This window comes from Oncorhynchus masou, chromosome 31 (genome assembly GCF_036934945.1).
Source record: "Oncorhynchus masou masou isolate Uvic2021 chromosome 31, UVic_Omas_1.1, whole genome shotgun sequence".
Lineage (NCBI taxonomy): Eukaryota > Metazoa > Chordata > Actinopteri > Salmoniformes > Salmonidae > Oncorhynchus > Oncorhynchus masou.
In genome coordinates, this window is record NC_088242.1 from 86,369,705 (window position 1) to 86,491,600 (window position 121,896).

The following is a 121,896-nucleotide window of genomic DNA, read 5'->3' on the forward strand; positions in this document are numbered from 1 at the left end:
TCAAACGAGTTAAATCGACATCCATTGAGGGAAAAAGATCTAGCAAGTTTAATAAAAGCGAATTATAATTTTTGTTAGAACATATTGAAATTCCTTTATTAGGAAAGGGGGGTACCAAGTCAGTTGTACAATTGAATGGCTTCAACTGAAATGTGTATTCTGCATTTAACCCAACCCCTCTGAATCAGAGGTGCGGGGGGCAGCCTTAATCGACATCCCCGTCGTCGGCGCCCCGGGAACAGTGCCTTATTTTGGGTCAGAACGACAGATTTTTACCTTGTCAGCTCGGGGATTCGATCCAGCAACCTTTCGGTTACCGGTCCAACCACAAGGCTATTACATCACATTAGCTCCCCAATAATAATACTTATTTTGATGGGAAACTTAATTTGGCTTCTTGCCGTTACAAATTACTTCGTTATTCCGTCTCAATTAGATCAATAACGTTATAGAAAATTGATTTATTGGATAAACATGGCAACTCCTCCGTTGCTGCGAAAAAATGGATAGTTTTCAGACTTTCTGGGCAGGTTTTCAGGTCTTTTCAATTTGACATTTTAACTGGACCGGTCAACCCTGGTGTTTAACCCCAAGCCACCCTAAACACCTGCGAGATTCTGTAAACTGGCTATTTTGAGTTTGTTGAAACGTGCAGATGTCAAATTCATTAGATTTGACATTGTTTCTCCAAAGTAAACAGTCTGTGCTCATTTTGACTGTCTGATAAGAGCAATAGACTGCTACATGATCAGATGCTATGTGAAGAGCTTAACTTTCACTTTCACCACGCCCTTTCCTTCACAGTGGTCAGAATAAAGAAACGAAACTAAACTGAATTTGGCACACGCAAAAAAGACAGTTGTACATCTGAAGTTGTTTTTGTTACAGAGAAATTAAAACATTTCAAATAGATGAATAACAAAATCACAACAAAATGGTGTTTGCATTGGCATGCTGCGAATTTTCAAAATAATTGTCAACCTAAAGACAGCAGGATTGGCACAAATAAGGATTATCCACATGAACGGGTCAAAATATAAAGTTCTTAATATCAGAACTAGCTCAAAACGTCTTAAAATGAATGCAACACTCACCTGAATATGCTCGTTCACGTTTCTTGAGCACGCAAAAACGTACGGCAGCAGAGAGGAAGAGACTAATGGAGAAGTTTTACTCCACCCAAAATCTGTCCACGAAAACGAAAATAAACCCACGTAGTGAGGAATTTTTGTATGGAGGTCAATGAATGAGTGTCGAATTTGTTCAACCAAAAAAAAAATTACTAAGTGAGACTTATTTGATCTAATATACGTTTCGTGGTTAGATTGTTACGAATGCATTGATATAAGTGGAAGCACGTGGCATTTCGGCAAATTTGAAAAAAACGACTCCATCAGGGTTGTGCTTGTTGTCATAGAGATGGATAGAGGAATCATCATGGATATAACACTTTTAAGGACGTTGCTATTGAGGGCTTCCACCAATTAGAAGTATTCAACTGGGTGTGGGTTCCTATGAGTTGGGAGCAATCAGCCAATGAAGAATAAGAAAATTAACTACTTTAAAATGGAGAATCTCAATGGCGCTGCCCTTGCTGGCACAGACACTATAATTGCACAAATATAAAGATGACTCCTCTATCAATATCTATGGCCTATTGTTCACACATAACTGCCCTCTCATTGACTAGAATAGGCCTAACATGATCTTGCCTCTTCCTGCCTTCCTTTAATCTTTGAGAACATGTTTTTCGATCGTTGGAGCAGTCACTTGACTATCTTGTCAATATAATAGACACTCTTTGGCTTTACTGAACAACAAGTTGAAAAACAGGGAGGGTTGGGTCAAATCAAATAACATTTTATTGGAAGGACAGATTTCCAAAGTCTAATGCCCATTGCTCGTGTTTCTTGGCCCAAGCATGTCTTTTGTTCTTATGGGTGTACTTTAGTAGTGGTTTCTTTGCAGCAATGAAGGCCTGACTCACATAGCCTCCTTTGAACAGTTGACATTGATGTGTCTATTACTTAAACTCTTGTGAATCATTCATTTGGGCTGCAATTTCTGAGGCTGGTAACTCTCTATTGAACTTAGCCTCTGCAGCAGCGGTATATCAGTCTTCCATTCCTGTGACTGTCCTCATGAGCCAGTTTCATCATCAATCTATTGGTTTTTGTGACTGCCCTTGACAAAACTTTCAAAGTTCTTGAAATGTTCCGCATTGACTGCCCTTCATGTCTTAAAGTAATGATGGACTGTCGTTTCTCTTTGCTTATTTGAGTGGTTCTTGCCATAATATGGACTTGGTATTTTACCAAATAGGGCTATCTTCTGTATACCACCCCTACTACATGATTCCATATGTGTTAGTTCATAGTTTTGATGTCTTCACTATTATTCTACAATGTAGAAAATACTAACAATAAAGAAAAACCCTGGAATGAGTAGATGTGTCCAAACTTTTGACTGGTACTGTATGAAACAGTAAGAGTAAATTAAATTAAATGTCATGAACATGTGCTTTTTGACCACAGTGTTTCCCTGTTCCCCTCTAACCTGTTCCTCTACTAGGCTACTCCGCTTACTTTCAAATATAAACTGTCAACTACCTGAAGTTCAACTTTCTGCTGCCATTTCTTGCCTGTGTTTAGTGACCTATAGCAAGAATGGTAACATTTTGCATTACAACTGATGAGCTTTCACTTCTCTTGTAGACTGTGACTATATCCCTTCTAGGACAGGTGACACATAACAGAGGTCTTACTGTGTAGTGCGGTATGGTTCCCTGTTCTTGCCCTAGAGAACTAACACAACAAGCACTCTTCAAACGAAGTCTCTGCAAGACCAGAGATCCATTGGTGAAATGCAAACACCCTCTCCCAACGTGTAACTCATATCTCCTATATGAAAACAGGAATTAAATATAATAAAAATCAAACATGTATGAAAATGCCATAACGTGTCAGAAGTCCAGTTTCGATTGTGACACATAGACACATAGAGAAGAAAATAATACATATACAGTAGCTGCTGCTAGAGGGATCCAAAAGACTCGTTTTGGTCCAAGGTGACTTCATTTAATTTGATCTTTGTCGATAGACTTACAAAATATCCCTGTGACATAAAAAAAAATTCAAAGTGGCAATAGGAGCATAGAATAAGCTTCTGTATTGCTCTTCTTGAAAATTTGTCTTGTATATTTTAATAATCTAAATAATGCTCACATGTTTGCTCAGCTCGTATTTATGTGTCTACATGTTTCCTTGTACAACACAAAAACATATTAATTATCAAATTGGTTATTGTCTTAACTACAATGAGAATGTTATTTATTAAGTATAATTCCCGCCCTATGTTCCTACTTCCCCCTTCTCTCCCGCTAGCTACTTTCTACATCTACTGTAATTTCTACTTTGCGGGCTAGAGGGGCATACAGTACACTTCCATAAAGACGTCACTACCCTACCTCAAGAAGACAGTGCAGCGTTGGTGCCTTTACAGTGCCTTGCGAAAGTATTCGGCCCCCTTGAACTTTGCGACCTTTTGCCACATTTCAGGCTTCAAACATAAATATATAAAACTGTATGTTTTTGTGAAGAATCAACAACAAGTGGGACACAATCATGAAGTGGAACGACATTTATTGGATATTTCAAACTTTTTTAACAAATCAAAAACTGAAAAATTGGGCGTGCAAAATTATTCAGCCCCCTTAAGTTAATACTTTGTAGCGCCACCTTTTGCTGCGATTACAGCTGTAAGTCGCTTGGGGTATGTCTCTATCAGTTTTGCACATCGAGAGACTGACATTTTTTCCCATTCCTCCTTGCAAAACAGCTCGAGCTCAGCGAGGTTGAATGGAGAGCATTTGTGAACAGCAGTTTTCAGTTCTTTCCACAGATTCTCGATTGGATTCAGGTCTGGACTTTGACTTGGCCATTCTAACACCTGGATATGTTTATTTTTGAACCATTCCATTGTAGATTTTGCTTTATGTTTTGGATCATTGTCTTGTTGGAAGACAAATCTCCGTCCCAGTCTCAGGTCTTTTGCAGACTCCATCAGGTTTTCTTCCAGAATAGTCCTGTATTTGGCTCCATCCATCTTCCCATCAATTTTAACCATCTTCCCTGTCCCTGCTGAAGAAAAGCAGGCCCAAACCATGATGCTGCCACCACCATGTTTGACAGTGGGGATGGTGTGGTCAGGGTGATGAGCTGTGTTGCTTTTACGCCAAACATAACGTTTTGCATTGTTGCCAAAAAGTTCAATTTTGGTTTCATCTGACCAGAGCACCTTCTTCCACATGTTTGGTGTGTCTCCCAGGTGGCTTGTGACAAACTTTAAACAACACTTTTTATGGATATCTTTAAGAAATGGCTTTCTTCTTGCCACTCTTCCATAAAGGCCAGATTTGTGCAATATACGACTGATTGTTGTCATCATTAGTCATTTAGGTCAACATTGGATCATTCAGACATCCTCACTGAACTTCTGGAGAGAGTTTGCTGCACTGAAAGTAAAGGGGCTGAATAATTTTGCACGCCCAATTTTCAGTTTTTGATTTGTTAAAAAAGTTTGAAATATCCAATAAATGTCGTTCCACTTCATGATTGTGTCCCATTTGTTGTTGATTCTTCACAAAAAAATACAGTTTTATATCTTTATGTTTAAACCCTGAAATGTGGCAAAAGGTCGCAAAGTTCAAGGGGGCCGAATACTTTCGCAAGGCACTGTATATCAAACCAATGCCTTGAAAGCAGATTACCTGCGTCTGTTTGATGTAACTAACGGGTGTTGTCGTCTGAAGAGGAGGAATCAGACCAAAGCTCAGCGTGGTAAGTGTTCATGACTTTTTATTTAAACTGAACACTCTAACAAAAGAACAAAGAGAATAAACGAAACCAAAACAGTCCTGTCAGGTGCAGAAAACACTAAACAGAAAATAACTACCCACAAAAACCATGTGGGAAAAAGCTACCTAAGTATGGTTCCCAATCAGAGACATTGATAGTCAGCTGTCCCTGATTGAGAACCATACCCGGCCAAAACAAAGAAATACAAAACATAGAAAAAGGAACATAGAATTCCCACCCAAATCACACCCTGACCAAACCAAAATAGAGACATAAAAAGCTCTCTACGGTCAGGGCATGACAGTACCCCCCCCCCCCCCACCTATAGGGGAGGGTCTGGGTGGGCATTTCTCCATGGTGGCGGCTCTGGTGCGGGACGTAGACCCCGCTCCACCTCTGGCTTGGCCCACTTAGGTGGCGCCTCTAGAGTGGGAACCCTTGCCGCCGACCCGGACTGGGCGCCTTCGTAGCGGGCCCCGGACTGGGCACCCTCGTAGCGGGCCCCGGACTGGGCACCCTCGTAGCAGGCCCCGGACTGGGCACCCTCGTAGCGGGCCCCAGACTGGGCACCCTCGTAGCGGGCCCCGGACTGGGCACCCTCGTAGCAGGCCCCGGACTGGGCACCCTTGTTGTGGGCCCCGGACTGGGCACCCTTATTGGAGGCTCCGGACTGGAGGGCGTCGCTGGAGGCTCCGGACTGGAGGGCGTCGCTGGATGCTCCGGACTGGAGGGCGTCGCTGGGGGCTCCGGACTGGAGGGAGGAGACGCAGAGACAGCCTGGTGCGTGGGGTTGCCACAGGGCCCAGCAGGCTGGGGAGACCTACAGGAGGCCTGGTGCGTAGAGGAGGCACCGGATGAACCGGGCTGTGGGGGAGCACTGGAGCTCCTGTGCTCAGCCTTGGCACCACTCCTCCAGGCTGAATGCAAACTTTAACCCGGCCCCTCCAGAGTGCAGGCACAGGTTGAACCGGGCTGTGGGGGAGCACTGGATATCTGGTGCTTACCACTCACACGTCTCCACTTGGCTCAATGCCCACTTTAGCCAGGCACGGGCGGAGCGCAGGCATAGGACGAACTGAACAGTCCCAGCGTACCGGAGACTCAGTGCGCAGAGCCGGAGCAGGATACCCTGGACCAAAACGGCGCACCGGAGACCAAGTGCGCTGAGCTGCCACAATCCGCCCTGGCTGGATGCCCACTCTCGCATGGCACTTGCGGGGGGCTGGCATATAGCGCTCCGGGCTATGAGCATGTACTGGAGACACTGTGCGCTTTACCGCATAACACGGTGCCTGACCAGTACCGCGCTGATTCTGGTAAACACAGGGAATTGGCTCAGGTCTATCGCCTGACTCCGCCAATCTCCCCATGTGCACTCCTCAAAAAATAATTTGGGTCTGCCTCTCATGCCTGCTGCGCTGCCTTGCCTCATATTGCCGCCTCTCAGCTTTAGCTGCCTCCAGCTCCTTTTTCGGGTGGCGATATTCCCCAGCCTGTCTCCAGGGTCCCTTTCCGTCCAATATCTCCTCCCATGTCCAGGAGTCCTGAACCCTCTGCTCCTCCATACCACGCTGCCTGGTCCGTTGGTGGTGGGTAGCTCTGTAACGGGGGTCGTCATCTGTAGAGGAAGAATCGGACCAAAGCGCAGCGTCGTAAGTGTTCATGCCTTTCATTTAAACTGAACACTCTAACAAAAGAACAAAGAGAATAAACGAAACCGAAACAGTCCTGTCAGGTGCAGAAAACACTAAACAGAAAATAACTACTACTACTACAGAAAATAACTACTACTACTAAACTCTTTCCCAACAATGCAGTAATCAATATTCATAGTACTTTAAAATAAAGTAAAGTAGAACAAAAACATGGAAGAAATAGAAATAAGAAGAAGACGACAAAGTAAGTATGCCATTTACAGGGCCAGTTCCAGGATCAGTGCCAAAACCATGTTTACAATGTGCAGGGATACTGGAGTGTTAGGGGTAGATATGTATAGAGGTAACGTGACTAAGCATCAGGATATATGATAACGTTGACAGCATTGGCTTGGCAGCTCCTCTCTTTGTGTTTGGGTCAGCCTCTGTTCTCCTCATTATCTCCTGTCTTTCGCCTGGCCAAAAATAGAGACTGACACACTCCATCGTTATTTTGTTTAGTCAAACCGTTTCAGGGACATGCCAAGTACTTGCTCACTAAAAGGGGCATTCAAGCGGTGTTTATTTTATTGTGGCTTAACAACATGATTTGGGAATTAATTGTAGCACTGTATGAACCAGATATCCATGGCCTGTTTGTCCTCCATTCTTTGTAATATATCTTGTTGTGACCCACTGAATGCACACTGGTCGAATCAACGTTGTTTCCACATCATTTTGTGTGCATCTAGAGGTGAAAAAACTCTAGATCACCTTTACGCCACACACAGAAACGCCTACAAAGCTCTCCCTCACCCTCTATTTGGCAAATCTGACCATAACGCTATCCTCCTGATACCTGCTCACAAGCAAAAACTCAAACAGAAAGTACCAGTGACGTGCTTAATACGGAAATGGTCAGATAAAGCGAATGCTAAGCTAGAGGATTTTTTTGCTAGTGCAGACTGGAATATGTTATGGGATTCATCCAATGGCATTGAGGAGTTTACCACATCAGTCACCGGCTTAATTAATAAGTGCATCAATGATGTCGTCCCCACAGCAACCGTACATACATATCCCAACCAGAAGCCATGGATTACAGACAACGTCAGCACTGAGATAAAGGCAAGAACTGCTGCTTTCAAGGAGTGGGACACTAATTTGAATGTTTATAAGAAATCCCGCTATGCCCTTCGCCGACCAATCAAACAGGCAAAGTGTCAATACAGGATTACGATCTAATACTACTACGCTGTCTCTGATGCTCGTCTGATGTGGTAGGGCTTGCATGCATTCACGGAAACCCAGTCACGAGCTGCCCAGTGATGCGAGCATACCAGACGAGCCAAATGCCTTCTATGCTCGCTTCAAGGCAAGCAACATTGAACCATGCATGAGAGCACCCGATGTTCCGGACCACTGTGTGATCCCACTCTCCGAAGCCGATGTGAGTAAGAGATCTAAAACGGTTTAAGGTGAACATTCACAAGGCCGCAGGGTAAGACGGATTACCAGGACGCATACTCTGAGCATGCGCTAACCAGTTGGCAAGTGTCTTCACTGACATTTTCAACCTCTCCCTGACCCAGTCTGTAATACCTACATGTTTCAAGCAGACAAGCATAGTCCCTGTGCCCAAGAACGCTAACGTTACCTGTCTAAATGACTATCGCTCCATAGCACTCACATCTGTAGCCATGAAAGGCTTTGAAAGGCTGATCTTGGCTCATATCAACACCAAAATCCCAGACAATCTCGACCGACTCTAACAAACCGCCCCAACCGATGCACAGATTACGCAATATCTATTGCACAATATCTATTGCACTACACACTGCCCTTTCCCACCTGGACAAGAGGAACCCCTACTGTATGTGAGAATGCTGTTAATTTCAACAACACAGTGCCCTCCAAGCTCATCACTAAGCTAAGGACTCTGGGACTGAACAACCCTCCCTGCAACTGGATCCTGAACTTCTTGATTAGTCACCCCCAGGTGGTGAGTGTAGGCAACAACACATCCGTCACACTGAGGGGTGCTTGCTTAGTCCCCTCATGTACTCCCTTTTTGCTTGGAGTTGTGTGGCAGCACACATTTCCAACACCGTCATTAAGTTTGCAGATGACACAACATGGTAGGCCTGATCATCAATAACGATGAGTCATCATATAGGTAGGAGGTCAGAGACCTGGCAGTGTGATACCAGAACAACAAACTAACCCTCAACGTCAGCAGGACAAAGGAGCTTATTGTGGACCATAGGAAATGGAGAGCTGAGCACGATCCAATTCACATCGACGGGGCCATAGGGGAGTGGATCGAGAGCTTCAAGTTCTTCGGTATCCACATCGCTAAGGATCTATCATGGTCCACAGACACCAACACAGTCGTGAAAAGTGCATGACAACATCTCTTACTCCTCAGGAGTAGACCCGGCGCCAGCATAAATTGACTAAGGAGGCAGTTGAAATCGGAAAGGCGGCAAATTTTGTTATGGTACTTGCATTGGACTTATATTGAATTTGGCTAATATAATCATGCAATAAACAAAGTTCAAACGCTGAGACTCTGAGATCATTAAGTGCTTTTGAAATCTGAAGCCTAAATTTGCTGCGCTGTATTAGCACAATGGACAGCGCCCTACAGCAAGGCCGTTTTGGTAATGAATATAGGCTACAAGATACTGTATTGCAAACGGCCTACAGTACGTGAATGCAGCCATACACACAGCTATCTTGCCAAAATAATGCCAACTAAATGCTGAAAGTGGTAGGCCAGTTATTCATGCACGCATACAAAAATACTAAATAGCAGTTTGGCTTAGAATACCGACACAACTGCGAATGTGAACGAGTGAATGTGAACCGAACAAAACAGTGGTACCGAGTACTAATCAAATTTCAAATAAAATAAAATACAATGTATTTATATAGCCCTTCGTACATCAGCTGATATCTCAAAGTGCAATACAGAAACCCAGCCTAAAACCCCAAACAGCAAGCAATGCAGGTGTAGAAGCATGGTGGCTAGGAAAAACTCCCTAGAAAGGCCAAAACCTAGGAAGAAACCTAGAGAGGAACCAGGCTATGAGGGGTGGCCAGTCCTCTTCTGGCTGTGCCGGGTGGAGTTAATAACAGAACATGGCCAAGATGTTCAAATGTTCATAAATGACCAGCATGGTCAAATAATAATAATCACAGTAGTTGTCGAGAGTGCAGCAAGTCAGCACCTCAGGAGTAAATGTCAGTTGGCTTTTCATAGCCGATCATTAAGAGTATCTCTACCACTCCTGCTGTCTCTAGAGAGTTTAAAAAAGCATGTCTGGGACAGGTAGCACGTCTGGTGAACAGGTCAGGGTTCCATAGCCGCAGGCAGAACAGTTGAAACTGGAGCAGCAGCACGGCCAGATGGACTAGGGACAGCAAGGAGTCCTCATGCCAGGTCGTCCTGAGGCATGGTCCTAGGGCCCAGGTCCTCCGAGAGAGAGAAAGAAAGAGAGAAAGAGAGAATTAGAGAGAGCATACTTAAATTGACACAGGACACCGGATAAGACAGGAGAAGTACTCCAGATATAACAAACTGATCCTAGCCCACCGACACAAACTACTGCAGCATAAATACTGGAGGCTGAGACAGGAGGGGTCAGGAAACACTGTGGCCCCATCTGATGTTACCCCCGGACAGGGCCTAACAGGAAGGATATAACCCCACCCACTTTGCCAAAGCACCACTAGAGGGATATCTTCAACCACCAACTTACCATCCTGAGGCAAGGCCGAGTATAGCCCACAAAGATCTTCGCCACGGCACCGACCCAGACAGCAAGATCACATCAGTGACTCAACCCACTCAAGTGACGCACCCCTCCTAGGGACGGCATGAAAGAGCACCAGTAAGCAAGTGACTCAGCCCCTGTAATAGGGTTAGAGGCAGAGAATCCCAGTGGAGAGAGGGGAACCGGCCAGGCAGAGACAGCAAGGGCGGTTCGTTGCTCCAGAGCCTTTCCGTTCACCTTCACACTCCTGGGCCAGACTACACTCAATCATATGACCCACTGAAGAGATGAGTCTTTAGTAAAGACTTAAAGGTTGAGACCGAGTCTGCGTCTCTCACATGGGTAGGCAGAGCATTCCATAAAAATGGAGCTCTATAGGAGAAAGCCCTGCCTCCAGCTGTTTGCTTAGACATTCTAGGGAAAATTATGAGGCCTGCATCTTGTGACCATAGCGTACGTGTAGGTATGTATGGCATGACCAAATCAGAAAGATGGGTAGGAGCAAGCCCATGTAATGCTTTGTAGGTTAGCAGTAAAACCTTGAAATCAGCCCTTGCCTTTAACAGGAAGCCAGTGTAGGAGGCTAGCACTGGAGTAATATGATCACATTTTTGGTTCTAGTCAGGATTCTAGCAGCTGTATTTAGCACTAACTGAAGTTTATTTAGTGCTTTATCCAGGTAGTGTCACGCCTTGGTCTTAGTGTTTTGTGTTTTCGTTTATTAGTTGGTTAGGCCAGGGTGTGACATGGGTTTATGTTGTTGTATTTCGTAGTGGTTTTTTTTAGTTATTGGGATTGCGGCTGAGTAGGGGTGTTGCATAGGTTTGGCTGCCTGAGGCGGTTCTCAATCAGAGTCAGGTGATTCTCGTTGTCTCTGATTGGGAACCGTATTTAGGTAGCCTGGGTTTCACTTTGTATTTCGTGGGTGATTGTTCCTGTCTCTGTGTTAGTGTTCACCAGACAGGCTGTATAGGTTTTTCACGTTCCATTTGTTGTTTTTGTATTTATAAGTTATTTCATGTATCGTCATTTGTTTCATTAAAGACATGAGTAACCAACATGCTGCATTTCGGTCCGACTTTCTTGCGACAAACGAAGAACGCCGTTACAGGTAGCCGGAAAGTAAAGCATTGCAGTAGTCTAACCTAGACGTGACAAAAGCATGGATGAATTTTTCTAAAAAAAATTCTTGGGACCTAAAACAAGCATCTCTGTTTTGTCCGAGTTTAAAAGTAGAAAGTTTGCAGCCATCCACTTCCTTATGTCTGAAACACAAATCCTATTCTACTTCTCTGTAAACAAATCACCAAAATACTTTCAGCATGCTTATAGAGAAGGGCACTCAGCATTTACTGCACTGATGATTGGTTGAAATAAATAGATAATAATACAATTGTGGGAGCTGTACTGTTAGATTTCAGTGCAGCCTTTGACATTACTGACCATAACCTGTTGTTGAGAACTTATGTGTTGTGGCTTTTCAACATTTGCCATATTGTGGATTCAGAGCTTTCTATCTAATAGAAAGAGAGTTTTCTTTAATGGAAGATTTTCTAATGTCAAACATATAAAGGGTGGTGTACCGCAGGGCAGTTCTTTAGGCCCTCTACTCTTTTCCATTTTTACCAATGACCTGTCACTGGCATTGAACCATATAATTTGTGTCCATGTATGCTGATGATTCAACCATATACACATCGAACTACAGCTTATGAAGTCACTGAAACCCTTAACAAAGAGTTGCAGTCTGCTTTGGAATAGTTGGCCAGTAATTAACTGTTCCTGAACATCTCTAAAACTAAGAGCATTGTATTTGGTCCAAAATTCTAGCCCTCAACTGAATCTGGTAATGAATGATGTCTCTGTTGAACAAGTTGATGAGACCAAATTACTTGGTGTTACTGTCGGTTCCGTTTTTCTGTTCTCCGTTTTATTTACTTAACAAATAAGGAACACTCAAAATGTGGACTTATAAATCATAATTTTTAAAAATCAAAATACAGCTGTAGACAGAATTCAAAGATCAAACATCACATATACAACTGATGTCTCTCACGAGTTCTGCCCTATACGAAAAGTCCCAAGATATTTTAGTAAGCACGAAGTCCAGCCCTGGTGATGTCACTGCATACTTCATTACCTGCTACTCATCAGACCAAGCCCATGCATACACAGCTATACAAACTTGCAAGAGAGATACAATAGTCCCAGTGTTTTCTAAAGCCTCAGCAGTAACTGTCCACTCCCCCAAGTTGATTTATAGAAGTATGTCTGACTAGCCTCTTATCTCTTTTACTCCCCTGCAGGGCTCTATGTTTATCAGCGAAGTGCTTTATCACAGACCCCATGCAATAGTTCACACATTTCTCAGACGATTTCTTTGTAAGAGGCAGAGACGTAGAAAAGACTGTGGAACAATTTTAAAACCTTATAATAAACATATATATATATTGTTAATCTGTAGTCTATGACCCTACAAATGTAGTGGGGGTCTTATAACCCTTCCCCTTATATTAATACAACATAAGCATAATCAATTATTATAATACATCAAACATTTGGTGCAGCCCCCAATATGGTGCAGACCCCAATTTGACCCCATCATTACCTTAGATTGTAAACTGTCATGGTCAAAACATAGATTCAATGGTTGTAAAGATGGGGAGAGGTCTGTCCGTAATACATAGATGATCTGCTTTCAAGTCCTGCAGGCTCTAGTTTTGTCTTATCTTGATTGTCCAGTCATGTGGCCGAGTGCTGCAAGTAAAGACCTAGTTAAGCTGCCACTGGCCCAGAACAGAGCAGCCCATCTTGCTCTTCATTTTAATCAGAGGGCTAATATAAATACTTTGCATGCCAGTCTCTCTTGGCTAAGGGTTGAAGAGAGACTGACTGCATCAATTCTTCTTTTTATGAGAAACATTGTGTTGAAAATTCAAAATCTTTTGCATAGTCAATTTACACACACATTTACCCCACCAGACATGCTACCAGAGGTCTTTTCACAGTCCCTAAATCCAGAACAAAGTCCAAGTGTACAGTATTATATACAGCCATTATTGCATGGAACTCCCTTCCATCTTATATTGCTCAAATGAACAACAAACCTGGTTTAAAAAAACAGATAAAGCAACAAGTCAAGGCACAACGCCTCTCCTCTATTTGACCTAGATAGTTTGTGTGTATGTATTGATATGTAGGCTATGTGTGCCGTTTTTAAATTGATGTAGTTATGTCCTTGAGCTGTTGTTGTCTCTGTTCTGTATTTTGTCATGTTTCATGTTTGTGTGGACCCCAGGAAGAGTAGCTCCTGCTTTCGCAACAGCTAATGGGGATCCTAACAAAATACCAAAAATACCAAATATCAAACACTTTTCCACTCAGCTTCTTCTCCTCTGTCCTGCTGGCATACTGTACTATCCATCACATATTGCTGGATATTTTTACTTACATAGCGAGCTGGTGGTGCATCAATTCCTTTGGTACAATCAATAGCATTATTCCAGTTAGAATATCCAGCTTGGGTGAAGGCCTTGTCTTTGTTAGCATTGGACCCAACACAGAACTTTCGACATGGGAAACAAAATGCTGCATCTGCAGTAACCGAGTATTCAAGCCACTCTATGAACCAGTTGCTATTTAATGAATCTTTTTGGACAGAACACCTGTGGCTAGGGTAGGATTCTAGGCTAATCTGGGCTGGCTCATCTTTTCCAAGATCAGTCCTGGCTGCACTTGTGGAAGGGTGGGTAGGCTCTGCACCTGTAGCTAGCTGTAGCTCAGCAGCATCATTGCTGCTGGACTCGGTGGTGGCCTCAGTGGATTGATGCTGTTGCTCATCGCTCTCCTCCTTTGATTGGGTACTTTGGTAAAGCCAATTTCCATCATAGCAGATTAGCTGGTTAGAGCTGGCTAAATAGGTTAATAACACTGAATGGTTTTTACAGCTACACTCTTAGAAAAAAGGATTCCAAAAGGTTGTTCGGTTGTCCCCACAGGAGAACCCTTTTTGTTTCCAGGTAAAATTATGTTGGGTTCCATGTAGAACTTTCTGTGAAAAGGGTTCTACCTGGAACCAAAAAGGGCTCAAATGGTTCTCATATGGGGACAGCCGAATATCCCTTATTGGTTCTAGATAGCATCTTTTTTTCTCAGAGTATAGCTAAGAAGCTAGCTACACTAGTGGTGGGACGTGAGCCAGAGTTGAGTGAAGCAGCTTCAACTGTAAACTTGAACCAAAATCAAAAATTACAGGCAGAAGAGTATCATGTTATTCACTTGGCCTACCACAGAGAGGAGAATAGATTTTTACCCACTCTTTATAGAAACCCAAGGAGCCATAACCTGTGGTGTAAAGTACTTAAGCAAAAATACTTTATACTACTTAAGTCGTTTTTGGGGGTATCTGTACTTTATTTTACTATTCATATTTTTGACTACTTTTACTTCACTACATTCCTTATGAAATTGTACTTTTTACTCCATGCATTTACCTTGACACCCAAAAGTTAAATTTTGAATGCTTAGCAGGTGTTGGAATCTGCTAAACTTTGAACATTGAGATATGAAATAAATGATAGAGACAAAGCCTTAGAAAGCATAGCATAGAAAGAGTTTGTAAAAAGCCAGAAGGCTTTGGAATGTGTTTGATGGAGGAGAGGAGAGCGATGTGTTGATATAGGGAAGACAGATGGATATCTGTGGGTCAGGAGGTGAGGGGTGAGGTCAGTTGCCCTTAAGGGAGTAATCAGGGTTGGTATCTGGTTACCTTCTTTCCTTTCCTTCTAAACTGTAAGGAGGAGTGTCTTAAGTTGGATGCATATAAACTGTGATGTCTGAAATGTTTTGCTGTCTGATTTCAGCTGTTCAGAACCTTTGGGAAAGATTAAACTTTGTTGGGCATACCTAGCCCACCGCTGGGCATACCTAACCCACCGCTGGGCATACCTAACCCACCGCTGGGTATACCTAACCCACCGCTGGTCATACCTAGCCCACCGCTGGGCATACCTAACCCACCGCTGGGCATACCTAACCCACCGCTGGGTATACCTAACCCACCGCTGGTCATACCTAGCCCACCGCTGGGCATACCTAACCCACCGCTGGGCATACCTAACCCACCGCTGGGTATACCTAACCCACCGCTGGTCATACCTAGCCCACCGCTGGGTATACCTAACCCACCGCTGGGCATACCTAACCCACCGCTGGGCATACCTAACCCACCGCTGGTCATACCTAACCCACCGCTGGTCATACCTAACCCACCGCTGGTCATACCTAACCCACCGCTGGTCATACCTAACCCACCGCTGGTCATACCTAACCCACCGCTGGTCATACCTAACCCACCGCTGATCATACCTAACCCACCGCTGGTCATACCTAACCCACCGCTGGTCATACCTAACCCACCGCTGGTCATACCTAACCCACCGCTGGTCATACCTAACCCACCGCTGGGCATACCTAACCCACCGCTGGTCATACCTAACCCACCGCTGGTCATACCTAACCCACCGCTGGTCATACCTAACCCACCGCTGGGCATACCTAACCCACCGCTGGGCATACCTAACCCACCGCTGGGCATACCTAACTCACCGCTGGGCATACCTAACCCACCGCTGGGCATACCTAACCGCCCCAGTGGCTTTCCATAGCCCCCCTACACAGAGCGTTGCGCGCACTATCTATTGTGCTGACACAGCAGAGATTCATATTGGCACAAAAAAGATAACACAGCAAAACAATGAAATAACACATGGAATCATGTAGTAACCAAAAGTGTTTTATATTTTAAATTCTTGATTACAGCACTTGTTGGCTGATTTTCCTTCACACGGCAGTCCAACTCATCTCATACCATCCTAATTGGTTTGAAGTCGGGTGATTGTGGAGGCCAGGTCATCTGATGCATCACTCCATCAATCTCCTTCCTAGTCACATAGCCCTACACAGCCTGGAGGTGTGGTGGGTTCTGTTGAAAAACAAATTATAGTCCCACTAAGCACAAACAAGATGGGATGGCTTATATCTGCAGAATGCTGTGGTAGCCATGCTGGTTAAGTGTGCCTTGAATTCTACATAAATCACGGACATTGTCACCAGCAAAGCACCCCCACACCATCACTCCTCCTCCTCTATGCTTCATGGTGGGAACCACACATGCAGAGATCATCCGTTCATCTACTCTGCGTCTCACAAAGACACGGCAGTTGGAGCCAAAAATCTCCAATTTGGTCTCATCAGACCAAAAGATAGATGTCCATTACTTATATTTCTTGGCGCAAGTAAGTCTTATTATTTGTGTCCTTTAGGAGAGGTTTCTTTGCAGCAATTCGACCATGAAGGCCTGATTCACGTAGTCTCCTCGGAACAGTTGATGTTGAGATGTGTCTGTTACTTGAACTCTGTGAAGCATTTATTTGGGCTGCAATTTCTAAGGTGCAGTTAAACTTATCCTCTGCCACAGCGGTAACTTTAGGTCTTCCTTTCCTGTGGCGGTCCTCATAAGAGCCAGTTTCAGTTTTTGAGACTTCACTTGAAGGAGCTGGAGGCAGCTAAAGCGGAGCGGCGACACTACGAGGAATTGGCTTGAGGTATCGTGCGCGAGAGGCAGCCCCAGAATTTTTTGGGGGGAAGGCACACGGGGAGATGGGCAAAGTCAGGTAGGAGACCTGAGCCAACTCCCCGTGCTTACCGTGGCGAGAGAGTGACTGGGCAGGCACCGTGTTATGCAATGAGGCGCACGGTGTCCCCGGTGCGCTACATCGCAGCTCCGCGAATCGGCCAGCCTAAAGTGGGCATCGAGCCAGGAGGGATGAAGCCGGCTCAGCGCATCTGGTCTCCAGTGCGTCTCCTCGGCCCGGGTTACATGGCACCAGCCCTATGCACGGTATCCCCGGTTCACCAGCACAGCCCAGTGCGGTCTGTTCCAACCCGCCTCACTTGCCGGGCTACAGGGGGTATCCAGCCAGGACAGGTTGTGCAGGCTCATTGTTCGAGACCTCCAGTGCGCCTTCACGGCCCAGTGCATCCGGTGCCTCGGCCAAGGAGGAGGCCTCCTATAGTTCTCCCCAGCCTGGTGGGCCCTGTGGCAGCCCCACGCACCAGGCTGTCTCTGTGTCTTCTCCCTCCAAAGTCTCCCTCCAGTCCGGATCCTCCAGAGCCGCCCGTCAGTCAGGAGCTGCCAGAGCCGCCCGTCAGTCAGGAGCTGCCAGAGCCGCCCGTCAGTCAGGAGCTGCCAGAGCCGCCCTTCACTCCGGAGCTCCCAGAGCCGCCCTTCACTCCGGCGCTGCCAGAGTCTCCCGCCTGTCCGGGCGCTGCCAGAGTCTCCCGCCTGTCCGGGCGATGCCAGAGTCTCCCGCCTGTCCGGGCGCTGCCAGAGTCTCCCGCCTGTCCGGGCGCTGCCAGAGTCTCCCGCCTGTCCGGGCGCTGCCAGAGTCTCCCGCCTGTCCGGGCGCTGCCAGAGCCTCCCGCCTGTCCGGGCGCTGCCAGAGCCTCCCGCCTGTCCGGGCGCTGCCAGAGCCTCCCGCCTGTCCGGGCGCTGCCAGAGCCTCCCGCCTGTCCGGGCGCTGCCAGAGCCTCCCGCCTGTCCGGGCGCTGCCAGAGCCTCCCGCCTGTCCGGGCGCTGCCAGAGTCTCCCGCCTGTCCGGGCGCTGCCAGAGTCTCCCGCCTGTCCGGGCGCTGCCAGAGTCTCCCGCCTGTCCGGGCGCTGCCAGAGTCTCCCGCCTGTCCGGGCGCTGCCAGAGTCTCCCGCCTATTCGGGGCCCGCTGTAAGGGTCCCCAGTCCGGAGTCAGCGGTGAGGGTCTCCGCTCCAAAGGGGCCACCTAAGTGGGCCAAGACTAAGGTAGAGTGGGGTCCACGTCCCGCGCCAGAGCCGCCACCGCGGACAAGTGTCCACCCAGACCCTCCCCTATGGGTTTAGGTTTGGGGGGGGGTACTGTCACGTCCTGACCTTAGTTCCTTTTTTATGTCTCTATTTTAGTTTGGTCAGGGCGTAACTTGGGGTGGGCATTCTATGTTTTGTTCTGTGTGTTATATTTCTATGTGTTTGGCCTGGAATGGTTCCCAATCAGAGGCAGCTGTCAATCGTTGTCTCTGATTGAGAACCATACTTAGGCAGCCTGTTTTCCCATTATGGGTTGTGGGTAGTTGTTTTCTGTGTCTGTGTTTTCACCATACAGAACTCGATTTTCATTTCTTTCCTTCACTTTGTTATTTTGTATTTTTTTGTGTTCTGGTATAATAAATTATCATGGACACTTACAATGCTGCATTTTGGTCCGATCCTTCCTACTCCTCATCAGACGAAGAAGAAGTTTGTTACACCATTACCTAAAAACATATAAATCATATAAATTTCTATTATATCAGTAACACGCCATAGTGTGTTGGCCCGTTATACAAAGTTCTAATCAATAGCCTGGACTGTGTTTTGTGTATCTTTTATCATCATTTTAGCTTTCTAGTAAATAAATAATCAACTAGAATTGGTGTGGTACGAACTCATTGGTGGGACCCGGGTTTGTGCAGATTCCCAGATTGTGCAACATTCAGAATGAGACTAGAGGAAATTGATTAATTAGCGACTGTTGTAAAATCAATATTCTGATATTCTTTGAGTTAATTTGGGAAAGAGAAACTCAATAAAACTAATTTCCCCATGGTACCACAGGTTAAGGAGTTAATAATTGCTTGATTAATTTAATCACGCAGTTAGAAACCTTTAATAATTAGATGAGCAACAGTCGTCACATTAATTAATACAACGTCGCGCCTCAAGGCACACCAGTTAATTGAAATGCATTCTATGAAGCTGGTTGAGAGAATGCCAAGAGTGTGTAAAGCTGTCATCAAGACAAAGGGTGACTACTTTGAAGAATCTCAAATATAGAATATATTTTGATTTGTTTAACACTTTTTTGGTTACTCCATGATTCCGTTTGTGTTATTTAATCGTTTTGAAGTCTTCACTATTATTCTACAATGTAGAAAATAGTAAAAATGAAGAAAAACCCTTGAATTGAGTAGGTGTGTCCAAACCTTGGACTGGTACTGTACTTAATTACCCCGTACCCCGACACAAAGACTCAGTACTGGTACCCTGTGTATGTAGCCAAGTTATCATTACTCATTGTGTATTTTTTATTACTTTCATTATTACGTGTTTTTCTTTTCTATTATTTCTATATTTTCTTTCTCTCTACATTGTTGGTCCGTAAGCATTGTTGGTAAGTAAGCATTTCCCTGTTAGTCTACACCTGTTGTTTACAAAGCATGTGACAATTAAAAATGTGTTTGATTTGATTTAGACTTTTCATTTTGAACCAATGTGGAATAGACATTGAATTGACATCTATGCTCAGTGAGGACTGTTATGAATACAGTTATCCTGTGAGTGTGTGTATCCTGTGTGTGTGTTTCTTTTCTCTCCTTCTCCCCTCTCAGGTGAAAATCATCACTCCCCAATCAGTCAACAATCAATCATCAATCAGAAGACACACCTCCTCCTATTTCCTAACCTATCACAGTTCCTTCCCCATGGTTTAAAAACCCCATCATTTGTTTGTTCTAAAGCTCAGCTCAATCTCTCTGTAAATGTCATGTCTGTAGATCCCTGTGTTTCACTCTCGCTTTGTGTCTTAACCTCTCTTTTGTTTAAGCACCTCATAGCACTTTGTCATCACCTGTGAGTATTGTTTTTGGTTATGGTGTTTGTGTTGATTGCTGGTGGGAAAAGGGGGAAACCAAGACAAGTTGCCCATGGGCATACACTACCCGTAGGTGAACTTTGTTAAATACACTAGTTAGAACTGGGCGGACCACCCACTGTATTTTTGGTTAGTTAGTTAGCTGTTGTTAAAGTAGGCTAGTCTAGCTTAGGGGTGTTTTTGAATACTTATTGTTTCTTTCCTTGGGTCCAGCTCAGCCCCTTTTCCTGCTCCCCCCATTACCGTGTGTTTATAAATAAACCTAGAGTTTGACGGTAGATTTCTGTTGTCGTGCTTATTTCGTTCACACTTTTACTTTGTCACAATAATAATTTGCATGAGTTATGTTACGGATCTCATTACCATCCCCCCCCTAGACTGTCGGGCCAAAAGGGATTCGTAACAAGGACTCTACATTGCACCATTGAATATCTTTCCAGCTATAGTAAAGTGTCTGTATTTTACTCAACTTTCTACTGGAATCATGCCAGCTCATGGAGAGTTGTAATATACACTCAGTGGACCGTTCACGAAAATGGTTAGCTCCTACAGACAGTAAGTCAATTGGTCGTGTCTTGCTATATAAAGCAGGCAGACAGGCAGAGCCTTTCAGTTACTGTTCGACTGAACGTTAGACTGGGCAAAACGAGTGACCTAAGCGACTGAGCGCGGTATGATCATCTGTGCAAGGTATGCCGGTTCCAGTATCTTATAAACGACCGGCCTCCTGGGCTTTTCAAGCATTACAGTTGCTAGGGTTTCCCAAGAAGGGTATGATAAACAAGAAACATCCCATCAGCAGCAGCCCTGTGGGCGAAAACAGCTCGCTGATGATAGGTTGATGGAAAATGGCAAGAATTGTGTCAGCCACTGGCAAATAACGGCGCAGTACGACAGTGGTGTGCAGAACAGCATCTCGGAACACAGTCCTTATCACGGATGGGCTATTGCAGCAAACGATCAAACAGGGTTCCACTCCTATTAGCTAAAAACAAGACGCATTTCAAGTGGGCATGCGATCACCAACACTGAACAATTGAGGAAAAACATCCCCTGGTCCGACAAATCCTGGTTCCTGTTGCGTCATGCTGATGGCAGAGTCAGGTTTTGGCGTAAGCAGCATGAGTCCATGTCCCCATCCTGCCTGGTGTCAATGGTACAGGCTGTGGTGTAATGGTGTGGGGAATGTTTTCCTGGCACATGTTAGGTCCTGACCCTTGATACCAATTGAGTAACGTTTCAATGCTCTGAATAATACAGGCTGTTCTGGAGGCAAAACAGGTTCCGAGCAGGTACTAGATGGGTGTACCTAATAAACTGTCCACTGAGTGTATGGGTTCTGTTTTTGACTGGCGTTAATAAGGAGGTGCTAGTGTCAAACGCACGTTAGTTTGCAATTTGGTCATGTTAAAACAGCCCTTATGCCAGGTTTGGCAATTTACCTGTTTTACGCTCAGATGGGAGGGATGGAAATATTTGAGGCGTGTCCTTAAAAACATTAACCAAAGTGCTAATTTCAGGCAGTGCTGGTAGGGATATTTAAGACCAACCGAAGCTGGTTTTAGTGGTAATGCAGATGGTTATGGAATTAATTTTGACAGCGGAAACGCAGCTTATCCAGCCGTGACCCATACTGCCCATATGCACATGGAACAAGATGTGCTTTTGGTGCCTGTATACTTTGTATTTAGAAACATAAAACACTTTTTTTTCCCCAAAATCTTATATTTGATTAAAAACCAAGCATAGCCTTCCCGCCTCTCAATGAAGGCTGTTTTCTATTTGAGAAGTGTGAATGTGATCTGTAATATTCCAATATGTACAGTTCATTGGAAATGTATTCAGACCCCTTAACTTTTTACACATTTTGTTAGGGTACAGCCTTATTCTAAAATGGATTAAATAAAACAATTTCGTCAGCAATCTACAAACTGTTAGGTTCTTATTTTTCAGAGTAAATAACTCACAGACACTGGAGAAGTTTTAACCAAGTTAATTCTGCCCAAAGGTTCTGTACAGCTGTAATCACTGGTCACCCCCAGGGCCAACTCCTCCTTTGGCCACCTCTCCATCCAGTTCTCTACTGCCAATAACTAGAACGAACTACAAAAATCTCGGAAAGTGGAAACACTTATCTCCCTCACCAGCTTTAAGAACCAGCTGTCAGAACAGCTCATAGATCACTGCACCTGTACATAGCCCATCTATAATTTAGCCCAAACAATTACCTCATACCCTACTGTATTTATTAATTTATTTTGCTCCCTTGCACCCCAGTATTTCTAATTTGCACATTCTCCTACTGCAAATCTACAATTCCAGTGTTTTTCATTTCTATGTTGTATTTACTTCGTGGCCTTTTTATTGCCTTTACCTCCCTTATCTCACCTCATTTGCTCACATTGTATATGGACTTGTTTTTGTATTGTATTATTGACTGTATGTTTGTTTTACTGCATATGTAACTCTGTGTTGTTTTATGTGACGAACTGCTTTGCTTATCTTGGCCAGGTCGCAGTTGTAAATGAGAACTTGTTCTCAAGTTGCCTACCTGGTTAAATAAAGGTGAAATAAATAAAATAAAATACAAATGGTGACGGGTGGGAGGGAGGTGCGGGTGGCAGAGGGGGAGAGACTGGAGAGTGAAACAGGTTATCTCTTCCTCACTCCACCACACCCATTTCCTGCCAAGCCCGGCTGATGCAGAGTTTTAGGGGAAGTCCGTTACACACTCTGCAAGGAACCTCCTGCCTCTTACACAGACACCGCTTGCAGGACAAGACGCACTCCGGATCACCTAATCACCTGCCCTAAAAAAGGATTTTGTTCTTTTTATTTTACCATCACCACCTCCACCTTTGTGTCCACCATGACCAGGTCCAAAATCATCTGCAATATTATGATTGCCTGCCTGTTCCTGTGGTCGGTCAGCTCCCTCATCATCATCGTGGTGTGGGCCACCTATCCGGACATGAAGGGCGCCAGCCAGTGCAGGACTGATCTGCAGAACCTGACAGAGAAGCACGAGGAGGCCAGCGTGCTGTCCTCCAAGATCAAGCAGTCCCTGGAGGAGATGGTGGAGGAGGGCCGCACCAACCAGACCCGGCAGCTCATGAACATGGAGCGGTTCCTGAAGCGTCTGGGCAAGACCAACGTGTCCCTGGCTGACTGTCGTCAGGAAAGCGTGAGTGTTTGCTTGGCTCCTCTCCCTCACTCCCCTCCCTGGTTCCCGCAGCACTGAGGTTAACTGACTTACTCCCTCAGGCTGCAAAGAGCTATCCTCTGCCTCTCCCCTGCCTCTAACCTTTCCGTTGTACTTGATGCCCTTACTACATTTTGTCATTTTAGATTGATCTGATATCCAAACCTTTTCTAACAGTCATGGCTGTGATTTAGTGTTTATAATATTTATTTGATATCATATCAGTTGGAGTGTTTATAATAGTTTCAGTGAAAACAAGTTCCTGTATTATCAAGACAAATGATTGCTAGTGAAAAGCCACATTAGGCCTTTACATAACAACCAGAGGCACAATGGACACGCAGTTATGCAAATGCTCTGCAAATGCAGCAATCACATTCTGAAAAACTGCTGGTCCTCCCAGGGAGTGGGTGGGAGGTCAAGTTAAACCCTTCCTGGAAGAAGAGGGAAAGCAGTGATAGGGCACACCATGCCTGTGTCTGAAATGGCATGCTGTTCTCTATATAATGCTTGACCAGAAATATGTAGGTGATAGGGTGCCATTTTGACTGCAGTCCATGTCCTTTAAGCACAAAGGTCTCAATCTTCCACCATTGATTTGGACTTTTCTTAGCAGATATTAGCAGATATCTTAGCAGAGTATTCATCTGTGTTGTTTTACATAAAACGCTGGATGAAAGGAATATTTTCAGAGGCCGTTCTTATAGCCAAATCTGGTGCTGGCACAAGCATACTTCAAATATGTGATAGGAGGGACTCCTTGGGATGACTGTGCCAATGGTCACAGAAGTTGTATCAACCACTTCTGGTAATTTTAAAGTCCGAGGAGTTACTCAAGGACCACCATTGTCTTTTTCAGGTTATTTTGGGTGTAAACATTACTGTCCTGGAAAAAGAGATTGAGATGCATAAAGAAATCGAGGCAAACCTCACTTCAGAAATCACGCTACACCAAGGTAGGAAAATTGCTGTCACAGTGGGAGGTATGGGATTTTTGCCTCTGGTATTGGCTACCATGAAAGGAGCTCTTTCTCACCAACAATATTGCTAGCAGCATTTCCCCCTGTAACTATAGAAACCGCCCAAGTTAGGAGAAATGAATACACATGATTGGTTGGTTATTGCTCCTTAAAAAAGGCTGTGCTTACAGCTGTTCAAAATGATGACAAATTATGATTTAAGTGAAAGTTCTAGTAAGTGAATTTCTTTAATAGCCATCCCATCTGTTTACCATTCCTTAAAAGCTGTCACACAGGCTACTTTCAAATGAAATAGTGGACTCCCAAATGACCTTGTCTCTAATAATGATCACTACTCACATGTTTTTTTACTTAGCTTAACAAGTTACCAAGTTAATTCAGTTACTCACTTTACTGTAGGCCTCCCAAATGATCTGTTCTCTAATAATTAATCACCACACAACATAGTAGGCTGTAAGCAAATAGTTGTTAAGTCTGGTATTAAAATTCAGATATATGTAGGGTATAACTTCATAAGCGAGTCAGCGAGTCAGCGACCTGTCACATACTTCAGAGTAAATAGGTTAATCAGCCTGGTCTCAAAGACTAGACGTAACATAGTAAAAGCAAATCCGGGACACTACAATGAGTATTATATGTAACGTTTGGCATGGTTACATAAGACAGATGGTTACTTAAGGCAAACTTAGCAATTTTCTTACTACTTTTTAGCTACTTTTCACATACTTAAAATGTTAGTTAACCATTCTCCTAACCATAAACCTAACATTAAACCTTTTAGCTGGCCCTTCCCCTAACCTTAACCCTTTAACCTAACTCATAAACGTAACCCTAACCCCTAACCTATCTAACATTAGCCAGCTAGCTAACGTTAGCCACCTAGTTAGAATTCATAACATATCATATGTTTTTCAAATTCTGAACATACAGTAATTTTTGCAAATTCGGAACATATTGTACGTGTTGAAAATTCGTAACATATAATCAGTTGTGGAAAAAGTACCCAATTGTCATACTTGAGTAAAAGTAAACATACCTTAATAGAAAATTACTCAAGTAAATGGGAAAGACACAGTAAAATCCTACTTAGTAAAAGTCTAAAAGTATTTGGTTTTAAATATACTTAATTATCAAAAGTAAAAGTATAAATAATTTCAAATTCCTTAACCTCTTGAAACTAGGGGGCACTATTTTCATTTTTGGAAAAATAACGTTCCCAAAGTAAACGGGCTATTTTGTCAGGACAAGATGCTAGAATATGCATAGAATTGACAGCTTAGGATAGAAAACACTCTAAAGTTTCCAAAATTGTAAAAATATTGTCTGTGAGTATAACAGAACTGATATTGCAGGCGAAAGCCTGAGAAAAATCCAATCAGGAAGGGACTCTTATTTAGAAACCTCTGCGTTCCTATGCAACCCTATTGAGCAGTGAATGGGATATCAACCAGATTCCTTTTCTATGGCTTCCCTAATGTGTCTAGTGTCACAAGACATAGTTTCAGGCTTTTATTTTGAAAAGCTATTTCGGCTACAAAAATAATCTTTATGGAAAAAAGGAACATTTGCTATCTGACTGGGAGTCTCGTGAGAGAAAACATCCGAAGCTCATCAAAGGTAAACGATTTAATTTGATTGCTTTTCTGATTTTCGTGACCAAGTTGCCTGCTGCTAGCTAGACATAATGCTATGCTAGGCTATCGATAAACTTACACAAATGCTTGTCTTGCTTTGGCTGTAAAGCATAATATCAAAATCTGAGATGACAGGGTGATTAACAAAAGGCTAAGCTGTGTTTCAATATATTTCACTTGTGATTTCATGAGAATGAATATTTTCTAGTAAGATTTTTTGTCCTTTGCGTTATGCTAATTAGTGTCAGTTGATGACAATTCTCCCGGATCCGGGATGGGTAGTTCCAAGAGTTAAGCAAACCATACGGCACCATTTTATTTTTTTTATTTTTATTATGGATAGCTCCAACCCACAGACATAATTTACAAACGAAGCATGTGTTTAGTGAGTCCGCCGGATCAGAGGCAGTAGTGTCATGACGTGACTTTCATTAATGTGATGACTGTAATTTATCGGATCAACTAACTATGTTTAATTGTTACCAGATTAAATTAATCTGGTAACAATTAACTCATTAGGAATTTGGGGCACCACAGAAGAAGTTATTCATAGAGTTTTCATCTCCCGAACTCTAAAAGATATATACATATGTGTATATGTATATATGTGTGTTATATATTGATAAGTCACTTATTAATCATTACCTGAACGTTGCAGACTTGAATCCACAAAACCCCCCGCCGTTTCTGATTATTCAGTACTACACAAATGTATTTAATTATACATTTACTAACTAACTAAATAATAACACGGAATAGAAGATATGACGGCTTGTTACACATATGGAGAGGGAGTGGGGAAAGAGAGAGATGGAGAAAGGGGACATTTATTATGGATACGTTCCAAGACGACTGTTCTCACATTAATCTTATACTTTGCTCACGAACTGCCGCCCGTTTGGGTAAGAAGTACAATGTACTTACGTGTAGATGTCTTTGTTCGTCGCCTCTCTCTGTTGAAACCAACCAATCCTTCTAATGGAAGGGCTCAATGGGTGTAAGGCTCTGGTTGTCCACCAGAGGTCACAATATACTTCTTCTTAGTTGACTGTGGCTTCAATGATCCACCAGTGATTGTCTGAGTTGAGCTTCTCCTCTCTTCCTCGGGTAGATAGTCAAAGTTCCTAACTCACTTTACATGCACAGCTGCAGACTGACGAGTCCTGGTCTAGTAAGATAATATTTTAAAGCACTCTGGTCAAAAATGGCGGCTCCATCACACTGATATTCATCTTCTGACCTCATTCGGGGCATGGCTTAGTTAATGTGCAAAGGATATAAAGACTATGATCTCATTAGAAAACTAAAATCACATTAATATCTTAACAAAAATAGTTTTGTCATATTGTATTAACATCATATTGGATGGAAACTTAACAGCCGAAGGGGGTTTCCTTCCTAAGTTACTGTATTTGGTTCATACAGTTTTTAATAACATCACAAATGAAAAGCAATATGACATGATTATTCTTCAGATCCCCACTGACAATTCATAATATTCCTATCTTCAAAATATTGTTCCAAAGTTCAAACTTTGGACATTAGAGTTTTTGGGCGGCAAAATGTCTCTGTAACAAAGGCATTCCAATCTTTCCAATCCTGTGGGAGAGAGTGGGGTCTGATTATCTGTCAGCCATTTGCCAAGCTAATCTGAGGCCTTGGATCCCTGACCAGGAGAGTCATGACAGTTGGGATGACCAGGGATGTTCTCTTGATAAGTGTGTGAATTAGACCATTTTCCTGTCCTGCTAAGCATTCCGAATGTAACAAATAATTTGGGGTGTGAGGGAAAATGTATGGAGTAAAAATAACATAATTACGTTCAGGAATGTAGTGAAGTAAAAGTATAAAGTTGTCATAATTATAAATAGTAAAGCACAGATACCAAAACAAACTACTTAAATAAAAATACTTGAAAGTACTATTTAAGTACTTTACATCACTGCATATAATATGAATTGTAATTTGTTACATATCATACGAAATGGGTGATGGACATCCACAAATTAATACATACCATACGAAATGTAACAGATCATACTAAATGGAGTGTCTCAGATTTACTTACAAAATAATATGAAATGCTCTGAGACCAGGTTGGATTCATGTGAAGCAAAAGGGGGACAGATTACAATTAAAGCTTTTTTCACAGGAGATTTATCAGATGTGATTGATGAAAAGACAAATATGTAAGTGGAAAGAATATCAGAATTGGGCTGCCTGTGTAACGAGAACTAGGGATGTCCTATTTTGATCTATCAAAGAAGATGTCAAAAACATCCCTAACTACCAATAGTATGCCTTAGCATCAAATGGCACTGTCATTGCACGTCAAAACTGATTATGGTGAACATGGATTTAACATTTGATTTATGTCACTAAATGTTTTGTTTTCGGCGCCTTATGATTTCAGAGCACATCAAATTCCTTCAGGATAACTTGACACGGACATCTCATAAGTGGGAGTCCTGCGAGGCTTTGTACTCAGCTGCTGAGAGCCAGGCCAAGGACTGCGAGTCCAACAAGCAGTATTTACAGAAGCAGCTGTAAGTATCAATAGTGACACTGACCTGGTACAGAGTTATACTGAACTGATATACACCTTCAGCTTGACTACTGTTATGAATCAGCTAAACATGCCTGGCTGGTTTAACTTTCATGAGGGTTGATATCGTTTTTGCACCATGGTTATATTTGCAGGCAGATGTGTAAAGTGAACCATCACAGCGAGCCTGTGAATGGCGGAGTTGCCGCACCCCAGAGTAGCATTCTTGCCCTGTCTGTTGTCCTCTTCGTCAGTCTGCATTTGATAACATGTGAGTGTAATATCACAAAGCGCTAACTAAGCATCATTATTCAATGCCATGGACGCTTACTGTATATAAGCAGTGGATGTGATAGCAGTGTGGAAAATAAACCAAAGATCATAACAACAAACATATCATAAATCTTAGTTTGTTTGATTTGATATTCATAGACACTGTCTGTAACTGTCTATAATCTATATATCAATGTGATTAAATATTTGCCTTCCACATGGTTTCCAGGAACATGATGCTGAGCCTGTGAGGTCATTGAAGACAATTACGACAAGTTCTCCAGGACAATAAGATGGACCTGGACTTGGTATTATATGGTTGTTAGTGCTGAGTGATTAACCATTATAAAAAAAGTAAAAAGTAATTAATAACCTCTCTGGGATAGGCGGGACGCTTGCGTCCCACTTGGTCAATAGCCAGGGAAAATGCAGAGCGCCAAATTCAAATAAAATACTTTAAAAATCAAACTTTCATTAAATTACACATGTAAGACCCCAAATTAAAGCTACACTCGTTGTGAATCCAGCCAACATGTCAGATTTCAAAAAGGCTTTTCGGCGAAAGCATAAGATGCTATTATCTGATGATAGCACAATAGAAAACAAAGAGAGAGTAGCATATTTCAACCCTGCAGGCGCGACACAAAACACAGAAATAAAATATAAATCATGCTTTACCTTTGACGAGCTAATTTTGTTGGCACTCCAATATATCCCATAAACATCACAAATGGTCATTTTGTTCGATTAATTCCGTCGATATATATCCAAAATGTCAATTTATTTGGCACGTTTGATCCAGAAAAACACAGCTTCCAATTTGCGCAACGTCACTACAAAATATCTCAAAAGTTACCTGTACACTTTGCCAAAACATTTCAAACTACTTTTGTAATACAACTTTAGGTATTTCTAAACGTTAATAATCGATCAAATTGAAGATGGAACCACCTGTGTTCAATACAGGAAGACAACAAACTGACGCTACTTTTCGAGTCATGCTCCTCTCTAAAAAAGTACACTTCAAATGACACTCATTCAAGATGGCTGTACTTCTTCCTTACACAAAGGAATAACCTCAATCAATTTCGAAAGACTGGTGACATCCAGTGGAAGCGGTAGGAACTGCAAACAAGTCCCTTAGAAATCTGATTTCCCAATGAAAACTCATTGAATAGACAGTGACCTCAACAAAAAAAAACATCTGAATGGTTTGTCCTCTGGGTTTTGCCTGCTACATAAGTTCTGTTATACTCACAGACATGATTCAAACAGTTGTAGAAACTTCAGTGTTTTCTATCCAAATCTACTAATAATATGCATATCTTATATTCTGGGGATGAGTAGCAGGAAGTTGAATTTGGGCACGCTATTTATCCAAAAGTGAAAATGCTGCCCCCTATCCCGAAGAAGTTTTAAACAAATAATTGACCAACCTCGGTTCAATTACTTGAATTTTATTTCTGGGAGCCCATATCGCTGTTTCTCTAAAGAGAAATCAAATGATTCACAAGATAAATCAACTCAAGAAATTTGTGGGACGCTGGGCTGAAGGGAGTTTCCTATAAGCAAATATTCAACCTAGTTCATTGTAGAAGCATGGTAATTATCTACAGTGACCATAATCTATTGCGCCTGGAGTAAACACTTTTACTCCTGCTATGTTAGGTTAGATATATACAGACCGCATAGACCGCATGAGAGAGGAATGTACACAACACAAAGACCTCAGAGAGGGATAGAGGAAGTTTGTGAAACTACGCCTTATTTTCTTTGAAGAACTAGTAAAATGATAACGTCAGACAACCTTGCAACTAGCCTCGCTAAATATAATGACTAAAGACAGAACAGCATGGGGAGTACAGAGATGACGTTGTCTGGCTGTTTGGCTGCTAATTCCTGAGCAGAGATGAGATGATAACTTTAAGGAAAGAAAAATAATAAAGTCATCAAATAATATATACAACTGAAATATTGTATTATTTCATAGTAATTTTCAATTTTTTTATTGATGTCTACCCAATGTGGACCTGACAGAGACAATGGAACATTTTCAATGTTTTGGCAATTGAATGTTCACTATTTTGGGCTTTGGAATTTCTATTAAAAAGCACAAAAATAATTCTTATGTCATTATTTCATAATGCATTTAATGTAAAAAAAAAAAACATATTGAAACCGAACCGACTTAGAAAAGCACGGATCAGCACTAACGGATATCACTGCTGTAAAAATGTTGACTGAAACAAATTTAGGAAACAGTCAATGATAGTTTCGTTACTATTTTAGCAGTTTTTGCTTCCAGTTCTTTAACATCACATTATTATACATAGCCTAATTTTATTATTTAATAGTACCATTAACTATGCTATAATTTAATTGAATACCTAGGTTTTTAATGTCCATGTTTTGGGATATTTCAACAAGGCACAATTTCAGTATGTTTAAATTCTCTGTTTTTATTTTTCTGTAAGTAAGTGTTGCTCACTATCCTTTATGGCAAATCTATGCAAACCTTATACTTTTATAAGCCTCACAATGCAACATTAGTTGGAATTTATATAATAAAGTGTGTCCAATTATTTTTGGCACTGGCCATTCGTTTGTCGATTTTATTTCAGAAAACCTTTTTTTGAAAAATAAGAACATCCATATTTGTTGCTGAGAACATTCACGTTTGCAACAACGGCCTAGGGAATGCAATGGATGGGGGAGGGGTTTGTTGTGAACTGGGGATTATAGGGCCATGATCACATGAAGAGCCAAGCCCAGGTTGGGAAATTGGCCAGATCACCGGATGAACCTAGAATCTAGTGACTGACCACAGAGAAGACCTTGGATAAACACCTCCTTTGAACAATGGCAGCCTTTGCAGGACACTGTTCATATCATTGCCCTGGCCTGTGGCCAAAGACTCTGGCCTAGGGTTTTGGAATCTCCTTTATCAGAGCAATGAGTGCCCCCTACTGGCCTTCACACAAAGGGGTCTGGTAGCAGCCAGAAGCCTACTGTACTGTCTGGACTCTGGCATGGGTGGACTGGCCATCTGGCATTTTGGGTAAAAGCCAGATGGGCTGGTCCATTTTAGCCAATTTGGCTAATAATGGTGGCCTCAAGAAAAAACCATTGCTTGTGTGTTAGGAATGCCAGGGCTCATTTCTGGTCCCAGTCAGCCCCTGGACAGATGCATTTAAAAGTGTATGCTATTACAAGGTCGACTTACAGAGCACAATTTGTTGAAGTTTTAGCAAAACCCCTCTCGCTACAAGTTGAGTCTGGAAATATTATATTAGCCTCACAGACTGATTGTGGTGGCTTAGTACAACTTTGAATCAACATAGCCACCATTAGCCTGCTTCTTCCCCAATGCAAATCTGTGGTCATGTGCAGCCTATGATGAATGTTTCATTCCGAGCTATCCCAGAGGGGTATATGACAAAGCAGGATAAGTGAGTCAGACAGTTATTGTCTAATTGACTCAACAACAAAAAACACATACTGTATCTAAGTTGAGCTTTCTTAAGAAAATGTAAACTTAATTCTGTTTGTTTATCAAAGTTAACTGGCTAACTCATTGATCCAGTTTTGTAAAATACCAATCTGATAGGTAGCTAGTTAACTAGCTATCTAGTGTTGTAGCAACTAGCTACTTTAGCAACTCTTCTCATTTTAACCAAATTGTTGTCGAGCTGGTGTGGTAACTGGATCCACAAATTGATGTTACACCTTCAATCAACTGACTAAGTATACTGAGTTTTCGTGGAGTGTCGGGTGACATACATTGTTGGCATTGTTGGTGGGATGGGCTAACTAACTTAGGCTGCATTTAGACAGGCAACCCAGTTCTGATCTTTATTTTATGTGATGTGATTGGTCAAAAGACCAATTAGTGGAAAATGTATCAGAATTGGGCTACCAGTGTGAACAGAGTTTTCAAACAAAAGGCACATTCAGAAGGAAGTAACATTTTGGAACATTCAGATAGAAATGTGCTTGTTATGTAGAACAAACATCCCTCTCTGGCATGTAGAATAAGGAATCACGCCTGCTCTATTTATGGTATTTCTATCTGCAACGTTTAAGAACATATTTTGGCAAATGAACATGGCCAAAGTAGTCACTGCTAGCTAGAACCAATGACGACTTACGTTAGCTGTCCCTCTGTGCAAATGCGAAAGTGGTTATGTTTTGATACGAAGTAACAGTAAACCAATAAAGTAATGTTAACATGACATACTCTTTTTGGCAATCCAGAATCTGATATATTGGCTGCAGATACTGAGACAGAGGGGTGCTGTTTTGCTCGCTTGGATGCTTTTTCCTATGAGATAGATTTAGCTCCTTACGAATTGGAGCAAAATGTAAAATTATTTCTTTCTTTTTTTTCTTTTTTCTTGTTTACATTTTTGGGGAAGCATGGCTCCCCTTGGCACCCATGAATACACCCACTGCAGTAGGTCTAATGACAATGGCCAAATGTCCTTACACTGATGGTGTTTGTAACAGATGTTTCTTTCCATTAATCAGGTGGTTTGGATGGTGAAATTATTTTGGAATGGATGAAAGTGCTGCAGGTAGCCTACTTTTTGAAGTGATTTGTTCAACAATCAGATGAAAACATCATGACTGGTTGTGTTCATGCCACATTAAAATGTAATACATTGTTACCGTTAAATGACATGTCTTAACTATTAGGCACAATAGGGGCTCCCCAAATGTCAAGGTACAATTTGGACTCTGATAACATACTTTGAATAAGGGCACATATACACTAATGTACACATCCCTTTCGATATCGGACGGATTTGAAAACACATGTGGAATCTGTGCATGTTTTTAGAAAAGCTAACCATCTCTTCCTACTGTGTTTTGGAGGGAAGGGGTGCAGTAATTTCTATCCTTTTCACATACTTCACCTTGTTTCAATTGTGCAAGGTTTTGAGACAGGTGTGCAATTCCTAGTGCTAAGTGATTAACCAAAACGTTGGTTATTTTTTGTTGAATTGACCAACATCAGTTCAATTATTTGAATTCCATGTTGTTCAGTTTTTCTCTGTGAACACAATGCCACATTGAGCTGCAGTTTCTTGAGAGATAAATGAGATCATAACCAAACTGTGCAATGTAGTAGGGAGTTGTAGTTTCTAACAGTCCACTGTTCTACATAGTTTTGAGCGAGAAAAAAAATTGTTAATGAACTACAATAACCATAATCCATTATGCGGCTACTTGTCCAGTCTGTGTTACTTTTATGCCTGCTACATAAGAGACTGACGAATGCTGTGATCAAGAGGGGATACATAGAGAGCAGTTGCTTTGCAAGGTATTGGTACTCAGCAGTCATAAAAGTATACCTTGTATACGTTGAAGAACTACTAAAATTGTGATTTTGTCAGACAGCATAGGCAGCAGCTCTATAGAAATGAGATGATAACTTGGAGTAAAATAATAAAATCATCAAATAAACCAAATGTAACTTACACAACAACTGAAATATTTTATTAAAGTAATGTGAATAAACTGATGGTTAATTAGTGATTAAGGAGTCATGGGCTGTCACTACCATCATGGGACTTTTATTAATTGTTTTATTCTGTGTTGTTACAGCGTTCAACCCACATAATGCATTTAATGTTTAAAAAAATAATCAAAACAGAAAATCGTGAGAATTGTTTTATAATCGAACTGAAACCGGACTGACCTCAAAATCTACTATTTGCTCAACACTAGCAATTCCAAAGGAGGAAGGATATGGAAGTGGAAATGTTGGGAGAATATCACAGGCAGGCCCTCTTGTTATTGTCAAACTCAGTACTCTTTTCTTGCTCTGACCCGGGATACATTCATCAATAGCCATTGGAGGAGGACTCCCAGCTAGCACATTTGGTTCCTTGGAAGTTGTGGGAACATATGTTTTTGGTTTCCCATTGGTTTAACGTTCTGAGAACTGAAGTGAAAATGTTGCCTCTTCTGGGAATGTACACTTTTAGGTTGCAGGGGGGTTCTGAGAATGTTTTACTATGTATGGTTCCCTGAAGGTGTTCCTGGGAGGTTTTATTAACATTCTGAGAATGGAAATTATAGGTTATTTTAAGATAATTAAATACCGTTCTGCGAACATGTTTCAATTAGACTTTTAATAACATTTTGTCTTAACTCATTTGAACTCAAAGCACAGAAAACACAATTAATTTGCTTAAGCCGGAATTTCCCAACTCCTCATGTACCCACAACAGTGCACATTTTTGTTGTTGCCCCTGACAATCTCACCTCATTCAACTCATTGATGGCTTGATAATTAGTTGACAAGTTAAATCAGGTGTGCTTGTCCAAAAGCTACAAAAAAAATGTTTAGTGTTGTGGTACTCGAGGAAATACTGGCTTAGGCATTAATCATGCAAGCATTTAAAATGTTTTATTGTCAAACGGCATCAGTGAGATTTGAAACTGTGATCTTCTGTTCTCTTGCCATGTAATTAGTCCACAGTACCACCAAGATGGAGCCAGTGTATCTTGCTTCCGGCCTTCTTCAACCTGGGCTTGAACCAGGGACCCTCTAAACCAGGGGTGGGCAACTCCAGTCCTCAGGGGCTGGACTGGTGTCACACTTTTTCCCCATCCACAGGAAGCACAAGGGGATTAAACTAATTGTGTTCTAAAATGAAGATCATGATTAGTTGATTATTGGAGTCAGGTGTATTACCTGGGGCTAGTGCAAAAGTGTAACACCAATCAGGCCCCTGAGGACTGGAGTTGCCCATCCCTGCTCTAAATACATCAATAACAGTCACCCACGAAGCATCGCTACCTATCGCCCAACAAAAGCTGTGGCCCTTTGCAGAGCAAGGGATACAACTACTTCAAGCTTTAGAGCAAGGGATACAACTACTTCAAGCTTTAGAGCAAGGGATACAACTACTTCAAGCTTTAGAGCAAGGGATACAACTACTTCAAGCTTTAGAGCAAGGGATACAACTACTTCAAGCTTTAGAGCAAGGGATACAACTACTTCAAGGTCTAAGAGCAAGTGACATCACCAATTGAAACGCTACATGTATGCACCACTAACTAGCTAGCCATTTAACACCGGTTCAACTAGCATGCCATGTTTTTTTGTACTCATACATAGCGATTCATTTTAATCTATTCAAACAGACCCCATTTCAAAGGAATCAAACACACATTAAGATCACGTGTGGCCAATTAGTGGGCGCAGCCAACACATCTGTACACTCTTTACAAGATAGAGGATAGAGAGAGTTTTGTTGACACTGAGAACGGAATGTACAGTATATGCAGGGCCGGCTCTAGCGCCTGACAAGCACATGAAACCACCATTATGCCATGTTAATGACAGCTGAGTGAGAATGGCTAACAAAATCAACAGTGGCACCCTGCAGGTCAGGGGCCCTGGGCATGTGCCCTGGGCGCCGGGTCGATATTCAGTAATGATTACTACAAGTTTAGATAGCTGGCTAGATTAATTTATAAATTAAAAAAATGTTAGCTGACTGTCAGTCACTGACATAACAAGAGAAAAATTACTGATGCACAACCAAATTTGGAACTTGCACCTTGTGTATTCTACTATTCTAACAGTAAGTTGAGACCTCAACTGAGTTCCTAAAAAGAAAAAAATATACTTTTCTTGTTTCGTTTTTTGAGTCGGGCACCATAGTGGCCTTGGACCCTAAGCAACCACTTATGTCGCTTGTGCCTGGAGCCGGCCCTGTGTACATGTTTTTAAATAACAATCTTGATTATTATTAATGTTGACATGTTGTTTTTATAGAAAGTGTTCTTAATGTTCTGAGAACATGACTTTAAATAGAATGAGGAAACCTGCAGAAAATGTCATAATGAAGTACTGAAATTCCCACAGATGAACGTTGATTCTTAATGTTCTCTGAAACAATTTGACAACATTACTTTAAATAGAACCATGGGGAAAGCGGTAAGAAACGTTATGCTGAAGTACTGAAATTCCCACATAAGAAACGTATATCGGCTGGAAGACACTATATTAACATAGACTGTTGGTCAATATTCACGTAGCTGATGGTCATTCACATTCTCATAGTTTACAGCTGAAGATATGATTCTCAGAATGTTGTGGGAAGGTTGTATGCAAAATAACCATTGGACAACCACACTCTCATCAAGCACTAAGAAACATATGATTCTCAGAACGGTATGTGCTAGCTGGGCTGTGTATTTTGTTTTGCAGAGTGTTCGGTGTGGAAGAAGGAAACGAACACTGATCCAAGAATATATCTGAGTAAGTCCCACAGGCACACACTTCTGTCAACACATTTTATTAACTAATGCCAGTCAATTCTTCCTCCTAACTGTGCGTTATCTCATCTCACAAGAGTAGAGGCGTTTTTAGTGGCTCTGTTTGTGTACAATGAGGTTAATTTCTTTTTCAGATGTGCAGTTTGACACTTTGATACTTTCTGACCAACTTCACCTCCCATATCACCTACAAGCCATCTGCAGCAGGGATGATTGGGTGTTGGCTTTTCTCTAGTCAACATTCTGTTCAACTTAAATTTGTCCTGTTGAGATACAGTTGTTGTCATTGTAAACATGGCTTACATACTGCCGTTTACATTATTTTCAGATACCATTTTAGATTATAGAGTGACTTCCCAGAAGTAGATCCTGAGTTATTTGACACTTATGGGAGAAAGGGTTGTACAGTTGAATGGAATCCACAATTGCATACTCAGTATGTTAGTCAACTTACTGCCATACTTGTAATACTGGTGCAAAGGCAGCGCTCTTGATTTTGCAATAGAAAAAAGTTCAACAAGTTAAAATGAAATGACGCAGCCTAGTTCTTTGGCATGATTGATAGTCTAGTGTAAAGGGCAGATCGTTTGGACATCATGGGATGATATAAGAGTACAGATGCTAAGATGCTAACAGACAGTAAGCCCACATGTTCAAATGAGATGACACATGTTTAATACAATGTTGCCTTGTTTGCAACTATGTGATCGTTGCACAGGAGGTTGGTGCCACCTTAATTGGGAAGGATGGGTTTGTGGTAATGGCTGGAGCAGAATGGTATCAAACACATGGTTTGATGCCATTCCATGTGCGCCGTTCGAGACATTATTATGAGCTGTTCTCCCCTCAGCAGCCTCCACTGGTCGTTATCTATAACATGATCATGTGTGTTTGCATAGAATGTCCGTATTAAATCTCCCGATAATAACAATAGTTTCTTTCACCCTCTCGCAGGTGATCATGGGTGGGACCCAATGAGAAAATTGAAATACCAGAGTTCACAGCGCTTGGTAAGGGATTTGTTCCTCTCAGGAGAGACCAGCAGCACTCCGGTGTTAGGATACCCCAGGACATCCGAAAAGTTACCATTGGCCCCTGAAGAGCAAGAAACGAGCAAGGAAAATAGAAGAAGGCCCTGGGCACATATCCACAAAGCATCTCAGAAACATGTTTTAAGAGAAAAAAACTCCCAGTTCAGAGTAGGTTTTCATAAAACTTTATCTCAACTGGTAATCACAACAGTTTGAGGTACCGCAGGAAAGATGGTGATGACGCTCATTAGCATTGTTGCAAATTATGGGAATAACCAATCGCAATGAGGAACCACAACCTGTAAACTCTATAGCACATTTTAGACAACCACACTCTTAGAAAAAAATGGTTCCAAAATGGTTCTACCGTTTTGGAATAAATGGTTATTTGTAAGGCAAAGGGTTCTACCTAGACCTTTTAACATCCTAAGAACCATTTTGAAATAAATGGTTATTTGTAAGGCAAAGGGTTCTACCTAGACCCTTTAGCATCCTAAGAACCGTTTTTGGAAGAAATGGCTCTTTGATGATTCTTTGGAAGGCAAGAAAGATTCTTTGGAAGGCAAGAAGGGTTTTACATACTGTAGAACCTTATACAATATTTCCCAGCATGCTCTATTGCAAGGAGATTTTCATAATTGTTTGTTTTACTGTAATATGTGTTTTTCCATGTACATTGATTGGTTGATTACTTTTCTGCTACAGGAAGATAAATAACATACACTTTTCTAAACTAATTCAATTAGTTAGTAATTTGATTTATTGGACTTGTTACGGAGATAGTTGTTCCAGCTTAGATGATTGAGGTAGTCTCAGTATTCAAAATACCGTACCCTGGCAGTTATTATGAATGCAGGTGATTTAACAATTCCACTTGTTGGATATCCTAACGCTGTCTGGACCTGCAGACCTGTTGTGGCCTGTTGACCAGGCGTTTCCTAACACCACTCTGTTAAGGTATAACTAGGCCCTCAAAGAAAGGCATGATATATGTAATGTACTTTCATAAATAATTACATTTTAAAGGCTAATAAGGCTGCTGGAACCGTTCATAGAGAGTTCTTGGTAGAACTCTTCATAGATGGTTCTATGAAAAACTTTTAGGTTATAAAATGGTTATTGGTAGATCCCTTCATAGAGGGTTCTAGGCAGAACCCTTCAGAACCCATCATAGTGGGTTTTAGGTAGAACCATCTATAGGGGGTGTCAAGGCTCAGGAGAAGACCCAGATGCAGACAGTATCGAAGTAACACATGTTAACTACAAAAACAGGGAGGGAGGCAAACGACAGGTCAAGGGCAGGCAGAGGTCAGTGATCCAGAGTAAAGTCTGAAAGGTACAGAACGGCAGGCAGGCTCAGGGCAGGCAGAGGTCAGTAATCCAGGGTGGTGTGACAAGGTACAGAACGGCAGGCAGAATGGTCAAAACCGGGAAAACTAGAAAACAGGAACTTGAGAAAGACAGGCGCACGGGAAAACTGTTGGTAGGCTTGACGAAACGAAACGAACTGGCAACAGACAAACAGAACACAGGAAAAATACACTTGGGATAATGGGGAAGATGGGTGACACCTGGAGGGGGTGGAGACAAGCACAATAACAGGGAAAACAGATCAGGGTGTGACGGGGTTCTTTGAAGAACCCAACATAGAGGGTTTTAGATAGTTCCCTCTAGAAAAGGTTCTACTTAGAACCAAAAAGGGCTCCCCTATGATGGGAGATGGGACTCATAACTGAAGAGGCTTCATGTATAGCTTTTATTTTTACCCATAAGAGTAGGAGTAAAATGTCTATTTTCATCACTCACGACAAATGTTCTACTCTAAGACACTTTGTGGATACAGGCCCTGATCTCCGGTTCCCATGCCTTTCTTGTCACAACAGATATCCAAAAAGAAGGGCCTTATGGCTTCAGGACATTCAGCGAGAGGATGACCGAGGGAAACTGTGGGACCCGGCATCTCCACACACAAAATGAGCAAAATGAAGACACTTCCGCTTTATCAGAACCAAACGAAGACAATGCTTCCTTAAGTGACGGTGAGCTAGATAAAGGTGCACAACATGATACAGAAGATATCTTAGTGGGTTTCCTAAGGCCTGTTGCAGAAAGTGAAGGGGCTCAGATGACAGTTGAAATCATCACTGATGTTAAGCCTAGGGACAAAGTGTAATTCCACTTAATTTTATGTGCCAAATACAACAAGTGTAGACTTTACAGTGAAATGCTTACTTACAAGCCCTTAACCAACAGTGCAGTTCAAGAAGAAGAAAAATATTTATCAAGTAGGCAACAAAAAAAAGTAATAATAAAAGTAACACAATAAGAATAACAATAACGAGGCTATATACAGGGGGCACCGGTACTGAGTCAGTGTGCAGGGGTAGAGGCTAGTTGAGGTAATTTGAGGTGGGGGTAGGTGGGGGTGAAGTGACCTTGCATAGGTAACAAACAAACAGCGAGTAGCAGCAGTGTACAAGAGCGGTCAATGTAAATTGCTCAGTGGCGATTTTTATGAATTGTTCAGCAGTCTAATGACTTGGGGGTAGAAGCTGTTGAGGAGCCTTTTGGTCCTAGACTTGGGACTAAAAGTCCCACCTTTGACAGTGATTACAGCCTTGAGTCCTGAGTCTATGATTCTTTCATACTGACATGTAATGGTAACAGGATTCAAAGTTCACAGTGACCATACCTGAGTGTAGTAGGGGTGCTTGGTTTTCAAGGAAAATAAAGTGTTGATATGTCCACTCGTCTTCTGTCTAGTGATCAGTTAAAATAGTTGACTATCTATTTAGCTACCCAGAGTATCTGCATTGAACCTGGTTGTACTAACCTTTTTGACTCATCACATAGGCTGCTGCTACTGCTTATTATCTGTCACTTTATAACTAGTTATGTGTACAAGAAATGCATTTTCCACATTTTGCTAAGTTAGACTTATTCTAAAATTAATAAAATAAATGTTTTCCTCATCAGTCTACACAAAATACACCATAATGACAATTTCTTAACAAATCTATTAAAAATAAAAACTTATTTATATAAGTATTCAGACCATTTGATACGAGACTCGAAATTGAGCTCAGGTGCATCCTGTTTTCATTAATCATCCTTGAGATGTTTCTACAACGTGATTGGATTCCACCTATGGTAAATTCAATTGATTGGACATGATTTGGAAAGGCATACACCTGTCTATATAAGGTCACACAGTTGACAGCACGTCAGAGCAAAAACCAAGCCATGAGGTTGAAGGAATTGTCCGTAGAGCTCCTTGACAGGATTGTGTCGAGGCACAGATCTGGGGAAGGGTAGCAAAACATGTATTCAGCATTGAAGGTCCCCAAGAACACAGTGGTCTCCATCATTCCTAAATTGGAAGAAGTTTGGAACCACCAAGACTCTTCCAAGAGCTGGCCGCCCGGCCAAACTGAGCAATCAGGGGAGAAGGGCCTGGTCAGGGAGGTGACCAAGAACCCGATGGTCACTCTGACAAAGCTCCAGAGATCCTCTGTGGAGATGGGAGAACCTTCTGTAGAAAGAAAACCATATCTGCTGCACTCCACCAATCAGGCCTTTATGGTACAGTGGCCAGACAGAAGCCACTACTCAGTAAAAGGCACATGACAGCCCGCTTGGAGTTTGCCAAAAAGCACCTAAAGGAGTCTCAGACCATGAGAAACAGGATTCTCTGTTCTGATGAAACCAAGACTGAACTATTTTGCCTGAATGCCAAGTGTAACGTCTGGAGGAAACCTGGCACCATTCCTACGTGAAGCATGGTGGTGGCAGCAACATGCTGTGAGGATGTTTTTCAGCAGCAGGGATGGGGACACTAGTCAGGATCAAGGGAAAGATGAACAGAGATTCCTGATGAAAACCTGCCCCAGAGCGGTCAGGACCTCAGACTGGCGGCAAAGGGTCAACTTCCAACAGGACAGCAACCCTAAGCACACAGCCAAGTCAACGCAGGAGTGGCTTCGGGACAAGTCTCTGAATGTCCTTGAGTGGCCTAGCCAGAGCCCGGACTTGAACCTGATCAAACATCTCTGGAGAGATCTGAAAATAGCTGTGCAGCGATGCTCCCCATCCAACCTGACAGAGCATGAAAGGACTGCAGAGAAGAATGGGAGAAACTGCCCAAATACAGGTGTGCCAAGCTTGTAGCGTCATACCCAAGAACACTTCAAATCAAATCAAATCAAATGTATTTATATAGCCCTTTGTACATCAGCTGATATCTCAAAGTGCTGTACAGAAACCCAGCCTAAAACCCCAAACAGCAAGCAATGCAGGTGTAGAAGCACGGTGGCTAGGAAAAACTCCCTAGAAAGGCCAAAACCTAGGAAGAAACCTAGAGGAACCAGGCTATGTGGGGTGGCCAGTCCTCTTCTGGCTGTGCCGGGTGGAGATTATAACAGAACATGGCCAAGATGTTCAAATGTTCATAAATGACCAGCATGGTCCAATAATAATAAGGCAGAACAGTTGAAACTGGAGCAGCAGCACAGCCAGGTGGACTGGGGACAGCAAGGAGTCATCATGTCAGGTAGTCCTGAGGCATGGTCCTAGGGCTCAGGTCCTCCTCCGAGAGAGAAAGAGGGGGCGGTGGCACCAACACTTGAGGCTGTAATCACTGCTAAAGTTTCTCCTACAAAGTACTGAGTAAAGGGGGGCCACATTGCGGGCCACCAGTTGTCCATCCCAACCCTTGTCATCTGAAGCAGAGAATAGCTAAACTCACACATTGCTTACATACTGTTGAGCTAGGCCCGTGTGTTGAATTGGACCGGGTCCCTCCGGGGTCGAGTACCGGCACCAGGCGGAGCTGAGACTCTGTACCTTTGGTTATTTGAATGATCTAATAGTTGTCCACATTTAATTTTCCACAGCCAACAACATGAGTAAGCAACAACAAAATCAGACAACCACATAGTTGACCTATGTAATTGTTCAGTCTGTCGCATATATGCAAGAAAATGATATTCCTGTCGAGTCGCATTGAAATTGCAAGTGCCTCACAGGGAGAGAAATATGCATGCCCAGTCATTGTACAACGTTCTTAATGCAGTTGCAGGAAAACACCTTTGAGAGCAGTTTTGATGGCCACTGTTAAAAGAGGAGGATCCTGGAGCTTTCTAGTACCAGTCTACACTTAAATCCAACAAATTTGTCAAATGCACAATTTTAGAATCAGTTTTTAGCAGCGGAATGGTTAATGCGTGTTAGGGCTTTCTAAAGGCGTTGGATACATAGGGAAGACCGGGGCTACATTATATTCACAGTACATGGTCCTTGGTTGCCTAAGTACCAGTGCAATGTTTTTTCAGGGGACATTCAAGTCATCAATATGTTGCTAACTAGCAACGTTTAGACTTGAGTTTATGATCTAGCTAATGATTAGCCAAAGGGGCAACCCTCAGCCTACTTATTTATAGCCACTTGGCTGCATCACGTAAACTGGTGATACCTGATGATACCTAATGCTTATTGCTAAATAGCATACCGATCTGATAATATTTTCACATATTTTATAGGGCTCATTTCCGGAGGGAGAAATTATATTTTAGATGTGAAGTATAATTTTATTTTCATTCATTTTGGAGAAAAATGACATTTTTAAAAAGTCAACAGAACTGACATTCTCAGTCATTCTGCACCCCTAAAATTGTAGGTCCCTCCGCGACCTGTAGTATGCTGTGATTTGTGCTTTTGTCAGTATATATTGTTTAGGCTAGTATATTATATCTGGTCTGCTTAGTCTGTTTCTCACGCGTTCCCGGAAGTCTCAATATGTTGCTCCTCTGGGTTTATAAACTCTGTGTAATAACTTTACCAACGTTATGACCGACATAACCCAAAATCCATAGCTTTGATTAGTACATAATGAACGCATGCGCAGTATGTAATCTTCACTTTCAATCCAACCAGTGAAAACAACACGCGCTCTCTTCCAAGATGTCAGCGCCTCTGGAAATAGTTTTATGTGCCGATTCGGCTGGACAGCTATGGAACTGTGCCGTTCTCGAACTCCATTCTGGTACAAATATCTTGGCCTATCGAGATCCCTCACAGTTTTGAATGGAGAGTACATCCTCGGAGCCCAACTCGGGAAAAACTTCAACGTGTGGGAAATCCAGAGAAAGGTAGCTAGCTAACTTGCAAACGTTTAAAAGCTGGCTACCTTGCTAGCGGCGTATGCGCTGTTCGTAGCTGTCTGAAGATATAACTGAAATGTATTTGGACATGGCTACGTTTAGAACAAGAGATTCCCTAAAAACACACCACTTAGGGTGACACATGCTCTCCTAACCTACGAAACGTCACTTCCGGTTGTAAATGGGAGTCCTAAACTGTGTTCGATTATCCATACAAACATACTGTCACGACCCTGGGTTTATAAGCGCGGAAATCGACTCTGCCGCACGAGCATGCTTTTGCAGCACAGTCGATAGCGCGCGGGACCTCGGGGTCGAGACCTGCTCCCTGCTGTTTCATTACAATACTGTATACTACACATTTAACGAGTATATACGACATACTATTAATTTTAGTAACGTTATACTGTAAACGAATAGTATGCTTTCAGTTTTCAAATTCATTTGAGCGTACAAGCGCTTAGACTGTCTACCGGAAGTTGATGGTTGCTATGCAACCTCTTGCTAGCTAGTTAGCATAACACATTTACTAGATATATTTTACGACTTCGGGTGTGTTAAATTCAATCTGGAGTGCAAGAGTGCGCTAGTAAATTCAGAGCATTGTTGGTTTGTAAATGCAGAGCGTTTCACTTTCGGAGCGCACACTACGTTCGTGCGGAGTAGTAGGGTTGATTTGAGCGTCCTGACCAAGTTACAACGGGAGTCAAGCACCAACGCTAACGTTAGCTAGCTTGCTAGCTACTACTTTACCCGTCCTATCAGAGCTGGTTTGGCAGTTTGTTATCCAGAGCGTAGGTGATTAACTGTGCTGCTGGCAACAATTTAATTGCGCTATTTTTGCCGACACCAGCCATATTCAACGGGTGTTGAGCGCTCGTAAATGCATTATTCTGCGCTCTGGTACACTCAGACGAGTGCTCTGAAATCGGAGTAGATAGCCAGAGCGAATTTACGAAAGTCCCCAATGTCCATTGGGAACGCCCAACGACTATACCATTCAGCGAAGCTAAGATTGACGGGAATAATCAAGTAAATACACTTTGGGTAGTTAGTTAGTTAATATAACTATAGGCTAACGTTAGGTGCTAGCTAACAACATACCGGTACCTAAACGCTGCTGTACTGATACGCTATGAGGTTCGTAAGGACAGCGTAGCTAACATTGTCAACCAATATAACGTGTAAGGTAACCTATTTGAAAAATAATTACTTTATTACATTGCTCAACATTTTCTTAACATTTGTCATAATTGGTTAAAGCAATGAATTTGTATCCGCTCTCGTTGTACTTCGACTGCGGTGAAGCCACAGCAAATTCCTGAAGAATTGCATTATGGGCCCTAAAAGTACGAAAATAGTGTCCTCTGCGTGTATACCTCATGTTTTGGCGAATTTAGAACCGCATCCGGAAACGTTTGGTATACTAACTATATTCACACTATGATCCATAAGGATATATTCAATTCACGTCACAAATAGTACGGTTAGCAACTCCCAAGTGGCACAGCCAAAGATAGATGAGGGATATTTCACCGAATGTATAAATGTGAGACATCCGGTTTGCGTTTCCTCTCACTACCAAATATGGCAGTGATAGGAAGCCCGTTTGCCGGCCATGGGAGAAGATTGAGCAAGATGGATTTTGGCTGACATTCTGCTAATTTTCACAAACATTTGATCTCCATACAGTTTTCTGTTTCCAAAACTAGAATCTATAACAGAGTGCACAAAGTTCAGTAGACTTGACTTACCTAATTGTTTATAGAGATTACTTTGTGTAGGATAAGTGCACTAGATAGTGGGCGTTTTCCTAATGGACGTAGTGCATATTCAGTAAGGCACAAATGGTCTTCATCCTCTTCTTGGCGGTAGCTACAGTGCCTTGCGAAAGTATTCGGCCCCCTTGAATTTTGCGACCTTTTGCCACATTTCAGGCTTCAAACATAAAGATATAAAACTGTATTTTTTGTGAAGAATAAACAAGTGGGACACAATCATGAAGTGGAACGACATTTATTGGATATTTCAAACTTTTTTAACAAATCAAAAACTGAAAAATTGGGCGTGCAAAATTATTCAGCCCCTTCACTTTCAGTGCAGCAAACTCTCCAGAAGTTCAGTGAGGATCTCTGAATGATCCAATGTTGACCTAAATGACTAATGATGATAAATACAATCCACCTGTGTGTAATCAAGTCTCCGTATAAATGCACCTGCACTGTGATATTCTCAGAGGTCCGTTAAAAGCGCAGAGAGCATCATGAAGAACAAGGAACACCCCAGGCAGGTCCGGGATACTGTTGTGAAGAAGTTTAAAGCTGGATTTGGATACAAAAAGATTTCCCAAGCTTTAAACATCCCAAGGAGCACTGTGCAAGCGATAATATTGAAATGGAAGGAGTATCAGACCACTGCAAATCTACCAAGACCTGGCCGTCCCTCTAAACTTTCAGCTCATACAAGGAGAAGACTGATCAGAGATGCAGCGAAGAGGCCCATGATCACTCTGGATGAACTGAAGAGATCTACAGCTGAGGTGGGAGACTCTGTCCATAGGACAACAATCAGTCGTATATTGCACAAATCTGGCCTTTATGGAAGAGTGGCAAGAAGAAAGCCACTTCTTAACGATATCCATAAAAAGTGTTGTTTAAAGTTTGCCACAAGCCACCTGGGAGACACACCAAACATGTGGAAGAAGGTGCTCTGGTCAGATGAAACCAAAATTGAACTTTTTGGCAACAATGCAAAACGTTATGTTTGGCGTAAAAGCAACACAGCTCATCACCCTGACCACACCATCCCCACTGTCAAACATGGTGGTGGCAGCATCATGGTTTGGGCCTGCTTTTCTTCAGCAGGGACATGGAAGATGGTTAAAATTGATGGGAAGATGGATGGAGCCAAATACAGGACCATTCTGGAAGAAAACCTGATGGAGTCTGCAAAAGACCTGAGACTGGGACGGAGATTTGTCTTCCAACAAGACAATGATCCAAAACATAAAGCAAAATCTACAATGGAATGGTTCAAAAATAAACATATCCAGGTGTTCGAATGGCCAAGTCAAAGTCCAGACCTGAATCCAATCGAGAATCTGTGGAAAGAACTGAAGACTGCTGTTCACAAATGCTCTCCATCCAACCTCACTGAGCTCGAGCTGTTTTGCAAGGAGGAATTGGGAAAAATTTTAGTCTCTTGATGTGCAAAACTGATAGACCCCAAGCGACTTACAGCTGTAATTGCAGCAAAAGGTGGCGCTACAAAGTATTAACTTAAGGGGGCTGAATAATTTTGCACGCCCAATTTTTCAGTTTTTGATTTGTTAAAAAAGTTTGAAATATCCAATAAATGTTGTTCCACTTCATGATTGTGTCCCACTTGTTGTTGATTCTTCACAAAAAAATACATTTTTTTATCTTTATGTTTGAAGCCTGAAATGTGGCAAAAGGTCGCAAAGTTCAAGGGGGCCGAATATTTTCGCAAGGCACTGTATATAAATCCAATATAACTAGATATCCTATTATGAATCAGAACAGCAGGAATCAACCATATTCATATTTTTTTTCAGGATCAACTGCAGCAGAAAATCATGTGTCCTGGGATTGTGACATGTCTTACTGCTTCCCCCAATGCCTGTACTTGCTGGCAGGCATTGCTGAGGCCATCTACTTCTGGGAGGTGAGACCGATATTTAACGTCAGCAGAAGGGATGTCATAACTGTGCGTATGGGATGACTACAGTTCATCGTTCTCTAGCTGACATGCATAATAGGGATGTGTTTCTTTCCCTTTCAAGACAATTAGATGCGTATCTCGATACATGGGCTCCGATTTAGGTGTGTGAACATTTTTAAAGGAAAAAAACAACAAAAATTAAACATACCTTATGCAACAATGTAACATTAGTAGGAGGCGATATGCGTCTTTCAAATGATTTGCAACCGTTCTAGGCGCTCCGCACGTCATCTGCACTCAGTTGGAAAAGGCCAGAGTGAGACCGGGAAGCGACAGCAGCAAAGGCCTGTATGGCAATAGGCTACTTTGAGAAGTTAAAGTGAGGTGATGAAATGCAAACTTTGTGAGGTGGAATTGAGCTACAGTGAAAAATCAAAGCGATGATTACAGAAATGATTGTAGTGGTTATGCAGCCATTGTCTGGTGGAGTATGTCGGCCTCAGTACCTTAAGGGCATAACTAGAACCAGATGCCATGTTGAAAAACTGTGACAGCCCTGATGGAGAAATTGTGCGACGATTGCTCTGCATGTACACAGTGTGAGCTCTCAAACACCATTCGTGGAGTTAACAGATTGTCATACATCATTGCAACTAGCCATCACAATTGATGAGAAGTGGGACATGAAGTATGTTTTGAAAACCTAGAAGAGAGGCACACAACCCAGAACCTAAAACGGCATTAATACTATCGTTGCTGTGGGTGGGTGTGGGACAGCAGTAAGGTGTGCTGCCGTCGGGTAGGGTTTCCACTAGTTACTACAGCCACAAAGTCAGAATGGGCTATATCGTAAAAATGTATGTAAAGAAATATTATTAATTTAAGGTTACAGTTAAGCATAATGTTAGGTTTAAAATTTCATTTTAAAAAGAGAAGTTGTAGAAATAGGAGGGCTTTGACTTTGTGGCTGTGATAACTTGTGATGGGCTGCAGTAGATTGAACTGCATTGCCCCCCAGCGGTCATACAGAGAACCACATCTGAATTGTGAATTCACTTCATTTTATGATAAAGAAAATAGATGTTTAAATGATAAAATTGCAGTTTAAAATTTAAGAGAATTTTCATATGTCACTGATTTGGTTTATTTAGAGAAACGAATCGGTGCGTTTTGGTTCGATGCAATACGATTCGATGCATTTACACACTCAATTCTAAATTAAAATCTTCTGCTGATGGAACTCATGAGCTGGGCCTCTGAGGTGGATCTGTCGGGGCGCGTGTGTGTGTGTGTGTGTGTGTGTGTGTGTGTGTGTGTGTGTGTGTGTGTGTGTAAACTATGTATATGTCTATGGTGTATGTAGGCACCTGAACTGAGCCATAAGGGAAACAACCACCCCACTGTCAGTTAGCTTTTTTTGTCCCTCCCCCCGAACACACTTTTAATCTGGAATTGTAGATTGATGAGGAAAATTATTAATTTAATCCATTTTAGAATAAGCCTGTAATGTAACAATGTAGAAAAAGTCAAGGGGTCTGAATACTTTCTGAATGCACTGTATACTGATTGTTTCAAGCAAAACTACTAAAACTATTGCTGATGGTGAAACCCAAACCATCAAAATAAAGTCTAATGTAAGCCCTGATCTGCATTTTCTAACGTAAGCCCTGATCTGCATTGGCTGGTAGAATGTATTTTTTTCTTAGAATTTAGAATGTCTATTCTTACCAGCCACTTTTTGCGGGTGGTCACACAGAGCATTTGGGAACAGTTCCCCGCCCCATCCCCCCAATCCAAAGCCCACAGTTAAAGAATGATATATATATATATATATATATATATATATATATATATATTTCTGTGCGTCAGCTATGTAGGAGATAATCTCAATGCTACAGTGGTGAAAGCAGGGTGGGGTACAGCATAGGTTTTATATTTGGTTCAAACAATGGAGAGAAAGCTGGAACAGCTCTAGAACACACTATGGTATCCACTACTGTCTGTTTGTCTCATGTTCTGTGTTCTTTTGGCTGGTAAATATTGGGCATCCACCAGCCAAGTCAATTTCCCACCCTGGATTAGAGTTGTCTCCTGCTGTAGTTTAGGCTACTTTTATTCTGTTAAAACACCCTTTTCAACAGCGCATTTGATTAAAAAAAATATATATCTAGCAAATTACATTTGTTGTCACTCAACTAATATTGCACAAGCCATTTTACAAATATTAGAATGTTGACGGTGATGCGCAGACCAGGAATAGGCCTACCTTGTTGGTCTGTGCAGTGCTCGCAGCTTGACTAGGCTACTGATATTGACTGGGGTTGTTCGACATGAAAATTGACTTGTAGATCAATGACTGTCAACACAATTACATGCTTAGTTCGACACTGAAGTAGAGGACGCAGTGATCTCAAAAGATGAGGTATCTTTAGAATGTAGAAAGTCATTTGAGCAAAACATTTTAGTGAGCCAGTGATTCGTAACATTTGAATCTAATTTCTGACCGACGCATGCTACATTTGGATCGGTTTGGTGTCCCACAGATGATACCATCAAATGTTTCAAATATGAGTGTATCGGTAAATGTTACATCCCTAATGCATAATCTTCTTCTAAATGCCTCAGTACTACTTTGAGGATAGAATGAATGGTCCTTACTTGAGTTGTCAGGAAGGTACAGTCGGGCCTAATGTTTGATCAATTCCACAGTAACTGAAAGATGCAGAGACTTTGCACAGTTTGACATACATTTTAATCATTGGTTTTTGTTTGGCATACATTTTAAAGTGAAAAATCAATCTCGGCATCATTCTGTTATCGTGGAATTGCCTTTTAGTAGCTGCTGTTGATGCTGTTAGGCAGCATATCGGCAATCAGGCCATCTTTGCCTCACCAGTTCCAAGCGGCTGTTTATGCCCTCATTATGGCCTGTTTTTGTAAAAAAAATAATAATGATGAGACGTGAGATTACTACTCTCATGAAATGTAATTTTATTCACATATTTAATGACTGTGTAAATACTTAATTTTCTGTTTGATTTCCTCGCCATCTCTGTTTTACGCATCGATAAACAAACGCAAGTTATGTTTAGCTAAGTACCTTTTTTTTCTCAGTGAAAGTGGGGATTCTCTTTTTTTCAAAAATTCTATTGTAACAGCATGACTTTAAGGCGATATTCCTTTAGTCAGTGAAATATATGGTCATACAGTGATATAATGAGCTTGTCATCTACTCTAGATTAAGTGGCAGTATTTGATGTTTATGTAATTATTGTCATTCCAGGTTTCCACTGGGAATTTGCTAGCCATCTTGAGAGCCATCTCCATTACCAAGACCTGACCTGCCTTCGCTTCACTGACGACAACAGCCATTTTATCTCAGGAGGCAAAGACAACCCGGCACTGGTCTGGAGTCTGGCCAGGTACAATCAGCTTTTACACTGGATTCTGCTCACTGTAACACAGAGTATTTGCTAACATTGTACTTGGACCTGCGGTGATAGGATCTACATAACAGATGTCATGGCAGCTGATGTCAGCTTATGATAACTGAGTTGACAAGCCATCAAGCCACAAACTAGCTAGTTTATGTTGGCCTTAAGATGGAAAGTTCAACTAAAGTGCTACAGAATATTGTCCTTAGTTATCATAATTTCAGTTAGATGTTAATGCAAATATGTTACATTAAGTTTCATTTAGACTTCATCAGGATTATTTGAGTTTTCTTGTACTAGGGGAGAGACTTTTGCAGGAGGTTTAAAATCAGCTGCCAGAAATACTTTCAAACCTCTGCCAGAATTAGTGTCTTTAACACCTGTCATCAAGTTACTGTGGGCAAATGGAATTGTTCTCTCAATGTAGTAATTACATTACTACATTACACTGACTCATGGTTGGACGCACCTGGCTTTGAAGTGACAGGTAACGTTTGGTTAGACTGGGCTTGTAACAGTGACTCTGTTAGACTGATGCATTTTGTGCCATGTTATCCGCTGTGACATTATCCAATTTTGTGCTTGTCAACTTGAGAAATCGAGAAATGGGTTCCACTGCATTCTCTGAAACCTTTTCAAAAAGGGGACCGAAACCCAATTGTGATTTTGATCACAAGCCCTTAGGATCTGAATATTTCTAAGGCGTTTCAGATCTGTTAATCTCAGGGAAAAATGTGATTACTACTTTGATCATTGGCAGGGAGAGTAATGAACTGGTTTACTGAGTTTGAGTATTTAATCAAGACGACATGTAGAGCTATGAAACACTGACATCTACTCCTCTCTGAGTCAGATTTTTGTTGAGTGGATTGTCATCATCGGAGCAATACAAGGCTTCTTAACTATTCTGATAACAAATTGAACAGATTGGATGTGAGTTGAATTGTGCAAGAAATATGACTGATGGTCGGCCTCTTTCAATTGATTATTCAATTGATTACAACTCATTATGATTTGTTGATCAGTCCGTTTTGCCTACTCAGAGACTCATCATTGTGATTCGATTTCCTCTGGGCTGAATGATAGTGAAGAAACTATTCTCCAATAGGTGGCAATGTGTGACTTCCATTCCTAGTGGTTGTCAGCACTGAAGGGGAATGGAAATTTACAGATTGTGGTAAGCAAGATAGTTTAACAAATGTAAACCTGTTCTCATATTTTCTCATTTGCCTCAGAAATGAGTTTAGATAATTGAAATGGAATTGATTTTGACTGTTGATAGTCAGTCTTCCTCAGTCCTTCTACCTGCCAGTGAAAATGATATGTTGAGGCTTTGGATTGACTATGAATGTATACGACTGGCTACTTTCCAAAATAATAAATTATTCTCTTTTTCTTGTAGAGCATGTTATGTTGTCAATGAACCTGTCACGGTACTACCATCAGCCAGGCTTTCTGCTACATGCTCCATGTCTGCCAGGCATTGACTTAGATGATGAAATGAGGATAAGATTCAGCAACAGATGCTCAATATCCTGAAGGGAGGCAGCAAGGAAGTCAAATACTACTAAAGAAATGGTGTCAACCGTATGGCCCAGTATACAGTTTGAAATGGAACTTCCCTATGCCTTTATCAGCAGTCAACATCAGGGGGAGAGCGAGACATCTCTCAACTCCAATTTAGCTTTTGATATATCAAAGTTCTTGACAGGTCCTCCTGCCTACAACACACTGTCTTTGTAGCAACCATTTCACCCTCAAAGCAGAGGCTTACACCACCATACTTTAAAATGGAAAATGCTTGTCAAATTCTCGGCAATACCAATGTTATCTCAAAAACACAATGTCATCTTCTGTATCCAGGTGGTCAGAGATTTCATCTGGCCACCTGGGTTGTTTTTTTTGTCAGAGCTTCATCTGCATCAGTCAGGCAAAATGTATCTTATTCTTAGGCAAAATATTTATTTTCGGATATCTTATGCTTTGAAATATCTTTAAGCGCACCAAGGCACTGGTCTTTTGTCGACAAAGGAGTGCGCTTTGCTAAAGGCAGAGGAGAGACTGACAGCAATATTTTCAGGTGTGAAATTGAGCTGAATGTTAAACAAGTTTGTAGCCCCTCGTTTGTCTGATGTCCTGCGATGAGACAAACACGGTCCACATCTCATAAAGGACAGTGCTTGAGTAATAATACATGGGGGAAAAGCTGGAAAGTACATAATACTGCCCGGGGATGAATAATGCATCATCGCTCCAATTCAATGGCACTTTGAAGGTAGACCATCTTTTATTCTTCCTCCAGTCTTTCAGCCATGCAATTCCGCCATCCCAACTCCCTGACAATTTCATCACCCCCCCATTTGAGTAGGTGTTCTAAAACTTTTGACCGGTATGGTTTACTACATAATATATGTGAAATTTGTTTTGATTTAGACTGGACCATTATCATGCACCTTTATCGTAACAGGGGCAGGGGAAAAAATACATGTCATCTATGCACTGAAATACCAAATGGAGGACCCTTTTCCTGTGATTAATTTTCATGCAAGCCAGGTAGGCTATACTCCTGTTCTAAAGAGAAGCAATGTGCTAAATTATTAGGAATGTTGAGAAATAAAATTAATAGGCCTAACCTATAGAAAGCTGATGGGATCCTCCGATTTTTAATAGAGGTCATCACTCTGTTTTCTCCACCAGTTGCATAGCCTATAGAAATGTTGCGCAACATGAGCTCATGGGCTCTTCATTAAGTGTTTGATTAGATTTTCAAATACATTTGCATTGATGTTAGAGGGACAATAGAGGGCTGAGTACCAGGCAGTTAGCAAGTTTGGTAGACTACTAATGACCAGCAGCAGCATCTGAGCTTGGAGAAGCCTAATTAGTGTGACTAAACGGTCACGTGGAATTTGACTGCCTTCATGACTCGTGACCGCCGGTGTGGCGGTAATACGGTCACCACAACAGCCCTAGTGCAGACACAGATCATCTCTACGTCTCCTGGTAGGAGCGGTCTGCCAGGTAGGATCTAATCCAGGAGTGTGGAGAGCCTGATATGCCCAGCCCTGAGAGGGTGGAGAGGAGGATCTTATTGACATGACTGAAGCTATGACTATATATAGTGGGCTCCAAAATTACTGGCACCCCTTACTGGCAATGCACAAACAATGCTTAAACAAATAAAACAATATAATTATAGAGAAACTCAAAATACCAACATGTGAGAAATACTGTACTTTATAAATGTTATGGAGTTTCTCTATAATTATATTGTTGATATTTTTTAAAGTATTGTTTGTGCATTGCCAGTCAGGGGTGCCAGTAATTTTGGAGCCCACTGTATAAGGTGGCAGGTAGCCTAGCGGTTAGAGCGTTGGGCCAGTAACTGAAAGGTCGCTGGTTCGAGTACCCAAGACCACACGGTGAGAGAATCTGTCGAAGATACTTAACCCTAGTTTGCTCCTGGGGTGCTGTACTACTATGGCTGACCCTGTAAAACAACACATTGCGCTGCACCTATCCAATACAACATACATAGTTATACACTGAGTGTAGAAAACATTATCAACACTTGTTCTTTCCATGGTATAGACTGACCAGGTGAAATCTATGAACGCTTGTTGAATCCACTTCAATCAGTGTAAATGAAGGGGAGGAGACATGTTAAAGATTTTTAAGCCTTGAGACAAATGAGACATGTATTGTGTATGTGTGCCCAATTGAGGGTGAATGGGCAAGACAAAATATTTAAGTGCCTTTCAACGGAATATGGTAGTAGGTGCCAGGCGCACTGGTTTGAGTGTGTCAAGAACTGCAATGCTGCTGGGTTTTTCACACTCAAGAATGGTCCACCACCCAAAGGACATCCAGCCAACTTGACACAAATGTGGGAGACATTGGAGTCATCATGGGCCAGCATCCCTGTGGAACGCTTTCGACACCTTGTAGTCCATACCCTGACGTACGGACAAAAGGGGGTGCAATGTTTTGTACACTCAGGCTTTCTATCCCCGTATCTTTCCCGCATCACAAATACATCCACTCTCTTTGTCTTGACTTTAATTCCCAATTAAAGTTTGAAGCCCAGTGTTTGCTACTTTCTCTGACCTTTCCCTTTTTGAAGGGGCAATGTGAAACTCAATGTAGCATAAAGAGGGAGTGCTACGGGTCTGAGAGGAATTTTAAATGTCCACCGGGCTGCATCGGGAAATGCATCTTTCACCTGTGAAGAAATGCCTCGGTCGGGCCCATGCACCGACATTAAGTGGTTTGCATCGACCCCTTCTCAGTGGGACGTAATGATTGGACGTGTCCACAGTAATATCTCTGCAATACACCCTGAGCAACTTTGAGCCGAAATTGGCTCCAGAAGGGAGTATTGCACCTGGAAGTCTGTTAGGGGTCTGATTTTTCCTCAGAACGCCCCAGGCTTCTCCTTTTCCCCTAACCTTTTTATGAGCACACGCCAGAGCAGAAGCCCATGCTGCGGTGTGTTCCTGTTACGGGTGATGTTTGTCACAGATGTTGATGCAGACAGGTTGTCCCTGAGATCCTGCCAGAGAGTGCCTCTCGCTGCTGAGCTGACAGAATGGGGCCTGGGTCCTGCTCATTTAATCAGCAGGCTTTCTATCCCCATATCTTTCCCTCTGTCTCTGCTCATCCACCTATATGCCTCACTCTCCTTTTCTCCTGTCCTGCTCTGGCAAGATGTTGTCTCTACTGAGCCAGAACCAGTGAAGCTCAGAGCTCTATGTGCTCAGGAAGCTGTAATTGCATTTTTGGCCCAAATGCTCTGACTATAAGAATACAGGAAAATAATATATTTTTTCACTACTAATTATTGCTAAAATAATAGTGATATTCTAGTTATTTAATGGTCAAACCTTAGCAAGTACGAAGGAAATATGTTTTTGATTTACTTTTACATGTGAGGTAGAAAGATTCAAATGATTGTAATGAAATTTTATTGGTGTTCAGAGGTTAGTGTGTAATCAGTGCTAGTCACCTTTACTACTTAATGTGAAATCCCAGCATTTTTTATGCATATGTAAATAAATGACCACACGCTCCCTCTGTGTTGCAGTGTAGTTCAGCTGGACCCGTCACTCACCCCCGAGCCTCACCATGTCCTGTGCCGTCACTCTCTCCCCATCACTGACATCCACTGTGGCCTGATGGGACCCCAATCTCGAGTAGCTACTGAATCCTTGGATCAGACTGTCAAGGTGAGCTTTCTCCTATCTTAAGGGAATTTGGTGTGAACTGCCTCTTATGAAATTTGGACTTGTCTGTCATATGTAGAGCAAAGATTTTTGACTCGCTTAATGGGACATTCCCTTCCAACGAGAATGAAATGAATGAAAGTCTTTCCATGCCTCAAGCTGTTGTTTCTATTTGGAAGAGGACACTACAATCTGAATTTTACAGTTATTTTGAGCTTACAAATGCATATCTATGTTGTCTTCCAACTGTCGTTTTATTATTCACAACATTCTCATTGATAGACATCTAATGGAACAGAGTTCTGGCATGTGCTCTAGCTTCCTGATACATGTGTATTCTGAAACGATACCTAAAGGCCTACCAATGTCTTTTTTTATTAGGTTCTCCACGAGAACATATTTTATACCAGTGCAATGTTAATTAAAATCCTGAATTATACTGAACAAAAATATAAACACAAAAATGTAAGGTGGTGGGCCCATGTTTCATGAGCTGAAATAAAAGATCCCAGTGATTTTCCATATGCACAAAAAGCTTATTTCTCTCAAATTTTGTGCACAAATTTGTTTACATCCCTGTTAGTGAACATTTATTTTTTTCCCTTCTTTATTATTTTTTACACAGGTGCACCTTGTGCTGGGTACAATAAAGTGTCACTCTAAAATGTGCATTTTTGTTACACAACACAATGCTACAGATGTTTCAAGTTTTGAGGGAGCGTGCAATTGGCATGCAGACTGCAGGAATGTCCAACAGAGCTGTTGCCAGAGAATGTAATGATCATTTAAGCCACCTCCAAAGTATTTTTAGATAATTTGGCAGTATGTCTAACCACACCAGCCCAGGACCTTCACATCCGGTTTCTTCACCTGCGGGATTGTCTGAGGAGGGGGGCCAGGCTGCGTCCCTTCCCAGTCATTAAATTGACTAATTTCCTTCTATGAACTGTAACTCAGAAAATATTTAAATTGTTGCATGTTGCATTTTATGTCTTTAATACATTGTTTCCATTCAATTAATAATATTAGGCTGTTGCCTCAAAGCATAGTATTACTATCTTGTAATGTAATTTTATTTCCTAAATTAGCCAAAGCATTGTTGACATTTGTGTTTACTGGAACTGTGGGAGGAGGTAGCCCAGTTTTCAGGTAATTTGCATGCAGAAATATCAACCAGTCAGGATATTGATGCAAAGGTGTGTTAGTCCACACGTGCAATGTTCAAAAAACACATTAATATTAATGAAAGGAGACGTGAAGACTTTGGGTCTTAATTTTATTTGTTACTCATTATACATTCTAACAAGCCTTAATGTTTTGTGGCTCAAGTCCCAGAATAGGAAAACAGATTTCTCTCTAATCGCATGAAAATACACAAAACAAGATCTGCAGTTTTTGACATGCAGAAGCTTTGCCAACTGTAAATCACTCTATCCTGTTGGTATTAGTTAAAGATAATTACTGTTGCACTTTCACATGGATGGTTTTGTCTAATCATTTAAAACAAAGATTGATCTTGTATTTGGGCCTCAAATATCTGATTATTTTTCTCATTTATGTGAAGTATCTTCTCAGGCCCCTGTTGAAACCATTGAACAGACAATGATCATATTTAAAATATGAATCGAGGCATGGAGTCTCCAAATGGAATCCGTAGGTACATTACAATCTACTTTGGAGTGTAATCGAAGGTGACCCCGGCTCAGTCTATCCCTCCCACCTGAAATTGGAATTCAAATAATCAGTCCATGTGGTTATGCAAGTAGAGCAGCTGTTTCTCCTGGTGAGTATTCAGGACACTTTGAATTGATTGAGAGGAGTAGTTCTCGGATCAATACCCAGTCAGTGGGGTGAGTGTTCTCGGATCAATACCCAGTCAGTGGGGTGAGTGTTCTCGGATCAAAACCCAGTCAGTGGGGTGAGTGTTCTCGGATCAATACCCAGTCAGTGGGGTGAGTGTTCTCGGATCAATACCCAGTCAGTGGGGTGAGTGTTCTCGGATCAATACCCAGTCAGTGGGGTGAGTGATCTTGATCATCTGTGGGTGGTGTGGCTCCTGTTGTGGCCCTCCCCTGTGAGACTAGAGAAAATAAATGATGAATGGTGGTTGAAATATTATTTTGACTATGACATTTAGTTCAGTTTCTTGATGTACATATACACAATTTCAGACTTGTGGTAGGCCACCCATAATTCTGGCTATACAGGTAGGTCCACATCACAGCATCTACACCAGTGTTTCCCAAACTGTGAGGTGGGTGGGGGGTAGAATGCACAAGGTGCAATTTCTCAATTCGGTAGTGCATCATCAGTTTCGCTCTTGTCATGTCAGTCAATACAAACCTTCGAGAGCTATTCAGAACTTTTCAGAAATGTCCAGATCAACTAGCCTATGTCAGCTAACAACATTTTTAAAAGTTTTTTTTAGCCCATATATTTTGTTTTATTGTTTGGGTCACTCATATCACATGAATAAACATTATAAATGGCAAAATGTATAGAGATGTTAACCAATGCTGGAAAGGGGGCCTGAGTGGATTTTACATGACTGGGCAGGGGTGCAGCCATGTATAGGCCTGGAAAGACATAGGCCCACCCACAAAAGGGGCGTTATTACAGACAAATGCTCCTCAACTTCATCAGCTTTCCGGGTGGCTGGGCTCAGACGATCCTGCAGGTGAAGAAGCTGGATGTGGAGGTCCTGGCCTGGTGTGGTTACATGTGGTCTGCGGTTGTGGGGCCCGTTGGACGTACTGCCAAATTCTCTAAAACATCATTGGGGGCTTATGGTAGAGGAATTTACATTTACATAAATTCTTCTGGCAACAGCTCTGTTGAACATTCCTGCAGTCAGCATGCCAATTACACACTCCCTCAACTTGAGACATCTGTGGCCTGTGTGACGAAACTGCACATTTTAGAGTGGCCTTTTATTGTCCCCAGCACAAGGTGCACCTGTGTAACAATCATGCTGTTTAATCAGCTTTTTGATATGCCACACCTGTAAGGTCTATCTTGGCAAAGGATAAAATGCTCACTAACAGGGATGTAAACAAATGTATTAACAACATTTGAGAAGCTTTTTGTGTATATAGAACATTTCTGGGATCTTTTTATTTCGGCTCATAAAACATGGGACCAGTACTTTACATGTTGCGTTTATATTTGTTGTTCAGTACATAATAATAATTATAACATATTACCAGAAGGGAACCTGCCGTGAGGTTGTAGCATTAGCCTACATATCTTCCTTTTTTATTCCATTCAACTAAAGAACAAAATCAATTCCGTCCTGACAGGTTAAGTGTTTAGCTGTGTTTGGAGGCCACTGCACTGTTGCGCAAAGAGGAGCATAGTCAGAATGAGAAACGACAAGGGGGATTATCCAAAGATGAATAACACCTGACTGGATTCAACATCAATACACCCCCATATCAGTCATTGATGCTCCTGCCATTGCTTCATTTCCTCCAAACAATTCTGCCAGTCATGGTTACACACTGAACATGTCACTTTTTGAACAACACGATTCTAACATGTGTTTTTAGGGGCAAGCCAGTGGAAAGATAGGAGCAACACTTCAATGCCACATACCAAAGTGTGTTGGACTGCATGCTCTTTGTCATTGACTTTGCACTGGCAGGATTTGTTTAAAGTAATCACCCCGTGTCAAATGAGAACGGAGGCAGACAAACACCACAAGCCCTTGGATCTGTCATGCTGGCGAGCTCCTAGGGGATGGGATTGGATGAGCTGACGTGTGACAAGCCAATCAAACAAGGGAGCTGTAGGTGTGGCGGGCTGAAGGTCCATGACGTGACGGACCACGTGAGCTCAATGTCACTCCGCTTGGACTCCTCAACCTCTGTGGCCCCTGGAGGCCCAACCCCCCTGGGGCTCCTCAGCTGGCATATTAGATAGTGCTGGTTGGGGGAGGAAAGCCTGGCGGGGCTTTACTGCTGAGTTGCGTGCAGTCATTTCAAGGGCATGACATGACCAAAGGGGATGCCAACCTTGTTGTCCTTGTCCAACACACTGGAATCCTCAAGTTTTGCACGATTAGTTTGGGGATGTTTTTTGAAGGGTCAAAAGTTTAGTTTAGTGGTAATTTAGTTTGGAGCAGGGCTGTTCAATGTCGGTCCTGGAGTGACAAAACACTTCTGGTTTTCCTCCTCTCCTAATAAGGGACTAATTCAGACCTGGGATACCAGGTGAGTGCAATTAACTACCAGGTAGAAACAAAAACCAGGACCGGCATTGAACAGCCCTGGTTTAGAGTTGTTGCTTTATAAAAGGGGAGAGCAGACAAAGTATGCATCACATAATGTTCTCTTTATTACATCACACTCTGGTCCTGTTGAGGAATCCTGCCATTATATTGTCACAAATCCTAACTCCTCACAGTAATGCATGCCTTCATGCTAATCCATATTGTTATCAACTGTATTGAACCCCATGTAGGGTCTAATGTATCATCTGTTTTGTTTGGCTTTGGTTGATCGATGACCTGTGACCAGTAAAGTACAGGTCTTATTGTGACTGGATAGACTGTTGTCACATGTTTCTCCTTTGTAGTCTGTAATTTGGGGTGGCAGGGTAGCCTAGTGGTTAGAGCGTTGGACTAGTAACCGAAAGGTTGCAAGTTCAAATCCCCGAGCTGACCAGGTACAAATCTGTTGTTCTGCCCCTGAACAGGCAGTTAACCCACTGTTCCTAGGCCATCATTGAAAATAAGAATTTGTTCTTAACTGACTTGCCTAGTTAAATAAAGGTTAAAAAAATAATAATAATAATGGGTGCCCTACATAAAGTAAGTTTGATTATACACAAAAAATCTCTTCTGTGCAAACAATTATTCCTATTGTTTCTTTCCATAGAAATGTGTATTAATATATTTTGTCTAGTGAGTTGAGAGAACCTATGTGCGAAGGGAAAGGGGCAGTCCAGGCCCTGCCCTGGTGCTTCATGTGTTTGATGTCTGTCCCTCTCCCTTCAGACCTAGCGTTTTGATGAGATACTGGAGCGTGTGTGTGTACTCAACGCTTTTTGACTGCTGTGCTGAGTGACTGACTTAGAACAACTAGCGGCTAAGAGGTTCACTCCAAGGCTTTTATTTTGCCAGCCAGTGTTCCTAATTGATTTGTAACGGCATGTCATCTTGCTCCGAGATGACATTTCTCAGTAAAAATAGAAAAACATGTTTGTAGAGGTCAAATAGATTGAGTCTAGACAATATATTGCATTGAAGCTGTACTGTAAATAAAGTAAACTTCTTGAGGCTTCTGACGTTAAAATGGGTGTGCCATTGAGGACAATATAGCTGCAGCTGAAATCAAGCTGTTAAAAACTTTTTGAGATGGGGGGGCAGCATTTTCACTTTTGGATGAATAGCTTTCCCAGAGTGAACTGCCTCCTACTCTGTCCCAGATGCTAATATATCCATATTATTATTAGTATTGGATAGAAAACACTGAAGTTTTTAAAACTGTTTGAATGATGGCTATGAGTATAACAGAACTCATGGCAGGCGAAAACCAGAGAAAAATCCAACCAGGAAGTGGGACATCTGAGGTTTGTAGCTTTTCAAAGCTTTGGCTACCGAGTACACATTGAGATATGGATGAGATTGCACTTCCTAGCGCTTCCACTAGATGTCAACCGTCTTTTTAAAGTTCAATGAGGATTCTACTATAAAGGAGGGGCTCATGAGACCTGTTTGAGTCAGTGGTCTGGCATAGTGCCCTGGTCTCATGACGCTCGCTCCCGACAGAGTTACCTCTCGTTCCAGTGCCTTTCTGAAGACAAAGGAATTCTCCGGTTGGAACATTATTGATGTTTTATGTTAAAAACATCCTAACGATTGATTCCATACATCGTTTGACATGTTTGTAAAGGACTGTAACGGATCTTTTCGAGTTTTTGTCTGGATGAAATGCTCACGCCTCATGAAGATGGATTACTGGGCTGAACACGCTAACAACAAGTGGCTATTTGGACATAAATGATGGAACTTTATGGAACAAACCAGTCATTTATTGTCGAACTGGGATTCCTGGGAGTGCCTTCTGATGAAGATCATCAAAGGTAAGTGAATATTGATGGTGTTCGTCCCAGATACCTTAAAGAGGGGTAGGGGTGTGGATCAGAAAACCATTCAGTGTCTGGGGTGACCACCATTTGCCTCATGCAGTGCGACACATCTCCTTCACATAGAGTTGATCAGGCTGTCGATTTGTGGAATGTTGTTCCACTCCTTAAATGGCTGTGCGAAGTTCTTGGAAGAAACTGGAGCACGTATATGTTGATCTAGAGCATCCCACACATGCTCAACAGGTGACATGTCTGAGTATGACGGCCATGGACGAATTGGGAAATGTTTCATCATCCAGTAATTGTGTACAGATCCTAGTGACATGGGGACGTGCATTGTCATGCTGAAGCATGAGGTTATGACGGCGGATGAATGGTGCGACAATGAGCCTCAGGATCTCATCACGGTCTCTCTGTGCATTCAAATTGACATCGATAAAATGCAATTCTGTTTGTTGTCCGTAGCTTATGCCTGCCCATACCATAACCCCACCACCACCATGGGGCACTCTGTTCACTGTGTTGACATCAGCAAACCGCTCACCAACACGGTGCCATACATGCAGTCTGCCATCTGCCCGGTACAGTTGAAACTGGGATTCATCCGTGAAGAGCACACTTCTCCAGCGTGACAGTGGCCTTCGAAGTTGAGCATTTGCCCACTGAAGTCTGTTACAGCGGCCATCACAAGATGCACCTGTGTAATGATCATGCTGTTTCATCAGCTTCTTGATATGCCGTACCTGTCAGGTCGATGGATTATCTTGGCAAAGGATAAATGCTCACAAACAGGGATGTAAACAAATTTGTTTAAAACATTTTGAGAGAAATAAGCTTTTTGTGCATATGGAAAGTTTCTGGGATCTTTATTTTAGCTCATGAAACATGGGACCAACATTTTACATGTTGAGCAATATATTTTTGTTCAGTGTATCTCCAAGATATTACAAATGATCTGTGAACAACATTGGGCACCTGCTCTGAGCTGGAAAAGATTTTTGAACAATGCCCCTGTCCATCAATTGTGTATGGAGTAGTTTTACAGGATGTATTTTATTCAGCAGTTCGGTCACATATAATAGAAGTAAATGCTTGTGGCTCATGTCTAATAGCCACACCAGGAAAAAAAGAAAAAGGAAACACTATCTCCTTCAGACATTTTTTACATGGACAAATTGCAACTGTCTAAATTTTTTACAAAATATGTGCGTATAGCGGACTGCTGACTAGGCAAATAATGTATTATCATTGAAATTAATTACCTTCTCCAATTCTTCTTTTTCTTCTTTTTTACATTATGATCAATCCATTATATTCCATAGTTGGAAAGGAATTGGTGAGAAGTGATTCAGCCATTGTATAGATATTACCATAGTTGGATATTATTGCAGAGTGGAACTCTGATAATTCTGACTCACCCTTTTCCCCCAGTGGTTTGTATTTAATTGACCGGTGTGGGTTGTCTTTTCACTCTTTCTCTCTCTGCCTCTCATCTTGAAAATCTCATCTCCACTGTGGCAGGAGGAGCAGCCCACCAACTTCAAAACATTTTTAAGATGTATGCTAACATTTTTGTGTTAGGCTGATATTTTAATTTTTACATTTCTGTTCAGCAAACATCTCTACCATCCTCTATTATTCTATAACTTTTTGTTGTAGCATGTTTGGGCCAATAAATAGTGTGCCTATTATGATGAATAGCTGGCAAACTATTTCCATTAAAGCATATGCAAAAGTAAACTAAATGCAGGACATATTAAGGACTTTCAACTTTGTCTCTACTTTCTCATGTGCTCAGCTTTACAGCTATTCCTACACCATCCATTGGGTTATTTAATTCCAATGATGGACTACTTTTCATAACATCATCACCATTTGCAGTAAATTCATTTAGCACAAGAAACAACTTCAAAGACTCAAGGTTTTAAGCTTCACTACAGATGAGAATATCCATCATACGCATGTTTAATTAAAAGATCTGCACACACGGGGTGCTATCCAAAAGTATACCTCACATATTGGGTCTTACTGTGCAGGATGCCATGTCTCTCTCTTTTGCTAAATTCTATTTCGTCTTTCCTCCATAACAAATTTGTCAGCGGCTCATAGCGTCATGTTCAATATCATCAGCTGCTCTATAGATTCCAGGCTGTCAGTTTCCTCTGATAAATAATTACCCCTTGTCCGATAACTGGAAGTGATGGTGTTGGCTGAAGGAGAAGAGGAGGTCATGCCAGAGAACAGGGCCCGCGTCCACAAAGCGTCTCAAAGTGGAATATTGGTCGTATGTGCTGAGAATAGAGACATTTTACTCCTACTCTTATGGGTAAAAATAAAAGCATGAATTGGGCTGTGGTGATCATGACATTTTGTCAGCCAGTAACTGCCATGCAAATAACTGCTGGTCTCACGGTAATTGACCGTTAATGAACATGTTAGCATCTCCGGGCTTCCACACACAGCCTACAAGCCACTGAAGCGGACCTTTTGGAACATCTACATTTTAAAAGTCTAATAAATCCATTTAATATAGCCTACACCATCGCAATAAATCAATATATTTATTTTAGGCAAGTCTAAAGAAACTATTTTGGATCCACAGAATAACAGAATGATATATTCTGAGTTGTCTATAGAGCAGCTATCTATGCCATATGGCTGTGGGCTACACTAGTTATTTATATTAGTATACAATTGAACAGCTGAATAAAATAGAAAGGATAATTTTCTAAAAACGATTTCTGAGGGAGTGAGCGGTTAAGAAAGGGATATTTTGAAACAGGGCCTCCTATACACTACCTTTCAAAAGTTTGAGATTACAAGGTTATAAATAATGATTTATAATTGAAATAATAATTGTGTCCTTCAAACTTTGCTTACGTCAAAGAATCCTGCATTTTCGGCAATTACAGCTTTGCAGACCTTTGGCATTCTAGTTGTCAATTTGTTGAGGTAATTTAAAGAGATTTCACCCCATGCTTCCTGAAGCACCTCCCACAAGTTGGATTGGCTTGATGGGCTCTTCTTATGTACCATACAGTCAAGCTGCTCCAACAACAGCTCAATAGGGTAGCATATTTGGAATTTGACTGCGGTCCTGATTTGTGACTGCTGCTGTGGCAGTAATATAGTCACCGTAACAGCCCTATGCATGAAGCCTCTTTAGTCAGAAGAGTTCTACCTAGTTGATAGATATTAAGGAGACCTCCATAAGCTGTCCTAATTTACCAGCAGGTGTCTTCATAATAGAAAAGGGCAGCCTGTCAGTGGTTCCTGCGCCATAGACAGGCAATTGTTATAGAGTTAAAATAATATTTAAATATTTCTATATGATCAACACATAAATAATCGAGAACAGTGATTGGCAAATTTGATGGGGGTGGGGGCCACAATAAATCTGATCTCCTGATGGGTCTGCATACCCACATCCATACCCACATCCATACCCACATCCATACCCATACCTACACCCATACCTACACCCATACCCATACCCACATCCATACCCACATCCATACCCATACCTACACCCATACCTACACCCATACCCACATCCATACCCACATCCATACCCACATCCACACCCACACCCACACCCACATCCATACCCACATCCATACCCACATCCATACCCACATCCATACCCACATCCATACCCACATCCACACCCACACCCACATCCATACCCACATCCATACCCACATCCATACCCACATCCATACCCACATCCACCCCCACATCCACACCCACATCCATACCCACATCCATACCCACATCCACACCCACACCCACACCCACATCCATACCCACATCCATACCCACATCCATACCCACATCCACACCCACACCCACACCCACATCCACACCCACATCCATACCCACATCCATACCCACATCCATACCCACATCCATACCCACATCCATACCTACACCCATACCCACATCCATACCCACATCCATACCCACATCCATACCCACATCCATACCCACATCCATACCCACATCCATACCTACACCCATACCCACATCCATACCCACATCCATACCCACATCCATACCCATACCCACATCCATACCCACATCCATACCCACATCCATACCCACATCCATACCCACATCCATACCCACATCCATACCCACATCCATACCCACATCCATACCTACACCCATACCCACATCCATACCCACATCCATACCCACATCCATACCCATACCCACATCCATACCCACATCCATACCCACATCCATACCCACATCCATACCCACATCCATACCCACATCCATACCCACATCCATACCTACACCCATACCCACATCCATACCCACATCCATACCCACATCCATACCCATACCCACATCCATACCCACATCCATACCCACATCCATACCCACATCCATACCCACATCCATACCTACATCCATACCCACATCCATACCCACATCCATACCCATACCCACATCCATACCCACATCCATACCCACATCCATACCCACATCCATACCCACATCCATACCCACACATGCAGTCAGAACCGGCCTTTTGGGGGCCCTAATAAAATTTAGTTTAGATTATTTCAGTAACCTACATCATGTTATTCCTTTTGGAGCGCAACATCACGTTGTTAAAAAATATGCCAAAATTTGGCATGCCTATACGTTGGGCAATTGACAGCATCAAGGGCCTATGTGTTCAGTGATTAATTACATTTCAAACGTCTAATGAAACGTTATTGGCAAGTAACTTCATGCCTACTGTGTCAAAAGCTATTTAGAGTTGTTGAACAGAAGTGAAGACAGTAATATTATTTTAAAATCGCTTTCAACAACCATTATACTGTATTATTCAGTGCATTACCTACCGGTAATCCTATCACATTATTCAAAAGATCAGAATTTCTTAAGAAAATGTCCGGCAAGAATTACATCACATTCACCATAGTTGTCTGAAGCAGCTGGAGATGCCTCAACGCGATTGGTTATTCCCCATAATTTACAACCATGTCAGAGCGTTATCACCATCTTTCGTTTGCGGTACCTCAAACTGTTGTGATTACCAGCTGAGAAACTTTTATGAGTTGATTTTTACTCCTGGCTCAGAGTTTGTCTGAGCAGTGTCCTAACATCAACCTAAAACCTACTCTGTACTGGGAGTTTTTGTCTTAAGGTTTTAACAGGATTCCTAGGATCTTTTCTGAGATGCTTTGTAGATAGGGGCCCAGGGGTTGATGGCACGAGGCAGGTTGGGCTATAGTAAACTTTCAGTAGCCTCCCACCACTATGGCAGACTAAATAGATGCACCCCTCCATTCCCTCTAATAAACACTCAGACACACCAGTGTCGTGTCTTGGAGCAGAGTTGGACGGATGGGAGGGGGTGTTCGGAATTATTTCATATCAGTAAACTTTGCATAATCCAAAAACCCCAGAAATGTTTTACCTTGATAGTTTCACTCTTAGCATTTAGTGTTTTTATGTTTGGTGTAGTCATATGTTTGTAATTCCATGGCTGGGTTGTGTAGTTGGCATTGTTCAGACCTTCTGGCTCTCAAGTTGTTTTTCTCGCCCAAGAACCACCAGGGTTTTGCTTCGAGCTGTTAACAATGTTTTATTTTGATAAATGGTGCAATGAAAATCAATTTGATTTGAGTTTTACCAAAGTGAGCGCATATATTTTTCATGTCATTCATTAATCTGGCTTTTTCGTCACTTTGTTGTTTTACTGGGCTTTAATTGAGTCTGCTAGAGTTGGTCACATATGTTGTAATCATGCATCCTTCAACATCAGAACTAAATTCTATTATTCTGTGATGTACAATAACACTTAGTAAACACTTGTAATTCAAACATTGGGAATTTATGATAAAGATGACTTTATTTAGGTTTTTCTTCTCTGTTTAAAATACCATTCGCCATCACCAGACATTTTTTGCAGGATCCCATTGCGATAATGTTTCAGTGCTGTGACCCTGATGTTCAAAAACTCAAACGCTGTTATTGTCTCACGCTTTTCATCAAGTTTCTGAGATGTTTTCCACGAGTTTCTGACTTCCCTTGCAACAGTTGCAGTCCATGATCTCACGGTTCTCAATTTTCAAATCAAACTGTTTTAAGTACAGTTGCCAACAGGAACATTCTGTCATAAATAAACTGTATTTGTACACTGGAACAGACCAAGGAAATAAATATAAACAATAATGTTATCTAAACGGTTGTTCAAGAATGCACAAGGTCTTAGTGTTTACACCTGAATAAAAGGATCAGGTGGGGAGTAATGTACTCAAGAGCCTGGGACATTATACAGCACATATAGCTAGTATGCTTCCATAAAGCCAATTGTAGACTATTTCCATATCCCTTGACTTCAGCATTTTTGTTTTATGATAGGGTTGTGGGCATTGATCGAGTTAAATTATGGGCGGAATTCCCAACGCTATTTTACGGACAGCTTGTTTTATATCCTAAAGGAATATCAATCAAGTGGGATTTAACTAGGAAGGGGACAATGCAGAGGTGATGCTGAAGCTGTCCATCAGGACAGTTTCACTGCTATCTGAAGGATGCTCAAGTCACATAAGCCAAATGGCCACACATGTATAGTCGTCCATCTTATACAGAACTTGTCAAGCTTATGTAGCCCACTTCCACCATGAGAACTCATTCAACATGTTTCTTTTAACTGCTGGTTGGTTGGCATGGTTATATAGCACCAGCTGTGTCCAACACTGGATGAATATTGAGGTATTATGCCTAAACGTTTTGCACGCACTGTGAAGACACCCCATTGGGCCATCCTATTAGAGAAGTAATTAGTGCAATATAACGTAGCTGATCACAAGTCACCAAACCTACACCCCTTTTACGTAACATACTTTCCACTTCCAAAATTTGTTCCTCAGCAGTTTTTTTCTCTCTCCTTACTCAATGAATTGCCTTCAAGATCTTGGCAAAAGACGTTAAGTGTCATAGCCACTAAATGATTTGATCTATCCAAGTCATTAAGTTGAGGTTGGAACAGAAATGTGCAGACTTTCTGCAGACTAAGATGTATTTTAGTGCCCAGCACGCTAAAATGGCCCACTCCTCTCAGACAGACAGATTCAGGGGAACAGCCCTGCAGTGTGAGCTCACACACCATTATCTTTGTTCTCTCGCTCTTGCGCTCTCTTTCTTGGTCTCCCTCACTCTTTTTGTCATAAAGAGCGTGAGCTAGTGTTGGGCAGTATCCAGATTTTCAAAAGTTTCTCTACCATATTTGGGGTATATGGTATTACCAAATATGCACAGAAGTGTCGCTATTTAAAAATATATACTTTTTGTTGTTGTTGCGCAAAACAATTTAGGTACCAGGGATCTTGATCCAGGAGGGGATTGAATTTCTCTGCTGTAACCAATAAGCTTAATCTTGACATCTAGCCACTTAGGTAGCAAGTTATGAAACCAAATCATAGCTGATGGTTCCTTGCTGTCCCCAGTCCACCTGGTTGTGCTGCTGCTCCAGTTTCAACTGTTCTGCCTGCAGCTATGAAACACTGACCTGTTCACCGGATGTGCTACCTGTCCCAGACCTGCTGTTTTCGACTCTTTCTACTGCCCGCACCAGCTGTCTCTAACTCTGAATGATCGGCTATGAAAATCCAAATGACATTTACTCCTGAGGTGCCGACCTGTTGCACCTTCTACAACCACTGTGATTATTATTATTATTTGATCATCTATGGTCATCTATGAACTTTTGAACATCTTGGCCATGTTCTGTTATCTCAACCCAGCATAGCCAGAAGACGACTGGTTACCCCTCAGAGCCTGGCTCCTCTCTAGCTTTCTTCCTATGTTCCTGTCTTTCTAGGGAGTTTTTCCAAGCCACCGTGCTTCTACATCTGCATTGCTTGCTGTTTGGGGTTTTAGGCTGGGTTTCTGTACAGCACTTTGTGACATCAGCTGATGTAAAAAGGGCTTTATAAATACATGTGTTTGATTGGAGCCCTGAGCTGGATATAATTTATTTGACACATCTTAGATTTCTTATAATTATACTTAACTTATAGTTATAAGCAGTGGCGTAGCACGCAGCCCCACTGTCCTTGCAAGGTGGGAGTGCCCCATATATACATGAACTCAGCAAAAAAAGAAACGTCCCTTTTTCACGGGGCCGGTCTTTAAAGATAATTCATAAAAATCCAAATAACTTCACAGATCGTCATTGTAAAGGCTTTAAACACTGTCTCCCATGGTTGTTCAATGAACCATAAACAATTTATAAACATGCACATGTGGAACGGTCGTTAAGACACTAACAGCTTACAGACGGTAGGCAATTAAGGTCACAGTTATGAAAACTTAGGACACTAGAGGCCTTTCTTCTGACTCCGAAAAACACAAAAAGAAAGATACCCAGGGTCCCTGCTCATCTGCGTGAACATGCCTTAGGCATGCTGCAAGGAGGCATGAAGACTGCAGATGTGGCCAGGGCAATAAATTGCAATGTCCGTATTGTGAGACGCCCAAGACAGAGCTACAGGGAGACAGGATGGACAGCTGATCATCCTCGCAGTGGCAGACCACATGTAACAACACCTGCACAGGAGTGGTAAATCCAAACATCACACCTGCGGGACAGGTACAGGATGGCAACAACAACTGTCGAGTTACACCAGGAACGCACAATCCCTCCATCAGTGCTCAGACTGTCCGCATTAGGCTGAGAGAGGCTGGACTGAGGGCTTGTAGGCCTGTTATAAGGCAGGTCCTCACCAGACATCACCGGCAACAGCATTGCCTATGGGCACAAACCCACCGTCACTGGACCAGACAGGACTGTAAAAAAAAGTGCTCTACACTGACGAGTCATGGTTTTGTCTCACCAGGGGTGATTGTCGGATTCACGTTTATTGTCGAAGGAATGAGCATTACACAAGACCTGTACTCTGGAGTGGGATCAATTTGGAGGTGGAGGATCCGTCATGGTCTGGGGCAGTGTGTCACAGCATCATCGGTCTGAGCTTAGTTGTCATTGCAGGCAATCTCAACGCTGTGCGTTACAGGGAAGACATCCTCCTCCCTCATGTGGTACCTTTCCTGCAGGCTCATCCTGACATGACCCTCCAGCATGCCAATGGCACCAGCCATACTGCTCATTGTGTGCATGATTTCCTGCAAGACAGGAATGTCAGTGTTCTGCCATGGCCAGCAAAGAGCCTGGATCTCAATCCGATTAAGCACGTCTGGGACCTGTTGGATCGGAGAGTGAGGGCACATTTCCCCCCCAGAAATGTGACGGGAACTTGCAGGTGCCTTGGTGGAAGATTGGGGTAACATCTCACAGCAAGAACTGTCAAATCTGGTGCAGTCCACGAGGAGGAGATGCACTGCATTACTTAGTATCTGGCGTGGCCACCAGCTGCATTGACTTTTACTTTTGATTTTTGACCTCTCCCCCCTTTGTTCAGGGGCACATTATTCCATTTCTGTTAGTCACATGTCTGTGGAACTTGTTCATTTTGTGTCTCAGTTGTTGAATCTTATGTTCTTAACATATTTACACATGTTAAGTGTAAATATGTTAAGAGTTTACATACGCATTTAAAATTTTTTTTTCCGGTATTGGAAGTTATACCGTCGAAATACACCGGTAAAAGGTGTATCGCCGAAGCCTAATGTGAGCCCTTAAAATTTTAGCAGTGTATGATGTTAGCAGCCCTCAAAATGTATTTCCTAAAGCTGAAATTAACCAATGTCCACAACTCAGCTCAATTTACCTATGCATCCCTCTCCCTCTTTATCTCCTTTCTTCTCTCAACCTCTCTATAGCTATGGGAGCTATCCTCAGGTGAGATGCTCCTGTCTGTTCTCTTTGACGTGGGCATCATGTCAGTGAACCTTGACCCCTGCGAGTACTGCCTCTTCTGTGGCGGCAGCGACGGCGGTATATTCCAAGTGTCCCTCTGCAGCCAGGTAAGCTATTTTTTTTTTGTCTTCACCACCTTAGCCTTTCACAGTTTACCCCTGAGCTTTCCTAGGGTTAACGTCTCAACGGGTTTAATTCACAAACTGTGGGTCTACCTTAATCGAGCATCCATCAAGCGCAACCTTGCCCACTCGAACATGGGATTTTTGTTTCATAACATCAAGGTTTCATCAGTGGCCTTCCTGTACATTATAAACAGGTTGCCCTACCATAAATAACCAACCCGTTGTGGATAGTGCCCACGGAGAGAAGTGTCTGGACAGGGGCGAGCTCAGACGGGTGACAGCAAATTGGAAAACAGATATACAGCGGGTACATTAGGCCACAGTCTGGCGATGCACCAAGAGAAAGTGTCGTAACTAAGATACTTTGAACTGGCGTATCCATCTCTAAAATGGATTTTGCACGTCATAACTTTATCTCCTGGTGTATTCAGTACCTATTGTGCGCTGATATTTTTTATTTCAGTCTGACATCACAACTTGGTCTAGGCGATATGGCCAAAATATATTATATCACGGTATTTAAAATAAAAAAAATGGATGGTTTGATGGTATTTTATATTTTTTAATAATAAAAGTTTACTTTATGAGTAGTGCGTGACCCTATGGTGGCAACACATACAGTGCATTCGGGAAAGTATTCAGAGCCCTTGACTTTTTGTCTTTTTGAGTTTTGACTTATTCTAAAATGGATTAAATAGGTTTTTCCCCTCATTAATCTACACACAATACCCCATAATGACAAAGCAACAAAAAAAATGAAATGTAAATTTATTTAAAAAAAAATTAACTATCACATCTACTCAAGTATTCAGACCCTTTACTCAGTACTTTGTTGAAGCACCTTTTGCGGTGATTACAGCCTCCAGTCTTCTTGGGTATGATGCTGCCTGTGTTTGGGTAGTTTCTCCCATTCTTCTCTCCAGATCCTCTCAAACTCTGTCAGGTTGGATGGGGAGTGTCACTGCACAGCTATTTTCAGGTCTCCCCAGAGATGAAAGACCCGTGTTCAAGTCCGGGCTATGGTTGGCCCACTCAAGGACATAGATACTTGTTCCTGAAGCCACTCCTGTGTTGTCTTGGATGTGTGCTTAGGGTTGTTGTCCTGTTGGAAAGGTGAACCTTCACCCCAGTCTGAGGTCCTGAGCATTCTGGAGCAGGTTTTCATCAAGGATCTTTCTGTACTTTGCTCTGTTCATCTTTGCCTCGATCCTGACTAGTCTGCCAGTCCCTGCCTCTGAAAAACATCCCCACAGCATGATGCTTTCACCATCATGGTGCCATGCTTCCTCAAGATGTGAATGCCAAAGTGTTCAGTCTTGGTTTCATCAGACCAGATAATCTTGTTTCTGATGGTCTGAGAATCCTTTAGGTGCCTTTTGTCAAACTCCAAGCGGGCTGTCATGTGCCTTTTTACTGAGGAGTGGCTTCTGTCTGGCCATTCTACCATAAAGGCCTGATTTGGAGGAGTGCTACAGAGATGGTTGTCCTTCTGGAAGGTTCTCCCATCTCCACATAGGAACTCTGGAGCTTTGTCAGTGTGACAATTGGGTTTATTGCTCAGTTTGGCCGGGCAGCCAGCTCTAAGAAGAGTATTGGTGGTTCAAAACTTCTTCCATTGAAGAGTGATGGAGGCCACTGTGTTCTTGGGGACCTTCAATGCTGCAGACATTTTTTGGTACCCTTCCCCAGATCTGTGCCACGACACAATCCTGTCTCTGAGCTCTATGGACAATTCAACCTCATGGCTTGTTTTTAGCTCGGACATTCACTGTCAACTGTGGGACCTTATAAAGAAAGGTGTGTGCCTTTCCAAATCATATCCAACCAATGAATTTACCACAGGATCAGGATCATCAATGGGAACAGGATGCACCTGAGTGCAATTTCAAGTCTCATAGCAAAGGGTCTGAATACTTATGTAAATAAGGTATTTCTGTTTTTGTTTTTTTATTAATTTGTACATTTTAAATGATTGCAAGGGGTATTCATCCATGGATTTTTTTTATACTGTTCAAAACAACAAAAATAATTTTCTGCATTTTCATAAATGTATGCAATTCCTGCGATAATTTGAGATAATTTCCACACTGCCACGTAGGGCTGCACAAAATGGGCAAACAATCTAGGCCTTATTTTTAACCAAGTATTACAATTGCGATTTGACTTGAGATTTTGAGAAAAACACTTGAGTGAACTGTTGGAATCATGGAAATAGAATTATTATTCTAATTATATAGTTAGAATATAATAGTGGGCACTTTGAATACAGTGTTTGACATGAAAACAAATGAAAATGCCAGGGAGGAGTTATTGTGACCATCTAGGATCCATAGTGTTTATGTGTTTCCCAAGGGACCCTATAATCTTTGGCTACATTGAATGCATTCTCTTAGCAACTTCATGTAGCTAACATATTCTTGCTTTGCCTATTCCTTTTTTTATTTAGAAGATACTGTTGCATAAAACACATGCAGATTTAGGTCTACACCATCACTGGTATTATCAGGCTGTATAGCTAATTGAGTTTGCTCTGACTCAGCACATTTATTATCTGGCTAGCGATTAGCATTAGCAGCTAACAAGATTTCAAATCAAAGCAAATCAAATCAAATTTTATTTGTCACATACACATGGTTAGCAGATGTTAATGCGAGTGTAGCGAAATGCTTGTGCTTCTAGTTCCGACAATGCAGTAATAACCAACAAGTAATCTAGCTAACAATTCCAAAACTACTACCTTATAGACACAAGTGTAAGGGGATAAAGAATATGTACATAAAGATATATGAATGAGTGATGGTACAGAGCGGCATAGGCAAGATACAGTAGATGGTATTGAGTACAGTATATACATATGAGAGGAGTATGTAAACAAAGTGTTATAGTTAAAGTGGCTAGTGATACATGTATTACATAAAGATGCAGTAGATGATATAGAGTACAGTATATACGTATACATATGAGATGAATAATGTAGGGTATGTAAACATTATATTAGGTAGCATTGTTTAAAGTGGCTAGTGATATAGTTTACATCATTTCCCATCAATTCCCATTATTAAAGTGGCTGGAGTTGAGTCAGTGTGTTGGCAGCAGCCACTCAATGTTAGTGGTGGCTGTTTAACAGTGATGGCCTTGAGATAGAAGCAGTTTTTCAGATTTAGGCCCAACTTGCTAATAAAGGACAAACTAGCTGTTTGCATATGTAAGAAATACAAACCAATAGTGTAGTTATAGAACGCTAGTGGATTTATATTAAGAAGCAAAGTGAAAACCGCATCGTTGTCATCAACATTGTTGCAGACTGAACACAAGTGTCTCATGGTCGAAGGAACAACAAATGCGCTCCTTGAGTGACGGGGCGAGGCTAAATCGGCATGCAGAAAGAGAGAGCAGAGAGGGAAACTCAAGAAGGGAAGTAAACTATAAAAATGGACGTTACAAACTGCGTATCACATTTAACAAACCAAACATTCAAATACCATTTATAGAAGGTGAAGTAAAAACCCAAACCGGTCCATGCATCAGTTCCGGCCTATCGTAAAATCAAATCAAATCAAATGTATTTGTATAGCCCTTCGTACATCAGCTGATATCTCAAAGTGCTGTACAGAAACCCAGCCTAAAACCCCAAACAGCAAGCAATGCAGGTGTAGAAGCACGGTGGCTAGGAAAAACTCCATAGAAAGGCCAAAACCTAGCAAGAAACTTAAGAGGAACCAGGTGGGGTGGGGTGGCCAGTCCTCTGGGGTGGCATGTGGGGTGGCCAGTCCTCTTCTGGCTGTGCCGGGTGGAGATTATAACAGAACATGGCCAAGATGTTCAAATGTTCATAAATGACCAGCATGGTCCAATAATAATAAGGCAGAACAGTTGAAACTGGAGCAGCAGCACGACCAGGTTGACTGGGGACAGCAAGGAGTCATCATGTCAGGTAGTCCTGAGGCATGGTCCTAGGGCTCAGGTCCTCTGAGAGAGAGAAAGAAAGAGAGAAAGAGAGAATTAGAGAGAGCACACTTAAATTCACACAGGACACCGAATAGGACAGGAGAAGTACTCCAGATATAACAAACTGACCTTAGCCCCCCGACACATAAACAACTGCAGCATAAATACTGAAGGCTGAGACAGGAGGGGTCAGGAGACACTGTGGCCCCATCCGAGGACACCCCCGGACAGGGCCAAACAGGAAGGATATAACCCCACCCACTTTGCCAAAGCACATCCCCCACACCACAAGAGGGATATCTTCAACCACCAACTTACCATCCTGAGACAAAAATACGGTATACAGCCCAGCCCAGGTCACAGCTAGCATCTTTGAAGACTGCAGATGAATAGAGTCAAATAAGCACATTTATTTCCAGCACATGAAAATAACTTTCCATATACTGTCATCAAACCCGTTACCTGATTTATTAATTATTTTAATGAAAACTTGATTTAATTTCCACAGGTGAAGGCACACAGCAGGACACTTTTTCCATGTACACACAAACAAAATAAATAAATTCAGAACATCACAAATAAAATAATCACCCTCCACGTGTCATTTGCCTTATAATACAACTTTGACTCAATTCCCTATGAGTTCGTCCTGTACATTTCTAGTGACACATGAAAATACAGTAAACTTAAGAGGTGTCCCTCTGATCAGCTGACAGCGCCTTGATGTGTCTCCTCAGTGCTGGCATGGAACAGAGCTGCTAAAGTTTGTTAGTGAAGAGGGGAATGGGAGTGATGTTTGGACCGGTCCACATCTCTCTGGTGCACAAGGCAGGTTATGCTTGCACAAAGCTGGTGGGAGATCAGTAGGGCAGTTCCAGAACACTACTCTGCAGCATCCCTATAGTATCTTTGCTTGGGCTCACCCTGTGTTTTCCAATTTACAGTAATCCACTGAGAAAGACTTCTTCAGTTGAAAGGGAAAATATAAATAAAATGTTAATCTACCTCTATTTGTAATTCTGCACATGTAGTGGGGGAATTCTCTAAAAGCACTCAACTGTTGATTTTCCATTAACTTTCTAAGCATTGCACCATCCTTGTATGGGTGAATCTCCACTGTTGGCCTGAAAGGTGGAGAGGTTGTAGAACATGGGAAAGGGGGGATCACTGGCATGACCAGTGTGTTTGGGTTGTAAATAATCTGGGGTCTTTCACAGGGACTGTTGTCTGATCCCATGCCTCTTGAGGGACTTCTTTTATCCTTGTGTGGCTCCTGGTTGCTGTACATTCCCATAAGAGTAGTCAAGTGTAGTGGAGGCTCCTCAGAGGGGAAGGGGAGGACCATCCTCTTCAGGGAATTTAAGAAAAATGTAAATAGTGAAACATTAAAAGTTATCCTTTTTAGATACAACTATACAAAATATAGTCACGTCATTAAATAACTGATAAAAACACACTGTTTTGCAATGGTCTACAGTAGCCTCAACAGCACTCTCTAGGGTAGCACCATGGTGTCGCCTGAGGACAGCTATTTTCCATCCTCCTCTGGGTTCATTGACTCCAATACAAAACCTAGGAGGCTCATGCTTATCATCCCCTTCCTTAGACTCACAAGGTAATTATGGCAGGTTGGAGGACGTCCTCCAGAAGTCATCAGAGCTCTTGCAGTATGAACTAACATCTTGTCTACCTAATCAAAGGATCAGAGAATGAATCTAGTATTGAACGTTTAAGCTGCAGTGCATAAAGTGTGGTGCATAGTTGACTCAGAGAGAAAGACAATATTTGAACAGTTTTGAACAAATTATTTTTTTCAAAAATTGACGGTTTATTAATGCGTAAGTTCTAGTTTGTTGACTATAACGTTAATATGGTGGCAACGATGTAGGCTGTGTAACGGTTAGTGGTTATGGTATGAAGGTTTGGCTTGAGGAGGTTTTTGTACCTTGTCACAGACCGCTGTTGTGTTGTGCACTGAAGTCCACAAGCGAAGGGAAAAGGTGAGCGGAGGAGAGCACATAATGCGAGAAGGAATTATACAACGAGCAAAGTGATGATGCTGCATGTGGCTACTATGAAAGTAAACTGTGTGTGTGTGGGTGATTCTTTCTGACAATTCTGTTGCAAAACATTTCTTAAACAAAAGCAGACTAAATGAAACCGGGAAGGACCTACCTGAATTTGTCCAATAGAAACTCTATTTGTTTTGTGTGATTACATCCCAGATCAGCTAGATGCAGGCAAAGGTGTTCACGGCGGTATTGAATGTGTTACTGTCTGTTACCTTGATTACGCCAATTTGTCTCTCGACCTGTGCACCTATGTAATAAACATTAATTTGCAGGCTAGGTTGTAGCTACCTCGTGATGGATATGGGGCAAATTCTAGTATCATGTAGTAGCCTAAACCTGTGTGTTACCTTGCGACGGGTTAATGGAATATAGAAGAAATAATGCGATGCTTGTAAAAAAAAAGAAATGGTCCCCCCTAATCTTGAACGGCACTGTCACTGGTCAAGTGGGATCCTTTCTGACAGCTTCTCTTCAAGGAGAAAGGAGACCTGTCATGGTTCAGAGTCACAGTCCCCCGGTTTAGTGCATCTAGACTTACTGCAACATGCTAACCAGGATCTTTGTTCCTCAGCTTTGACAGATCATTTAACACAAGATGGACTTTTGTATTAGGCATGAAAATGATTTATGGTTTATTTGCAGGATGGGCTTCTTTTGTGCCCCAGAAAGTCACATTTCCATGCATAACAATGTGTGTTTGTCAAGCTGCACCGAATGAATCCAAATTGTGTATGTAACCGACATAACCAACTGGATCAAAGAAGAACATCAATGGATGTTTAGTTTGAGGTTCAAGCTTTGTCCTCTCTTCTCCTTTCTACTTGTCATGAGTTTCATGTCAGGTAAAGAAACTTGCAGAAAAGACTCAATTAAACATGACAGAAATTAATGGGAACATTTTTGCAGAAGAAAGGATCCCCCTCCCCTCATTAGAATACCCCATTTCTATTTAAAACCTGATTTTCCCTTATTCTGGCTCTTGCAGTCATACGAAACTGGGTGTGAGTCACTCCCTGTGCAGGCGGGTTGCCCGTAGGCATCGCCCCCCATTACAGACACTTCCTGTCTCCTTTCTCTTCCTCTCACAGTCCTGCAGGAAGCTCAGACCGAGTGCCTCCAAATCTGTGCTTCAATGACCAAATCTCACTGCCCCATTTATTCTTCATGTATCGATAATTAAAACTCGCACATTTCAGTTTTTCAACCTCTTTCTCGTCATCTCATTTACTTTGTAATTGTGTACACCTCCCCCCCCAAATCCGCGACGCTGGAAATGTTGTGGGTGGCACTTGGATGTATGGCCAAACAAACAATATCCCAGAGGCATCAGGTTTGAGTGGAGAAAAGCACTCTTCTGTGAAAGAGTGATACAGATACACCCCCCCCCCCTCTTTCACTGACTCATGGTTATTGTTCCAGTCCTCTCACAGGTTATTAATACAACCAACAAGTTCATGTTAGTCAGTCAGGCTGACAGGGAGTATGACAATATTCACAGAAACGGTCATATAGATTTAGACTGCTCCTTTTTTTGTTTTTGTTAGAATGTTTTATCTCCGGTGCAGATTACTTCGTCTAATATTCTGCTATTGGTCAGGAGACTCTACCGCTTATGTTTGTTTTTTTGTCATAAGTATAGAAATACTGGCTTTTAATGTTGTAGTGGAATGACTTGACCTCAGGAAGAATGGCTTAAAGTCAATAAATAGTCATTGATATGACAAGATTTCTGAGATGACATATCATTTAATTTATTCATATTGAAGTATGTTTTATGTATGCTTAAAATACCTGTTTGCAAGCCGTAATTATTGAGATAGAAAATTCCCCTGGTCAAGATCCTGTTTGGATACACGAGTTGCTCGACTTATCTTATTAATGCCTACCGACCCCTTCACTTTGGTCCTGTATCTCTAATCATATCTTATTAGTGTGCGAACGTTCCTCAGATCTTTATTGCTTGCCTTTAAAGGCCCAGTGCAGCCAAAATTAAGTTTTCACTGTGTTTTGTATCATATTGTACGACAGATAATGAAAAATAACACTGAAAGTTTGAAAAAAATGTATCAGTGTTAATTCCTGATAGTTGCTGGTTGAAAATACAATGTACACAGGACCTTCTAATCAGCCTGTTTGCATGGGCAAGAGTTTCAGCTTGCCTGGTAACCAATAGACTCTCTGCCAATAACAGCTAGTTTTAAGTTCACCCCTCTCCATGCAGACCACTCCCAGACAGTCTTAGCAAAATTCTTCCTTGAGAAACTAAAAAGCAATTTTTGTCCATTTTAATGGAAACTATCACAGTAGGGTACTTAACTGTTACCGGAAAATGATTTGATATTGATATAAAAACGTCTGCATTGGGCCTTTAAAGATTTTGAAAGCCAAGCCGCTAACCCATTGACTCGCACGCCTTGGACTTCCAACCAGTCTTTAGAAGCTTAATTATTTAGGAATGCTGCATCTTAAAGATCAATTGGATAATGAAGTAAATTGGAGAGAGAAGAAAGCTTTTATAGCCCTGCTCTGCATTAAATCACATTATCTCTGCATTGTTGTTTTCTATGGTTCAAGTTAAGTCTATAGATGCTGGTGAGTGAAATCACAGCTTTTTACTGCTCCACCATTTCCTCTGGCTTCCCCCTGGCTCTTAAATTATAATGATCTACTTCATTATGCCGCATTCTTTGTCATTCATTCTAAAGAAATTGCAGATCATCTGTATCTCCTTCTTTCCATGTTTTGATTGAGAATGGATATTGTGGTGTTTGCATTTTTCCAGTTTAATCCTCTAAATGTATGATTTGATAAAGACATCTCTTCCCTCTTTCTGGTTAACATTGCTTGACACTCTTCATGACTGCTTGTCTTGATAGTTAGTGTTATTACTTTGGGCCAACTGGATTCCATCACAAATGTTTGATATTTTTCATTTTTTATGTATTAATTTTTACATAATTTGTCTGAATCCAATAGGGTTGTTGCATATCTGAACATATTGTGGTTTATTTTTTAACAAAGAGTGGGATCACTTTGTATTAAAACTACCTGTATACTGTATTTGGACACTGCACCAATCCCATAAATTAACCATCATTCCCTTAACAACCACATCTCCTGATACAGCTTAAAACATTTTCTGAATATAATTTTGAAACTGCCACCTCTACAGTCAGCATCCAAAAGGCATTAACTCTTCACCAGCATGTCTTTTCCTGCTCCCCTAATTGTGCTGTTTACCCGATTTGGAGAGGGTTATTCATTTCCTAGAGAGCTTAACTGTGAATGTGCCTTTGGATCATTGTTTAATAAAGGGGATTTCATACCCTAGCTGGGCAGAAGTTCTTATTCATTCTGAGTGAGAGCTGCGATCGTTGTGAGGTTTAGTTCCCCCCTTGTTGTCAAAATTGTTCAGCAGGAGATGAGACAGTGAGCCCAGAATTGTCACATTTGGATAAATAGGCATAGTGACAGACAGACAGACAGGCTGAGAATTCTCTTCCCCACTGTGAGCCAGCAGCAACCAGCTGTTTCCTTTTCCTGCAGTGTGAAGGTTTTGAAATGTAATCCTGCCAAGACTTTTTTTGCCATAGGAAACACATTTTCTTGCTAAATGGTTCCGGACATCCCTCACGGATTTAAGCACTTGATTTTAACAGGCTAATGTCACAATTTGTATTTATTTCATCCTTCATCAGTGGTGGATTAGACTAATTACTGTATTTTTCATTCCACTTCCAACATTTTAGTTAATGGAGTGGTGTGAAATGATACACGATGCTTCCCTCCCACTCAAACCTTCCCTTAATGATTTGAATTTTAGTCTTCTGGCCAGAGCATCAAGCCCAGGCCAGGCTTCTACACAAACAGCACAAATATTAACTTTTAACCAAATCCCTTTCAAGTCCACTTGTCATGTTGAATTGAGTGCCCTCAACATAGGCAGTATAGAAGTGATGTAATGATTAGAGTTGGTCATAGTCAAGTCCAGCGGTGTCCAGTCCTCCCTTTCTTGCTGCATGTCTGACACAACCGCATCCCTAATTAAAGCAATTAAGTCAATCGATCAAACCATTAAGAGGCTGGACAGGGCCACAAATTCCCTGCCAACTTAATAGAGGAGAGGGAGGAACATGTTAGTGAGTGTACCTGAGATGCAAGCTAATTAGCTATGGAAATGAAAAACAACTATCAGAAGTCTGAGGTTTGCTTACTCTGATGAACTTCTGTTGACTTCTTTCTTCTGGTCTGCAGAGCCTAAGTCGGGCTAAGACATTCCAGTCGGACAACGAGGGTAACCAGGTTTTCAAAGGACACAGGTGGGCTGCCTTCAAGGGCTCTTCTATTTAATATGCCATTTAGCAGACACTTTTTTCCAAAGCGAACTTAGTCATGCGGCATACACTTTACATATGGGTGGTCCTGGGAATCGAAAGCGCTATCCTGGCATTGTAGTGTAGTCATATTTGATATGTGTATATGTTTGATATACATTATATATACACACACATCACATGCGATTCGTAATAAGACAAGCATTTTATATGACTCCATAAAGAATTTAAATTTACAAGCAAGGATTAGGCAAGGAGTTGACGTTGACCAGCAAGAATTGGTCTGAGAATTGTATTTCTCTCATTAACATTGTACAATGAATGGATTCACATACAAAGCTTAAGTTACAAACCATTACAAAGCATACTTCTTGGCATATACAGTGCATTCGGAAAGTATTCAGTCCCCTGGACTTTTTCCATATTTTGTTACATTTGTCTTATTCTAAAATAGATTAAATAATTATTTTTCCTTGTCAATCTACCCCATAACGATGAAGTGAAAATAAGTTTTTAGAATTTCTCAAATGTATTACAAATAACCTGATACCTTATATAAATAAGTATTCCGACCCTCGAAATTGAGCTCAGGTGCTTAATGTTTCCATTGATCATCCTTGGGATTTTTCTACAACTTGATTGGATTCCACTTGTGGTAAATTCAATTGATTGGACATCATTTGGAAAGGCACACACCTGTCTATATAAGGTCCCACATTTGACAGTGCATGTCAGAGCAAAAACCAAGCCATGCGGTTGAAGGTATTGTCCGTAGAGCGCCGAGACAGGATTGTGTCGAGGTACAGATCTGGGGAAGGGTACCAAAAATGTCTGCAGCATTGAAGGTCCCCAAGAACACAGTGGCCTCCATCATTCTTAAAATGGAAGAAGTTTTGAACCACCAAGACTCTTCCCAGAGCTAGCCGTCCGGCCAAACTAAGCAAACGGGGGAGAGGTTCCTTGCTTAGGGAAGGGACCAAGAACCCGATGGTTACTCTGACAGAGCCCCGGAGTTCCTCTGTAGAGATGGGAGGACAGAAGGACAACTGTCTCTGCAGCACTCCACCATTCAGGCCTTTATGGTAGAGAGGCCAAATAAGCCACTCCTTAGTAAAAGGCACATGACAGCATGCTTGGAGTTTTCCAAAAGGCACCTAAAGGACTCTCAGACCATGAGAAACAAGATTCTCTGGTTTGATTGAACTCTTTCGCCTGAAAGCCAAGTGTCATGTCTGGAAGAAACCTGGCACCATCCCTACAGTGAAGAATGGTGGTAGCAGCATCATGCTGTGGGGATTTTTGTCCACCAGCAAGGACTGGGAGACTTGTCAGGATCGAGGGGAAAGATGAACTGAGCAAACTACGGAGAGATTCTTGATGAAACCCTACTCCAGAGCGCTCAGGACCTCAGACTGTGGCGAAGGTTCACCTTCCAGCAGGACAACGACCATAACCACACAGAAGTGGTTTCAGGACAAGTCTCTGAATGTCCTTGAATGGCCCAGCCAGTCTGGACTTGAACCCGATCGAACATCTGGAGAGATCTGAATATAGCTGTGCAGCGATGCTCCCCATCCAACCTGACAGAGCTTTAGAGGATCTGCAGAGAAGAAGTTAAAGCTGTCAAAGTTTGGCTTACCATGACTGCATGGCCATGCATGCCTCCAACTTGATCATCAAGTTTGCAGACGACACAAAAGTAGTAGGCTTGATCACCAACAACGACTAGACAGCCAATAGGGAGGAGGTGAGGGCACTCGGAGTGTGGTGTCAGGAAAACAACCTCTCACTGAACTTCGACAAAACAAAGGAGATGATCATGGACTTCAGGAAACAGCAGAGGGAGCACCCCCCTCTCCGCATCGACGTGACAGCAGTGGAGAAGGTGGAAAGTTTAAGTTCCTTGGCATACACATCACGGACAAACTGAAATGGTCCACCCACACAGACAGCGTGGTAAAGAAGGCGCATCAGCGCCTCTTCAACCTCAGGAGGCTGAAGAAATTTTACAGATGCACAATAGAGAGCATCCTGTCAGGCTGTATCACCGCCTGGGTCAGCAACTGCACCGCCCACAACCGCACGGCTCTCCAGAGGGTGGTGCGATGCTGCACAACGCATCACCGGGAGCAAACTACCTGCCCTCCAAGACACCTACAGCACCCGATGTCACAGGAAGGCCAAAAAGATAATTGTTACGAATCCCTTTTGGCCCGACAGTCTAGGGGGGGATGGTAATGAGACCCGTAACATAGCTCATGCAATTTATAATAGTGACAAAGTAAGTGTGAATGAAATAACCACGACAACTGAAATCTACCGTCAAACTCAGGGTTTATTGGAAAATACACAGTAATGGGGGGAGCAGGAAAAGGGGCTGAGCTGGACCCAAGGAAAGAAACAATAAGTATTCAAAAACACCCCTAAGCTAGACTAGCCTATTTCAACAACAGCTAACTAACCAAAAAGATACAGTGGGTGGTCCGCCCAGTTCTAAATAGTGTATTTAACAAAGTTAACCTATGGGTAGTGTATGCCAATGGGCGACTTGTCTTGTTTCCCCCTTTTCCCACCAGCAAACAAACACCATATCCAAAAACAATACTCACAGGTGAGGACAAAGTGATATGGAGGTGCTCAAACAAAAGAGAGGTCAATACATAAGAGAGAGTGAAACAGAGAGTCCTACAGACATGGCATTTACAGAGAGATTGAGCTCTAAAGCAAACAACTGACAGGGTTTTTAAACCAAGGGAAAGGAACTGTGATTGGGTAGGATATAGGAGGAGGTGTGTCTTCTGATTGATGATTGATTGGTGACTGATTGGGGAGTGATGATTTTCACCTGTGAGGGGAGAAGGAGAGAAAAGAACACAGGATACATACACGCAGACACACACACAGGATTCCTGTATCCGTAATAATCATCACGGGCAACAACCACCCACTGCCTGTTCACCCCGCTATCATCCAGAAGGCGAGGTCAGTACAGGTGCGTCAAAGCTGGGACCGAGAGACTGAAAAATAGCTTCTATCTCAAGGCCATCAGACTGTTAAACAGCCATCACTAAAACAGAGGCTGCTGCCTACATACAGACTTGAAATCATTGGCCACTCTTAACAAATGGATCACTAGTCACTTTATTAATGGCACCTTAATAATGATGTTTACATTTCTTACATTACTCATCCCATATGTATATACTGTATTTTATACCATATTTTGCATCTCGTCTATGCCGGTCGGTTATGGTCCATCCATATATTTATATGTACATATTCTTATTCCATCCCTTCACTTAGATTTGTGTGTATTAGGTAGTTGTTGTGTAATTGTTAGATTACTTGTTAGATATTGCTGCACTGTCGGAACTAGAAGCAGAAGCATTCCTCTACATTCGCAATAACATCTGCTAACCCTGTGTATGTGACCAATAAAATTTGATTTGACATTGAAGAATCTCAAATAAAATATATTTTGATTTGTTTAACACTTTTTTTCGTTACTAGATGATTCCATATATGTTATTTCATAGTTGGTGTCTACCCTATTATTCTTCAATGTAGAAAATAGTAAAAATAAAGAAAAACCCTGCAATGAGTAGGTGTGTCCAGACTTTGGACTGGTACTGTATTTCTTCAGACCTTTTACTCAATACTTTGTTGAAGCACCTTTGGCAGTGATTACAGCCTTGAGTCTTCTTGTGTATGACGCTACAAGCTGTATTTGGGGAGTTTCTCCCATTCTTCTCTGCAGATCCTCTCAAGCTCTGTCAGGTTGGATTGGGAGCGTTGCTGCACAGCTATTTTCAGGTCTCTCCAGAGATGCTTGATTGGGTTCAAGTCCGGGCTCTGGCTAGGCCACTCAAGAACATTCAGAGGCTTCACTGGAACTAAGGGACCTAGCCCAAACCATGAAAAACAGCCCCAGACCATTATTCCTCCTCCACCAAACGTCACAGTTGGCACTATGCTTTGGGGTAGGCAGCTTTCTCCTGCCATCTACCAAACCCTGATTCAGCCGTCGAACTGCCAGATGGTGAAGCATGAGAGTCCAGAGTCCAATGACTGCGATCTTTACACCATGCAAGCCGACACTTGGCATTGCGCATGGTGGTCTTAGGCTTGTGTGCGGCTGCTCGGACATGGACATTTCTTCAAGCTCCGACAGTTCCCAACAGTTCTTGTGCTGACGTTACGTCCAGAGGTAGTTTGGAACTCACTAGTGAGTGTTGCAACCGAGGACATATTTTTATGCGCTACTGGCTTCGGCACTTGTCGGTCCCATTTTGGGAGTTTGTGTGGCCTACCACTTCGCGGCTGAGCCGTTGTTTCTCCTAGATGTTGCCATTTCACAATAACAGCACTTACAGTTGACCGGGACAGCTCTAGCAGGGCAGAAATTTGACAAACTGACTTGTTGGAAAGGTGACTGGCATCCTATGACGGTGCCACGTTGGAAGTCACTGAGCTTTTCAGTAATACCATTCTACTGCCAATGTTTGTCTATGGAGATTGCATGGCTGTTTGCTCGGTTTTATACACATCAGCAACGGGTGTGGCTGAAATAGCCGAATCCACTAATTTGAAGGGATGTCCACATACTTTTGTATAAATAATGTATGTCCCTGTTTTGGTACCGTACCTGGAATGTGCATACATGGTAATTAGGTTGTCTGTAATGTCTGAACAGAAGCAAGATAACAATGCTGAAACTCTGCTGTAAGAAAACCGGTTTAGGGAGGAAAGTGCTAGGTATTTTTCTTCCAGCAATGGCTTTTGTCCTCACTTGTGATGTAACTGAAGCCTAGAGCCGCATTTCATTTGTAAGGAAACTAACAATAGCATTTAATAAATCAGGAGAAAGTATCCGATCAGAACTGGAGAAATAAAAAATCTGATATAACGCACTTGCTGAAATTGAGATTTTGTGTGACTCTAGATTACATCCATTATTTACTTGGTTATAATGGACAAGCTTAGACAAATGTTGAGCCCCAAACATGATGTTTGAAAAACTTATTTTATTAAGTGGTGATCTCCCTTTCCACTCAACCCTCCACAGGAAGCTAGTGACCTGTCTGTCTGTGTCTATGGATGGTACTCTCCTCCTCTCGGGGTCCCACGACGAGACCATACGACTGTGGGACATCCAAAGCAAGCAGAGCATCTGCAGCATCAACCACAAAGGTAAGCTTGAATGACACCTCGTCTCAACAAACCCTTGTGTCACCTCAGTGGTCCAAACCCATTCTTCAGTTCAGCCATTGAGACATTGATTTCTCCCCCAACACCCTGAATCATACATCACCTAATCTCCCGAGACTGAATGGGATAAATGAGATAACGAGCTGCAGTAGTTCCAGTCTTTGGGTTTTCGTCACTCGTTATATAGACTTTTCAGGATTGGGCGAAAGCTGTGCTTAAACGTCTTCGCTTTGAGTACTGTGTGCATTTGCCCACACGGATCGGAAGGGGAGGGTGATTTGGCTTAGTTTCCTTTTGCGAGGGTGGAGACTTTGTAAACTGCTCTCAATTTATAACACGTATAGACCCAGAAGTTAAGCACACATCTGACCAAATGACGCAAGATTTTACTTCTGGGTTGACCAAGATTATACATCATCCTGCCCCCCGGCCCGTGTTAAACCTTTCCACTGTTGCCCTTCCTTGAGGTCATGGAGTGTACGGTTTGACATGCATGCCCTTTGGCCTGTACTATGCTCCAGGTGCTGGCTTTGTCTGCTCGTGCTCTCCGTCTCTCTTACTGGGCGCCAACGGCAGACACCAAACTCAATTCCCTTCTTGCTCTATGCTTTGGGTTCAGCTTGGGCTGTTGTGTAGTGGTACACTGATGTGTTTATTTATGTTTGCTCTTAATGTTACTTTGTGAAGCAGATATAGAGGGCTTGCAGTGGCGTCACAAATCACCTGACAACCGCGCCATGTTGGAAGTCTGTTGGAAACAGATCTACTAAGCTAATTGTTAGAAGAATGAAGATAATGTGTTTAAAGATACAGTTAATGACTATAAGGGAGCTGAGCTGTCAAAGTAGAGTTGTTTTTTTCTCCGTAGAGTTACCATCACATTGAGGCATCTGGTCTTTCTATGGGCCACAGCACCCACTCAGTGCGACGGTGGAGTCCCTTTCTGTTCATTAAGTGCTTTTAGAGAACTGGGATTTGGTTGCATCACTGGGCAGGTTGCGAACTCATTTTGTTTTAATAGGATGTTTCTGTTTATTCAGCCACTGTGACTGGTTGGCTGTCTATCAGTTTTTGCCGGATGGAAGAAGTAACGACGTTCAACAACACTTTTATTGAACTGTCTTCTGGGATAACTAAACGGAACCATGGCCTTGCCAGCTCTTTTTTGGCAGTGCAATCTCTTGTTTTTTTAGGGTTGGAGCTTGGCGTTATTTACCCCTGTCGATTTTGTAGGTTTGCGTCATTGTAAGGCAGTCATCTGACTTTCTAAAGAGAAGGCTGAGAGGATCATGCTGGGTGTTGATCAGCAGTTTAATTTACAGAGTTTATTTATTAAACACACAACACACATTTTCACTCACACAGCTGGAAAGGCACACTCCCCACTGCCGACCACCATATGCAATGCCTCAGAGCTGATCAACACTGCTCTGCAACTGAAATTATTGGGCTGTCAGAAAACACCACTAGCCCAGAGAGCTCTTTTCAGGTAATAAATTCTTCCTTGAAAATAATCTAACAGTATATCAAGTCAAGAAGCAGCGGGCTAGTATTGAAATGTGAGAATGAATCTAATGATTTGCGTTTTTGCATGCCAATGTTGTGAGGGTGTTCAATGCAGGCCTCACTAAAGAAGACAGGAATTTATTTGTTAAGCTATAATCCACTGCTTATGTGCATTCCACTCCTGTCATACTAAACATTTTTGGCACATAATATGGAGTACAAGGACTGGAATGTTAGCACTAAACAGAGACTGGCGACCAGGCTTCTAATTAGGCTAGATGATAAAGTTCAACATCAACAACCTATTTATTTTGTCATTTGCAATGTGTTTTTTTTTCAGTTTTTCAACTCCATTATTTAAATATTACAATTTTAAACTTCATTGAAAATAATCTTTAATGACATCATCAGATTTGGACTATTCAACAACCCCAGTAGCAAAACAAGAGAGAACCACACACTTTAGACTGCGGCCTATTTTCATACAGTAAATAAACAGCCCGTAACACCCGCACCAGTCAACTATGAACAACTGTGAACACAACCACCACGCCCAAATGTATAGATGGATGTCAACTCTGTCTCCCCTGAGGGTGTCTATGCTCCATGGGCTGCATTCTGTGTCAGAGGCGCTCAACCTCTCTCCAGATGTCTTCCCAGCCCCCACCTTGTCTTCCTCAAGGATCAGTGAAGAGGGCCAGTTCAGCCTGTAATTGAGTCGTCAAAAGGTCCCGGGCACCCCTCCCAAGCTCGAGCCCAGTTTTCCCAGCTCTGTTCTGGGAGAGCAAATGCAGTTATTGGCCTTCTGAAGGCCTGCCTGATCATGGAGGCAATAAAAAACCATTCACAGCCCTTTTGCTCTAAGCTCTGCGGCTCAACCGGCACAAATCGGAAGAGCAGTGGTAGAAAATCAGAGCCACTGACAAGCGACTGGAAGTTTATGGAATGGTGGCTTTGAAAACAAGGCTGTTGAAGAAATGAGGTGTACAGTCAATGTGCTTTAAACTAACTTCAATTCAAATTATTTAGCATTTGGCTTATTTAACAGATCATACCAGTCCCCCATAAACATTTTTGTCTATTAAACTCTCACTGTCAACTGTGTTTATTTTCAGCAAACTTAACAAACTTTACATTTGTATGAACATAACAAGATTCAACAGCTGCGACACAAACTGAACAAGTTTCACAGACATGTGACTAACAGAAATGTAATAATGTGTCCCTGAACAAAGGGGGGGTCAAAATCCATTTTATTTTACCCCACTCTTCCACCAAGGCACCTGCAGGTTCCAGGACATTTCTGGGGGGAATGGCCCTAGCCCTCACCCTCCGATCCAAGAGGTTCCAGACATGCTCAATGGGATTGAGATCTGGGCTCTTTGCTGGCTATGGCAGAAAACTGGACTTTTTTATTTATTTTTTATTTATTTACCTTTAACTAGGCAAGTCAGTTAAGAACAAATTCTTATTTTCAATGACTGCCTAGGAACAGTGGGTTAACTGCCTGTTCAGGGGCAGAACGACAGATTTGTACCTTGTCAGCTCGGGATTTGAACTTGCAACCTTCTGGTTACTAGTCCAATGCTATAACCACCAGGCTACCCTGCCGCCCCATTCATGTCTTGCAGGAAATCCCGCACAGAACGAGCAGTATGGCTGGTGGCATTGTCATGATGGAGGGTCATGTCAGGATGAGCCTGCAGGAAGAGTACCACATGAGGGAGGAGGATGTCTTCCCTGTAACGCACAGCGTTGAGATTGCCTGCAATGATGACAAGCTCAGTCCGATGATGCTGTGACACACTGCCCCAGACCATGACGGATCCTCCACCTCCAAATTGATCCCACTCCAGAGTACAGGTGTCGTGTAATGCTCATTCCTTCGACGATAAGCGTGAATCCGGCGATCACCCCTGGTGAGACAAAACCATGACTCGTCAGTGTAGAGCACTTACAGTCCTGTCTGGTCCAGCGACGGTGAGTTTGTGCCCATAGGCGATGCTGTTGCCGGTGATGTCTGGTAAGGATCTCCTTACAACAGGCCTACAAGCCCTCAGTCCAGCCTCTCTCAGCCTAATGTGGAGAGTCTGAGCACTGATGGAGAGATTGTGCGTTCCTGGTGTAACTCGGGCAGTTGTTGTTGCCATCCTGTACCTGTCCTGCAGGTGTGATGTTCGGGTGTACCGATCCAGTGTTACACGTGGTCTGCAACTGCAAGGACGATCAGCTGTCTGTCCTATCTCCCTGTAGTGCTGTCTTACAGGCTGACTACACTGCTTGCTTCACGTGTGTAAGTGTTGCAAAATACATTTAGAAATCTATATTATTCAATTATTGCACACACAATGCTCGTGTGTGCGAGCAACGAGCGTCTGCGTTGCCAGGGGCTAAAATAGAAGTCTGTTCTATTTTTGACGCAGATCACGCTGCACGTCCTTCCTCCCCCATCACCTCATTGGTTTATAGAAGCGGGTACCCACGTGCCATCTCCTCATTGGTTATACCCACATGGGTGACTGAAAGACGAACAAGGTCAGTGGCGGTAATACACCTAATTTATGAAAGTTGCCAATCGCAATATAGAGTCAAGAGAAGAAAAAGCCTAGAAGGAGGAGAGATGACTAGAAACGATTCGGTTGACTGTTTTATCTGTGGATTAACTGTCAGAGTAGAGGACCTTGTGCATTTACCAACTCAATGTTTACATCCCAGGACAAATTAGCCAGCAACAGCAAGCAAGCTAAATAGGACAAATTAGCTAGCAAGCTAGCTAGGTAAATTTACATTAATGTTTAATGCTTTTCGACCTGTCCCCAAATTAATGTAATTGGATCAGAGTTTTTTAATATTTTAACCTGCGTATCGTGATGGCGTTTTGGTGTAGGGAACAAAATAAATGTATGCACGATGGCATGCGCGCAGCCGGTTCGAGTTCCATGTTAGACGTCTCACAGTACGGACATTGCAATTTATTGCCCTGTACACATCTGCAGTCCTCGTGCCTCTTTGCAGCATGCCTAAGGCACATTAACGCAGATAAGCAGGGACCCTGGGCATCTTTCTGTTGGTGTTTTTCAGAGTCAGTAGAAAGGCCTCTTTAGTGTCCTAAGTTTTCATAACTGTGACCTTAATTGCCTACCGTCTGTAAGCTGTTCCACATGTGCATGTTCATTCATTGTTTATGGTTCATTGAATAAGCATGGGAAACAGTGTTTAAACCCTTTACAATGAAGATCTGTGAAGTTATTTGGATTTTTACAAATTATCTTTGAAAGACAGGGTCCTGAAAAACGGACATTTTCTTTTTTTGCTGAGTTTATGATGGTACCGTTGGTGTGAGTGGTCGGAGGACAAAACAGAGGCCTCAAACTATATCCTACTTCTTGATGATGATGATTATTATTATTATCTATATTATTATTATCAATATTATTATTATCTATATTATTATTATCTATTATTATCATATCTATATTATTATTATTATTTGTATCTATAGTATTTTTTATCTATATTTTTATCTGTATTTTTTATCTATATTATGATCTATATTATTATATTTATTATTATAATAATCTATATTATTATTATTATTATAATTTATATTATTATTATTATTTATTATTATAATAATATAGATTATTATTATTATCTACATTATTAGTCTATTATTATATTTTATTATTATTATAATAATCTATATTATTTGTATTATTATAATAATCTATAATCTCTGCAGATCAGATGCCAAAGAAATGAATGTCGGATTCAACGTTCCAGCATGGGCCCGAGGGTAGAAAACTAGAGTGACTGTTAGTGTGCATTAACACAGTCATTCGGGACTGGTCGGTAGAGCAGCACATCAGTGTTGTAGTCCTCTCCCATCCCCTTGCCACTTTGCCACAAACTGCTTTGGTATAAACTGCTGCACTTTCCTTCTCAGCCCTTGTTATATGCCGCTTAAAGAGTGATTGAGGCTGGCACCTCAGTGGGACCTCCCACTTAGAAGAGGATAAGAGCCTTGTGTCAAAGTCATTGTGTGGCAGTAGCCTGCCCTATACCATTACTGCTTAGTGAGCACTTGCTTCACCACCATTAGATACTGGCATGGTATTACAATGAGAACTCATCAAAAAGTTAATTTACACAAGTTTGCATATTTATGAAAGGAATTTTGGTTTGTATCTGGAAACACAAGATGTCTCCTTTTTAAATCTAGATATCCTTAGTTGACGTAACAGCCACGTCTGTGTGGGATATTACAACAACAAAGAAGTTACTGCAAACAACAAGCAAAGTTGCAGGAGAAATTGGTTTATTAAAATCATCCCATCAGGGTTTTCTCTGTTGCTGTTGTATGTAGTTAGTGCATGGCCAAAATGTTGTATTTCTAATATCAATGTGTTGGACGTTCATTTCATATATATACTCTACTCATACACAATTCAAACACCACTAATCTTTCAACCCGCATCACATTTCATAGTACTCTCAACGTGAGACAAAGTTGTCAAGCAGAGGCGCTACCACAGGGATTTGACCAAGAGCAAGTGCAACATTTATCTTCCTCCAACTTCCATATCGGTATCTTGATAATTGTTTAGATTATCTCCATATTGTTATCTTGATAATTGTTTAGATTATCTGCGTAAGCGCTTGGGTCTAATTGTATGGTTTCCGCCGAGGGCATCGATAGATATTATGTGGGCTGGAGCAGAGCTTGTCTAGTGCTCCCCTCCCACACATCTCTGCACCCCTGCTACTGTGATCCTGCTTGGCAGCTGGCAGAATTTCAGAGTGTATGTTGGAGGGACCCGGACCATTAGTGTAATTCCAAGTGGGAGCCAAGTCCCAGGGATCGATATCTGTAATTGAGTGGGAGATAATTAGCAAGCCCTTATTACTACAACAAGGAATAAATATACTCTCCTCAGTTACCCCATACACAAACTACATTTTAAACAGGGCCCAATTCTTGGATGTGGTGAAATACAGGTATGTATGCTAACTCACCTCCTTTTCCTCTCTCTACCTCCTTGGATTGTTGCAGTGGCTTCTACACGCATAAAGAGCAAATTGCACGAATTTGCACAAATCTCCCTGGAACCACATTGAAAACCCGTTGATTGGGAACGCTCTGAAATCCTCTGAATACCGCGAGTGCTGCGGTGGCTGTGCATAAATAACTAACAGTCCTCTGGTTGTCTGTTAATATAATACCGATGGACAGGGATTAAGGCAGGAGGAGAGCACTTCTGCTTCCTGTTTACCCAGGTTTATCGCCATACTTATCAGGCACAATATTGCCCTAGTGTTTCCCTCCCTCTACTAATCCGCATTATTCATGATCCAGTTCGTTAGACTTTGGGGATTGTATTTATGTGCTGATGAATAAATGAACAGCAACCTGTTGCTTTGATTGGCCCATTCTCATATTAATGTACAGATGGGTATGTTTTTCCACTCTCTCTCCCCCTCTCTCCTCTATTTATCTTGCTCTCTCTCTCACCCCCTCTCGCTCCCTTTCACGCTCCCTCTCGCGCCCTCTCTCTCTCCCCTCTTTCCCTATCCAATTTCCTATTTCACTTGCCCTCTCTTTCTCTCCCCTCTATCCCGCTCTCTCCACCTGCCCTCTCTTTCTCTCCCCTCTATCCCGCTCTCTCCACCTGCTCTCTCCCCCTCGCTGTCTCTCTCACGTCCTCCTCTATTTCTCTTGCCTTCTTTCGATCTCTCTCCCCCTCTCGATCTCCCTCTCCTGCTCTCCCCCTCTCAATCTCTCTCCCGCTCGCCCTCTCCCCCTCGCTCTTTCCCCTCTCACTTTTTCTCTCCCCCTTCTCACCTACTCTCTCTCCCTTCTCACCTACTCTCTCTCCCCCTTGCCTACTTTCTCTCCCCTCTTTCTCGTTCCCTCTCTCGTTCCCTCTTCCCCTCTCTTTCTTTCTCCCTCTCTCTTTCCCCCTCTTTCTCTCATCTCTCCCCCTCTTTCTTCTACTCTCGCTTCTTTCCTATTTCACTTGCGTTCTCTTTCCCCTTTTTCTCTCCCCTCTCTATCCCGCTCTCTCTCTCTCCCCCTCCCTCTCTCTCCCCTTCACCAGCGCACTCTCCCCCTTTCTCCTTCCTTCCCTCTTTCTCCCCCTCTCTCTTTCCCTCTCCCCCCTCTTTGTCTCCTCTCCCCAATTTCCTATTTTTCTTGCCCTCTTTCTCTCCCCTCTTTATCCCACTCTCTCCCCCTCACTCTCGCTCTCTCCCGCCCTCTCCCCTCTCTTGCACTCCTCTCTTCCTCTCCCCCTCTCGATCTCTCTCCCCTTCTCCCACTCACTCTTTCCCCTCTCTTTCTCTCCCCCTCACCTACTCTCTCTCCCCTTTTTCTCTCTCCCCCTTTCTCTTTCTGTCCTTCTCACCCTCTCTCCTCTCGCTTTTCTCTCCCCTTCTCCCACTCGCTCTCCCTCTTTCTCCTCCTCTTTCTTTCCATCTCCACCCTCTCTCTTTCCCTCTCCCCAATATCATATTTCACTAGCCCTCTCTCTCTCCCCTCTCTTCTGCTCTCCCCTCACTCTCTCCCCCTCACTTTCTCCCTCTTTCTCTCTTTCCCCTCTCTCTTTCTCTCTCCCCCTCTCACTTTTTCTCTCCCACCTCGCCTATTCTCTCTCCCCTCTTTCTCTGTCCTTCTTCTCCCCTCTCTCTCTTTCTCCCCTCTCTAATTTCTCCCCCTCTTTCTTCCCCTCCTGTCTCCTCTATTTCCTATTTCACATGCCTTCTTTCTTGCCTTCTCTCCCCTCTATCCCGCTCTCTATCGTCTCTCTCTCCTCCCCCCTTTCTCCCCTCTCTCTCCTGCTCCCTCTTTCTCTCCCTCCCCCTCTCCCTCGCCCCCTCTCCCTCCATTCTCTCTCCCCTTCTCCCGACCGCTCTCCCCCTTTCTCTCTTTCCCCTCTTTCTCTGTCCCTCTTCCACCCTCTCTCTGTCCCTCTCCCCCTCTCTTGCTTTTCTCTCTCCTCTCGCCCTCAATCCTCTCGCTTTGCTCTCTCCCCTTCTCCCCCTTGCTCTCATTCACCTCTTTCTTTCCACCCTCTTTCTCTCCCCCTCTTTCTCCCTCTCGCTCGCTCTCACTTTCTCTCACCCACTCCCTCCCCCTTGCCTCTCTCGCACGAGCTCTCTCTCTCTCTAGCTCTCTTGCCCCTCTTTCTCACCCCTCCTTCGCTCTTTCCCTCACCCCCTCTCTCTCCTCTCCCCCGCTTTTCTTCACCCTCTCTCTCCTCTCCCCCTCTTTTCTTCACCCCCTCTCTCTCCTTTCCCCCTCTATTTCTCACCCTGTCGCTCTCTCCTTTCCCCCTCTATTTCTCACCCTGTCGCTCTCTCCTTTCCCCCTCTATTTCTCACCCTGTCGCTCTCTCCTTTCCCCCTCTATTTCTCACCCTGTCGCTCTCTCCTTTTCCCCTCTTTTTCTCATCACGTCGCTCTCTCCTTTTCCCCTCTTTTTCTCACCCCGTCGCTCTCTCCTTTCCCCCTCTTTTTCTCACCCCGTCGCTCTCTCCTTTCCCCCCTCTTTTTCTCACTTCTCCTCTCTCTCTCGCCCCCCTCTTTCTCTCACCCCATCTTTCTCTTTCTCTCTCGCTCACAGCTGCCCCAATTGAGATTTCCCATGATGGAAATGCATTATTCAATTCCCTTGTTGGCTGAAAGACAAACAAAAATTGGGACATAAAGCTGTGACCCTTCCAAACATGAAAGTAGAACCGCAGTTTAAAAAATACTTGAGTTGGATCTGTGATTTCATGCTCAATAAGCATGGCAATTTAGCGCACCACATCAAATGTTAAAGCTTGTACAGCAGAAGGCTGAGCCTGTCCAGTGACTTCTGGTAATACAATATTCATTCTCTCGTAGCTTGTAGATTAATCTTCTTTCCTGCTGAACATGATGACAAGGTAAATAATGATCCAGCAGAAATATTGACTGCTGAATCTCACATAAGACAGGACAAGGAGACCCTCCGGAAATTTAGTTTAGAAAGTAGTTTTGTTTCCTGTCTCATTGTATCATGCAGGTTTTTTCACTTTTTACCTTTTAATAAAGTGTGTGTTAAAGGATTTTAATATAATTAAGTCTGTCAGAGAAAATGTGGTTCTGGCTACGGTCAAGAGAATTGCATCAACCATGTCACAATTCCTTATGATGGATATAGACTCCGGCCATTTAACCTCACTCCCTCTCGCTCAATCTTATGTTCAATCAAAATAAATTATTCAACAAACGAAATAGACTACCAAGAGGATATCCAAGCTTTCTTTTGGCCTAGTCATGATTGCACTATGTAAAAATCGCCCCGCCATTTCCTGGTTGCTAAAATTCTAATATTTCACCTAATTTCAGTTTAAGACAACAAGCAAGTATAGTGTAGACAATCATTGTAGCATTTAAACTGCTGTGAAAAATATTTTCCATAAATATTGTATTTTCAGCTGTTTGAAGCTGCTGTACAAAACCTAAAATAAAAGATGCAAAAACTAAACTTAAGCACGGGAAGCATAGAAATAGTGCACATTGAACAGATCTACCACTTCTTAGACCTACTTTCAATGTGAATGACTGATCTATAACTAAAATGTATATGTGAATTTGGATGGTTCTACCCAAACAGTTACATATTGCAGCTTTAATGTTGTATCCCTTGCCCTTGACTTTACAGGTCAGTACCTTTATTAATTATGCTCAGTGATGTATTTTTGCTACACTATGCAAATGAGGACACTGATTTTGATTACATTGACTTTTTGTCAATATTGCTGTCTATCAGTGACTCGATGCCTCTTCAATCATTAATAGAAGCAAAGTCTTATGTACTCCAAGTGGTTTGTCAATCAGCAAATTGGTAATGCAGCCTCTGAGATTGACCTTTTGAGGTTAGCCAATGGAATTACATTTCAGGACCCCAGGAGAGATGTCTGAATGCAGCTCCTCAAAGTGACAGGCCAAAGACGAGGGTAGCGGGCTGAGTCAAACAAACGCATTTAGCTGAATAGTTATGGGTCTCCGCTTTCAGAGTGAAATGCAAGGCGGAGTTGCAGAGTGTAGATAGCTGTGCACTTCCTAAGCAAAATTCTCCTTTGAGAGGGGATTTGGTATGCCAAGCGTTTTAACGGTTAAAGGGTGCTCGCTCTGTGCCAACGTCAGGAGAGCGATAAATCAACACCCACCATGTTCTTTCCGTTTTAACCTCCCTCCCCTGGCGTGAAATGGCTCTGGCAGCAATCTGGGTGCGCTGATGAGGAATTACAGCTCCCGTCCCTCCCTTAGTCAATTTAGATGCTGATGTAAAGATTTAAAGTGGGAGCAAAGATGAATTCTTTGACAAACTGGTGACTATTTTCACCTTTCGTCTTCCTGTATCCACCCTGATAAGCTGAGACGACAGAGAGGTTGCCAAGGCCTGCTTTCACTACTGTAAGCAAAGCATGTCACATTTTATGGTGGAGGAAAATGTACGTGTTATAATAAATAAGTACTGCTATGAATGACAGCCTACTGTAAGTTTTCAGTGTTATGACAATGTGGTAGGGTTGTGAACATTAAAATGAAATTGGGATAATTAATGTTAAGAAAAAATTCCCCCCACAAAATGAAAATCACATTGCAGTCATCACAAGTCATATTATTTGTCATATTATAGCCTAACTAGACTATAGCCTATAAAGGCCTGGGCAAAGTTATGTCATTTAAATTAAACCAGAGATGAGAAGGCCAACTTTAGGCTATTGAATTTGCAAGACAAGATATTGCGAGATACAGATTATCAAGACCGATCCACACGTTTTTTCTGTGTGCTGGCTCGCCTGCTCTTTCTGTTAGCTAATGATGTGGGTGTCTTCGTGTTCTTCTTCCCACCATCGACTGGAGTGTGGACCTCAGTTCATCGTTCAATCACCCACGTGGGTATATGCTCCTAAAAACCAATGAGGAGATGGGAGAGGCAGGATTTGCAGCCCGTCAAGTGTCAAAAATAGGACCAAGTTCTACTTTGCGAGTAGGTTGGATGAAACGATTGAATAACATGTATGTGTGTTTAATATGTAACTAAAGTGGTGTTGTCAGCATGTAAAGCTCTAACTGCTAGGCTACCTGCTGCCCCTAGCCTCCTAGCTGTTTCATTGATGATGGGCCCTGCTTTACTGGTTGAGACATCGCACGCTGAGACATTGTTAGATATTCCATTGCGAAATACAGCTTTGATTACCAATAGATATGCCAAGTGCACGGTTGTAATTCTGTCTGCCTGGTGGCCGACTTCCCTACACTATGCCCCTCCCCTCTCTCTGTCCCCCAATTGATCACAATGGGACGTGAGTATTTGTGTTCTACGAAGTATGGCAACTAATCATTTTCCTCCGTTCCAAAAATACTGAATCTTAGGAGTCGATTTCTAGCAGAATCGAATCTTGACACTCAGGAATTGGAGTCGACACCGGCAGTCGAAGAATACATTATTTAGCAGTCTACTCTCTACCACTATGTCGTCATCTTCAGCAGTTGGAAAATGGCAGAGAAAGGCAAGCGACAGCATCAAAGTCCTGTACTTTGAGAAGGTATTGAAATGCAAACTTTGTGAGGTGGAATTCCGGTATAGTATGTGGAACAGGTGTAATGTGGAACAGGTGTAATGCTTAACGATCTGAGAGGAACGCACCTTGGGACCCAAAGCATTGATGGCAGCAGCACAGTCGCAAAAATGGCTGTTGAATGGGAAAGCATTGGGCATACTGGAATTTACACCAGCCAAGCCCTGTAGCACAATATAGATCTGTGCCAATGTCTGACTCACATTGTCATAAGCGTGTGTGTGTGCTCGCACATTACTGCAGTTAAACGGGACTGTGGGAGGGAGCGCACCCACCTTGTAACCCCCCCCCCCCCCCCCAGACTCTGGAGATTTATTGTCACACACATGGAATTCCCTAAGCTGTTTTTTTAGGCCTCCTCCTACTGTTCCTCAGCTAACTGATCATGATTGTGACTGATGAATATTGGTCATGAGATATGTTGGGAGTTAGCACACAGGAAACAGCAGAAGAGCTGAGGGGAAATAAATGCATCTTCTCTGAGGAGACTCTGTGATCTGAAATATCCGTCTGGCCCAAAACCATGGCGGCATATTAAGCATCAGTACAGGAGGAGTAGCTTGGTCGACGCCTCCGAGTCGGACGAGGCATCAGTGGGGAGTTTAATTCATGTAAAAGGTGAGTGTTAGAGCCGATTTGGACATATTTGTGTAAAAGACTGAACATATGGAGCTCCATGTATATTTGTGTAAATATATTAAATATTAATGTAAATTATGAAATATTAGGTACGTACCATTATGATTTATATTTACCTGATTTGAGATATATTCATTTGTTGTTTGTGTAACTCAGTTTTTGTCCCCCCCTCTTGCCTATTCATTGTATTGTGGTAAGTGTGTTAGGATAAAGGCAGGAAGTTGGGCCTTCGGGGGGAAGTCCTTGCTAGATGCGGGAGCGGTATAGTTTTTTGACCATACAGACATACAGACATAATATGTATTTTCCATATCAAGTATTCTATGCTTTAAGTTGATTGGAGAATAATTTATTTGTTAGATATAAGAAGAATAAACATTTTTGTTGCACCATATCCCTGGATGTCATTGAATGTTTGGCCGTTTGGAAACCTTGAGTGTGGACTGTATGCGTACCAAACAACCCCGCTTCAGGCTTGGGCAGTGGCTATGGTAAAGACGAAAGGAAGCCACTACAGTGAGGACGACCCCGGCCTGATCCACTACTGACAGTCTGAGTTGGATGCTCCTAGCAGTCGCTGAATACAATCAACCGAGCAGGTTGACGTTTGTTGCCATGAGTCTTGTCCTGGAGGCAGAACGGAGCGATTTCCCCTTAGATAGTCCAACTGCGAAGTAAAAATTGTCTATTGAAAAAATGACGACAAAAATGTGCTTTTTGGGCCTTAATTTAAGGTTTAGGGTTAGGCATTAGGGTTAGCAGTATGGTTAGGTTTAAAATCAAAATGGTAAATGTTATGACTTTGTGGCTGTGCCAAATAGTGACCACTGCATAGCTGCCGCCAGAACAAGATTCATGAGGAAAAAACACTGACCTGCATCAACCGGCTATACTCTTTCTTTTCCGCTGTTCCTCGATGTGACTTTGATAAATGCCTGGTACAGACAGCCATCTGTCTCGTTGTCTCCTGGTCCATTTCCTCTGTGTCACACCTGATGTTACATGTACTTATTTTTTAATTGGTATAGATTCCCTCTAGTACTGATGCTGAGTTAGTGCCCTACCTTGTGTCTGATATGTAGATAAAGTGTGATTACCACAGAGATAAAACAATAGTGACTTATCTCTACAATGATTACTGTTTTGTTATCATATCAATATTGTGTAACAGCTCTAATTAAATAATGTCTCAAAATGCCATATTTTCATCCAATTCAGTTGAATTTGAACACATTTATGTAAGTGTTTGGACCTCAACTATCTGTTTGCTTCTCCACAAACACTCATAATTACCATTTCAACCAGAATGAGCCGGTCAGGGTTGTTAGAAATTGTAGCATTGTTTTGACAGGCCTGAAGAACTTGAGATTCAGAAACTACACTTATGAAAGGGCTTAAGGAATAGCATAAATCCTGGAGCGCTTTCCATTCGGTGTTTTATCTGCCCTCCAAAGATTAGAATTCTGAGCGTCGGCTTGTGTACAGTACACGCTCCCTCAACAAAATCTCCATATTCTACTCAGAAATAATTTATCATCTCTACTGGTGTTTATTTTTCAGTCTATGATGCTAATTATACGGGATCCAATTAATTAGTCCGCATGGGCACACTGAGGGAACCTTTAGTTTTTATTGAGTTAGGCTGTTTGGCCATAAATGCTTTGTCTACTTGACTGCGATAACTTAACAGTGAAGCTCAGCCAACTACGCCAACACATGGTAGGCAATTTGTTCCAATAGATCTTTTTTTGGCCGCGTGTTTAGGGACTTAAGAGACAGGAAGTGAATTAACATTTCAATATGCACTGACGTTTCATGCAACATGCTGTGTTCATACATCCCAGTTGAATGATTCCATTAGTTTATTTTCTATATCTGACTCTCTCATTCCTTCTCTTTCTCCCCCTCTAACCTCGGGGAATAAAATTATGATATGATGGAGGAAGGATTTAATGCTGCCAAAAAGTTTTCATAAAGTTAGAATGGCTGACAATGTTCCAGCCGTTTTCATTCAAGCATGATTACTCCTGGGCTACAACACCCCAGGACTTGTTCACGTTCAACCATCGCCTAGGTTTCATCTTGACAGACCTTTTAGATAAGTCTTCTCTTACCCTAAACCGGAGGAACAAAATAGACGTGTGTTTACAGCGTAGAGAGTACTCCACTGTGATATACAGAGCTGACTAATGTCAACCAAATAGTGAGGAAAGGGGATGCTCAAAATGGATGTTAATGACTAAATGAAAACCGGCGTAGGTGAAATAATTCATCTCGGCAACCCAGAACCAAGGGGACCAGTCAAGTAGATTGCACATCTATAGCTATGAGTGATATAGCCTACCGCACTACTCACTGTAGTGTGTGTATATACCGAAACTCAGAGCAAACTAAGTTTGCTCAGAGTTGTTTTTCCTTTTCAACCTGGGATTTTAAAGTTCTCCTTAATATCAAATTCACTTGTATTTTACACTATTATAAAACATTTGTTAAGGTTACAACAAGAGAGCAAGTCTGCCATATCATTTTTCCTAGATTAGTATACCTAAAACCAATGTGTGCATGATGCTTCTGCATTTTAGGAGAGCACAATCATTTTAGGGAGGTTACTTGGTGTTCTATGATAATAATGAATGATTGACTGTCGTAAATAAACCCAGTCTAGGTATATCATGCATCCGGTGTACTGCATCTCTGATCCCTTTTGGTCTTGTGAAAAAGCCATCACCATGTAGCTAAGACCATCAGTTGGAATAAGTCTGTCAGACCCTCCATCAGATTTTGATTCCCTCCATTAGTTTCTTGTGTAATAGAGTTAGATTCGGGGCATGTAGAAGATGCCTTGTTGCCCCCTGCTGGAACCCCCACCCCCCCTTTCAGCCGCCAATACCCTGGGAAATATGTTTTTATCCTGGCGGACAGATGGGCAATTCGGATGATTTGAAGGCCGCTTGTGGAAGACTGACAGTAATGGGTAAATAAAAGATTGTCCGTCGAGTTGAAGAGCACTAAAGCTCATGTAAGTGTTGGCATCATAAAAAAAGATTGAAAAGCAGTAGGCTTAGTCAGAACGTTATTCTTTCCGTTTTAAAAAGCAGTGCTCTTTGTTGCCCATGAATTAATAAGCAAGGAAGGCCGGTCAAAGGGTTGTAGGCCGAGTAGAGATTGCTAGTTCAAGTCCGTGTTCCCCTCTCTCCACTTGTCTTTCCTCTCTTCAGGCAGGAGAGTTGTGCAGGTCGGCGGAGTGCCGCTGAGGTTCCTTAGACAGACTTCAACTTTCATGTCATAGTTCATGATGTAGCTGGATTGCTGTTTGTATGGACGTAAAATAAAACTACAGCTCCAGCTTGCTTTCTAAAGTGTGTGACAGCACAAACCCATCAAAAGGAAGTACAGGATGTTGAATCTCTGTCACCCCAGTTTCTGTAACAAGATGGTTCTCAAGGTGATTCTCGACCGTGGTGCGTTTTTTGTCGTTGCGAAGACTGGGAGTGTTCTCTCCCATGTTTTCCAGGTATCTCCTCAATGACACTGTTCAACGTGTAAAACTCGGACTCCAATTATGTGTGAATGTGAACACGGTGGGGTGGAATGATGACGTACATAAAGACAACTTCTCCCCCACTTAGATGATTACTGGGGCCCTGAGTGTGTCATGTTCATAATCTCTCTTTCTTAACCACTCTCCCTCCTTTCTTCTGTTGTTTCTGTGCCCCTCTCGTGTTTCACTGTCTGTACAACTGGGTAACCTGTACGAGCATGAGGTGTGAAATGGAAATGTATTTTTTGCTTATCCCAACTCCCTGAGACACCCTTGAAGAGAGGGATCACGGCCAGGGATCAGCTATTATTGACAGCGACCCTGTAGCAATTAGGGTTAGGTGCCTTGCTTAAGTGTCTACGGATTTTTCATCTTGTGAGCTCGGGGATTCAAACTAGTGACCTTTTGTGATTAGTTTCCTTTTGGTTACAGGCCCAAAACTCTATACCCTAGGCTACCTTTCTCCCTCACTCCTTCTCTCCCTCCCCACCTCCCTCTTTCCTCCTCTCTCTCCCCTCCATCTTTCTAACTACTCTTACTTCTCTTACAGGTCCGGTCACCAATGCCCTCATCATTGCTGCCCCTGCCAACATGTTCCTTCCTGACCGCCGCCCGGGCATCCCCCTGCCCCGCTTCAGCCCCGCTTCTAGTGCAGGCTAAGGGCCCTGAGACTGGAGGAGTGTGCCTGTGTCTGGCCCCCCCCACACAGGTTAGTCACAGCCCCGTAGGTACCCATGTACACCATCCAGGTTAGTCACAGCCCCGTAGGTACCCATGTACACCACCCAGGTTAGTCACAGCCCCGTAGGTACCCATGTACACAACCCAGGTTAGTCACAGCCCCGTAGGTACCCATGGTCACCACCCAGATTAGTCACAGCCCCGTAGGTACCCATGTACACCACCCAGGTTAGTAACAGCCCCGTAGGTACCCATGGTCACCACCCAGATCAGTCACAGCCCCGTAGGTACCCATGTACAACACCCAAGGCTCGTCCTTGACTCAGGTTTGCTAAGTAGCATCATGATAGGCTTTTGCTCTGTTAACAACTAAGATGGCATTGAAAGGTACAGTAATGAGAAGGTGAGGTATCTAATCTGTTGTTGGTTGGTTGTTATTAATAAGCAGCTGTCCCATCACTGATATCACATGATGATGATAAGCAGTTTATTTACATACCTGGTGTCAATCAATCCATGCCTTAAGGGGATTAGAATTGTAAGCATATGTATAGTAAGAATCTGTATATGCTTACTGTAGGTAACTTTCCTTCTCCCCGTAACCACCCACTCTAAATGAACGGCTGCAGTATGGTGACGAGACAGCTGTTTGTGCCGCACGTAATCCTAGCAGTGTCAAAATCAATTACACAGGGCTAAATGAAATGGTAATGGAGCGGTCTCTGAGTTACCTACCACCTGCTCACTCAGTTTCTACCCTTCGCGTACCACTGTGCTGGCATAGTTTTTTTCCCTCCTATCGCTCTCCCCTTCCCTCGCTTTCTCTCTCTGAGGTCGCTTATTTCCATAATGGCTAATCTTGGAGCTGCTGGGAATATAACTGTCGCTGTCGAGAAATGAGCTTTTCCCCTGTGCTCCAAAAGCCAAAGAAACACAGAGAATGATTACAAAACATATATTAATACTAATAGGCATGGGGCATGGCCAACATCACAAAAATACTCTTTCTGATCAGGCGCTGTGCTGTGTGCAAATGACTCAGAGAAGGAAAACTTTTTAGTTGTCTTTGTTATTTTCTTTCTTCTGGAATATGCATGCATGGGTCTGTGTGAGTGCCGATGTGCTGCTATACTGCAGAGAGTGGAGAAGTCATTCCACTGGCACACACTGTGTTTGGCGGCGGTGGCTTGCCCTCAGATGAACCAGGGCCGGTTTGGCCCAGGGAAGAGAGAAAGAAAGCCCATTAGCGAGTTGGCTGTCTGGGGTGAAGGGTCAGGGGGAGGCAGGGGAGATGGAGAGCCCTAGGGGCTGGGGTGGTTCCCTTGGGCTCCACTGGTAGGGTTGGGGTATCTCCATGTAAGGATAATTGGACAGTTCCTCTGGACTAGGGGCACAGTACTTGGTTCAAGGGAATATTAAGCAAATGGATAGATAACGCAAATAGCGATAGGAAGGGTTTTCTTTCTCTCATTGAGGAGAAGCTGAGGGAAGGTGTCGTGGGGGGGGGGCAGCAGTGTTTTGTCAGCGAGCATGGGATTGACCTGCGAGTCCTCACACATTGACTGACTTCAGCCTCATTCTGTGCACACAGTGTTGAGTATCCGGGATATTTTTTTCCCCTCCCAAACGGTTAGTTTTGAAACAGAAAAGCCAAAAACAACATACTTGTCTTGTTAGACAATATAAACAAAAAGTTAAGTATTTTTGCAGACTGCCAGACAGAAGCTGAAAAGTAACAGTGGACAGGATATCAGTGATAATTAGAAACATTTGAGCTACTTTGGCCTGCATTCAGCATCGACGTTCCAGATATTCTTTCGAAATTTAACAAACCAGGATATAATCTACGAGTTTGATGCTGGGTAAGACTGTGTCCCAGTTCAAAATTGAGGTCTACCATGTGAAGCAGAGGGGTGTCCTGTCTTTGGCTATGCCGGATTAAGTGATATGACATGCTATACTATAAAATAATTTCTCCGTAATTAATATTACCTGATTGAGCTAGTCATGTAAATGTAATTAACTAGAGAGTCGGGCAACACAAAATAATATTTATAGAGCTGTTATCTTCCGAAAAAACTGTTAAAGACCTAGTAATATTTTACATCAATAGCAGTCAATATTAATCTTCATCTTAATTCAGTCTCATCAGAAAGTTATAAATTCTTGGTTATCTGCACGAACCCTGGCTAACAAGTTGACCCAGCAATACAAAATTGGGTTTAATTATTTATTTACTAAATACCTAACTAATCACACACAATTACACATAATTAAATCATAACTTGATTACAAATTACGTCATAAAGGGAAACGTCCCTAGCGGGTGGAACAGATATGACAGCTGGTTACACAAAAGAAAAGGGTCTGGGTTTGAGTGAAAGATCGGGAAGACTGAGGAACAAAGGGCGAAGCTGTGCTATCGTAAATACAGTATCTTATGCATCCTAAATTACCGCCCATTTGGAAAAGGAATATGCAATAAATATTTACTCTGAGCTGCACTTCGGTAGGTTGGTGGTAGATGGAAGGCTGTGTTGCCCAACCGAATTCCTTTGTCCCTTGAAGAATGTCTCTGCTGGTAAATTGAATATGTTGTAGTAACGTCGTTGTGTGGTAGATGGGATACTCTGTCTGTTCCTTCCTAACCCTCGTTTGCAGCGACTGTTGCTAACTCAACGGTTAGGAGGTATCCCTTCTGTAGTGAATAAGAGTTCAACGTTCATACCATTCGCAACCAAAGCTCACGCTGATGTTGGCTTTGTTCTGTAGTTATTATCTGAATTATTCTGACATTGGACCGTCGTCCTCGGAACAGGAGGTTACATTGTCGTCAAGGGCTTATATAGGAAGGGAGAGGAGGGCGTGTTTGAAAAGTTGTATAGCCCATGTCCCTTTACAGGGGCGGGCCACTGATTGAGCAGAGCCTTATCTTATGAAATCAAATCTCACATTTTAGAAGCTAAAATCACATTTCATTCCATCACGAATGATTTTTAAGCATTGAGACAATTGTGTTTGTGCCATTGAGGGTGTATGGGCAAGATTAAATATTTGTGCCTTTGAACGGGGTATGTTAGTAGGTGCCAGGCGCACCGGTTTGTGTCAAGAATTGCAACACTGTTGGGTTATTCACACTCAACAGTTTCCCGTGTGTATAAAGAATGGTCCACCACCCAAGGACATCTAGCCAACTTGACACAACTGTGGGAAGCATTGTGGTCGGCATGGGCCAACATCCCTGTGGAATGCTTTCAACACCTTGTAGAGTCCAGACAACTTAATATTAGTAAGGTGTTCCTAATGTTTGGGATATGCCCGAGGGACTCCCGAGTAGCGCAGCGTTCTAATGCACTGTATCTCAGTGCTAGAGGCATTGTCCGAGTTTGCTAATTGGCCCAGCATTGCCCGGGTTTGGCCTGTGTAGGCCGTCATTGTAAATAAGAATTTGTTCTTCAATGACTTGCCTAGTTAAAAAAGGTTAAATAAAAAAAAATACTCTGTATGTCAACTGCAGTCCTGCACCACAGTTAATTTGTCTGATTTGCTGCCGTGGCATTCAGCCCTGCCCTTGTAACATGGTCCAGCTCTTATGGCACGTCATGTGTTCTAGGACTTATACAGGACAAGTTACTCTACATTTCATAAAGGACTTTAGATAATAGCAGTTGGAGGACAGGGTATGTATGTCTGGTCTAAATTCATGCAACATCACTGTTTGGGTTATTGGAGTTCAATAGAAGGTCTTTTGGCCTGTGTAACACCCCCAGCACTTTTTAAAGACTAATGCAGAGAATATTTGGTGATATTTTCAATTATAGCTACCTCAGAAGACCTCCAATGGAGCCTGCACTCCCTCTAGTTTTGCCTTAGGATTTAGGACCCTCCCTAAAACACTTAATCGAGCAGGCCTTTCTAATCAACCTGGCCCAGGTATCCTGGAAGGATATTGATCTCATTCCGTCAGTAGAGGATGCCTGGTTATTCTTTAAAAGTGCTTTCCTCACCATCTTAAATAAGCATGCCCCATTCAAAAAATGTAGAACCAGGAACAGATATAGCCCTTGATTCACTCCAGAACTGACTGCCCTTGACCAGCACAAAAACATCCTGTGGGGTACTGCATTCTCATCGAATAGCCCCCGCGATATGCAGCTTTTCAGGGATGTTAGGAACAGGCAGTTAGGAAAGCAAAGGCTAGCTTTTTCAAACAGAAATTTGCATCCTGTAGCACAAACTTCAAAATGTTCTGGGACACTGAAATCCATTTAGAATAAGAGCACCTCCTCCCAGCTGCCCACAGCACTGACGCTAGGAAACACTGTCACCACCGATAAATCCACGATAATTGAGAATTTCAATAAGCATTTTTCTACGGCTGCCCATGCTTTCCACCTGGCGACACCTAGCCTGATCAACAGCCCTGCACCCCCCCACAGCAACTTGCCCAAGCCTCCCCCACTTCTCCTTCACCCAAAATCCAGATAGCTGATGTTCTGAAAGAGATGCAAAATCTGGACTCCTACAAATCAGCTGGGCGTGACAATCTGGACCCTCTATTTCTAAAATTATCAGCTGAAATAGTTGCAACCCCTATTACTAGCCTGTTCAACCTTTCTTTCATATTGTCTGAGATCCCCACAGATTGGAAAGCTGCCGCGGTCATCCCCCTCTTCAAAGGGGGAAACACTCTAGACCCAAACTGCTACAAACCTATATCGATCCTACCCTGTCTTTGTAAGGTCTTCGAAAGCCAAGTTAACAAACTGATCACCAACCATTTTGAATCCCACCGTACATTCTCCGCTATGCAATCTGGTTTCTGAGCTGGCCATGGGTGCACCTCAGCCACGCCCAAGGTCCTAAACGATATCATAACCGCCGTCGATAAGAGACATTACTGTGCAGCCATATTCATCGACCTGGCCAAGGCTTTCGACTCTGTCAATCACCACATTCTTATCGGCAGACTCAACATTCTTGGTTTCTCTAATGACTGTCTCGCCTGGTTGACCTACTACTTCTCAGACAGAATTCAGTGTGTCAAATCAGAGGGCCTGTTGTCCGGACAACACCATTCTGTATACTTCTGGCCCTTCTTTGGACACTGTGTTAACCAACCTGCAGACGAGCTTCAATGCCATACAACTCTCCTTCCGACTTTCTCCAACTCTCCTCCTAAATGCATGCTCTTCAACCGATCGCTGCCCCCACCTTTTCACCCGTCCAGCATCACTACTCTGGACGGTTCTGACTTAGAATATGTGGACAACTACAAATACCTAGGTGTCTGGCTAGACTGTAAACTCTCCTTCCAGTCTCACGGTAAGCATCTCCAATCCAAAAATAAATCTAGAATCGGCTTCCTATTTCTCAACAAAGCATCCTTCACTCATGCTGCCAAACATACCCTCGTAAAAATGACGACCCTACCGATCCTTGACTTCGGCAATGTCATTTACAAAATAGCCTTCAACACTCTACTCAGCAAAGTGGATGCAGTCTATCACAGGTGTCACCGGCCGGCTCATAGCCTGTGGCAAGAATGAGGGGACACGAACAACAGGTATAGGCCAATCAAAAAGGTTCTTTATTGTAAACCAAAACTATTAACTTTAAACAAAGAAAAGGGAATGCGGTGTGAAAGTATCATAATGTAAGGTGTATGTAAAGTGCATGGATGCGCGAATCTGTGTGTGTGTGAATGACTAAGTGAAAACTATGCAAAACTACAAAGGAACAAACAAAACAGGATCATACCTGGAGGAGCAGAGCGAGAGAGAGAGACTAGAGTGATTAGTGAAGCAGTTTATATACCCTGAACCCAGGTGACTCCAATCACTAACGACCCTCCTCTGCCTGAAGGAGGAACTGCCCCTGCACTGCAGAGGAGCCGTGACACAGGGCCATCCGTTCTGCCACCAAAGCCCCATACCCTACCCACCACTGCGACCTGTATGCTCTCGTTGGCTGGCCCTCGCTTCATATTCGTCGCCAAACCCACTTGCTCCAGGTCATCTACAAGTCTCTGCTAGGTAAAGCCCCGCCTTATCTCCGCTCACTGGTCACCATAGCAGCACCCACCCGTAGCACACTCTCCAGCAGGTATATGTCACTGGTCACCCCCAAAGCCAATTCCTCCTTTGGCCGCCTTTCCTTCCAGTTCTCTGCTGCCAATGACTGGAACTAACTGCAAAAATCACTGAAGCTGGAGACCCATATCTCTCTCACTAACTTTAAGCACCAGCTGTCCGAGCAGCTCACAGATCACCTGTACCTGCACATAGCCCATCTGTAAATAGCCCATCCAACTACCTCAACCCCATACTGTTATTTATTTTATTTATTTTGCTCCTTTGCACCCCAGTATCTCTACTTGCACACTCATGTTCTGCTCATCTATCACTCCAGTGTTTAATTGCTATATTGTAATTATTTTGCCACTATGGCCTATTTATTGCCTTATCTCCCTTATCTTACCTCATTTGTACACACTGTAAGTAGACTTTTTCTATTGTATTGTTGACTGTATGTTTGTTTATTCCGTGTGTAACTCTGTGTTGTTGTTTGTGTCACACTGCTTTGCTTTATCTTGGCCAGGTCGCAGTTGTAAATGAGAACTATTTCTCAACTAGCCTACCTGCCTCTTAGGGATAGGCGGGACGCAAATGTCTCAACTAGTCAATTGCCAAGGAAAATGCAGAGCGCCAGATACAAATAAAATACTATAAAATTCAAACTTTCATTAAATCACGCATGTAAGATACTCAATTAAAGCTACACTCGTTGTGAATCCAGCCAACAGTTCAGATTTGTAAAATTATTTTTAGCGAAAGCATAAGAAGCTATTATCTGATAGCCTGCACCATCTGCACCAGCAGTGAACAAAGGAGTTAGCATATTTCAAACCTGCAGGCGCTACACAAAACACTGAAATAAAATATAAAACATACATTGCCTTTGACGAGCTTCTTTTGTTGGCACTCCAATATGTCCCATAAACATCACAATTGGTCCTTTTTGTTCGATTTAATTCCGTCCATATATATCCAAAATGTCCATTTATAAAGCGCGTTTGATCCAGAAAAAAACAGCTTACAAAAAATGCAATGTCACTACAAAATATTTCAAAAGTTGTCTATGAACTTTGCCAAAATATTTCAAACTACTTTTGTAATACAACTTTAGGCATTTTTAAACGTTAATAATCAATAAAATTGTAGACGGGGCAATCTGTATTCAATACAGGAAAGAAAACAAACCAGCACTGCTTTTCACGTCTTGCGCAACTCACAAAAGTGTCCCCAGTTCCTAGTTGGCCTACTTCTTCATTGCACAAAGGAATAATCTCAACCAACTTCCAAAGACTGGTGACATCCACTGGAAGTGGTAGGAACTGAAAACCGGTTCCTATGAAATATCCCTTGGCAAAGACAACTCGGGGAACAGAGAGGGGAAAGAAGAAAAAAAAATCTGAACAGTTAGTCCTCGGGATTTTGCCTGCTACATAAGTTCTGTTATACTCACAGACATGATTCAAACAGTTTTAGAAACTCCCGAGTGTTTTCTATCCAAATCTATGAATAATATGCATATCTTATATTCTTGGCATGAGTAGCAGGAAGTTGAAATTGGTCACGCTATTTATCCAAATGTGAAAATTCTGCCCCCGAGCCACAAGAATTAAATAAAGGTGAAAAATATATATATATTTTTTAAATTATTTTATTAGGATCCCTGTTAGCTGTTGCAACGCTTGGAGACTACTGCTCTACACCACCGTGCATAACTCGTGGGCGTCCCACCTTCGCACCTGAACCCTTCCCTCCTCCGTTTCACTGTATTGTCCATCCGTATCAGCTTTATCAACCCGCGCTGTAAAATAAAGGAACACAGTTAGGTGAGGTGTCAGTGGGTGGGGCAGTAAATTGCAGAGGGATCTGCTCCGGCGCTCTCTGTAAATCAGGGGAGCCCGATCACGCCCCCTTCTATAGGATAGGCCAAATAATGGCTTCAATGCTAATCAGTGTATGGGGGAGAGACATGAGCAGGCCATGATCAACATTGACCCTGTAGAAATGGATACTTGAGGTGCATAAAAGCGTATACCCGTCTGGGGGTGTGCACATACTTCAATATCATGATATTGATAATCAATGATATTGATAATCAATATCAGACTATTTGTATTATGATGAGGATTAAATAGCAGGTGTAAGCAAGCAAACACATGGGCCCAGGGTTGCTTAGATTACTGTCAGAATCAATACTGATGCGCGCACACACACACACACACACACAGAGACTTGTCATTCAACCACTTCTGGACATGGCCTGTGCACCTTCTTTGACTGTATGTTTTCGCTCTACTTAGGCCCTAAATGAGACCTATTTGGAGAAAGCAGACAAACTCTACTCCCTAATGACTGCCGTAACAGACAAGGTAAGTGGGCAGGTGGATGCAGAACATACGCCATTAAACAATACAGTGCCCCTTAGATGTTATTTCCAAATGTTATCTGTGCATTGGTCAACATATTTAGGAGTTCCCTATTAAGATTAGTGAGCAGGTCAACATCAACGCAGGGGGTCATGTGACTTGCGATTATACAGCACGTCATGTTCTAAGGGTGTTAAAGATGTAATATAACTGCTGTGTAAATGTTCCGTATGCGTAGTCACTGTAGGTTAACGTTCTCAAATCTCAAAATTGTTTTGGTCACATACCCATATTTAGCAGATGTTATTGCGGGTGTAGTGAAATGCTTGTGTTCCTAGCTCCAACAGTGCAGTAGTATCTAACAATTAACAACAATACACAAATCTAAAAGAATGTAATGAAGAAATATATAAATATTAGGACAAGCAATGTCGGAGTGTCATTGACTAAATACGGTAGAATAGAAACTGCTTTTCTCATCTCATATGAGTATACTGTGTGTAAACATTATTAAAGTGACTAGCGTTCAATTATTAAAGTGGCCAGTGATTCCATGTCTATGTATATAGGGCAGCATCGAGTGCTGTAGGGGTCCTGGAGAGCATGCAAGTGTGCCATTGGTGATGCTTTGGGCAGACTCTACCACCCTCTGGAGAGCCCTGCAGTTGCAGGTGGTGCAGTTGCTGTACCAGGCAGTGATACAGCCCGACAGAATGCTCTCAATTGTGCATCTGTTATAGTTTCTTAGGGTCACCATTTTCACAGGCTCAGCTGAAGGCTCTTCATTTTGACCCTTGAACTCCTCACAGCATTGCTTGCACTACTCACCGACCGACTCACCGATTAGTCTATCGGTTAGACAGGGTTGCCAGTTAGAATCAGTTAGAATCCCAAGTCTGATGGGAAAAAAATCTGTCTGGAAGTGAGCTGGCAACCGTAGGGTTGCTGTTATCGAATTCTAAATGCCATTGTCTGCTGTTGTACCCTTGAGCAAGGCACTTAAACACCCACAACAACTGCTCCACCAGTGTGACAGCCCTCTGCTCCTACCTGTATGTGTCTTTCAGAAGGGTTGGGATAAAAAATAAGTCACATTTCAGTTAGACCTTGTGTACAATTGATGAATAAAGTAATCTTAAACTTATACAGTGACCCGATGCCAGTGCATATATACTTACACCACTGTGCGTCAACGTACTGACTACAAGAGAAGAGACCCCTTACCGGCTATTAGGGCCAGGACGATGCCAGTATTGTGATACTTGTTATCGTGGCAAGGAAACAAAACACAAAGCGGATTTAGCTTCTTTGTGAAAACAGCCCTAATGTTGGAAACAAACATCATTATGTTGTCATCCAGAGTCACATTTATTTATTTTCCCAGCTATAGAACACAATATTTTACATAAAGCAGGTTTTTACAGGACCAATGACTTTGATCTGCTTTGTGTTTATATTTTTGCTGTGGGAAAAAAATATTGCAATACTTGTATTGTCACTGCCCTACCGGCTATCGTGTCAGGACACGATATTGTAATATTGTCCTTTGCTATCTGAGGACTTGGTATATCCATCCTTCTCAGGGTAGCCTTGTGGTTGGAGCGTTGGACTAGTAACCGAAAGGTTGCAAGTTCAAATCCCCGAGTTGACAAGGTACAAATCTGTCGTTCTGCCCCTGAACAGGCAGTTAGCCCACTGTTCCTAGGCCGTCATTGAAAATAAGAATTTGTTCTTAACTGACTTGCCTAGTTAAATAAAGGTAAAAAAAAAAAAAATCCTTTCTTAGGAAATCATCCTCTCCTTAGATATCTGGAGATCAACAACTAAGTGCCGGAGTAGCACTTTTGAGTGGCAGATTGTGCTTTTAAAACCAGGGTCTGCTTTTCTGGGACTGTATCTTAGTACATCCTTGTCCTGGTGGCAACAGTGACAGCAGCAGCTCTCCCTGTCCAATCATGGGCACTATCCAGCTGCTCCCTTCTGGACCCCCTGCTCCACCTTGGGCTCTCTAGCATTCCTCTCACCCTCACCAGCACGGCCCTTCACTTCACGGGTCTGTGGCTGGTGATGGTGGATTGCTTGCCTGTTTCTCTTCTGGAATTGATTCTGACCCCATAAGCCTCCATACCAGATCCCACACTGGGAGGTCCAAAAAGCTTTTTTTTAGTTTTTTTTTTTAAACATGGATGACCCAAAATGTATAGGATTCAAAACTCCCCCCTCACTATTATGGCCATGTCATTTTTGCCAATGTTTGGAGAGCATTCTGGTGCAAAATGTTTTCCATGCATCACACAAATGGGTTTTACACTTTGGCAGTGGATAGGGAGATTCACCCCTAAACAATGTAACGTACTTTGGAACCTATTGAAAGGCGCTATATTACTGCAACCCATCAATATTACTCTTATTGAGTCTATTGTTGAATTGGCACAGCACATCTGTCATGAGATGTCTCTTGCTCACTCTTCACCAGCGCCCGGATGCAGTGTGCGGTCATGCGTGTGCATAATTGTGTGTGCCAGTTAGGAGTGTGTTGGTGTTTTTCGTGGAGGGATTTGTCAGCTAACTAGATGAGGTCACCACCAGAAGCACCTTATCCCTGGGCTCAGCAAGCCGCTTACGACTCCACTACTCGGCCTCCCCGAGTCCCAATTGCCCTTAAGTAGATTAGTCTCACTCCTTCCAAAAAGGGAGAGCAGCCCTCGCTCGCTCCCACAGGCAAGCCCAAAGCCCCCAGCCTGGCACGTCTTCACCAAATAAGGCATTCCAACAAATAAATACAATTAAGACAGGCGATAGAGTTCTCCTCTCCCCTCCGCTCTTTAATCTGGGAAGTTTATGTGCACCGCTGTCATCCAACGGCTGCCTGCACTGCGGAATCGGACACAATGGTAAATGTCAATATTTGCCTGGGTGAGATTAGGGAGGTTTTTCCAATGTGATTTCATATCCCTCAACCCAAGCCTTCCACTCACCGCCCTGGATTCGGACTCCCAACACCGGCAGTGGGCTTTCCGTCGGGAGCGGGTTTATTCTTTGCCAGATTGTACTCCCACTGGAAATGAATTCCCCCGCTCATTTGCACACAATCGAGCCTTTGACTCCAAACACAATACATAACCATAAATATTGGAGAGGTTTCATCCTTTTGTTGATTTGCAGACAGTTGGTCTATCAAAGAGTTGCTGTTTTAGAATCCACTGGGACTTGATACCTGAGGTGTTAGATTGAAATGTTCTGTGTCTTCAAATATGTAGTTGCTTAACCTCCATATGGATCTTTCCCTCTTTACGCTCTCCCTCTCTCCCTCCCCTCTTATTCTTCTTTCTCTCCGTCTTCTGTTAAACCCACAGTATGTGTTTGTCAATGGTGAGAACACCAAGGTGCGCGTGTTAGAGCTGGAGGAGGAAGTGAGGGCCCTGAAGAAGGTCAACAAGGACCTGTATGACTTCTCCACACAGCTCCTCACCAAGCCCAGCTAGAAAAGAGCCTGGCCATGGTTCCCCGTCCCACCAGCAGGGACTCTACTGGGGGGATGACACTGCAAGCCCCCTTCACCACAGACCGGTAGGCTAGGGAATGATGTTAGTATGTGTCATTCAGATAGTATGTTTTGTAAGGGAGAGCGTACATTCAACAGGACCTGGGGTGCAAAAGTTGTACCATGGACCATATTGCCTTTGTCATGACCCCTCACCATATTTTGGATAAAGGATTTCATTTAAATTGACATGAAGAAAACATGTTCACTTTTATAGTGCTACACATGTTCAGTGTTAGCCACAGGATAATCAAAGTTGTGTAGTGCAGCCAGACTCAGCAGCATAATTGATCTTAGCCCTATATTGACTTAATAGAAGCTCCAGTCCCTTGACAACCTCAATTTACAGCCCTGTTCCTTCACACTCATCACCACTGCCTTTAAAGCCCCAACATTCCATCAGCCAAAAACGGGTATAACAGGATCCAGTTATTGACCTCTGACTTTTTGTACTCTGTCATCCGGCTAACCCAGTAAGAATCCCAAGGTTAAGGTTTAGGGCTCTACAGTGCGACCATTTTACTGCGCCTAAATATTTTGCTGTGCGACCTGGAATTTGTATTTATGAGCACCAGTGTGCCCAGAAAAATTTAGGATTCTAGCTTTAATATCTGAAATGTTTTTGATTGTGCTCTTAAATTTCTTTGTGCGCCTACATTTTTCTACTACAGCTAATAGATTGGATGGATTTGTGTGACAATTACCTGTTGTGCCCCCAGGTGTTTAGCATCGATGAGAATGTTCATTTCTGTCACAAAATGGGTACAGTATGATCGCCATGGTTGGTAGGTACCCTTCACGCTATCTCTCAAGCAGAGCTTTAAACCTCTCATTAAAATAGAAAGAAAATGGTGGTGTTAAATAGAGAACAGTGGAGTGTTTGATTTACCCTGTGGAACTAGCCAGATGTCTGTGAGTTTTGTTTTTCAGCTTACACTACCTGTAGAAAACATGGAATTGGTTGTGTAGAGCTGCTGGGCAGTGTACAACTGCAGAATGGTTTTCTTTTCAGAATCCTTCAAAAAGAAATGCACAATTAACCGCTGTCAAAAAGGGAAGAGTTTGAGCTCTGAAATCGCCCTTCCTCTCATCACTGCTAATTCTCCACTGTGGGCACTACGTTAGAGGCAGCCACATAGAAACAGCTGTTGATTTTATCCTCTTTTTCTCAGTTGCCCTGCTTTGATGAGATCAAAAAAATAAAAATAAAATTTCAAAAAGGGTCCTGTATTTGTGTGTGCCTCTTTGGTAGAGAGGGAACTGCTAAGAACAGCAGCCCTCCTGTGTAGAGAAAGCCATGGCTTTAGAACTTCAGCCCCTGTTCACCAAGGAGAGAGATGACTTACACACACCCCAACGTTGACTCCAATTAACTCAGGTCAGTGAGATGGAGCTATTGAGGACCTTGATCACAGATTAATCGGAGAGTCCAAGGGTTGACAGTGAAGAGTGTTCAGTGGGGGGGATTACGTGTTCCAGTAATGAAGACAACAATACCAACTGGATTTGTACTTTTTTGTTGTTGTGTATTCTCCACAATAAGTGTTTTTGTATCTTTCTGAGAACATGGGAAATAAAAACATAAACTCAATCTGCGCATTGTTGCTTCTTGGCCCACTTTTTGCAATTGATCCGCTGTTAAAGATTAGAAAAGTGTACTTCCTGGATGCTTAATACAATGATGCAAGTATTGAAATAGTATTGAGCTAGAATGAAAGCATTGTATATTCTTTATTTTCATCGAAATGTAATATATTTACATTTTTGTCCACATGCATAGGAAATCTTATGTGAAATTGTCTGAGGGCTGAAACTTATCTGAAACTTCTGAGGGCTGAGATCCCGATATGACAACAGCCAGTGAAAGTGCAGGGCGCCAAATTCAAAACATCAGAAATCCCATAATGAAAATTCCTCAAAATAGAAGTATTTCACACTTTTAAAGATACACGTGTTATTAATCCCACCACAGTGTCCGATTTCAAATAGGCTTTACGGCAAAAGCACCACAAACGATTATGTTAGGTCAGAGCCAAGTCACAGAAAAACACAGCCATTTTTCCAGCCAAAGAGAGGAGTCACAAAAATCAGAAATAGAGAACATTCATCACTAACCTTTGATGATCTTCATCAGATGACGCTCATAGGACTTCATGTTACACAATACATGTATGTTTTGTTCGATTAAGTGAATATTTATATATAAAAATCTTAGTATACATTGGCGCGTTATGTGCGTCAGTAGTTCCAAAAACATCTGGTGATTTTGCAGAGAGCAACATCAATATCCAGAAATAGTCATAATAAACATTGATAAAAGATTATTGTGTTATTCACAGAATTAAAGGTAGACTTCTCCTTAATGTAACCGCTGTGTCAGATTTCCCAAAAACTTTACGGAAAAAGCACACCATGCAATAATCTGAGTACGGCACTCAGAGACCAAACCATGTTGTGGAGTCAACATTAGTCAGAAATAGCATTATAAATATTCACTTACCTTTGATGATCTTTATCAGAATGCAGTCCCAGGAATCCCAGTTCCACAATAAATGTTTGATTTGTTCCATAAAGTTCATAATTTATGTCCAAATTCCTCCTTGTTGTTAGCGCGTTCAGCCCAGTAATCCATCTTCATGAGGCGCGAGCACTAGGTCCAGCCGAAAACTCCAAAAGTTCCGTTACAGTCCGTAGAAACATGTCAAACGATGTATAGAATCAATCTTTAGGATGTTTTAAACATAAATCTTCAATAATGTTCCAACCGGAGAATTCCTTTGTCTTCAGAAATGCAATGGAACGTGAGCTAACTCTCACGTGAACGAGCGTCATGAGCTTGCGGCATTCTGCCAGACCTCTGACTCAAAGAGCCCTTATGAGCCTATCCTTTACAGTAGAAGCCTCAAACAACGTTCTAAAGACTGACATCTAGTGGAAGCCTTAGGAAGTGCAACATGACCAATATCCCACTGTATCTTCAATAGGGAATGAGTTGAAAAACGACCAACCTCAGATTTCCCACTTCCTGGTTGGATTTTTGCTCAGGTGTTTGCCTGCCATATGAGTTCTGGTATACTCACAGACATCATTCAAACAGTTTTAGAAACTTCAGAGTGTTTTCTATCCAAATATAATAATAATATGCATATATTAGCAAAAGGTTAGGAGTACGTACATAACACTCAGTGGAACATGGACCCTTAACACACCCGTGAAGAAAGCCAGTGAGACCGCAAAACGAATGACCTCAAGATTAGAGATGAGACTGTTTCTTATATATGTGCATGTCCTTTGTGGCTCAATTGGTAGAGCATGGTGCTTGTAATGCCAAGGGTTGTCTGGTCGATTCCTGCTGGGGCCATCCATATGTTAAAATGTATGCATGCATGACTAAGTCACTTTGGGTAAAAGTCTCAGCTAAATGGCATATATTATTAATTCACAGATCAAACCACTTGAGGCAAGTCTGGACAATTGTTGAAAATGTGCAACATGCAGGGTGACTTCCCCCACTGAGTGTGGAGATGAGCATTGTGTGTGAGCTGCCATTTCTGTGTGATTTATGTGTGACACTTCCATTTGAATCAAAGGGGGGCTTTGGGGATGTGAAATGAGGCTGATTGCTGTGACCTCCCAGCTGGATGCTGCTTATGCTTGTGCATGTGATAATCACAGTGGTTCGTGCTACACTGGAATTTGATGAGCTAGCTTCCTTTGCCTGGTACTTTTCTGATTTCATTAGAATGGCCCACTCTGCCACGACTATCTCCAATTATTTGTTGTTTTTTTTCCTTGGATTTTGACCGGTATCACTTTTCCCATAACTGTTAATTTGGGGAGATTCCAATTCTGCAGACACACAACAATAAATAAGCCAGGCATAAGATCAAACCTTTTCATTAGTGCAGTGGTGTATGGAACCAGCTGCGTTCATGTTGCACATGGGACAGGAATTCCAATCTATCTGCTGTAAATGTCCCCACCTGCGAATGTCTAATTTCCCATCTTCTCCCTCTCGATTGTCTGCTTTGCTGTCTCCTCATTAATTCATTTTGTAGGAGGAATAATACTTTCTCCAGGTTTTTCCATTTTTGTCTTTTATTAGTAGAACTGTGAATAATTATTTTACTTTATTTTTTATTAATCACATGCTGTTGCTACTGTTAGGGTTATCAAAGACTCCAGCCACCCTAGTCATATCTATGCATAGTCACTTTAATAACTGTACCTACATGTACATATTACCTTAAACGACTAGTGGAAAGCCATCCACTTGACAGGTGAGGCAGATAAATATGCTGATTAAACAGCATAATTATTACACAAGTGCAGCTTGTGCTGGGGACAATAAAAGGCCACGCTAAAATGTGCATTTTGGTCACACAACACAATGTCGCAGACGTCTCAAGTTTTGAGGGAGCATACAATTGGCATGTTGACACCAGAGTTGTTGCCAGAGAATGTAATGTTAATTTCTTGAATGTTCATGTCTGCCTCTAACGTTGTTTAAGAGAATATGTACATCCAACTGGCCTCACAACCGCAGAACACGTGTAGCCCAGGGTCTCCACCTCCGGCTTCTTCACCTGCGGAATCGTCTGAGACCAGCCACCCGGACAGCTGGTGAAACATGGGATTTACACAACTGAAGAATTTCTAAACAAACTGTCAGTAACTGTCTCAGGAAAGCTTATCTGCATGCTTGTCGTCCTCACCAGAGTCTTGACCTGACTGCAGTTCGGTGTCGTAACCGACTTCAGTGGGAAAATGCTCACCTTCAATGACCACTGGCACATTGGAGAAGTGCACTCTTTACGGGTGAATCCCGGGTTTCAACTGTACCGGGCAGATGATAGACAGCGTG

General features: G+C 42.4%; 2 protein-coding genes, 1 long non-coding RNA gene and 1 pseudogene across 4 annotated transcripts in view; 2 read left to right on the plus strand and 2 right to left on the minus strand.

Annotated features, from left to right (window-relative positions):
- LOC135524667 (interferon-induced protein 44-like) overlaps positions 1-1,179 on the minus strand; it is a 9,123-nt gene extending 7,944 nt beyond the window's left edge. Inside the window, exon 1 of the mRNA XM_064952402.1 lies at positions 1,095-1,179. The gene's annotated coding sequence lies outside the window, so the exon portion shown is untranslated. The remainder of the gene's footprint in view (positions 1-1,094) is intronic.
- Positions 1,180-4,839: 3,660 nt separating this feature from the next.
- Positions 4,840-10,357, minus strand: LOC135525321 (uncharacterized). The gene is made up of 2 exons (XR_010453121.1): positions 10,255-10,357; positions 4,840-9,968 (listed from the first exon to the last, which is right to left on the minus strand). It is a non-coding gene; the product is annotated as an uncharacterized LOC135525321 (long non-coding RNA).
- Positions 10,358-22,700: 12,343 nt separating this feature from the next.
- LOC135524668 (uncharacterized) lies at positions 22,701-31,223 on the plus strand. Of its 2 annotated transcripts, XM_064952403.1 has the most exons (5): positions 22,704-23,173; positions 24,051-24,147; positions 28,219-28,351; positions 28,506-28,621; positions 28,853-31,223. In XM_064952403.1, coding segments are annotated over exons 1-5 (663 nt in total). In that variant the 5' UTR covers positions 22,704-22,858; the 3' UTR covers positions 28,855-31,223. The 2 variants fall into 2 exon arrangements, with proteins under 2 accessions (XP_064808476.1, XP_064808475.1); XM_064952404.1 differs by lacking the exon at positions 28,506-28,621 and having other exon boundaries at positions 22,701-23,173.
- Positions 31,224-43,885: 12,662 nt separating this feature from the next.
- LOC135524669 (WD repeat-containing protein 18-like) lies at positions 43,886-118,623 on the plus strand (annotated as a pseudogene).
- The last annotated feature ends 3,273 nt before the right edge of the window (positions 118,624-121,896 follow it).

Bases quoted from the DNA above. Each gene is read 5' to 3' on its own strand.
- LOC135524668 (XM_064952403.1), top strand. From the start codon at position 22,859: ATGACCAGGTCCAAAATCATCTGCAATATTATGATTGCCTGCCTGTTC. The intron at 23,174-24,050 runs GTGAGTGTTTGC...TGTCTTTTTCAG, and splicing joins CTGACTGTCGTCAGGAAAGC to GTTATTTTGGGTGTAAACAT. The intron at 24,148-28,218 runs GTAGGAAAATTG...TTATGATTTCAG, and splicing joins AGAAATCACGCTACACCAAG to AGCACATCAAATTCCTTCAG.